We start from the raw sequence: 117,662 nt of genomic DNA, 5'->3' as shown, positions 1-117,662 counted from the left end.
ACTAAGGGATATATAGGTTGATATATTAATATATATTAAATATATTAATATAGTTTAATAGAGTACTACGAATCTCCTTACTATATAGCTACTATACTTTCTATAGTTCTCCTTCGTAGTCAACTTCGTTCATAAATAATCGAGTTCCTCTCGGTTATACGCTTTACGTATAGCTCGTATACTATACTCTTAGTTTCGTCTTAGCTACTCCATCCCACTACTATATTACTAAGTAAACCTTATAGGGTTTGCTAGTAACACCTCACGTGTGAAGCGACTCGTAACACCCCATTGACGATTTTTCCGTTCATACTGGCCCTGGCATTGGCGGTCGCAGACCCATCTCCACAGCTATACGTGAATCAAAGCACGGGGCCTTCGTCGTGTACATTAGGCGCCAGGCGGAGGTCTGGTGGCTCGTGCTCGTGCTGCATCCTCACGGAGACGCAGAGGCAATTGCACTCGATGCTGCTCCCCAGGCAGAAGAGGACAGTCGCCAGCCGGATGATGACTCAAAGAGATCCCCAAGGCGAGGGAGGGGGGCGAGTGCCTTCCGGGCGTTACCTCTTCATGTGTACGGACGGATATTGATATTGGACAGAGAGAGGATGTGCAATAAAGGCAGATGGGCACGAATACGCACGGCTGAAACTCCGACGGACGAGGCTGGGTGTTCCGACGGGAAAAATGGAAACCGCTTAGTCGGGCTAGCTCATCCGTCGGAGGAATCGATTTATCAGATTAGATCCGACGGGACAGATAGGATAATCTGATAAGATGAATTATTCCGTCGGAAGAGGCGGGGAATTGCCAAGACCAAAATATCCGACGGAAGGGCGGAATACTACCAAGCACAGACATTCGTTGGAGACATCGTACCAGAAGTGACAGCACCTCCCCGCATTACCGTCCAGGAAGAGTTTGTCACACCAGAGACACAACGACAACCTAAATTGGAGGACATTGACTCGCTCTTCGATCCACAATTCTGAGCTATGCACGAAAACTCTGCCCCCAACGAAGACAGACAATAGGAGGAGAGCCGGGAGCACAGGATACTGATACCTGGCGGAATAACATATGTGACGAGGACGATAGTCAGTGAATGCCGACTGTCGAATGGCAGACGCGTAAGCGCCGCCACCTACCTCCGTGGCCAGTGAACCAGATGCAGCTGGAGGCAAAACATTCAGAAGTTCCAATACACAGCACATGAACAAATCTATGATGACTGGCATACGCATGACGCCGAGCTCACGATCGCCAAACGTATGTCACTGTGTATGTACTACGTGGTCGACTGCCACAGACCACCCACACTGCGCATGCACGCGACAAACAACATCACCATCCGTACTGGGGCCGAAGAGAAGAGGCAGGTCGACCGACCATGCCATCACAGAAGCTGATACCGAGTGTGGAGATGGCCGCTGTGCCTCGAAGCGGCGGAGAAAGGCCATTATAAACAGTACGAGTACACTCCTCCGTCAATGATGAGCCACCAATCGCTCAAACATCTTATCAGCACAATGTTCAAAAGTCGCGAGAGATGTCGTCTTTGCCAGTCTCTTCCCGGACCAGTGGATCTCTGAATACCATGTGCTTGCTGTCAAAGAGCCCTAGCGCGGACCGTTTATCGTCACCTCCTATCACCCATTGAAGGCGCACTTCCTTCTGACACTTGCACGAGAAGGAGACAAGAATATGGTCATAAATCAACGAACAAATTGATGCCCGTACTTGGAACGTATTGTTCATCATCAAGGACATCATCCTCCTGGAGATTATCCACTCGTCCTACACCACAAACTCAGCACTGTCAGTGCACTGGGCACGAATGCTCTCTCCGACCGAAGACGGACGAGGACTACGGTGGCCACCGACCACGATCCGACTGTCGTCCTGGGACACTTTAACCTGCATCACCCCTTTTGTCAACAGTCCGTCGCTACATCGATCAACAGATTGCGGCTCCGACAGACGGTCAAAGAGCAACGCCCTATTAAGTTGGGGGTACGATAGCTGAACAGCAAAGAACGGAACGACGAGCATGTAAACGCGACTATCGGTGCTCTCCAGGTCGATATTGATGCCTCGACCCTGTGGTCCAACCCGTTACTGGGGTCAATATCAGCATTTGGCCAAGAGTGCAAGGGAATCTGACTCTAGGTGGAGCGGCGGCGGCGGCGGTGGTACCAACAAACAGGCCTTGGTGACGAGAAAATGAAGAGCCGCGAGAGGGATATGCCCAGCGCGTATGAATTGGGCCGGTGTGTGAGGGATCGCTCGGTCTCAGCGCTCAGCGTGATCCTTGTGGGTCGCATCCGAGTCAACCAGGTATTTGACAGGGATTGTACTCGGTCTGGGTTCTGTGCTCGAGACCACAACGGCGACAAAGGGACAGGAGACGCGCGCGGGGAAATGAAATCCCCGTGCTGGGATCCAAAGAAGTTGTGTAAAAGCCAGTGCCAGTCAGCTCTGGAATTTCGACAGGCAGCAGGCAGAGACTACAAGTCGAGTCCGGAGCTTAACTGCTGGCCCGTATCTTCTCCCTGCTTCTTCTTCTTCTTCTGTCACCGTTTCCGGTCAAGTATCTTTTCCTGGCCACATAATCGTATCCAACGACATGTAGGAACAGGACTCCTGACTTGAACAGCCCTGTCTCGATTCTTATCTGTCTCTCGCGGGGATTTCGGCTGTGCACCACTGCGGCTCTGTAAAAGCGAGTTTGCAGATTTGGCCACAGTCTGCGCGATTCGCGCTTTGGATTCATGGGGCTGGTGTTCCGTTCTTTACTACTCTCATCACATTAAAGCTAAAGCCAGGGTAAGGAGCCTTTTGCCGTGGAAGCGACCAGTCGATTTCATGTGAGCGTCGAAACGACTCGGGATGGACAATGGACAATGGTCTGAGATGTCCTATTTCCATTGGAAGGAGCCTGGTATACGGGTGTGTCCGATTTATCGACTCCTGCTTGAACATGTGACTGGATTCTCGGTAACTCGGTTTGTTCGTCCTCGTCGTCTGAGAGCGTGATCAGACGCGAGAACCAAGTCCTTTTCCCGACAGCATTCTCCACAAAATCCTCCGCGCTAGGACGAGCATAGATCAGAGTATAATTAACTCGCTAGAGGGTGGTCGTCGGCTATCACTTCAAGCGTATGAGGTATACCCCTGAAAGGTGGGCCGTCGGTCTCATGAGTTCAATTGCAGCTCTCGTAGCCAACCCCGGCGCAGCTGGCTGGTTTGTGTGGACATGGTCTGTCGAGCGATGAGTGCGTTCGTTTCATAGAGACTTTGAACTCTGCCAATGTCCTCTCGCACACGACGGTGAGAATGTCGAGATGTACGAGTCTAGCGACCGGACGCCCGATGCACCGTGATGCCTACCCTCAGGAGTGACACCTGGACTGCTGTATCAAAGAGTTAGAGCGTCGCGGTTGGCCAGTCGAAAGCCGTCCCGAAATCGGTCAGGATTAGACGGACGGGACCTGACAAAGGAGTAGATTCTCTGTTTTGATATCCTTGCCTCAATATGCCCTGACTTCTTGAGCATCTATAATAGCTTCAACTTCGACTTGGGGGTGATCGCGTCCGCTAGCGTAACTGGTCCCATTGTCGGGTACATGTTTGAGTGGTGGGTAATGGACAGAATCACTAGCTCGATCAGCCCGATACTCGAGGCGTCAGACACGGGGTCGATCAGGGCCTGATCTACTCGTATAACATGAGCGTCAGGTTGCGCTGGAACACAGTAGTATGATTTTATATATGTTAAATGCGCTGTGAAAGAGGGAGGGGAGGGCAATTGTGGAGTTGTACATTCGAGATACTCAGGTAAAGCGTAGGTATTAATCCTGGGGATGTGAAGGGCACACACACAACTACCAGATGCAAAAACTACAAAAAAACTCCACTTGGGAGAAAACTATAGCCCGTAGTACAATGGACACAGTTTTTTTTTTTTTTTGGTTTCCCGGACTCTAGGAGCCCTTCTCCTATCTCGCAGCGGATGTCCCTCCTGCTCGTCCTCCTCCTCTTTCTTCCTCCGTGAGCGCTCAACCCCATGATATACCCTCCCCCGTCTCTCGCTTTGAGCCTTTTGTAGTTGTTGTAACAATGCAGATTGCAGCTATCATTCCTAAGGTGAGTGAGTAGGGCCTGGAAGAGCTCATACATCACCACCGCGACGTGTGGAAATTTATAAATCAACAAGGGGGTAGATTCGAGATTCGAACCCTGAAACTTGGTGAATTTATAGATTGATGCAGACCTGATCCGGCAATTGTTAGAGGGAAGTTCACTGTTACAAGTAATAACACTGTAGAAAGAAAAGTGGGGGTCTGTTGTCTGGCATGTGATGTGTGAAAGAGGCCAGGAGGTGAAGGTGTAGCGAGCAGAGTGAAGGGGCAGTTTGGAGCAAAGGCGGGCGTGGCTGCCGCCAGATAAAGATACTCCAGAGGGGTCCCTCGCATGACCGCTGCCCCTACACACCTTGCTCTTGTACACTGACCTTTCTTTCAAATCTCTTTCTCCCGCCGGGACAGTATAGTCGGGAAGATTGGGAACAATGGCAACACCTCCACGGCAGCGCAATCTCGACGAGCCCATGGTATCACAGACTACCAGCCAACCGTCTGCAAGCGATACTGACTGCATACCTAATCACCTGGACACTCAGCCATTGGGTGCGACGATGTACTTTCTAAAACGGAATCCGAGTTTCTACAATTACAAAATGGAGGGCGGCCGAGAATACCATGCACTTCATTGGGAAATTTATCTTTGTCCAAGTGGTGATGAGCTTGAGCAGGCGAGATTCAACCTGCGTCACAATATTTGGCGAATGATACTTGAGAAGAGGGCTCCGATTGCTGGGGCGTTCATTGTTTCTGAGCACCTCTCGTCCACCCTCCAACTCTGTACTGGCACTTGAATATGGGCGATAACGCGTGACGAAGCCGTACCCAGTGGCAGTGGTGTACAGAACCAAACCTGCGTGAGCTCCTTGGGGAGGTAGTCGAATACCTTCAGCCCCAACGGGTACGTCGAAAGTCCACGGCTGCGGGTTTCCTGTCGGCAATGACGAGATTCTTGCGAAAGTCTGGCCATGGTATCGGTGGGGCCGGGGGGCGGACAAGGCTTTGAATCGGGCACGTCGCAGTCCGTTTCGGTTAAAGGGGAAAAGGGAGGGGGAGGAGACGATTACCAAGATACCAGGGCGCCACGTACAACGGGAGAAATCACTGTCAAGGGTGCAATTATCATATGAATTCTGAGACGAAGGAGTCTGGACTCCAATGACATGTCTCTTTTATTCGATCCTCCAGATCCAAGGATCCGGAGAGATCCTCTGATTAAGCTAAACCAAACTAAACTGAGTGGTTCCCGGTAGGGGCTCCGTGATCCCAATCACAGGGTTTTCCTCAACGATATCCATACAAGTCCATGATCTCCTCTGTTCCCATGAAGATACCACCGTTCCGATTCAGAATGTCATTGCTATTATCGTAGATCGGCTGTCTCAATCCCACAATGTCATGGTACTTCCCGCGAGACGCCGATTTGACGATGGCCGGAGACACGGGTATGTAGCGCATCACACCAGATCGTGTGCTGTCACGGCATTATGGTCCTCGTCATGTGCAATGGTAGTGGGTTCCATCCCCAGGGCCTCGTGATTCGTGCTTGCACGGGTAGTGGTGCTTCGCGTGCGGATCGGAGACCGAAACACGTGCTGCACAGGGCGAGTCCGACCCGATCTCTAATCTCCATCGTTCTGTTCTTCCCGTGCAGTGGCTAAGGACTCCAATTCGGCCATCTCGTCGTCATCGCTGAGTGTGTCTGAAGCTGAGCTCGCGGGCGACGGAACATAGACAAGCCCAGGAGGGAGGTCGTCTATCAATGCATCATATTCACGCAGGAGCTGGGTCTGATCTACCCTGCGCAAGGAGCGACAAAGCTCTTCACAAGAAATCACAATGAATTCGTCGTGCAGGGACTCGGGAATCAGAACCTTGGGCGCTAAATCCAGGATTGGGATCCGTAGTTGGGCATCTGGGACCGGCTTTCCGTCGAAACTGCGGATTTCCTAGACATTCATATTCAGTTAGACACTGGGCGGAGGGGATAATGTATAGGCTTACCTGACTATGATGGTCAATGAACAATCGAGGTGGCGCAGAACCGGCCGCGGGTTCGATCCGTCTCCTCCAAGTACGCAACATGATCTTCTTGGACTGAGGATAGTCTTGATCCAACCCCACCACGAGTTTAGTACCTTGAGATCCTTCAGCAATGTAGATGTGCGCCAACTCTGATAAGGATTTGGTCTTTTGTGAATATGCCACCTCCAATATGACCCCTGGATATTTCGCCTCGACATGTCTGAATTGAGCGTCAGGGCTGTGGGTGCCAGTTTCGCCTTCTTTTAGAGGTGTGTGGCCTTCATCTCCGATTTGTTCCACGAACTCCTTCTTCTTCGGATCTCCCAAGCATAGCTGTGTCAATGCTTTTCCCACCAACTTGCGGAAGGCTCCTTCCATGCACTCATGCTCAAGACTCGCGGACATTCGGAGGACGAAGGTCGAGGTTCTCGGGAAATAGTCGTACCTGTGAGTTAATATTAGCAGCGGTGCCATCGGGTAATGTGTCAGCGCCTCATACCGCAGATGCTTCCAGTGTGGATTCTCATGAGTCAGTTCTTCAAAAACACCGAGGCCCTGAGGACTCAAATGATACGGCAGCCAAATGTCGAGGCTGGGAGAGTGATCTCGATAGTAGCGTTCAATCTGCTCGACAATGAGGGACAGGGTAGAGGCCGACTGTGGGTCGGAGGACTGGAGACGTGTCAAGATGTTGGTGGTCGTGGAGACATCACTTGAGGAGTGATTCGGATTCGCAGCTGGTGAAAACCCATCGTGCGGGTCAGGACCCGCCTCCACTGTCGACATCGCTCTGGAAACGTCTGGATGTGCCAAGCTTGTCCGGCCAAGGGGTCAGGGTGTGTAGCAGTGCGATGGCCGTGACACGACGAGACGAAGAATCAGCATCAACGGTGCAGACGGTGGTGTTGATGGTGATGGAAACATTTGAGTTCTTTGTGCGGGGTTAAATACTGCGGAGGCAAGGTACGGTCGACTACAGAATCATATATTGGCAGTTGATACGGTTGATCATACAATGGAAGTGGGATAAAGGCTTTCCGGCCAATTCACAATCTGTAGCTTTCTTTCCACCGCGTCGTCAACCTCGACGGGTCTGCCACAGACCATGCCGCGCGTGCCTAAGTCGCCGTGGGGTCCAGACGCATGAAAGGAGGATGGTCTCGGGAGGATTGTCTTTGAACGGGTTGGGTCCTACCGCGGCGAGGGAGGTGCCCCTACGGTATCCTCACTTCTGTATCTGGGGCGGTGGTGTGGGAGAGTCGAGTGGCATTCCGCCTCGTGGTCTCACTGCCACCGAAGCACTAGGTGGGAGCTTTGACTCGTGGACAAGATCAAATCCTACACACTCATTTGTGACTGTGGCACGAGCGAGCACAAAGCTACGACGATCTACTTAGCACCCACCGCCGGTGAGGCACGCGTGATTTCTCACCCGAGTCGCGGGAGCCGGGATGAGTTCAAGACGGCATCACCCTAGGCCCAGAGGAGGGTGAGCGAGCTGCAGTCTGTATGTTTCCTATGTTATGGCGTTCGCCCATCTTCAAGTAGGGCTGGGAATTGACGAGAGGTATGAAGCATAAAACGCCGCCGTCCTGGTCCCGGCAGGGATTCACCCACTAAGCCCCAGTGATGAGTTAGTCATTTCATGTCGATTTGGTCCATCTGTGGCTGAAGACCTCTGGCCACGCCTCTCGGGTCCGCCTGACGATGTATCGGGCTGAATCGAACTACTTTGGGTTTCATCGGCTTCGTTATCAACTGAGGCTTGCCCTGACCATCCAGGACCGCACCACCGCGACATTTTGAGTCATCGACAACATGCATGTGTGATGGCGAGTTGATATCGGTGCAAACAAACAATGCCGGCCGGCAGGGTCACCGCGATTCGCCAGCCTTGCGCTCCCGTAGCCTCGTGCTCCCAGCGTCGTCTGGTACAGGCTTGCTTGGGACGGAGCACTCTCATATAACTTCCGGGCCATCATCAGTGCCGCAGTGACAAGAGTGACTCACACAGAAATACGCGCCGGTTGCCATGGATTGTGACAGCCGTGAACTCGCGGCCTTGTGGAGGATTTTGAATCTTGACTTTCGGCACGATTAGTCTTTCAACCTGCGATCAACGATAGTTAGTGTAGAGGCCGTCGCGTGGTCAGAGCTCCCACATATCGGGACCATGTCAAGCTTGATTTGAGTCATTATGAATGCGAAGATTCCGTTCTCCAGGCTATTTCTTTGAATGAACCCAGAACAGTCGTCGTCCTCCCAATCCTCCGATCGAGCGCAGCTGTTAAGAGTAGCAGAGTCGGCATGACTCACCTAGACGTCATCCAGAAGTGCTGCCGTCTTCCCTTGCAGAACCTCAACCAGGGCAGTCTCCACAAACCGCAGTCACAGGGTAGCATCGTCAGTATGCGGCCTCCGATTTGGAGTCTGTCTGGGAACCCTTTCCTCATCACAACGCCTGACCTTGGGTGGAGGTTGAGCATCCGCCGGCGTCCGACGGGCGGAGATCCCATGCCTAGATGGGCTTGATCTGGCACTGCTGCCGCGAGGCGGCGGTGTGAGAGGGAGTTGCGGCATGATGATCCATTAGATGGCGGTGAGGATTGACAATTGACGAGCGCGACCATCCCTCTCTGGCGGTTGGTACCCTACAGCACACCGCAGAGCGTAGGAGAGGCGATATGCAGGACACTAGCCTTCGGGTCATGTACCAAGCATACTCTAGTCTCGACCCCATCCAATGTCTCCAGATGGTTCAATTTTGTGAAGCTGTTGTCCTCGGCGGCGTGGTCAGTCCCATGGCTTCGTGTAGGCCGTCCACACTTGTGTCGGGGAAGAAGCTCGGACCAGGGAGACGGCGTTTCTCGTCGTCGTCGTCATCATCGTCGGAGGAGATTTTGTCGTCATATGGTGAAGCAGAGGCACGCATGGGCACGCTCTGACTTCCTGCCTCCCTTTGATTTTCCCAACTGTGGTACGCAAATTTGGCGGTAGAACATATCCATGAATCGTTGACCGCGGAGTGCAGACGTACGTCGAATGCTGGATAGCACATTTGACCCGACGCCGAGCCTCGTGACGATGCATGATAGCGCTGAGGAGGCTGGCACTGCCCGACTGTTCGATAGAGTACACAAAATTAAATCTAGGAGAGTCTGAAAAGCTCCCAACGGCACAGGGTAGATACTTCGATGTCTGGGGGAACGTGGAAATCACTCAAAGTGGACGAGGCAAGCTCTGGGATGTGGTCTTTTTCTTATGCCTTAACCCCTGCGTAACTGTTGGGAAAGCTGGACAATGAACAGAGAAAAAGAGGTTCGTAAGTGCGCTGGCTTGGGGAAAGACAGAAGGGGGCCCCAGACACCCCAGGATTCTCCCTATGCTGCGGTTGCTGGTGAACCCCGCAACTGTGCTCAGCATCAACTCTCGAGGATCACACACGTCTAACGGAGATGGCGCCATCCAATTATTCCTGCGGGAATAGCGCGACTTCCGGCGACCACCATGCATGGCCACGCATGCGCCGCGGGGAGGGCCTGTAGCAGCCAAGGGGTCGCAGGGAAGGGGGGGATGGGCGGTGCGGTGTTGTGGGAGTGTGATGTAAGCCAAGCCAACCTTATTTTCACATGGAGTGAGCGAGGGTGCCAAGAGTGCACTCTCTCAGTGCCAAGGCTTCACTCTTGGCAGTGTTGCTGACCTAACCTTCAACGTTATTGACCAATCACATACAGCCCTTCACGTGACACCACCCAAAATCTTACCCCAAATCCTACCCCAACTCCAACACCACCACCAGGGGCACCCAAGGGGGGTTTGTACTGTTTTTCCTGCCCAACGCTACCATGGAACGTCAGAATTCCGCGCCTGGTAAGCCAATTCTTCAGATCGAAGTTAGTAGACGCACCATCCGTTCTTGAACGACGCCAGTCTGACAAACGACCGGAAAATCGGGGTACCGAGATTGGCGGGAGGAGACGCAACGTCTGATGGTTGCAAGCGCCGGGAACACGAAACAAGGCCAGACCAACACCGCAAGATGGATGTTCTCACCGGGAGTAGGTAACCCTGAGACTTTCCAAGGAATCTTGCTTTTCCAGCACCGCCATGCTGATCTTCGACGTCATTAACCATGCGCTGGACGACACCTGTTTTTCCCAGGACAAGAACCCGCAGTTCCAGGCCGCCGTTGACAGCATCGGCGTGGTCCGTAACGTGCACGACCCGTGGACTCTTCACCTTGGAATCTCCAGCACTGTCTCAAGCGGTAAACGCGGAGGTCGGTCTCGGTGTCGGTCCTCGTATACCCTTGTAGGCCCCATTTGTCAGAGTCCAAGTCAGTAGAAACGCAAAGTGTAGGAAGACGAAGACGACCATGGGCCCACTGCAGCCGAGGTTCATGACTTGGATGATGACGATAATGGCGCTGAGGAGGAAGTGGAGGAGGAGCAGAAACGGGACCAGGAACCTCCTCCCGGCATAGTAGCCCTCCATCGACCAATATCTTGGAATGATGTCTTTCGCGGTAGAAACAAGCAAGTGGTCGTAATGAGGCAAGCCGACCTTGAATGGCGGGCCATCGTAAAATGTGTAGAGTTTTTTGTCTTTGGGACGGCGCAGTTGCTTGTTTACCCTCATTGAAGACGCTTTCTTCGACGATCTTTCTGCACTGAATAACCCCAATCAGTAGCCAGTATCCAGTAGCGGGTTCAAGGCTGCCCCGGCTCTGCAGAGCGCCCTGCCGGATGTGTACCAACAACGTAGACTTATGGACTGCTTTCGCTCTTCCGCCTCCTTTCAGCCGAGAAACTTTGGATGCACGGTATGGGACCGAAAATCTCAGGCATGGCACCACTATGCTCATCGGGTTCTAAGATGATAGTGGGCCGTATGTAGAATCCTCGATCGCCTTCGTGGTGCCTCCACTCGGAAATCTTCAGCATCATCGGCAATGACGGATGAAGGGGCGTTGAGTCTTGATCGTCGCGAGATATCCATGTGCAACCTCCTGAGCTCGATGTTCTCCTGTTACGCGTGCTGTGGGTATGCTATTGAGCCTAGCCTTGAGCCTGTCCAAGACGGGACGATGAACATCGGACACGGCCTGAATCGATGGCCTCTTCACAGAGAACTCAATGAGCCTGCGAGCCTGAGGACATGAGAACACGAGTACTACGAGCTCATGTACAGCTATCAGAGGAAGAAAGAGTGGAAGAACACACAGTGAGTGAGTTTGTGACGCTGTCATGTTTATTCTGACGCCCCGTGATGGTGGTCGTGGTGGTCGTGGTTGTGGGTGGAAATTGTTGCATAGTCCAAACCATTTGGATTTTGAGCACAGATGTGACGTCAGAAGTTGGCGTGTCTCACATCTAGTTGGTCAATAATTTTATGCTTAAGTCAATGGCACTGCCCAGAGTTCCCCCTCCTTCATTGTTAGTGCAGCCTTGGCACTGAGAGAGTGCACCCCTCACACTGTGCGAGTGCACTCTTGCCAGCCTCACTCATTCACTCCCTCGTGTGCACCCTCTTGGTCTTGGTACCCTTGGCAGCCCTCTGGAAATGCCAGGTTTGCACATATCACCACCACCACCACCACCACTACTACTACACCGCTACTTTTAAAAGGTACACTGTCACAGTTTCTGTGGTTGTGAGTACTCAGCATCAAGTGGGGCGTGGCGTTTGAGTGCATGAGACCAAGTGGGGTAGGGCTGGCAACTGACTTCCTTTGGCTTTCCCCCTTGCTGTCATCAATGTCAATAATATGATCCATGATGACCATCCATGTGATTATTTGGAAGCACGGACCACAAGGGTGCTGTTCACCACATGGATAGGGGAATGGGAGAACAAGAAGCAAGTGTTCATCACTGGCGCTTCTCCACCCTTTATGATGACATTGCCGATCTTTCGCGACTCTGGACTGTCGTCGTGCGCATGGGTGCAGACTCATTACTCTTGCCTGGCTTCAACTTTCACTCAAGGCGTTGATTGTTCCCTGCAGTCTGCAACTGCTGCTGCTCAATCACTTGCTTGGTGGCAATGAATCAAGCGAGTGCTTCCAGGCTGTCGCCTGCTCAGCCCGAACCAAAATCGGCTAAAGGTGTCTCTCGACTCTGACTGTGGAGGGCTGTGAAATTATACTAACAATCCTTCAAGCTACGGTGTATTGGTTGCCGACTAGGGTTCTCACAATGACCGAGTCATATAACAACCAGCCAAGGGGCAGGGAGTCGTGCGACTACTGCAAGGGAAAGAAAATAAAGTGCGACAAAAGGGATCCGTGCCACGCTTGTGAGAGACCGTTAATCGCCTGCTTTTTCAGACAACAGCTTTAAAAAGATGGCTCCAGCCCTCGATGCGAATCGGAGAGTCCGTATGAGGCAAATCTTTCGGACAAAAAGAGCTCCCCTGAGGTTGCCGAAGCAAGACGCAGAAACCGCGGCAGAGCTGCACGACGCTATGGCAGAGAACACAGGAGAGTCGTCGGCTCCCCTTATTGGGCCAGAGCAAGATACAGCAACCACGCCAGAGGTACACGACGCTAGCATCATCCATCCAACGGGGCCATACACTTCCGATTGGAAATCAAAGCCGCTTCCTTGGGACAGTTATCAGACTTATACTTGGATGCCCATCGAAAGGCAGCATAGCCACATTGCCATACAAACCGAAGATGGTTCCTCCGATGATCAGGGACTTGGCCATGATTACGAGGCAAACTAAAACAACACCGCCGCCCAGACGAGCTCATTCACAGTCCCGACCACTCCCACTTCAGCAGGCCTACAGACCGCGAGCAACGACCCAACTCTTCGTCTGTGGTGAGACAACCAGCGGCCTTACGTGACTGCACTGTCCCCTTGGGTTGAACCACAGCAAGATCAGATTCATCCCGAACCCCTCTCGGCCCCACACCCACTGACAGGGCGCCTGACCGTCGGAAGTTGTTGGAGGCGATGCCTCTTACTCCGATACTCACATATCTAAGACGTTCAGACCATTTTCTGTTGTTACATGCAACTCTTTCAAGGTAAGCACTCACTTATCGCATGAAGACCTGACTTGTGTGTCGGAATATATGTACAGTCTAACGCGTCCTTCAGCACACGGAAAGCCAGCTGCCGTTGCTGACGGCTTCGCCTTCCAACTTCAGGGTCACATTCGAGCGAGTCGGTCAAGAGGACAAGTTGTACAAGACGCAGAAGACCTAAGGACAGCCAGTTGGCAACGTTGGTGGCAGTGTGGTGGTGTGGTGGTGGTCACTGACACAAGCCATAATTCCAGAGCGTGCACTCTCAGTGCCAACGATGCTCCCACTCACTCTCGAAATTCTCTGGGAAGCGCCGGGAACTATCCCATAAAATTACTGACCAACCAGACGCGAGGTACCTACCAAAAGTTTAAAAGAAAAGAGAAGGTGACATGCAAAAAAGTTTGTACTTCACAAACAAACTTGATTCTCAGACGACAGGAAGGTGAAGAGCGAGTGCACGCCGCATTGGTAGGAAAGAGCGGCAGCGGTGAAAGCACGCCCGCAGACCTCCCGCGGCTCAACGAGAAGAGCACTGGCTGTATTCAATCTTGACCATCAAAATATCAGGAGCGTACGCATCTCCGGCCTTGCGGCACAAACGGGCTCGTACCACATTTGAATTAGCGGCTCCAAGTCTCCGAGTTCGATGATGACGAGTCACGGAACCAAGGGCGCGACGGGGAAGCAGTGTCGTCGCTAAACACCAACCGCAGTATTTAGCAACGAGCTGCATCCGACCTCCCGGGGAGCGCTCAACCGAACGAAAGCGTTTCGAGATGGTGTGTCTGCTGGCCCTTTATGTCACGATGTGTTAGTCCTTGCACTTACATTCGTCCGCGAGTTGCTCTCTATCCTCAGCCTGGCCAGTCGGAGTTCGTCGGGTTCCACGCGCTCTTGCAAAAACGCCGAAAAGGCTCAAGGGACGAGAGCAACATTCGCGCAGGGTCGGTGAGATGGTTGTCCTCTTGTCGAAGTTGCTGATTGGGTTTCTGATGGGAAAAGATAACTGCAGTTAGCTCGAGATGCGGTGAAGGGAACCCGAGAATGATCATTTGCAAAGTACTGTCCGAGGAAGCATGGCTGGCACGAGGTGGAAGGATAGTTTGACATCAGGTTATGTTCTTTGGGGCCGTAATGATTGTTCCCACAAATTCGCCCGCGCGCTTTGCGAGTGTCTTTCTTTTGGCGCTTGGGTCGGGCACTTTCGTCCACGTTGATATCTTTCTTCTCTTATGGGGACCTCCCAGGATGACATACCAGACTTGCGCAACCCCCAGGCCTCGACCACGCGAACCAGCGTCCTTATCGAAGCAGCACGCTTTGTGGAGTTGGGTCCACTCCCGGAGCGACTGGGGAGGGAGAGACTGCGTTGTTGTTGAGCCTCGACGCATTTCGGTGGTGCGTAGCGTGGTGTCGTATGAGGTCGAAAAACTGCCAGTGGTCCAGCCTTGAACGAGGCTTGTGAATCGAGACCGGATAGCCAAGAGGATGAGCTATGCGCAAGCGTTCCGAGTTTTGTCAGTGAGCTCTCGTTACTATACCGTCTTGACCTAGGAGTAACTTTGAGCGGAGAATCCCCGATGCCTCGCGCGTTTACATGTTGAACTTCTTCCTTTGTTTATTCCTCCGGTCTTCCATCACGTACGGGGCCGCTACTATTGACGGGGTCACTCTCTGCAGTTGCGGATCTTGTTGCCGTTGTAAAACGGCCTAGTGGATCATGAACAGAAATCGACGCTTCATCCGGGTGAGTCGATGCAGGATACCCCTGGGCTACCCAGGATCTTAATAGAGCTAGCTGCTTGGTGAGCCCTTGCACACGCTCGTCCTTGGCCTGCCAACACGGCAAAAAAGATGGGCGAGACGATAGAGGTCAACCAATGGGTCTCTTCGCGTTCGTTGAGAAACTGCAGCGTCATCTTCGGATCACAGCCACTTAAGAACGACTCACACTACCATTACCATTACCATTACGAACCGACCGCGGAGATGCATTGGGGTTGTGTAGCAGCAAGAAATGGAGCTTGACGAATTTTGTTGTGCTCATGGCAGCCCGTGGAGCTGGATCATCTCGGAAACATGTCCGCAAAGGAGGGAACGATCGGTTCCATGACCACTGTACGCCTCTGGCATCCAGTACGACGGGCCATACAAACGTGGTTTCCGAAGAGAATCTTGACTTTCCGTTCCATCGCGCCGTTGCCGCTGCAGTTATGATATGAATTCGAGACGAAAGGGTCCAACCAGCGGGCAGCGCGTGAGTCGCGGTACAAGAGCTCGTGGGACGTTCAGCCTCGTGTGGGGTATCCGACACTTTCACAAATCATCGGCCGTGACAGGATGACTGAAGGAATCGCTGGGGCAGCCATTCGGGCCACTTGTAGAAGTTTGCCATGGTATTGAACGGGTCTGTTGCGGTCGTTGCCCAGCTTTTCGCTGCCGAGAGTCCAGACTTTATCGGCGGGCTGCCTTTTGTTTCCAGTATGGTCCACGCGTCTCAGCCGGACGGTAAAAGCTGGCGTAAATCCCGTGTAGCGAGTGGGCAACGCTTGTTAAAAGGAATTGAGTCGCCGCTCCGGCACCGCCATGATCCCCGCGTTGTTAACTAAAACATTCAACATATTTTCCCGCGCGAGGAATTTAGCCGCCAAATGCGGCACGCTGGCCGCGCAAGTGCCCACCGTTGCCGTCCTCTGCGGCTCAGATGGAGGCACGCAGCGCGCAGTGATGTGCTCGTATGACCTCGCTTCCGAAGGCTCGGTCTCTTTTCTACGGGCTGCAATCACCACGGCTGTGTTGCGGGCTGCGGTGATAAGGGTAGAGCCCACCGTAATGGTTGTTGATACAGTTGATGCTGTGGCGCAGAAGAGGATTGTTGAGAAAGGTCTTCCTGCTTCTGTGAGCAGGTCCAAAACCATTGTTGTGATTCCATTTCCATAGTCCGGGTGGTAATGATCCTGTCTTGTTGAAGGGACAGTCTGAAGCCCATCTGCTCTACCGTATGAAGTACATTTTATACTCGGCCATGTGAGCTACAAACATGCTCCACCGTAAAGACCTCGCTTTGCGCCCCACCGTAACAGCTACAGTTCTTACTTCACCGTACAAACTACGCTCCACTCCCCACCGTACTAACTACACTTCATGCTCCACCGTGCTTGATAACTAAGCAAGGCTGCATGTCACATGTCAGGCTGACCTCCCTCTCCATCTCCAAATTTCAGAAACGGCAATTGTCAGGTCACAAAAACATCCAGGTGTCTCCTAATACGGTAACGCTCCTACCTAAAACAGAAATCTCTTCCCAGCACTGCGCTCGCAGACTTCGCTCGCCACCCACAAAGCACTGTAGTGTACCTTGACACTGTAACTCGGACTTCCACGCATCCACAACATCAGGACAATCAGCATACAGCAAGATCTGATCTGATACCTGGTATCTGAAGACACCCCAGAGTGCTCATTCTCGAACTGAAAATTCCTCTGGATGAGAGCCTGCCACTCGACCTCTTGAACCGAAGCAGACTCTTGTTCATTGGCACCAGACACGAGCTTCCTCATCATATTCATGTCAGCCACCGCCAGTGCCTTCTCTCCCCTTTGGCCATATCGCTCATACGGGGTGCATTATCAGAATCCCTCCCCCCAAAAAGAAAAGCCGCTCCACTCAGACCGGCAACAGGATTCTTGTCACCCAAATAACATGAAAAGGTCCACCAGGAACAATCGCAGACTGATCAGTAGTATGCTACTGAAACTTGAACGCCGTGCCAGGGTTCAAAGACAACATCTCAGGAGCAGGCACCATGGTGAAATTGTGGGAGTTGAACGAAGAAGACGGCTTATAGGCAACTAACCTCAAACGTCAAAGGCCACGGTGTTGAGAGAGTCGACCGTCAGGATGTCGTCAAGCTACGGTGTTCTTGATGCCCGGTAGAAGCGCATGAGGTCTCTGATTATCACCAAGTTCGGTGTCTCTACGCCACTTCGGAGAGAGCCTTCTCGGACTTGATCAAGGTCAGGCTGCGGCAACCAGTGTTGCAAGTAGAGTCTTGGATTTCCATACATTTCCACCTCTCAAAAGGTTCACGCAAGTCTAAATGCATCGCTCCAGACAGATATGGTGAGGCTTTAAGTCGACACCGGGAGCGTCATCTAAAGGACGTAGCGATTTAGGGTCCGACATTGATCCCCTTTGGTCGTGTGATTATGCTGTTTTGCGGAGTCTATCCGTGTCGTTGTGTGCGCCTCGATTGTAGCCTCGAGCCGCCGAGCCATCCTCACGTAGAGACCGGATGGCCGTGAGCGTCCACGGATAGGAACCCACTGCAAGGACGTCTGGTGAAATGACTGGGTGAGTGAGCGAGAGTGCGTTCCCTTCAGCATTCTCTCGGCATTCTCTTGGCACCAAGTACTGGTCTCTGAGGGACCACGCTAGTGCTACCGACCTAAGTGACAAAATTGTTGACCAATCAGATGTAACCTTCTGACGTCATACGCCTCAAATTCCTGCTCAAAATCCCAGAACTTCCACACCACAACACCACCAATACCACCCCCGAAGACAGGGAATGCGCCCTCAAAGAAACCAAGATGGGGGAAATGATTCGGTCACTCTTGGAGGGGCCCCCTTTGTTCTCCGACGCGGCGGCTAAGGAGCCATTGGGGTGCGCATCAGCCAAGGTGTCCAGGGGGGTGCCGCAAGCCAAGAGCTCCAGAACCAACCAATTTCCCGGGAGCACGGGCCAGGCGTTTTTCGACAGGCAGCAGGAAAGGTCTGCCAAGAGGTCTCGACCTTTGACCATCCAATGAGAGACACGACGGTCGCCGCTCCCCCTTGCGCAACGCGCGCAGCGATTCGTGCACTACCGTCAGCCACGCAGCAGCCATGCGTCTACCCCCTTGCCTGCGCACACCACTTTCCTCCATTGGCCTCCTTTGCTTTGTTTTTGTCATTTGTCTCTCTCCCCTTGCTTCCCCCTCGCATTGGGAGATTGCTCCCGCAAGACCCCGTACATGCTTCACAGCATGTTCGTCCCGTGTCTAGTTGTGGCCAGGGTGCGATGCGACGTCTGCTAGGTTGCTGTACGGATTCCAATGGTCCAATAAAATCCCTCCTGCAAAGAACCATGACATACTTGGCCACTTTTTGCGACTACACGTCAAAACAGACTGGACAGCCGTGTCGAGAGTGGTTCGTGATCCCTTGCTTGCTTGGAGGGTACATTCCCGCCTATACTCTTTATTTATAGCCGTCCCACAATCCTCCGATCCGTCGTCCTGTAGCCTCTCAGTCTATCGCCAAAAAGCCCTTGGTCCTGTTGGCTTTTACTTTTTGCCGAGCGACAACCGCGACTCCTTCAGTCGATCTCTGAATGTCTTCCAGCCCTGATGCTAACAAAGAGGCCGACGAAACGGTCGCACCCAGAGAGTCTTCCAGACGGCCTTGGCGGCCGGAGCTTGATCCTCAGCCTGGACACATTTTAAACTATACTCCAATTTCGCGCATCATGAGGGCAGCCCTCCCCGGCGATACAAAGGTTTCTAGGGAAGCCATAGAGCTTATGCAAGAATGTGTGAGCGAGTTCATCTCCTTTGTCACGAGCGAAGGTAAGAAGCATGGTTACACAACGCACAACATTCGAAGCTCCAAGTGCTAATCGAGGGTTAGCTACGGAAAGATGCACAGCTGAGAACAGGAGCACGTTGAGCGCCGACGATGTTCTGACTGCAATGACCAACCTCGGATTCGAGCACTATTCGGAAGTCCTGAGAATATACCTGAGAAGGTACTACGAAGTAGGTCTACCCTCCTCTCCTCGAGATGCATCCAGGAGACAATCCTCTAAGCCTTGTTCGACATCAGAAAAAGGATGCGGGCATCACCAGCACCATCGGTCCAACGAATGATCGACAGCAGGGAACAAAGAGAAAGAGTATGACGGGAGCGAATGACAACGAGGACAACAGTATGGGGCATTTCTATATCCATCTCCCAGACCCGAGACAGGGGCTACAATAGAAGACACGGACGCCCAGAGCACGAATTGCCTTGTCCCCGACCTGATCCAGTCACTGAAAAGCACGGACAGACCAGGCTAGTGCATAATTATAGACAGAGACCACCCTTTTTGAAGTCTCTGAGCTTTTACTGGAAATTGAAGCGGCGTACTCACCGTTTACCCCCAATCGATTCAATGTCGGTGGTTACGCCAGAACGTCCGGGCCTTGTCACCACCATAACTCGTAAAGATTGTGAGTGCCCCCGAAGGCGCCCAAGTCCTCCGGTGTTGGGCGTCTGACATGGCCGTGACTAGGGTTCAAACACCAAATGGGCTCTTTGTTGATACCTTTGGAGCATGGTCTCCAACTCTCCCTTGGCATCACGGTCGCCAAAGTCCTCAGCAGGCATCCGTCGATCAGCTGGACCTAAAAGGTATTCAGATTTTTCGTGTTACGGACAAGCCCTCCGGTTCGTAGGCCTAAGCTCCGTCGGTCGGTAGTCCAACCTCCTCAACTGGAGGAAGGGAACTCGACCGGATGCGCTCGGCTTGCTGAATCGATCTGAGAGATTGACTTCGCCAACGAAGAACGCTTCTGGATGGCGCCGTGCTTGGTATGCGTTGTCCATGTTCACGGGTTTGGAGCGACTCGAGACCAAGTTGCCGAGAACCCGCGACAAGCTGGCGACGAGTGAAAGCCATGACAGATCAGGATGGTAAAAGAATGGTAAGAGAGAGAAGATGAGGACGAAGGGTTATTGCGAGAAAATGACGACGAGGGCTAATGGGAGAGAATTCCGGCGAGGGAACGACATATTTCGTACCTCTCGGTGCTTCGAGAAGATCCTTCCAGCAGCACTCTAGGCTCCCAACACAGCCTTTTTCGAAGCTGGTTAGCTGCTGGCTTTGCTGCGACGTCCTCAGCCTGACATGATGATACAAAAGTTGAGAGCTTGGGTGGTTGAAGTTAAGAAGTTCCAAGGACTGTCCCGCTTTCTTGTCGAGCGAGAGTCAAGGTAGGCTCTGGCTTTTGCGTCGAGATTGTAAATTCTGTAATATATGGACCATGCGGCAAACATTTGGATTTATCCGACAAGTGACGAACTTTCCAGATCCCCTACATAGGTGGCATGTCAGACGCGTCAAGCTGCGTGTCGAGTCATTTGGATGGCCTCCCAGCTGGCAGAGAACACGCCACATCCTACCAGAGGCGTTAGCGTTACTCACACGTCCAACGATATAATTGAGAGGGAGCTGCTATCGGCACTGCGTACACACTGTTCTCGTTGGCCCATGAGCCCGTTGGGCCCCCCGATCTGTGACCCAACCAAACGACAAATCTCATGCATTGGATCTCTTGTTTTTCCCCACTCCAGCGACACATCTAGACTCTCTAAACACAGGACGGCAAACGTTGATTCTCCGCCTTTGCTGGAGAAGAGAAGGTCCCTTTGATGGAGCAGGAGGTCCGACTAATCGGTCAGCATATCGATTTGGCGCACGAGGCTGGATTGGACTTGAGTACTGGAAGCTTGCTTCGTGGTCCATTTTTGGCTCGCTCCTTTCCACCACAAGCACTGTGGTCAGGCAGGAGTGGTTGACCAAGTGGCTTCAGTGTCTAAAGGGTACAGTGGAATTCCAATCTGGGTACCTTGCATCTCAGATGCTCCCCGTTTTCACCGACGACATTTTCTCGCCGCCTCGCGACTCCCATACTCCAGGGATATGTATACATATTGGACCCTGAGCACCTGGTCCCAACCTCAACTTTATTTTCCATGGGCCGCAAACCCCACAACGGGTGGAAAAGAAAAGGATAATCCAGACCCTGATCGTTTCTTTCAGACGGATAAATATGCAAGGGCCCTAATTCCTCACAATCACTGTTCCTTGATCACAATCTCCGCCTTCCACTTTCGTTCGCCCAAACATCTGAGCCTCGTGGCAAAGGAACTATGAGCCCCCGAAACCAGCGACCGAGTCTCTGCAGAGAATCCCCACTGGGCACGTGGATTCCGTAGGGAAGTTGACACCTTTCGGTGTAATGGTCCATGCCGTCTCAACCAGGAATGGACTTTTCCTCGAGGTCAAAGTTGCCTTTTCAATTCCAGAAAGTATCGTCGCGATTTTGTCCGGTATCATCCACACCGGTCTTTCGATGTATACTTTCCGATGGTCTAACGACGAGGTCATCGTCAGAGTGTTTCAGTCAAGCCAATCAAACATTACGAGTTCTTTCACTATGAGTACCAATCCGATGCCGGCCGGTTGGATACGCAATCAGCCACTACAGTTTCGACATACCTTGACTCAGCCACCTTCAGAACGTGGTGCGCTGACAGAGGCGGCGACGCCGATGCCGTCGTGGAACTCGAGGTTCGGTGTGGAACCTTCTCACTTCGTGCTTCATAGCGTTAAAACGATCACCGTGGTAGGATTGCACGGATGGCTAGCAGATATCAGACCAGTTACCCAACTGGAGGGTGAATGTGTGTACTCTGGGATCGATAATGATAGAATAACTAGCCTATAGATAGAGATGTCAACGCTTGAAGAAGGCTTCAAGGTTGACGGATGTGATCCCCCTTGCTATATACATGCGATAAGCCAGCGACTTGGCTGGTAGCCTGACTCCCTGGCTGGTGGCCTGACCTGAGTGTGCAATGTCACATGGGTGTTCGTGACAGCAGAATCCTCATTCGGACAGAATTTCAAGGACATATAGATGGCTGGAACCCCCTCGCTTGCCATACAAGGCCGATAGAGAAATATATGCGCCTTAGAATAATTCGTTCGATTCCCCCTTGGCCTACAGCAATGTAGTCTCATCGCTAATTTATCTTCCAAAGATGCCGGCACCCATCTGGTCGCACACGCAGCACCGCCTCTCGAGGAGGACCTAAATGAACTATTAGAAAAGTCCGCCAATCTCACCCGCCGTGCCGTACCTCGGGAGGAATCTCCATCCTCCTCTCACCGTGGCCCTAATAAGACCGTCATGCACTCACCCCTCCCGGATCCAGACCCTGTCATCGGGGTAGATTTGGAGGTGGCAACGTGGTTTAGTAACTGATTCGATCCACAGAGTACGCGCCTCAGCTGAGCAAGTCCAAGTCAACTTTTGACTCTTGAGGATATTAGAGCGGACTGGTGGTGTGTTAGTTGGTATGTAGTGACCAGCACCTCTGACGAATCCGAAACCCCAGAGGACAAGGACGATGGCGTTGTTGCAAAAATCCAAAGTTTTGTGGATTCTGGGTAAGAAACTGAGAGATGTAGCACTTGTCATTAGTCAATGATTTTGTGGTCATGTCAGCAAGACTGCCAAGAGTTGCCAAGACAAATTTTGGAGAGTTTTGGAGTCTCTGAGGGTGCACCCTTTGTCACTCCAAAACTGACCAAGTGCACCCCTCACAGACTCTCAGAAATTCTCTTGGCAACTCTCAACTCACGCTCAGTAGCTGTGAGGGTGAGTCAGAGTGCACTATGAAAAATCAAGGTTTGCACAGCTCATGTCACAAACACCACCTCTACGACACCACCTTGCTTTCAGTCCTTTGTAGTGTGAAAGATGTTTCTCTCGGGGCTGCTGAACTGTCGTGGCTGGGGCTACCTTGGTTTCCTTTCTTTGTGGTGTCCAAGACAAAGCGGTTGAGGTTTCTTTGGGCTGCACCGCCTTGGTTTAGATGGACTGCCTTGATTGGCATTCTTTGTTATGTCCGAGACAAAGCAGTAAAGACTTTCTTTGGGCTGAGCTGCCTTGACTGGCGTTGTGCAGGATTATAAATGTCTCTTCTAATCCGCCTCTTCTGCTTTCCACTCTTCTCCACCACAACAACCGACTTTGAATCCAAACTTGAGTTCAACACTTCGCCATCGCGCTTTATCCTTTACCTTGCCAATATCCACTTCCCCAAACCCATCTGCATCCAGCAAATACCAAGTCCAGATGTGCAACATTCCGCATTTGATCGACCACATGGTCCATAGGCAATTCAACGTCGCTTATTCCGTCGAGTTTCGGAAGCGATTCGAGGTGCGCTTCAGAATGAGATTCGACGAGAAATTCGGAGCGGCGTTCGAACCGAGATTCGACGAGATAGCGGACCTTGTCTGGGACAAGACTGCCAAGGCCCTTCGCGAGCAATTGTCCGACAGTGTTCGGCGAGACGCCCACGAGGCGATCATGGACGAGTTGGAAGCAGCGGTGGGGGACGAGGTCCGCGATAACCTGGAGCACCACCTCGACGAGGTTGCTGGGGCCGAGTTCATCGGCCACCCGAACCCGAGACTAAACGAAATAGGGCTCCAGGCTATGCACGACCACATCTTGCACGAAGTGCTCCACGAGAAAATCCAGAGGGAGGAGGACTTGATCGCCCGATTCGCACCCATATTCCAACCGGCATTCAACGCGGCGTTCCCCGCATTCTTCGACACCAAGTTTGACGAGGTCCACGCCGCGGTCGTCGAGGCGGATTCTTCCCGAGCCGCTTAGCGCGGCGAACCACGAAGAAGAGTCTCTTTCTGTAGCAGTGGCGCAGGTGGAGCGGTAGTGACCACGAAAAAGACCCTCTCGGACACATTGGCGAAATGGACTTCGAAAACACAGATTTGATGGAAAAGGAGAACCGAGTTCCAGAAAAACAAGAAAAAAAAGCGAGGGGAGGCAGGCTGATGGTTACTCCACAAAACAAAGCGAAAACACCAAAAAAAGATGGGAGGCCGTTTGATTTCTCATAAAATAAGCGGAAATTACCAAAAAAAAAAAAAATATGGGAAAGGGGAGGTAGATTACTAGTTTGAGAAGTAACTAACACTCAGAAAAAAAGTGTGAGAGTACATTGTATTCTGTGTAAACCGAGAAAAGCGTGCAATCGAGTTATATTTTCGCGTGACTGACGATGATCATCGTGGACTACAGTGAAAGATGGGCTCCGGTGGGAATGTGAGAAGACCCAAATCAAAGATTGGCGGCGCCTACACATCAGGGGCACCAAACATCAAATCCAAAAGCAAAAGAACATACAAATAGAGCTCAGGGGCAAACTAGACCATCAGTCGAAAGTCGGCACAATCAACTCCCTCAAGTCATCAAACTCGCCCAGAGGTTACCTTCCTCACGGCGATGCATCGAGTGCAGGGACTTACTAGCCCCGAGGCGTTGAACTTGAGCTTGCGTTCGTGGCACGGAATACAAGCCTTGCCCTTCTTGCAGAGTTACCTCCCAAGCATGAATCAGAAGACGACAGCAAGGAATTGCCGTTCCCTGAGCAGATCCGCAGTGTGATCGAGAACGGCACCCTGATCAGCGGGTTCGGAGTCATTTGCACGAGGACACCAGTTAGGTCCAAGCGTTTCGCCGATGAGGTGGATGGCTGGATTGATCCAGAGTCATTTGACTTTTTCAGCAGCTGGAACCTTGTTCAGGAGAATCGACCACTGCAGGTTTGAGTTCGGAGTCCTTTGTTGAGACATCGCTAGGGTTCGCTGGATCACCTCGCGGACATCCTAATTGTATCGTTGGGCGTGGCTTGGGAACTTCATGAGCCGGATTTGGTGTTCATCGTTTTGCCGGTCTGCCTGAATACTTCGTGAGGCCCTAATAGATGGCGGGCACGTTGCCCTAACCCTATCAGGAAGGTTAGCCAAATACTTTCCACCGCGGCATAAAATAAATCCGCAGGCGTACAAGGTAGATTTCATGCTAATCAAGTTATCATACTCGCAGAACAATGTTCCAAACAACAATCACTTGCCTTTGCGGCATCGCAAAACCCATTCAGCATGTTGGCTCTGTGCAACGAGATTCAGGTCGACTTTTAGCATGAATGGCAGATGGGGGAACGCCTGGACTTGCCCGAACCACATCCGTGCAAGGAGATTTTCGTGCACCCGAAACTAATCCGAAGCCGCCGATCTTAGTTGAACCCCCCTATCGAGCCGTACAGATTCCCACCGGAAGTTTAGCATGGCGACGACGACTCCAGCTTTCGATGACTTCGAGATGGACTTGAGCATCGATTAAATGCAGTCGTACAACGAACTGCCGGCTCGAATAGCTGATCGCTTCTACCGTAAGTCCCCTGTCCGGGAGTTGAAAAGGTCTGCAACCACTACCACACTACTACTACCGACGCCACCACCACCACCGGGGTTGTCAGAATGAACGTGGTAGCGGTGTCATGGAATTCGACCATTCTACCACACAGCGAGTGGTGGTGATGTGGTGGCATGAGTGTGCCAACTTTCTTTTCCCGAGGGTGCAGTGAGTACATCGTGAGTACTCGGCGAGGCGGGACTCAGAGACTGAGGGTCTCCCTTGACCCTCTTAGCCTCCCCTTGGCACCAAGTGCTGGTGGCTCGTGACCCACTCACAGAGTTATTGACCAATCACTTTTGATATGACGTCACCCCACCCGAATTGCCTCTTCGTACGTAAAACCTTAAGTTTGGGCTTTTAAAGATATGTCAAGTCGAGATGGCCCTGCCATGGTCATCCAGGGCGTGGAACTTGAACATAGAGGGTCTGTCGTTTCCTCGAGGCTGTTGCCGACGGTGGGTGGCTGTGTGGCCGATCGCCACTGACCTCGTGTGTTAATAGACAAGTATCCGTGGGCTTTTCTTAGCGAGGCGAGCTCGGAGCCTGGATAGCTTCCATCTCAAGTTGCACAGGACTGTGCAATGCTCAGCACCGGTAGTTGGTACGTCCCAGGCCCACACAAGTTCCGATGGAGACCTGCGCACAGCATTCATCCCCAGGATCACCGGGATCACCGGGCTGTAGCAGGGGGCGTGGCGGTGATGACATAGACACCGACTCGGGGTTCAGCATGGACGCGCGTGGGCCAAGGACATGATCATGCACGGGTACAACGTCGTGGGGAAGAAGGCGCAGGCGAACACGAGGACGATGAACCTCATCACTCTCCTCAGGAGGTCGTACATTAAGAGGCACATGTAGACCGACGTGGTCAAGTACGCGTTCCAAAACACGTACAGCTACACGTGCGCCGGTATGAATGCTTACACGGACAGCAACAGCTACTACCCTACGGCGCTCGTCTACTACTCGTGCTCTGGACATCGATGCGTATATGGACAGCTTGTTGGACCGCTACGACATCGAGGCCATCAACACGCCGTGGTTGAGGAAGACCATATACACCGGCTGCAACAGCACGAGCCTCGGCCTGATCGACACCCTGAAGATAGATGAAGACGCGTATAACCACAACATGATCATATCGTGGGACCCCGTTCGAAGGTGCACGGAGATGATGACCACCGCGCCAGTGTTGAACTGTGAGGGCAACAACTTGATCGAGCATCCCAACACCATCAGGTCCAGGCTCCCGAACACCGTCGTGTTCTGGAACGTGACGTGGGACCCCAACATGAAGCTGATCAAGAGCGTGATCTCGCCCGTGCTCAGACTGAAAACGAGTACCCGGAGACCAACACGAACATGTCGAGCTCCAACTACATGCTCGTGGCCGTTGGGTAATACAAATACGAGGACGTGATCATGATCACAGATAAGACCGAGGGCAAGAATACGATGTTGAGCAGGACCCCTGCCAGGCCTTCAAACACGATCACGGACGAGCAAACGCCGGCGAACAACACCACCACCAAGACCTTGTACAGCCCCACGAGCACGAACCCGAACAAGATCACCGCCCAGGACTTGAACAACGAGGAGCAGAGGAAGTCGGTCTTGGCCAGCGCCCTGTCCAACGACGACGACAGCAGCGGCTTGAGCGAGAACGACTCGACTCCGAGCAAGCCCACGTCCACGCTCACCAAACCGAAGCCCGAGTAGTACAAAGTCGGACTCGGGAAGCCCAAGGCGGACGAGAAGACGGGGCAAGGGCAAGTTGTGCCCTGACGTCATCATCACGGGGCCGAACTGGGTCCTGAACTAGTGAATGATCAGGAACGCGGTCATGGAGGGTGTCCCGAACTAGATCCTGGACAAGCCCCCGCGTATAGTCAAAGGCGCCTAGAGGGAGACGTACAAGTTATACGAGATATCCTCAACGAGGCCACGATCGCGTTCGCGTAGATGATTATGAGGCGGCAAGCACAGTGTTAGCCATCCCGGTGAGGAAGCGGAACATGATGGACGTCACGAGGCCGAATACGGTGTAGTCCACGATCAAGGTCTAGTACATCGACGCGAGCATATAGAAGGCCTATACCCGATCACTCCGAGACCGTCGAGGTTGACGGAGACACCGAGGAATGGAAGTCGTACGAAATCGAGAAAATCGTCAAGTATCGAGCACGGAGGTACGATAAAAAGCATGTCATGGAGTATCTAATTCGATGGAAAGGCTGCAGCCTGGAATATGACGAATAGTATGGAGAGGATCTCGTCGGAAATGCTATGGATCTAGTGGAGGTATACAAGCGGACGCAGATTGAACACGACAGGAGCCCCAGCGACACTAGCTAACTGGCTGGAGGCCGTCGCTCAGGAACGTCGCGAAAGTGAAGGCGACACCCCGTACGGCAACGAAGTACTAACCACGTTCGCGACCGCGCTCGCGTACTTACCCGGTTTATGCGAGCGGGTGACGCCCTCGGTCCAGGTGCCGAGCCAGGCCATGTCTCTGTACGCCATCGTAATCAAGGATAAGTACGCCAACAAGCATCCGAAGAACGCCATGTCCAGGTATCTGACGCTGTTGACGAATGTCCCCAGTAGCCGCCGGTACGTGGTCAAGTCGTCCGTCCTAGTCGCCTCCCACCTTTCTCTACCCGCTTCTCGATCAAATGGTCTCTTCTCTGGTTTCCTTCTTCCTTTTTCTCTCTCTCAGAGACGCTTCACAGATTCTTTCTGTGTTTTCACTCTTGTCGTACGTGTTAGTTTCCTTCGTCTTTGTGTGACCCTCTCCTTTTCTCCTTTCTCTGCGTGTCTTGTAGCAGATCCCGCACTCAATCATCAAGATCAAAGATTCCGTACTCGGGCGACGATGGCCCCGGGGTTGCTGACGCTGGGTGGGCACGTGCACGCCGAACCTAACCGATCATCGTACAAATATCCCGAAATAGCCGGCCGGTGCTTTATAAGATGGCCGTGACTCGTGGGTTTCGCTTTATCCTTCATCTTCAGCCGGCCAGGGGAGCAAGCCAAGCAGATGTCCGAGGTCCGCAAGGAGTACCACGAGGAACAGAAGCGACTGCAGGAGGCGGAGGCGGAGGAGTGGGAGGACCAGTAGGGCCAACACCCACCGCCGCCGGAATAACAACAACCATAACGTCGCCACTACCCATTTGGCTGGCACCGCTCTCACCATGGCATGATGGCGGTGGCATTGGCGCGCTCCAGGTATCCAAGTGTGAGGCTCGGATGTGGCGCTCTCACATATATCGATACCCTACTGTAAACTGTCCATTGAATCGGGATCCCCCGTATGTGGGCTTCCACCTCTTGATTATCTGAGAAGAAGAGACTCTCTCTCTCATTACCGTAAGTGATGATCATTTCGACCGAATTCGCAGCTTGACTCAAGAGATGAGTGCGTTACTCTGGTGTGGTGTCTGTCCGGCATGGCAGTGTCGCCGCAGATGACATTGAAAATTTCTTGGAAAGTATCTCGGATGATGCCTTCAACTTCTGCAGCCCAACCTAGTAGCACGGGGACCGCGTTGGAAATGATTCGGCAAGAATAAGCGCGTTCGGCCTCTGTAGCCAGAAATGATCAGGGCCGAACTCGAATGCAGGCTGCGGAAGTCGCAGTGACTGCAGAGAGTGATCAGCGACCATTGACGATCTGGGTTTGGTCCTCACAGAACTCCAGAGCCCGGCAAGTTTGATAGATGGCCGGGATACCCTTAGACGGGAACTAAACAAGGAGTTCGAGAAGGAAAAGGTGCGGTTTCAGGGGAGGGCTCCCCATACCTACAGATCCCGGGCCATCGAAGTCGCCTCTTGGTTGGCACATATACCAATAGGGACGTCCACCTGAAGGGTAATGGCCGTGCCAGAGTCTTTTGCCTGAGGCGTCTCCTGAACGGGTCATGCCACTGTCAACGGCGCCGCCCGCGTCCGCAAGCGGACTACTAGCCTTGTAGAGGCCGCCAAGCTTATTCTGGCACTCCCTGGTGGTGGTGGTGGTGCGGTATTGGTTGCAAGGGAGAAATTGTTGCAGTCTAGATTGTTTGGTTCTACAGAGGTCGGCCCATTCATCAGTAATGCGGTCACGGGTTAACATTTCTCCGAGCTACTACGCGCTTTTAGTGAATTTTAGGCAGGAACTTAGGTAGTATGACATCAGAAGTTGGTGAATCTAATATCTGATTGGTCAATAATTCTGATGGTGGGTCTCGAGCACTGCTAAGAAAGTTCTGAGAGTGAGAGAGGCTACACTCTCTGTGTGCGAGTCAGTGTGTGACTACACCTTGGCATCCTCTAGAAAATAAAGTGGGACTGTCTCAGGGCGGCGAAACTTAGCCCAAGTACGAGGACTACTACGTGGAGGTGGTCCAAGCTCCCCGGCTTTACCGCCGAGTCACGAGAAGCGGTAGGGATAGAGTAGGGGACGAGTAGATAGCTAACTTGGAATAGAGAGACAGCCAGAGCCAGTTCAGGCGTATTTAGATCGACTTTAGGACCTATACGCCCTAGTATCGTTGCATTTAGTCGGTACTCCGCAATGGTAACGGGCACGACTCTGGCCGGTATGATACCCGGGCGCAACGAGGCACATAGGATCCTGACCCTACACCACTGTGACCTGCCACTACTGGGGCTGCCGGGGCTGCTCTCGCGCCATTTCCAAACAACCTCGCGCGTCACGTCCTCGATGTGCGTGAACCTCACAGGGCCCAATAACACTCCGCCGTACCACCTCACGACGGCGACCACGCCCTCCGCGTCCATGTCAGTCAGGAGCCACTCGAGTCGCTTACAGGCATACTTTGCGCCATGTACTCCAAGTCCGTCAATGAATGGGTTTTCCTCCTGCCACCGCTACCGCCGCCGCGCCGAGTGGGTTGGGCTTTGTTATTGTGAAGACAGTCTGCTGACTCGATCGCCGTCGCCACGCGATGATGCGGTGTGGCTCGCGGTTAAAGTTGTCCAAGAACGTACTTTGCCTTGGTCCCGAATACTCCATAGTCGAGACGTGTCAGATTGGGAGAGAGGGAGGTAGAGGAGGGAGGCGTGCGCAATTCATGAAGAGTTTTCTGTTTTGGGCAGGACTGATACCAGATCGGTAGATGCGCCAACATTTTTGTGACCCGACAATTGAGGGTTCTGAAATTTGGAGATGGGCAGCAAAGTCAGCCTGCCATGTGACATGCAGCCTTGCTTAGTTATCAAGTAGGCTGAATCATCAAGCGCAGTTCGTACGGTGAAGTATATGTCGCGAACGCCGGGTGTGCTCTTGGAGGTGTTTGACGATCGCTCGATGCCGCAGCTGGGACGAGCGCGATTCGACCACTATAGATCTTTGGGTGTCACAGGGGTGTGATCTTTAGTACCTACGTTGCCCACGTTCGACGACGAGGAAGCACACTAGCGCTTGGTGTCCTTGTGGATACTGAAAACGGATTCCCGGCTCTTCTTGGACTGCGGCTCTTTACGGCGTAGGGGGATTTCTAGCTTATGCTCTCTATGACCTGAAAGTTATGTCAGCAGCACCACCTCAGAGATCTCTTAGAGTTGTGACAGTGAGTGAGTGGGGGTTACTCAGAGAGTACCGAGAAGTTGCACCCTCACTCACTAACGCTCTGTGTGTGTGACTCACGGTAGTGTACGAGTGTACTCTTGGCACTCTTGGCCCTCTTGGCCCTCTTGGCACCCTCTGGAAAATCAAGTCAGTATAGCTTATGTCACATCACCACGCCACCACCACCACCACCAGGGGGAGTCGGAAATTCCGTGGCCACTTTATTTGGGAAACGTTAGCAACACAAACACACGGATATGAACACGAGTACGACGAGGCTGAAGAGTACATAAGGCTGAATCTTACATGAGGCCGCAGTATATATATACGAATATGCGTCCTCAGTATATGGCAAGTTCGACGCCCAGGAGTTTTCAACAGAGGTTGTAAAGAGAGAGCGTTTCCCCTTTACGCTATGAAAACGATCAAGATGCGAGAACCGGATGTTTTTTCGCTCTCCAGGAATGGCCCTCCTCAATGCTCAGCCAAGAACTTTTTCACCCCTGAAAACGCAAAAAGGCCCGCTATGTCTTGCGATATTTCTCCAGCAGCCCTGTCGCACTGTTGACTCTACTAATTCCAAACGTATTAGATATAGTCGAGAAAGAGCAATTCCTGTCGGCTGATGAGATCATCGACATGGCATACTCGTCCGGATATTCTTTGTAGAAGACGGTAACGGGTCTGCAAAACTGTCAGCACTGGGGGAGAGCTCACTGGGAATTCTCACGACGTACGATGATTCCGGGTCGTTGATGCGCTCAGGCGCCACATGTACTTGTTCTGGCGCTGCGACAGATCCATTCCTTCTGGATGTCAGCAAGCAGAGCTCCAACGAGGGTATGGAGTGGCCTTGACTCACCCATCAAACTTGTATTCGTCAAGCCTTTTGAACAACTTTCTCATTTCCCTACTCTGAACGCCATCCCCAGTCTTGCCGTCCTCGTTTGGGGGGAAAACCTTAGAGACACCGGCAGTAGTTGTGACCTCGGACGACATCCTTGACTTCTCTAAACGCCCGATATGACTGAACAGGCCGAGACCATTGCTGAACGGGATGGCCATGACGAGCGGAATGAACAGGCTGTAGAACAACACATCCCAATGGAAATGAAAACCCAGCCCCAGACCGACAATGGACCATGTCATCCAAGCGCCAAAACAAAAGCTCACGGCGGTGAGTTTGGCCTTTGTCCGAGTTGTTTTTGTCCTCACGCAACACCAGGCGACGACGAGAGGTACGAAGTACTGGACGAGAGTGATGATGGGGTATCCCCAGATCACTGCGGTGCCGTGGCATTCGTACAAGATCAAGACTCCCAGACCAAAGAGGAGGAGTTCAGCCCAGACAGAGATGCGGAAAATCCGGACAGCGAGAGGAAGTAAACCTCCCAGGGCGGAGTGGTGATGTTCCCAAAGGAAGTCCAGTTTCTGTGCAGGTAATTTTGTTCGTCAGCCATGCGGACACAAGACCACGGGAGGTAGGGGAGATGTGCAGCCACGTACATGAACAAGGACGGCGTTGAAGAGGCAGATACATTGACACGCGAGGGAAAATCCCGCGCCTTTTTGACTGATGGACCAAAGCCCAAAGTTGACGGGGGTGGAGATGACCCAGCTGGCCAGGAGATACCACCGTAGACCCACCAACGAGTTTTCGCTGGTTCTGGCCACGGACGCGAACAAGTGAAGAAAGTGCAGGACAGTCGTCGAAGCCACGAGGTTGAGCAACGACGTTTTTGGTTCGAGGTCGACGGTGCACGCCACCAGAAGAATGACAGACACCGACACACCCGAGAGGATCTGCGAGGCCAGGAGGACGATGAGGTAGGTCCTGGATATGGCCATCCTTGAGATGCGGGAAGAAGTCATCGTCGTCGCTTTCACGGTGTCGGATCTGGTGGATGGACGGTGATGAGGTCGGCAAGGAGTTGGTCGAGGCCATGGACACGTTGGACCGGCGGTTTAATAACCCCCATTGTGTGGCAGTTGTTATCATGGGTACGGGAAAGGGTCCTTTGACACTTCAAACCCCCAGGGATTCAAACGGACGGTAGACACGTTGAAGTGGGGTGCGGAAATGGACGTTGACGGATGTAAAAACAGGCTTTTAGAGATGGGTGTTTTTAGTTGTGTAACTTTCAATGCGCAATGTTGCCATCCTGCCCCTGGTGCGTAGGGAGAAGCGACCGTACAATCGGCTATTGGTGAGGTTACCACGTTGTGTTCTCCTAAATCTTGCAGGGTCCACCTACCCTTGTTCCCCGAACACCAAATCCACACACAACTCTGGTTCAGGCCACCCTTTCCAAAAGTACCAGCCTTGGCCATGTCTTGAGCAATTGGCTTTCATCGAGAGTTGGAAGGGTCGTGGGCAAGGTGTTTGATTGGACAGCCAGAGAAACCCGGTTAGTGGGTACGCATCAGGATTGCTGATTGGTGAGTCCAAGAGTGGGGCGGCAACGATTGGTTCGGGGGTCCGGCTTTCCCTTCCCAGACCAGTTTTGCCAAGAATGAGTGCGGAATTTGACAGGTCGTACAGCAATTTAACAAGGTGGCACAGCGTGTGTCTCATTCCGACTTCCCAGCCGGGGCAGCTATATTTTCGGGTCTCATTACCATCTTCAGCCGAGCCACCGTCATCTGTGGCTGGTTGAGCAAGGATTCGGTAGCTTGTTTTTCCAATGGTCTCAGCCTCTGCGTAACATGTTCCCCACAATTTGCGGCATCCCCTTCGACACGAAGAGCACTGTGTTCCTACTCTGGGTGCGGGGCCGACGTCAAATCCTGTTCATTTGTTTCAATCTACTCATGACGTGCCCCCATTCGTGCTCCATCACCAAGTCTCCCCCTGCTTCCATATTTCAGCCGCACACATCTCGCACTTCGGTTATGGTCACTGGCTAAGCTCTTGGTATCTTGTAGGTCGGTGTGTCCATCCGTAGGTCTGATCACTCTGTTGTTGCCAAGGTCGGCTTCATCTTCATCCGGTGGTACCTTTGGGATTGGAAAGTAGAAGAGAATGGTCGTTTCAACAATCTGGACAAACTAGCGTGTGTGGGCTCTTTGATACCCCTCCCCCCTCTCTTCCTTCCCAAAGTAGCTCCCCGAAATCGCATTGGAGCGTAGTGATCACTGTATATCGATTACTTGTGTTGAACCTTTCCACTGACACCTTGCCTCACTTCCCCCCAGAGTACATCACAACCAGGAGCTGGAAAATCCTCAAAGGCCAACGAAGGGACGGCCACTTTGAAAGAAAACGGCAAAGCTTTCCCGCTGCTTGCGTTTCCAACACTTTCGAATGAAGTCGTGGTCCAGTCGATCAGATCGAATTCGTAGCCATCCCAGCAGAACATATCCAGCTGGCTTCCCGAGTCCAGGAAAATCTTCTTGCGTACCGAAGTTCCATCGTTTCCCATGTACTCAACGGCCACAACACAAAACCCCTCAGAGCTGTATACCTTGAAGTCTTTTGAGATCTCTCCAAATTCCCTGCCTCGAGACGCAGGTCCTCCCCATTGGTCGACTCTCATTAAAAGTGGTTTGTTGGGAGACTTCTGCCTCTTGATATCGAGGACGGCTTTGAGTGCGTTGGCGTAACCTTGTGCTGAGAGGTCCTTGTTGCGGCTATGGGGCCAGTATCTGGCGTTGTTTTGGTATTTGCTGGAACCTTCCATTTTGGGGGTAAAGAAGGGCACAATAACACCACGTTGATGGCGACTTCAATAACAGTATTTGAAAATGACAACGTTCCACCTGTTGTAAAGGGAAGGCAAAACAGAAACGACAGAACAACAGGAGTTGGACAAATCTCTGTCTACCCAGGAGGGAGGAGGAGAGAAAATCCTCTCTTTTGTAACCCTCTCCCCTGAGACCCTCTCTCCCTTGAGACCCTCTCCCTTGAGGGAGCACGGTCATGTCAAAAAATGTGACACAAATTCCTCGGCGCGTCTACCCACGTCGACATGTCGCCACGGATGGAGTTATGCCTCACCGTAGAGAACTGCCTTGGTGCCAATGCGGATCTTTGATTTTTTAGCGCCGAGAAACGCCAACCCTGTCAGCCAAGATCCTAACCCTGGATGTCGTCCACTATCCTACCCTGATCCCAGGCCATGATGACATGGATGTTCATGCCGTTTTCCAAGACCTTTACCCTGATGGGCGTCGCGGATGTGCTCGACGGGCACGAACTCGATCAGGTCGGTGCGGATGTGCCCGCAGCCGTTCGTGATCATGTACTTGGTGCAGCCCATGATGGTGGTTTTGTCCGTATACACGCGGGTGACCAACGGGCTGTCTTAGCCATGTATACACGCCATCGTGTACGAGATGATCATCGTGAGTATGCGCGGCTACGGAAGCGAGAAGGTGACGGTGCTGTCGGACAAGCCCGGGCGCCCGCGCCTGGAGAGACTCTCGGCAGTGATCGTGTGCATGTGCATGAACTCGATGTTCGTCGTGCGGGCCTCTCCGAGCTTGATGTCCTTGATGACCACGTTCTTGCCGTCGTGCAGGTCGATGTCCCGTCACGAGTCCAACCTCGTGACGTCGAACAGGTCCTTGGTCAGGTTTATGTAGCCGGTGCAGTACGTGTTGTCGTTCGTGCGCATCAGCATGTTACTGGTCATGAGCTTGAGGCTGCCTTTGCATATGAACGCGGTGATGTACATCATGTCCATGACGTGGGTGTGCCTACTTACCATGGTGTTCGGGCACATGAGCGTGATGGGGTCCGTGCTCCCGCAGTTGTACTCGCTCATGAGGTCGGAATTGATCATGTACTCAATCATATTCAGCGACCTAACCGGCTTCTGGTGCACCTTGCGCAGCGCCATATTGTACAACACCACGTCGCTGCAACCGATTATGCTCCTGACCAGGCTCATCCTCGTGTCCGCTATCATCAGTACGAACATGAACATCTTCGGGTTTATCGACTGGATCCAGTACTCGAGCGGGTTCGTGATCCTCGAGATGATGTCGAACGTACGTAGATCATGATCCTGCCGTCGTCCATGAGCATGATCTCGTCCCCGTCAATCACGAGCAACCTGTGCGCGGCCCTGATGCTGTTTCTGAACTGGTTCTTGCAGACTACCCTCTCGCCGTCGGTCATGCTGTACGCGCCGAACACGGCCATCATGACCACGATCGGCTTGTTCTTGCGCTTCTCGTACGTATGCAGGTAATTGTTCCTGAACCAGAACTTGTCCACGTCGACGCCCACCATCTTGATCTTGTGTCCGCTGGTCTTCATGTTGGTGACCCACAACGTGTCGACGAACAGATCCCTGCCCTCACAGGTGCCAGTGGCAGACGTTTGTCCAAGTGTCATGACTGGCGATGACGCCATTCAGAATCAGATTCCCCGGGCTGTCTACCTCATGGCGGGCTTCTTAGGCAGCAAGGGTTATGAGACCAGCATGACAAGAAGAGAGCAGTAAAACCGTCGAGCTGGAGATGACGAGCAATGGCGCAAACTGCCACTGGCGAGGCCTTTGGCCGAAACAGTCGCTCCACCACCCTACCATAGGGTCCGGAGGAGCCGAAGTTTGGCGTGTTCGGTATTTCTTTTGCAATCAGCACAAAGTTTGAGATCCGATATTTGTCGTTGGACACATGATCCTCAAACCCGCACTTCCGCCGTGGCCACCCAGAAATGCTCTAATTGATACAGAAGCCGCACAACATCGGCGCACGATGCGATCATATAGGTCGCCCCGTACCACACGCTGTCGGACTGTTTAGTGAGTAGGATCGCCCAATGTAGAGTCTCATATCTTCTTAGGCTATGACGTCTCTTCCTGACCCGTGCGCCCAGAGCGTCGTCGTGTTCTCAAAGGCCTCGAAGAAAGCATCAGGCCTTTCTTCCCAGCCTAGACCTTATTGTAGATAATGCTTTCATCACCAGGTAGGATTGTGTTGGTGACATTGACATCTTTAGTGTCCCCTCGGAGGACACTCACCAGTCGGAATACATTACACCCGATGGTGTAGTGTAAGGTAATAGGGTAGCAATTACCGTCTCTTCCGTTGTGATAGATGTCCTCCCTGGCAGTCGTCATCCCGCTACCAATTGTTCAAATGAAATTGAGGTCGAGGAGGGATTCTTGGACATCAGGTTGAGAAAGCTAGCGCAGGCGGACCTCAGAGGACTACTCATGCCAGGAGGGCGCTTCCTGATAGGGTGGGTTGGGGCACTTGCGACTGAGCGATGTCTCCCAGAAATGCGCCCGTATGCGTCTAACCTGAGGATCTTGAGAGTCGAAAGAAGTATCGAAAGCGAAGAAGACCCGAGGGTTCTTATAGTAGCACTTGAGCGTCACAGCCAGCGGCCATCAATGGTGTTTGACAGGTGTTCTGTTAAAATGCCTGAGCTGCCGGACTATGATATCGGACTGTTCAGGGTATAACTTTCCTGCTAGAGTTCTGAGTTTTACCATCGATGCTCAGAGGGAGTGATATCCGGGTCGTCGTAGTTGATGCTGGTGCTCAGTTGGCACCTGGGCTGTAATTGTTTCACAAGCGACCGCCGTAACAGACCCCGAAGGTGCCCAGCAACTGAGCTGAGTAGGGATGTGTTCGGCGTGGGCACCCGTGTCACTCTCAGTTGTCTTGCCATTTTGTAATGCCCAGGGGCGTCCACTTTCTTGTCAAATGTCTCCTTGAATAACTTCTCCCGTTGCATTGAGTCTGGAAAGCATCCCAGGCGCTGAAAGTGCCCCCAACCGCCAACAATCTTCTGGTTCATTTTAGAGACACCGCCTTCGATGCCTCCGAGGGCCCCTTTGTCTGGACTGCCAAAACAGACGAAGCCGACGCCCTTGTCAAGCAGCTAAGTTAGTCGCTGAATGTGGCCCTCCCGCCATCAACCATCTTCTGGTTCATTTCTGAAACGCCGCCTTCAATACCTCACCCCCTCGTCTGGATTGCCAAAACAGACTCTGCCGGCGCCCTTGCCAAAGAGCTAAGCTGCTCGCCGTAAGTGCCCCTGGCGCTATATGAGCAAGGGCAACTGTTGATACAATAGCTTACCGTTGACCATCTGCTGGTTCTGGTTTATGTCCGAGGCACCGCCCAGACGCGTCGTCCCATCGTCCGGATTGCCAAGGCAAACGAAGCCGAAGCCGCTGCTCTTGCCAAAAAGCTGGCCTGTTGGAAGGCCCCGCTGCTACGAGAAATGACCTTCCTCGCTGCTGCGGGCCGACTCTCCGTTGACATCGGACTATTAAGCCGCGCAGTGGCCGTCGGTGATATCTTATCGTTCCTTCTGAGGCCCTCCTTGTACCTGACTAAGTGTCGGAGAGCCAGGAGAGTGCACCCTCAGTGTGTGGCACCTATCAGCGATATCGCTGGGAGACAGTTCCGCGTTCGCGGGGGTGACTAGAGCGTCCACAGGAAGTTGTGTCATGTCCGTCCGCACCGCGTAAACCTTTTCGTTTAGTTTCTGCTTTGGGGCTGGCTCCTGGAAGATAAAGTTAGATAACTGGCTTATATCTTCCTTTATCATTTTGGCAGGGTCTGTTCCCTTCATGGACATGGCAGAGCAAAGGGACAAGGGGACAAATCCTGCAGAGAAGTCGGACGATGACGTGCCAGCTCCGCGAAAAGAACCCAGAAGCATGGAAGTGTCGCCATTGTGCCTCCTTACAAAAGACCAGCCACAAGGGCCGAGCTGCTCGCGCAACCGCAACAAGAGGCTCTCTGAGATGATGGTTGTCATCAGAATCCTGCTCTCGTTCGGGATGCAGGCTTGAAGAAGCACAGCCTAGAGAGGAAGAATCAGCATATGGTCATGGCCAGCCAGTGAAGGACGAAAATTGACCAGTGCATATTCAACCACAATTTTGGCACCAAGACATCAGCCATTCACTCGGTGATTTCAGTAACATTCGTCTCGACAGCCACAAACACATTGTGACGCGTCGAGTGCACCCGAAATATGCGATATGCCACTGCTGCTTCATTAGAGTCGCCGTGCGTGGGATGACAACGCCATGACGGCAGCAGTGGTGCGCAACTCTGATACGCTGTCCGGGTATCGTTTTCAAAAGGCAGCAATGCCTGTTGTGTGTTGACGGTGTACACTCCGCGGACCCAAGGCAGCGGCGTCTGAATCTGCCGTGGCGATCGCATTGCATGAACTCTATATCCTTGAACTTCTTGAGAACCTCAGCGACATCGGTGTCTCGCCTTGAATCCCGTTCCTTCTGCCGAGCTGTCGTCTGCGCCACCGCTTTCAAACTCTGACAGATCTGGGCTATTTAGTTCTCCAGAGTCATTTATTTCGTGACTTTCCCTCAGGACTTGCTTCCACTCCTTTCCGTACTCAGCCGATATGCTGGCTATTGTCTCAGTCATTTGCTGTTCCAAAATCGCCGACACTTGGGTTCTCAAGCCCTTGCAGCTTTTAACCCGACCATCGATGTTCTGCAGGGTCGAGGACCCCTCCGCATCTCTCACCAATGCTGCCCTCACGAGAGTTACATTAGACTGTCGAACTTGACGGATCTCCCCATGTAACTTCTCCAACTCTTGGTGTCTTTCTGTCTCCTCTGCCGAGTGCATATTCGCCTTCTTAGCCGCATTATCGGTGTCTTGTTCAGTTCGTTCTTCCTTTGGTTCCGCTTTTTGGACATCTCTTCCTCGAGTTCATTCCCCATCCATGTCCGCTTTGTGGATATCTTCTCAATGAGCTCGTTCTCCACGTGCGTTTTGTCAGCGGAAACTTGTTTGTCGACAAGGACCATCACAAGACATGATGCTTGCCGGTTTTCTCTTTCGATATCTTCCGCCCCATTCCGGAAACGGTAGGTTAAGCGTATGACAGGCTTGTTTGGTCCTTTCGCTTCCGTGTAAGCGGGTACCTCTTCGTCCGGGCCGTTTTCGTGGTCGACTGACGCCTCGGAAGGCGTCATTGGACCTGCATAGGCATCGGCGCCGGTGGAATGTACGTCGGAACTTTCAAGCTCCGGCATTTTATCACGAGCGCCTCGTTTGGATTGCGGCTGCTTCTGCGTATCGGCAGCCTTGCGCTTTCTGTTACCTGATATAGCGGGTTTCTGTTGAGAATCGGGGTGCCGTCATTCCCAGATGAAGCTGGTTTCGCGTCGCAGGCCTCGTCATCTCGTCACCGGATCGCGGGATTGCTGTAATTATTCTGTCCTTGTCGCCAGTTGGTTCCGGACTCTGCTCAACAGCTTCGGCGTGAATTAACTCTCGACATGCTTGCAGACGTCGTAGTGATTTGCCGTCGGAAAGGTTATCTATAACTTAAGGTACTGCTTCTGTTTGTGCACGCTGTGAGGCGATATATGCCCTGCCACACATTTGCGTTCTTCGTCGTCGGCTAACACTGTTGGCACTGTCCGAGTGAAATTTCCAAGAGCGCAGATTGTATATTCGGTCTTTTTACAGTCGGGGTATGCACAGCAGCGAGTTCGTCAAGATCATACATCTTGTCGTCAGTTCTTCTCACATGCAGACAGGTTCCTGTACTTGAGCTTCGTATATTCTCAATATAACTCAGGTATCGCAGATATCGGCGTTCCATCGCTGCCTGATGAATGTTCGTCCATGACCAGGACTTCGCGAAGGTTTTGGTGCCCATGTATGTATGTGTTCATGCCTGGTCCGCAAACCATATCGACCTTGGGGCCGGCCGAAAACGCATCATGAAGTCAGAACGTCTTGTCGTTGAAATTCAGAGGCTGCTACAAGGCTGTGCTAAGAGGAGGACGCCAGAAGACTCGCCCTAAATTAAACGATAAGACCCGGATAATTGGCTTTACTTCAGAGGTAGTTGCGTGAAATTGCGGCCCACTAAGCCTCCCTACTGAGAAGATACGGGGCGATGGTGGGAGGAGAAACTAATGTCGTCCAGGCGTTCGAAACGACACGAACATCCGTAGTACCATAGGCACGTTCGGCAACGTTAGAGTCCAAAGGGTCCGGAGTTGTAAACCAGGTATCTCAAACTGAAACGAGTGATATAGAAGAGAAGCCCGAGACACAATTGGCGATGCAGTAGCCCAGGTATCTCCAGATTCATGATCGCTCACGGAAGAGGTCCCTCCGTAGCTCACTCAGGTCCCCCTTTGATAGACAGGCCGCCGAATGAGAGCACGGATGTGCTGCTGCTGCTGCTGCTTGACCTATAATGTGGAAAACCATGGGTGTCCTCAGTGGCCTGTGGTGCCTGGTATTGTGAAATAGGCCTTCTTTTTCTGTGGGTTGTGCGACGCGTCTGGATCCCTAAGGACAGATTGATTGCAGTTCTCCTGGTGACTGACATCCATCACGTGAGAGAATGCCGTTGACTGGCATTATATCGCATAGTAGATGACTGGACCGCTTTGCGTGGCCGGACTGATGAAAAAGTATCTTCAGAGGTCGTCTTTTTTCGCCTCACCCTGTTAGTGTATCTCTCATGGGTGTCTCCTTGCTCGATACGAGGCGGCCACCCTTGTTGATGTTTCGGATAAACCAATGTATAGTCGTACTGTGGTCAAAATCGAGGGAGACGGATACGGAGCTCAGCTGGTTGAGCATACTCCGAAGCCTGACAAAGGTCCCGTGAACGCTCTAGAAATAGCTGCGCTCAAGCCCTAGCCCATTAGCGACATGGGCGGCGTAATGGTTCAAGACAGGGACCTCAACACGGGGTTGATTCTTATCCGCGATTGGTTCAGTGGGGACGGCGAGTCAAGACACAACCTCGAGCACCTGCAGTTCAAACAGGCTGCCGTAACCACCAGCAGGCGACGAATAGCCCAGCACTGTTACATTGTATTGCTCGTTCTGTACGTCAAGCCGAATGACAGACGAACTTCGAAAGCTGTCGCAGGTTCGGACGCCCAGGGTTGGACGGGGGTCGGCGTCAAGAACTCGGGAAAGATCATGGTGTGCTGCTACTCCCCAGGCCACAACGAGAGGATATCTTATCTCTAGCATCACACTCCGCGGCGAGCCTTATTCGAGCTCGTCCTGGCGCGTGGTACGCGAGAGATTGCACCAACTTGGCTCTGACGGCGATTAGTGTGCAATATGTTTCGACGCAGTGGTTGTGGAGAAGCCTCCGCCTTATGCTTTGCCGTGATTCCGCTGGGATCGACAACGCGTGGATACCTGCATGCCGAGCTGATCGGCGACCTCAACACCAAGACATAAAAGTCCCAGAGGTGAATGACTTCCCGGCCTGTTTAGCCATATGCTCCCGATCCTCTGTTTGCCTACCATTGAAGAGCTTCGGCTGACAATTGACGCCTTTCACCCATGATGCGGGCGATCTCCTGATGACTACAGCTCGACGAGCTCAACGGCAGCCGGCCGCCTCGCGTTTTGTCTGACAATCTAACACAGCGCGGTACGACGCTGCCCCTTCGCCCGCGGTTCTGTGGTTCGTCGGACAACCGCGCTGGGCTTTGACGACAGTAGAGAACGCGTGGCAGGAGAGAATGGGGATCCTGAACTGAGTCGCATGGCTGGTCGTAGCGAAGACATGTGGTCAGGTTTGGGGGATGGGAAGTTGGCTTTGCACGGCCGTGTCCGCGACCGCATGGACGCTTTTTTCGGTCTCCGAGCGTAGGTTCCAGTCAATTCCCGTGATCTCCTATGCAGCTGAGCTGGCCGGCCGATCGTCGATCATGCATGTAGTACGCCATTAAAGTTTCGGCCCGTTGACAATTCCCCCTTCCTGGGGTTGACTGGATCGTACGATCCGAGATCCGAGATCCGAGATCGAGCCTTATGCAGGTACCAGCCGCAAGGTTCAGCCTTGTACAACATTTCCTTTCGTGTTCGACCTTTCTGTGTTCAATGTCCTTGCGTGTAAGAGGAACATGCAGAGCGTCGGGGAGATGTAGAGGCACTCCCGCACAAAGGCGAGTGGCAATGTTGAGATGAAGCTCGTGCTCCCTGTTCCTGCTCCTTCTCATGTGGATCAATCGGGGCGAGGTGTCACGAAAAGCCCCACGATGTTCAGCTGAATCTTGGACGAGCGTGATTCGGTTATTGTGAAGGACAAGGACAAGAGCGGGTACGCCGAAGTGGTCAAGGTTGCGGAGACGACGGCGGGGAAGAAGTGAGAAAGACAAGTCAAAGCTTCATAGATTTGAGCTCCGCGGTCCTTGCCTTAGGAGTCGCGATCTCGGGAGACACGGGAATGGACTCCCAAGGGTGTTTGGCAATCTTGTTTCCCGTAATCCCTGCTCTTGTATCGACCAACCGCCGCATGGAGGAACAGAATCTGCGTTTCAGCACGATTGTTCCAGCTCCACAAGCAGATCTGGGTGGAATAAGACGATGTATTGTCGATCCTGGCGGCAGGAAGGGTCCAGTCGCGTTTCTGCAAGAGAAGCATGTCAGAAGAATGCGAAATCGGAGGGAGGGTGGAAAGGTGGCGGTTGTTGCGGCGTGGGCATCGAGTTCTCCCGTACCCACTGGTATTCCATGTGAATTTTTTCGTATTATTCTCGTGTCTCCCGGCTTTTTCTGAATGCAAGTCATATCCGGTGGATACATGTTGTGCTGGATCTTGCCTGTCTTCATGGAAATGTATGTGTACGCTGTAGTAGGACGCTGCAGAGGCGGAGGGCCAAAGGTGGCGTTTATATCGTTCTGAGGAGAGGGAGTGCCTTGCTATTGGGGTTGAGGCTGACAGTTATGGAAACTGTCGAAAGGTTGCATGATGTCCGTCGAGGGTGCATGGACACAAGGTGAAGGATGAGCTTTTGGTCTGTAGAGAATGCGAGACTGTAGGGGAAGTGTTTGTGGTCGTAGGAAAGTATCGGATTGAGTATGGAAGCGATTGGCTGTCCTTCAGTCCCGGGTCTGCCTGAAGTGTTGTTAGACAAGATTTTCATCGACTTTCTGAAAGAAAATTATAGGGTTAGCCATTTTATTTTCTGTGAGAAAGGCATTTTTAGAACACTGTGAAAGTGAGAGTGGAGCGAGGGAGGAAAGGTAGAGCGTACAGCGGGAATGGGGAATATTGAAGGTGGAACGTGAATCGGTATACTCACGAACAGACTGATGACGTGGGGTGAAGGTTATTGTCAATCACAGTCCTAGCACTGCGGTTTGTTGTGGGCAGAGATCATTCTGAGGCAAGTTCGTGGGGTGAACTTGACCGAGATCAAGGTCGCAACGAAGCGTCGATATGGAAAAGGCGAATACCACGAAGCGACTGTCGCAGCTGCAAGATTTGAGGCGGGTGTGCAAATTCTAGGCCCAGGACTCAGTCAGCCCAGAAGAGAGGAGAGTCACCAACGACCCAGCAGTCAATGATGGCGCCCATGTGAGGGGTTGAACCCAGGAGAAGGCTTAGTTCTGGCGAACCAGCGCCAAGGCTAACGCTAGGACTAACGCCACCTCCTGATTGGCTGAATTTACCTGTACAATGTACAGGCAAAATGCAGCCTCCTGATTGGACGAGACGCGCACGGTGCAAGGGATACAGGATCCTGACAACTGAGACACCGTACGTAAGGGGAGGTAAGGAAGAGAGACAAAGTGTAAGAGGAATGCAGGGCGTGTACGAAAGAGGAAGGACAAGGGAGACAGGGGAAGACAATGGATATCCCTTACCAAGGAGCGTATAGTGAAGGGCCGCTGTAGTGGTAGAGTGACTATCATTACATTACCTTGACAACCCTATGAGTTACACACGGGTGGTGATGCGAGAATAAATAACTTGCAAGCCCTTGGCGTGAGGTAGCGCACTCCTATTTATTCCTCATCATCTCCTCTTCTTCCTCATCATCTTCTCTTCTCCATCAGCATTTCGCAGTCCTGCCCATATCTTCCACGATGGCTTCGTTTACCGGCTTCGATCTCAACCCTCTACAAGCGCCCGCCTTTGTCGAGTTGCAAGATGCTTGGAACTTCATGTTGACTACCTTGAGGGAGGATGTACGTTCACTTGGCTCCCCAACTTTGTGATCGCCGCTGACAACGTATTGTAGAAGCCCATCGTCGTCGCAACCGATTTTTTCGAGGACAATGACCTCATGTCCCTCGTGGTGAAACTACGCGACCTCCATGGCATGAAGATCAATGTCAGCCCCTTTCCGCAGCAGCGAGAGATTGCCAATTTTAGACGGGCCAACTCGACGTCTGCCGTGGCTGATCCTGTGTACAAGTGCACCATTATCCACTGCACCAAGGAGACCATGATGAACGTCCTGCGGATAATCAACGACAACGCCCACACGATCAAGAAGGAGAATTATGACTAGGTCCATAAAGGCGTCGGGAGGAATTGGATGACAAAGAGGTGCACCGTTCCAGCAACGATAGTCATCACGAGCGGTCGTGTCATGTCAAGGTTGATGTCACAGCCTGAGATGCAGCCTAGGATGCGCGTGAGTTGTTACCCTATCTCTATTGGGATAGTTAGCCGAATAATTTCCACCACGGCACGCAACAAAATCCGCAGTCGCGCTAGATAGATTTCCTTACCTGTTCAGTCAATTAATTATTCATCCATTCCACTTACATAGTTTACCCCGCACGAGGCTGGTGACCCCGCACCGGGCTGAGCGCAGAACTGTTCAATCACGTTATCGCTGCCACCACCACTAGTTAGCCTCCTTCGTCTTAGAATTCATATCATAATTGCACCCTTCACAGCGATCTCTTCTATTCAAGGGTGCACCGTGATATCAATAATTAATTAACTACTTATACCTTACGTACTCTTGGCCTAGCTGATATAATAAAAGGTTCTGTAACTGAAGAAGCACGACCCCGTCGAGCCATACAGGAAGTAGCGCTGACACTTTGTTAGTGATGATACGCCTTAATTGTTTCTATCCTGCGCTATTCACCGTACGCATTTGTAGCACCATTTCATCAAAATTGAAAACTCTGAGCCTATCAAAATTTTTGTGGCGGCATGGCGGAGACTTCATGTTTGTCAGAGTTGGCTTCAGGTGCCTCAAATCCTCCACCCATCGTATTCACCCACCCACATCTGAGTGCGACCCAACAAGCCAGTGAATGAACGTGACTTTCGACGCGTTGAACAAGGTCTTTGAGGTCCGGAGGCTGTTATGCGGCGGTGAGCGAGCTGCCGTGCTGTTGTGCGACCTTGGGTGAACTGCCCAGACGGTGAGCGAGCCACCCGAGTGACCTAAACAGCGAGTCACCAAGGCCAAGCAGAGCCTCCATGGCCCCACACCAGGGTCTAAAAACAGGCAACAACGCCCTCAATTTTCCCGTTTCGCCATGGGGGATGCCACCCGGAAGGATCACTTTTAGGCAACCCCCTAAGGAGCACCCGGTGTTGTTTGCCTGTTTCGCTGTTTGGGGCGCACAATTCTTGTGCAACTCCAGGCCACTGCGTTGTCTGATGCGTCCCCCTCAGCCCCATCGGTCGAGTCTTTTGGCGGTGACCATTTATGTTATTAGGGGCACCCCGCTCCCTATCTTCAATGTCGACATTCAGACAGAGCTTTTCCGTGTGCCATTGTGCTCTTTTCTTTTAGAAACGAGAAACAGGTCCGGCCCAAAGCCATGGCGGTCCTGTCGCAGTCGTGGGTGTACGTCCCCCGGTTAGTGTGCGCCATTACGGTTTTCCTCCTCACTTTTGGGGCCCCCTCCCTCCACCGACGTTACCTCCCCTCGGGGCCCAAGCTCGCACCCGCCCGCCGCCTTTTCTTTCTCGTTGCGCTCGCCTGCCAGGTACTGCTGTACACAGTCGACGCTGTGGCACTGGTAGCTGTCTCTGTGAGCAATGAAGAGCTCCCGGACACCCTTCCTGCCTTCTCCGAGGCGTTTCTCCTTCTCGCCACGGTCGCACAGCTTGCTCAGTTTTTCGACGCCGCAGAGAGTCCTCCTTGGTTGCTCCACGTCGGGAACTGGGTCTTGCTATGCGCTGCCGAGGTACTCGCATTTATCGTCCTCGAAGTCGACTCCGGGGGTCGCTGTGCCATTCGATTCCCATGCGGATTGGGTCTACTCCTCATCGCAGCGAAGACCTTCGTGTGGCTGGCTGCTGGTGCCGTCTTCCTTCTCCAGTGGCTCCGGGACGGCTACGAGAAGTTGCCCACCGTCGAACTAGCCACCGAGCAACCTACCGATCCGTCCGACCAAGCCAACGATGAGGAAAAGGACCCCAAAGTTGTATTGGGTATTCGTCGACCGGCGACAGAAGAGATTGAGGAAATAGGATGGATTGCGTTTGTGAAGAAGCACCACATATTCCTACCCTTCGTCTGGCCCAGCGACCAGCCCTGGATGATATTCCGTTTCGTCGCCTGCTTCGTGATTGTCATCGGCGAAAGGATCATCCAATACTATGTGCCGGTCCTATTTTCCAACTTCATGGATAGCCTGGACAGAGGCTCTGGTGTCTGGACTCAATTCTGGCTGCTCCGTCTGCTGTCCTGGCTCATCTCGGCCGCTGGCCTGGCCCTTCCGCGCGAGATCATGAGCATAGATGTCCGTCAGTATCGCCTCCTGAGACTCAGCACCGAGGCCCATAAGAAAATCATGAGTCTCGACTCCTTCTTTCATTCTGTCGTCTCGTCAGCCGACAAGATCCAGGCCGTCGACTCCTCTCGGCCCATGACCCTCATCATCGATGACCTCTGTTTCGAAATGCTCCCGCTGACCGTCAAGTTCTGCTTCGCCAGCACCACGTTGCACCTTGATTACGGACCGCGGATGACGCTTATCATGGTGTGCATGACAATAGTCCTAGCCCTCATGGAAATCAAGTGTTTCCCGCGCCTCACGAAAAATTTCGACGAAAGTCAAGTCATATCCTTCAAGGCGAACCAGCGGCGCCACGACGATATCAAAGGACATAGTACGGTGGCAAGCCATAATCAAATCGAACCGGAGACCAAAGCGTTTGGGATAGAGCAAGAAGAATATGTCGGCCAGTACAACGGGTATGCGAGATCGTTCCACTACCTGCAGGGCACCAACGGATTGATAATCGAGGTCTTCGAGATCATCGCCCAAGGGCTGGTCACGTACCAAATCAGGCAAGGACGAGCCAAGGTGGCCAGTATGAATGCCTTTGTCGGCTTGTGGCCCTTTATCTACGAGCCCTCGCTGTTTTTCGCCCGGGAGATTGAGTCAAAGATGGAGGCTCTTATCGACACCACCCGCCTGCGAAGAATGTGGGAGATATCGTCAACTATCGAAGGAGGGACCGAAGAGCTGAAATGCCCCGATGGCGAGGTGGAGTTCAAGGACTTGAGGTTCTCCTACCCAGGATCCGATGTCAAGGTCTTTGACGGACTCAATCTCAAAATTCCCGCTGGCAAAAGAGTTGGCATTGTTGGTGAAAGCGGCAGCGGAAAAACCAGTCTCGTAAGACTACTCGTGCGACACTACAGGCTCAAATTGGGGTCTGTTCTCATCGACGGCCAGAACATCAACGATGTGACGCGTGATTCGTACGTCCTCATACTGGGCCCCTCACTCGCAAACACGAACCCTTGACTAACACGACACACAGTATCCACAGAAAGATGGCAGTAATGGACCAGAGCCCGTTCTTGTTCAATCGTTCTATCAAGGAGAACGTCAAGTTCGCCCGACCAGACGCAACCGACGAAGAGGTGATGGAAGCCTGTAAGCGAGCCAGGATCCACGACGTCATCATAAAGCGCAAGGACGGATACGACACCTTGATGGGAGAAGAAGGATCGTAGGTACCCCCGTGCTATTCTACTACAGGCAGCGAGCGGGCTCTCCCGGTGGTGCTTCGTGTCGGAAGCTTGACTCTGACCCCTTCTCAGGCACTTCTCCGGGGGCCAACGCCAGCGCGTCTGCATGGCTCGCATTTTCCTCGCAAATCCTAGTATTGTGCTCATCGACGAAGCCACGAGTGCCCTCGATCTGCACATTGAGGCTGAGGTCCAGGCGAACTTCAAGGAGAACTTCCCGAGGCAAACAATGGTCTTCATAACGTTCGTTGTTTTTACCCGTTCCCCCTTTTTTGGCGGACACTTGGCTAAGCGAACCAGTCATCGAGTCGCAACTGTACGATTCCTTGATCTCATCATCGTTCTCGGCCCGGGCGGTGTCAAAGTCGAGCAGGGAACCCATGATGAGCTTCTGGAGAGAAAGGGCAAGTACTGGGAATTGTGCAACCTAAACATGGGTTTGCCAGCCATACACGAGCCGGACTCTGGGAATGGCTCCGCGGGCACAGAATCACCCGTACTGATCGAGGCCCCTGAGACGGAAACGACCGGTGTAAGAGTCGGCTATGGCTCGGGGGAGAGGGCTGCTAAAGGCCGTGCTGGAGGAGTTTTCCAAGACGAAGGACAAGGAGCCCAACGTGCTATGCTGAAGGCATCAGAGTTTTACTAGATCTGGGTTTCTGAGTCCTTCGGTTCCTATCAACACAAGCCGTAGGTCTAAGACATCTCATATACCGCAGAAGTCGTGTCCGATTCCAGAGTGGCGATACCTAGTGCCCGCTCGACGTTCAAATCTGCGTTAGTAGCCAGTAGTTCTCTATCGTTCATTGAAGCCGAAAGAATAGCCTTTGATACACCCATCTCTAATTTCCGCGCCCAGGCTAGCGGCGGTGTCATCAAGATCTTCTATAGAATAGACGCGTATCAATTGGAATTTCCTATTTCGATTACTCGAGGTAAGTAGGTGTACACCACTACACCACCTGAGTTCGAATCATGAAGGTATACTTGATCACAATATCGGCAAGTCTTCAGGATTCGCACGGCTTGTTTGTCGTAACGCAAACCTACTACGAGGTCACTCTCAAGACTTACGCCCCAGGCCATCGTTGGGAGGGGCAATCTGTCCGAGAAATAAACATCACACCGCCAGCGCCGATCCGCCGACCCAATATCGTACCCACGCACAATCGGAGGACATGCAGATTCTGCAGAGTGAATGACAACCTTCTTCAATGTTCTCCAACTCCACGAGGCACGGCCCGTATGACATGGTTGTTACCCGAACCCAATCGGGTAGGTTAGCCGAACGATTTCCACCCGCCGGCACCCAACAAATCCGCAGGTGCGCCAGATAGATTTCCCCTAATCAATCAATCAAGTTATCCCACTTACAACAAATACGCCTCGCTCCTAGAGTTCAAGATATACGTTCGACCTGATTTCCCTCTGCTGTCGAGTTGACTACAAGCCACCCGGCATGAAACCTCGTGATGGCAAGATAACTGTTATGTCGTTGTTAAACGATGAAGCTGAGGCCCCAGTCACGTCAGCACCGCCTCATCAAAATCGATACCACGACCAAGACAACATTGATCAGTCACCCAGATCGCCCCGAATCTACAAGTCAATCGAGACTTCACGGGGGAACTGTGCAACGATGTACCGCAGTCCCAGTAGGGATCCGGCAAAGAAGGAAAAAACAAGCGAGAAGCCAAAACGAAGCAAGCTGAATGGTCTGAATACTCTACCTGAGGAGAAAAAAGAAAAGGGAAAGAGGCGGCCACAAAAGACAAACGCTGCTAAGAAGTATAACCCGGAAGAATGCATGTTCATTTGGTATCACAGAAATGACAGGGCAATGACTTGGGCTGAGGTTAGCGAAGCATTCTCGCAACGATTTGAGAAACAGGCGTGCATCGGAGGCCTCCGGTGCCTCTACTACCGCACCCTCGAGGCACATGGCATCCCAAAAGTGAGAGCTGTGATCAGGTCGGGGGGCTATGATAGAGAGCGAGCTTTACGCGAGTACGGCGTGATCAGGAAAACAACTAGCAGATTCCATTGGATGACTGATGAGGATCGATCTACACCGTCCTATAAACACTGAGCGGAAGACTTGGTCCATCGAAGACGCCATCTGGTTGAGCAATGGTTTTCGATGTTTGTGGAAGGTTGAGATGTCACCCTCAATGTACAGCGTATAACGATCCAGATCAATCGACATTTTCCTTGCGGTCCTGATGAGGGCGAGCGGCGAAGGCGATTCGGACACAAGATGAGTCTCAGTGATGACCGACCGGGCGTGTACAGCGGAGACCCGTTCAGAGTTTTTCCTGACCTTGCGAGGGAGGTACGGTCCGAGTCAGACCTTGAGGGCTACGTCCAAGTGAGAGTCTTTCCCCAACTCAGATCATTGCGGAACTATACATCCGGCGCCATCATAGGCGTATTCATTCCTCCTATCCGCGTCTTGACTACTCCCCCAACGTTGAGTGGCACCCACGAACATCTTACGAGGAAGAATATCGGTTCTGCCACAACGACCTTGCGCAACACAACTTTCTATACGATAAAGCTACTGAAAAGGTGAATGTAGTCATATATTGGGAGTTTGCAGGTTTCTACTCTACTCAGTTCGAAGCGCCTCCTGGGCCTCTGCTGTGCAATCCTGAGCCCGCTGAGCGGCCCCTGGGTAGCGTGAGGACAATTAAAGGGTGCCCACAATTTACAATTTGGCCCCTAAATTAGCCCCTAGGTTCTCCCTTTAGGGTGTTTCACCTTTTGCAACACTGCCCCCGCCTGGTACCAGTTGCCAGTGTTCTTAGGGTGCTGTCGTAACAAAAAGCCGTTCAACATCCAGCATGACATAGCTAGGCTTCCATCAATCGTACCGCGGAGGTCAGTTATACCGGGTGAACCAGGGTGAACCAGTCAAACGAGGGCCTACACGGTCGACGGGGGATCGGTGACCCAAAAACTCCGCTTGACAAGTCCAGGCGCTCGACAAGAATTTAACGTTTTCCAACACTCTACTATCCTCATTGCGGAGAAAATGTAACCTGCGAGCCCAAGCACGTGCGGCAATCTATGTATAAAGAAGGCTGCATTCCCCCGCTCGGGGCGCAACTCCCTAGTTCTTACTCATCCTCGTGTTACACTTTTCGTCGCCCTCCACCCCAGAACCCAGTCAGTTCCAGCGCCCTACCGTGTGCAGTATACGACGCTTTCAGCCAATCTACTAGAGGCCTGGATATCCTCGGTACCTCCGGAGCTCTGCGTCGGAGATTCGCCTGCCTGTACCGTCTGCGCCAATGTCTCCGGACATGTTCTGAGGTCCGATCCCGAATTCCATTCACCCGAAAAGGGCTACTTCACACCATCACAGAGAGCTGAGCGGTCTGCCAGATCAATCACATTCAGTACGCCAAGCTTCGAGAACGGTAGTTTCACCGCTAGTTCAGCGCTATCCTCCGGGATGGCGGAGCAGCCCTGGAATCATGTGGGTGTGGGCCCATCAAAGGCAAAATCTTTGGGCCAAACACCTGGTCGAGAATTTGGCAACCAGAAGCCGCAGGAATGCTCACCCGTTTTACGCACGCAGAAGTGGAAACGCCCCTCCAGTGGGGATCCTCCAGGGGTCGAGCGGGATCGGAAGAAGGCCAGACCCAGAGCAAACTCCGTGGCGTCTGAGAGTTCCTCGTTAATCTATTCCCCTGAACCCGAATTGATCAGGCCTGAGCCACCACAGCCGCGTGTTTACGACCTGACCAAGGACAACGAGTATTGCTCCCTCTGTTCGAATGTCCTCGGCCAAGGCGATCGCTACGTCTCGCGTATTTTCGTTCTCGAAAGATGTACATGTGTATGTTTGTTCACTGTGGCCCCTTCGAGCCATCGCTCACGGTGATCCAGGTCCTGTGCGGTGAATGCGCTCTCAATGCACTTCCCGAAAAGGAACGCGACCGTCGTGGGATCACCCCCCGGCTTTGGTGTCCTAAATCTGACCATCGCACCACCAAGGGACAGAAGGCTTTGGAGCTATACGGCTTGGACTGTACGATCTGTCGAGAACCAATTTCATACGATGACCCAGCCGTCGACATGCACGCACGACTCGATCGAGTTCGGACACCATGTGGTATGTCTCCACGACGTTATAAGCACGGCGGTTTTAACACTAATCAGGCCATCCCTTTTGTCGACAATGCCTCGAAGAGTACATGCGGCAGAATGCGTCGGACTTCTGTAAATGTCCCAACTGCAGGGAGGTGTGGTGGAAGGGCAAGATGACACTCCAGAGCTTCAGGACCGCCCCCTGCGCGGGGGCCGAAGAACATTGATTGGGAGTCAGGAAGTCAGAGTCCGTGATCATTCTCGACCATTAGCCTGTAGTGTGGAGCCAACTTTGGGCAGGAATTTGAGAAAGTCATGACGTTATGAGTTGCATCTGATTGGTCAATTATTTTGAGGAGCAGGTTTTAAAGCGCTGCCAAGGAAACTCTAAGGGTGAGTCAGCATCAGTCAGCATCAGTCAGCGTGCACTCTCACACACACAGAGAGTGAGTGCCCCCTTGCAACCCCTTGAAACCCCTCGAAACCAGTCACCCTCACTCACTCACTTACTCAGTGTGTCCCCTGGGAACCCTCTGGAAAAATAATGTTTGCATACCTCCTGTCACCACCACCATCACCAGGGGGTCAGAATGAACGCGGCCACTTTGTTAGGGAAACTTGGTCGTTGCACTACACACACCCACATGCACACAGTGAGGGAGTGTGTCCCCCTTGACCCCTTGATAGTTGGCCGAAGCCAGAGGAGTTCCTGCAGTGTCCCTTGTAGCAGTTATAGATCGACTTCCAATTATACGACTTCGTAGGAGAATTCAAGCAGTGGCACTTGTTCGGTTCTGACCCGGGCCGATACTTGACCTTAGACCGCGGCCGATGCAGCTCCATCAACGCCTAAGTTGCGAGTTACTGGCGTTGCGAAGTGGTGCTAATTGAATAGAGATGCGTGCTGGGACGAACCGGCGGTTTGAGAATGCTCTGGATCTAGACCCAGGAACCACCTAGTGGCTTACGCCCTCGATTTTTGGTCGTTAATATCGAGTTGGCGCCCTATCAGAGGCCTCTTGAGCACAGGGGTCGGACCAGACTGAGACTCAAACTAAGGTAGCATCTAACACGGCCCGCAGCCTTTTCCAGCTTTCCTGATGCGGCTAGAATTGTTGAACGTCTTCTGTCCTGCTGCGGCACCAAGAGGTCGAGGTGATGGGGCCTGATGAACGCAGGCGAGTATCATCTTTAGTAAAGGGTAACCTTGTATTCCTAGCTAATATAGTTTCCATCAATCCTTGTTCAAATGTAATCTTGCAGCAATTTCCCGCAGCTCCAAGTCCAAATCGCTAATGAAGCACTAGTCGTAAATCCAACAAGAACCCCGCGTACTTTCTCATGACCAAAGTCTAGTCCCAAGTGGGATCTCGACTACGGGTTTGAAATAGCCCACGTCTCTATCAAGACAGCGACTGAAGTCTTATACCGTTCCACTGACAATACAGGTGCACTTTCAACATCAGATCCCTGAACAGAGGATTGTCCGCATCGTCCACAAGATCGTCCTTTTCGACAAGAATCTCCATCGCCGCGCGCAATGTTGTGGCTTCTAGTGTTTCCTCGTCGCACATTTCAGCTCCTTCCGCTGAAAGCTCCGCAATGAGATCCCGGACCATTATTGTGCATAGCTCTCCTTGCATTTCCGGCGGTTGGGACTTGAGATAACTACGGACAATCCCCATGGCTAGCTCCCCGACTAGAGTGTCGAGTAGTGTAGCCAACGGGGCAAAATTGACATCGGCACTGACTCTCTCTCTTAGAGATGCCTCACTACTGGGCTGAGGCCCGTTACTCGGGCCCCCTAGATATATATCTTTGAGTATGCCGTTAGAGGGAGGCGTAAGGGTTGATGATTCGACAACAGGTGGCATTAACGTATGGGTACTGGGTCGGGTCGCGTAGTTGATTCGGGTCTCGATCAGCCGCTGGAATTGGTCACTGGTCATCCGTTTCGTGGTTGCTTCCTCTTTGTTGTCAAGCCTCGCCAACGTCAGAGATAAGTCTCGAGGATCGAGAGACGGTGATAATGGAGGTCCGGCGAAGGGGCCATCGGTATAAGGTTTCCCTGCTGCTGACATGGTGACGCCTGTTATCAGAGAGTAACAGCGCTGTAGGGATTCTTAGGAGGTCCAGGCAATTGAGGACCCGGGATAATGATGAAAGGATGAGTATTAATTAGTGCTGTGGTTTGATCGAGAGTGCAGGGCGTTTGAAATATTCAGGGTGAGGAAGCCAGCCTCTTTTTCTATTGCTGACGAACCCTCGGGTAACCTACCAAAGCTTTGACTACCCCTTTCCTTTCCACCACGCCAACCCCGGAGTGTTGCAGTAGTGACGGAGTTCATGGTGTTCAGATACGATGAGGTTGAGCGAGGAAAGGAGAACGAAAGGGATTTCAAGCGAGATTGCCGCCCTGAAGAGGCTGGTACCACTCTTCTTCTGGAGCCCGGACCGGGGCCACGACAACCCCATGCAAGACTCCGGAAGGGTGTCCCACTCCAGGGCCATGTTCGTAATCTCGTCGGTGGAACGTCGATCATCACCATGTCAGCGAGGACGGAGCTATGGGCGGCTGTTTGGATGCAGTTATCTGTCTCGAGCCTCCTGTCCCGGAGACGCCCTCAGAGTGGGCAGCTGATATACGCACCCTCGAATTTCTTCGAGCTAATCGCGTCAGACGAAGCAATATCTGTGTAGGATGTCATGACGTCCCCTACTCCTGCCAAGGCCCAACGCAAATAACATTGGGCGGACAATGGTAGCACATCAAAAGTCTCCGACAAATGTTGTCGGGAACCTCTAATTGGCTATTTTCAGATTCCCTTCGTTACCTGACCGACGAAAGTGCTCCTGTCAAGGCCCAACGCAAATAACATTTGACGGATAATGGTAGCCAACCGAAAGTTCCCAACAAATCGCTGACAAAAGTCTCTTAGACACCCAACATCGCCCACGCAATTTCATCTTCATCTCACGCTGCATCGACAAGTCATTTGAGCAAAATGGACAACGCACCACGCTCTATCCTTGAACGCCAGCAATCGCGCAACGACTCCTCCCTCCAAGGTTCATGTCCCTGGTGTCTTTTGTCCGGACCTAATCTTGGCATCAGTGAAGAACGTGTTGCCAGGGGAGACTTGCTGGTGCATCGCGCTCTGTGTCTGGGCCGGGATGGCGATGGAAACACCTTGGGCATCGAGGAAAAATGCCTTCTCCCCGATTGCAAGTCCAAAATACGAGATCCAAATCCAACCTCGTTGGAAATGCACTACCGGCGAAACCACCAGATCAGGCTCAGAGATTTCCCCGACGTGAAGTTGCTGTACAGGCGCTGTCGGCGTGGAGATGATCCGGATTTTGACATGAACGCCGACTGGGGCTACTTCCTGACCAAAAAGTCGCCGATTCGAGGATTCCTGATCGACCTCTGGCAGGCAACCATAAATGGACTGGATTTCAGGGCAAAACATCTCCCAGAAGTACTGCGAGGCTACCGTCGCGATTTCGTACGCGTCTTCATTGCAACCCCGGTCTCGTTCCACGCTCATGCTAGTGATGCAATTCCCGTCATACCATCCATGGCTCTTGTTCTCGAGCAGACTCCGCCGGATCGTCTAAAAAGGGGCTTGACAGACGCTCAAAGGAACAACTGTCTGATAGCCACCTTCGAATCACAGATGGTGTCATACCACGGGCCTATGGTAAGTCTTGATTAGGACAAGTCAACAATGTTGATCGGTTCAGTAACCCTGCTTAGGCAAACGGAGGTCGAGGACTTCTGTGGAATCAGAAGAACGTCCGCATCGGCAATCCCCAGATAATCGCTTTAGCCTACGCCACAGACAAGCGCCGCCTTTTGAAAGAATTCAAGAACCTCGTCGCGACTGGCCACGTCGCAATCATACTGGAAATGGTGAGCCAGAATGATGGGAGGGTCGTCACGGCACAGGAATGGAAAATGATATGCGAATGCTGCGAGGAAGCAGGCATATATCTTGTCGTGGACGAGGTCTTGACCGTCTGGCGCTGTGGCGCACCCTTTGCGCATTTGTTACCACAGTATAGTGAGTACAAGCCGTCATTCGTGGTATTTGGGAAGGCTCTCGGGGCATGTGGTCTTGCTGTACACTGGGATGGCGTCCACCTCAATCGTCTCGGCTACGCAAAGCCTTGCTACGCAGACGACGCAGCCAACTTTATCGACCTGTGGGATCACAAGCCGTCCAGGGTGGTCAACCCCAACGACGCCCTTCGATCGTGGGGCTATATCATGCTTTCTGAAGAAGACAGATGGTGCGCACGGGCGTTGCAGATTGGAGAGAATTTACGGAGGGCGGTGGCTGAGCGCCACCCAAACGTCCCCGTCGGGGGCTCTGGTGCTCTTATCTACCTTCCATCCGAAGTTGCTGGAGAGATGGATATCGTGGGGGCGGCGGTCAATGGCGACTTGATCCGCTGGCTCCCTTACCTGGACGAGGGTTTGACCGAATTCGAACATGTCATGGAGCTGTTCCAGGACTCAGGAGCAGCCATGCGACAAGCGCTGGCTAGGTCATATCAAAATGTCACCATGATTAGATGCATCTCTTGCAGTGACTACCTCCATGAGGTCATGTACGCGTGCAAGAAGTGCGGTGGAAATCTTTGCGGTCTTTGTGTGGCTCGAGGCGCCAGCGAAAGACATCAGGAGGAAAGGTGTCTCTCAGGGAACAGGGAAAGCTGAGACCGGAGCGAGATCGGTGGCATATTACATACAGTATTCGCTCCACTCTGTGCTGAAACTTGCCCGGACGTGCCCGGATTAATCGTTCCTCCAAAGGTTTCTGTTGATCATTTCGCGGGTGGTGCGAGCCCATCGAAACGCCCCGACAAATTCTGTCGGGGACTTGTAATTGTGTGCTTTAGGTCCTTCTTCGACGCCCTCATCCTGCTTTCCGGTCTCTCGCGGCGACACCTGCTCATACTCCACCACCAGATTACTCTAATCCCTCGCCCGTGACGGCCAGGCCCCCAAATTCCTCCTGATTTGCAGTGTCGATTGCGCTGCGGATGTCCATTCGAAGCTGGCGGTATCAAAGCAGGTTGCGGTCACGCGCCACAGCGACCTCTTGATTGTGGGAGCGCATCAACTTCTGCTTGCCTGGAAACATCTTGCATGGTTTCATTATGCAATTCCTTCATTACAGGAAGCCATCTTCTTTTGGTCGATCGATAGCTGTCTCGGCTCCTCTGCACCCGCCACTATGACACTGCGCATGTCGTCCGATAAGTCCCATAAGAACCGTCGAATGACGAAGAACCCTCGAACATTAACGGTCGCCCTTACGTCTCCGGAAATACGATGCTGACACGGAGAATCATGCATGCTCTAAAACGTCGCTGCAAGGCGGTTCCTTCAGGCACCATGGCGATCTTGACCCGCAGACGGCCTTGTCGGGATCCTTGCATTACATTGGAAAATCGACAGCATCGCATCTGAATTTGGATCAAGAAGAGTAGGACATTAGACATCATGAATATCGTTACCTTGCGCACCCACCTCGGGGGTAGTGCCTAGCATCACTGCGGTTGGAGGGTCAATGTCTTGCGGCCAAGATGGTGCAAGAAGCCGCGTCGGGACGATGGTCGAGGGCAAATGGTTGATGACCGTGGGGAAGCAGTCGACGAAAGATGGCCAGTTGTTCGTACATCCCGACGATCTTTGACAAACGGTCATAACCGCCGCTTTCATGCAGGTTTGGCGTGTTCACGTCCAGGGACTCTGTAGTCGGTTACTCCGGTCGTAGCGACCTCATGGTCATTCGCTTAGGCTGCGACGATCAAATCTTTGTGACGAGACGGTCTGGGAGCAAGAATACTGGGGAATTCCCTCAGGGTGAGGACGGGATAGATTTCCCAAGAGTTGAGTACAGCACAAGTCACGACCTAGCCATTCTGCGCTGGATCGACTAGCACGACGGTAGAGTCGCTACCAAGTGGATTCTGCGCGAATTTTGCTCGATGCAAGACCATCGGATACCACTGGGCAAAGTCGTCCTCTCTCTCACGTATTTAACTAGGGAGTCAGAGCGTGGTAGTAGTTAGAAACATCAGACACTTGAATATATCAGTGTGGTGCACTTAGTAATATCTCAGCCGGATGGAGGAATACCTAGTTATGGACAGGAAGGCCTCCTTGAGTACTCCAGAAGGACTTATCTATCATACAACGGATACACCGCAGTACTGTTCGCGGTAGTCACGTGCTTGGTAAACCACACGCGGCTTGTATTACCGCATGCGGCTTATCACGTGTCAGTGCTCTTCTTTTATTCAACACAGACTGCATTTCCACATAATCACGACGAACCTTGTCAGGACCTTCCACGTCTGACACGAGGCGCAGATGCAAGAAATTTCAATTCCCAACTCCATCAAATGCCGCTCGTCAAATGCTACCTGTAGTCTAGATGGGATCAATGCAAAAAAATGCAGCCTGTAAATAATGCCTTATACAGAAATAACAGATTCCAGGCTCCCAATTCTAGACCATGGTAGATGTATGCACATGAACAGCAGAGTGGTGAAAGCCTTCATGATGCTCTCTATGTATCCCTTGGATCGACGTGCGAAGAAGCTCCTCCCTAGCGGTAAAGAGCCCCCATTCGTCCCCTCCCCATGTCCACAGGCTTGTAAACATTGTATTTGCGTTTCTTGTTGTTGTTGGGCTGTGTCGTGCCCAAGGGTCTTCGTTTCCTATCTTGAACGGGCGGGGGCGTTTGAGCTAGCGGGATAAGATCTATGGGTTTCAAGTCGTCCGGCGCTTCACGCCGCTCGTTCTCACAATCAATGTCGGTCCGCGAAGTTGCCTGGACTTCTCCAGGGCTGGAGAATGGTGCTTCAGGTTCTCCGCCTTCAAACTCGATCTCGGTCTCTGCTTCAGATTCGTTCCCGCCGTCAGCGTCAGCGTCGGCAGCCGGTTGAGCCGGTCTGTTTTCGTCGTCGACCTCGGTCTCTGCCTCAGTATCCTCATCGTTGTTGGGCGGCTCTATCTGTGCCGCATGAGCCCCTGCGCTCTGAATCGCGCTTACCAGGTTCTTGGACAACTGCTGCGATGGCGAGTACTGTTGAGCCTTGGTTTGACGGCTAGTCTTGGGGATCATATCGAAACCCGAGTTCCAGTGGGTAATTCCGAGCGGTGGCGCCGGCCCTCTTCTCGGAGACGGCTTGGTGAATGCTTTAGTAGCTGCCCGACGCTCCGGAAGTCTACGATAGCAAAGCCTCGGACCCCAGTCCCAGCAGGCGCTGAAATCGTAGAACTCCACCTGGTCTGCCGCTTGCCTGACGTCCAGAGTCGGCATCTTGTGGTGAAAGTCTGGCGTGCAGAACGCGGAAGGCAGTCCGTCTTCCTCCATGGCCCCTAGAGAAGGTGTGACGGGAAGCTGCACCGCGCAAGAGAAATTGGGTGTGGAGGGTGCGTCATCCTTCTGATTTGTAACTTGTGATTCATCCACGTTTGCTCCAGAGTGGTCGGTCAGTGTGCCTAGAGCCGCCGGGGTGACGGTCTTCTCATCATCGGACACATCATCGGACAGCCCATCCTCGGCCTTCACCATGCCGTCGCGCTGGAACATTTCGATCTTGTTCCCGCCACCGTCGTTGTGTCGCTGCTCCAGGAATGGGTGTGTTGTCCAAGGTAAACTCAGAGCGATCGAGGGGCATTCACTGCTGCTTTGGCTTTCGTCCACTTCTAGCACGAAAGCCCAGCACTTATCCAACGACCACCGCGCCTTGGGGTCTCTTAGTAGCATTCCCCTGAGAAGAACCCAGAATATCGGAGGGCAATTTTCCTCGATGACTTGGTCAACTTCTTCTCTCATCCACAATTCTACTTCGGAGGATGAGCACGGGTGCCAGCCGGATCGCTTGCGGTTGGGGTTGTAGTTCGCAAACATACACAAAAGCAAGACGCCGAGAGAAAAGACGTCGGCCTTCGCGTTGTAGATCTTGCCATCCAGAACCTCAGGCGCGCAATACCATGGCGACCCGACCCTGCCCCTCACCTGGTGGTCAGTAGACGCCACCGTGCCCCAATCAGTGAATTTGATGACCCATCGGTACAGGTCACAGTCCTTGGTGCCGAACTCTAGGAGCTGCAGCAGCACGTTCGCAGGTTTGACGTCACGATTCATAAAGGCGTGGTCGTGACAGTGCTTTAAGCCGCAAATGAGTTGCCTGGCCGTGTCCAGCTTGTTGATTGGAAGGGGTAACACCTCGTCGTTGAGACAGTATTTCTGGCGTACTTCGATCAACCACGTTTCACTTCCGTGCTTGTAGGCTATATCGAGAATTTGGTTGATGTGGATCTAGAAAAAGTCCAGCCGCGTCAGCATGGGAGCAGTCCAAAGTGTGCGCGTTTGCTCGGATGCCGCGAGCATGGAAAATATGAAGAAAAAGCGTGATACACTTACGTGCTGGTGATTCTGTACAAACTTGGCTTCATCTTCCAGCATTTCGCTATGTTCCCGCTCTGACTGACTGTCGTCTCCCCCTAGTCTGATCATCTTTGTAACCAGCTCCAGTTCCGGGGGGTTGGCTCGGAGCTCTTCGGGCTCTTTTTCTAGCATCTCGGCCACTCGTTTCTGAATGGCGGTCTGCTCTGCCATTATGAGGGCGCATCGAAGTTGACCGATTATTTTGACAGGATACACATCTCTGAAACCTCCTTGCGTTATCTTTGGGCCGTCCAGCTGATATTCCGTGCCACTCAGACCTATCCGTGTCTCAAAGCCCGCACGCGACGGGGCCCTGGTAGACCCACCAGCGGATTTAATGCTCGGAAAGTCTTCCTCGTCGAAGCGATTTCTGCGAGCATAAAAGTCATTCGCGTGTTCCATGAAAACCTTCTGGTCCGCCTGGTCAAGGGTAGGTGTCCACGCCCAAAAGTTCAGACAGTCGGGATCATTATCTATGAGATATATCTTGGTCGGCTTGTCCAGAGTCACACTCTGGCCGTTCCATCGCCTGAATGTGCTAGACCCCTTCTCGAAGCGCATGGGGACTTCGCGCGTGTATGAGGTGACTCTTGGGGTAGGCATCCTATCGGGGCCAGGCCAGAGGTCGGTGAGAAACATTGAGCTGCTGATGCCACTGACAGCATTGTGGGGATACATGAAGTCGCGCGGCCTGTCACCCTTTTCCATTGAGGTATTTGTCTCTGCGCCGTGGCCCCAGCCCACCGATCGTTTTGGTGGCTTAAGATAGGAATGACACAATATTGGACCATCGAGCGAAATACCTTTAAGCATCTTTCCACGCCATGGTTCCGGCCGCTCATCGTCAAAATCGTAGTCGGTACCTTGCGATTCATTGCGGACAGGCCGATTCCAGAGGTGCTCACGATTGAGTTTGATGAATGCATCTGCCTCCCGGCCCCTGATATGACCAATCAGCAGCACGACGTCGCCGAGACCAGGGCTTCTGCCCTTGGCACAGGCTGCCAGGCCCGCGTCGCCAGCGTCATTCTGGTGTCCGAACAATGCCATGTTTATCTAGGTCCTTGTCCAAGAAAGACATGCGAGAAAGAGTGCGGCGCGGTCGAGGGTAAGGTAGGTCGAGGGTGGATCGCTTATAGGTCGCGGAAAGGTTGCGAACAGTCGCGAATTGGTGTGGATTGGCCAATCTAATATGACTTGACGAGGTGTGTTGAAGGGAAGACAGGAGGAGTGGAACTGGAAAAGAGAAAAAGAATCCCGGGCATAAGGAGGACCGCTGTGCTGCTTAATAGGTTGACTCTGTGCACGGACTCGCTCGCGGCACTCAGAGTACCCAGGGAGTGTGAGGATGTGCTCAGGGCAGAGGCGCGGGCGAAGGAAGAAGGGGTGTGGTGATCACCGTTGCAAGGTGAATGTATGTGTCCAATAACATGGTCAAATGACACGGTCCAGTGACAGGGTACAATGACAGGATCCATGGCGTTTGGTGAAACGGCAACCAACCGCTGCCAAGCCTGTACGTCTTTGAGTGTCTGGACGTGGACGCGCGCGCGACGTCTTGGAAATTCTCAGCCACGCCTCGCCGGCTGGGATCTCTTCGGAAGCGCTCGACTCATCTTGTCACAACGCGATGACGTTTTGAGCGAAGGTCGTATTCTCTGATGGTTGGCTTCTTTTGCTCTTGAATCCGCGTCGATTTTCGTCCCCCCGCAGATCGGCGTGGTTTTTCAGCGGGTTTTTTGGTCTTTGTTCCTACACGCCCACGTGAGGGTTGTGCAGAGGGGACAGTTTTCTCTCTCGAGGTTGTCGTAGTAGGTCTTCTACCTGAAGCAGAGTCCAAGGAGGCGCCTGCACCCGTCTCCTGCTCCCTCGCCTGGGTAGAGGCCTCCAGTCGCCCAGACCTCCTTGTCTTTTGTCCTTTTGCTTCAGAGGAGTTGTGCTTCTCCTGACCTTTCTTCCTTACCCGAGAATCCAAGACTCTCCTCGAAGCTTCCTTGGAAGATGCAATGGAGGATAGAGAGAGGCGGTTGGGGAAACGTTGTGTGAGGGGTAAGGCTGAAGGGTCTCGTGGCGATTGCGGAAACCTGGCATGGAATCGCTGCATCTCTTCTTGCTCGACCTCTTCTTTGCGTCTCTCGTGGAAGGCGCAATGCTCGTCCCAAAACTCCTTCGCCATATCAGAAATTTCCCGATGCGCATTCTCAATGTCGTCGGGTGTTGCACCCATGTCCACTAACAGTCTTTTCAGGCCATCTATCACTCTGAATAGGTCTGGTAGCCCGAATATAGAGATATTTGGGGTATAACGTTCAATCATGCCCAGTAGCATGGTAGCACGCGCTTTGTGGTAAGGCGGTTTCTGAATCTGATTTTGTAGTCTCTGTTCAACTTCCTCCTGGTCCAATTCCCTGAACCATCTCTCTTCCATGAGAATCAGGCAGCTAACTTTGGAAGTATCTTCGGGCGCATCGTAGGTGCGGGAGGGCGTTAGGTCCAGCAATTGTCGATTAACAGCTTCGTGGAAGGCTTGGACGCGCGTAGGAGTTTGAGGACTCCCATTCTCCGACATTGCGAGTCTCTGCGGCGCAGAACAGAGACAAAGCTGGAGAATGAAGAGCAAGATCGCAAATCGGCCAACCACCATTCGGATTTGTCGAGTGACGGGTCTGTCGAGGATAAGATTGGTAGTAGGGCTGAAGTATTTCTCGCAGACGGTTTCGTAGTCGTACTTCGTAGTCGTGATGGCTAAGGGCGTTGTTGTTGAATGACAGAAAGGTGCAACTTTGTTGTAGAATGTGAAGATGCGACCGCAGGGTGAGACTGGGAAAGATTTTGGCACCAGGATGACACGTTCAGCGACTTGGGCGGCAGGCAGGCAGTGTTCGGCCAATCCCGCCCACGTGTTTAATTGAAGCGCCGCCCCACCGGGGATTGTCAAATCAGGTGCGTCATTTTCCACTAGGCTCGGCACCGAGGTGCATGCTCGTCTTGGCAGGCTATGGCTTGGACCTCGGAGTTTCGTTCACACGACGCCGAGATGCAGGGACCGAAGATCTGGTGCGAAACCGGTCCTCCTCAATCAAGCACGGACCACAATTCCCCTTTCCAACAGAGTGCCTACAGAATATATCTACATCCTTCTCAAGCTTGTATGCTTGCCATTCTGGTGGGTTCGTCCCGAGAGCTGTTGGGGACAAGGCTCGAGTTCCCGGACCGACTTATTCCTGGAAGAGAAGGGCTGTGCTGAGTGTTTAAACTTGGTCAGCGCTGTACGGTTCATGAGACTGCAGTAATCACAATGAAAGAGACAACCAGGAACCATCCACTGATACACCTACGAGAAACAATGGGAAGGTCATGGGTGACTACGGGTCGCCATGGGAACTTGAGACATATGAACTATTTGCTCTACAGGAGTTGTTAAGACCTTTCTGATCTCTCGCACCTCCTTGAGGATCAGCTTGTCACGAAGTGCGCAGAACGACACCACCGACTCGACGTTTACCCAAGCGAGGCCGTGGCGAGGCATTTTCTCCCATCATCGCAAGCCGCCGCTTCATGCACAGTGCCACCTGCAATGGAGGCATCTCAAGCGGCTCCCAAGTTACTTTTCCAGCATTGGAGGACTGGCGGGTGTGACCGGCGGATTCACGATGGCCACGGCTGTGGAGGAGCTTTGATCGATTCGTAGACTTCTGTGGTTCCTTTGTCTTGGATTAGACGACTAGTTAGTAGATGTTTCGAACATGCCAGTTTTCAGGCCGTCTCACCATCAACGTGTCTAGCTGGTCTCGCATCTCAGAGGGCCGCTCTGTGTTGGTGTCCTTGTCGTCGGCGAATTCTCGGCGGACCTCACAACAAGGGCACGCCTGCCTCCCCTCCAATCAACTGTCCCCGCAGTGGAGCATTGGTTTCCCCCACAACAACTACGATGGAGCCTTGTTTCCCAGTCAATCAACTATCCCACTTGGCTTCGCCCGACTCGCTGACTGACGTTGACTCTTTCCGGCGCAGCACTTCGTAGGAAGCTCTCAGTAAGGCATTTTTATTTGTATGTTGGTATGCGCCTGCGGTCCAACTTCTCCTAGACTTCACTTTCTTCTTCTCCTCTCGCCATGTCCATGCCCGCCATGCAAGAGAACGAGGCATTAGAACAAGCCCCACTGAGGAAAGACAGGTCTGGGGGCCAATGTTCTGTGAGGCAGGCGCTGACATGGAAGGAAATCATGTCATCTCTGGTGCCAAGAGTGCCATCGTATGCCGTGTAGCCGGAAGTCTCCAATGCCAGTACTCCCGTCCACCAGCGCAACTTGTCAGCATGCGGCTCAAAATATCAATGTAGAGCCTTGGGAGGATGATGATTCACGGCCGGGACGCGAGGGAAGCAGGTTTTGTGGCTAAGACATGGACGGAGAAAAAAGCGCAATAGTTGGCTGATACAGCCAATCTGGATGGGGCTGCAGGTCTTCATTTCGGAAAAAAAAAAAAGAAAAAAAAAACAGGCAGTACGGAGTGGAAATGAAGCATGCATGGGTCACAGACATATCTCTTACTCTCCTCGCCTGGGGTTCTCAAACTTTGTTATCAGTTCTCCATTGCTGCGCGGGACCTTGGAGAAAGTCGGAATTCGGAAGAGAGGGAAAGACAGGACTGTTGCCTGCTTGCTGATATGCCATATCGGGCCACAGAAAACGGAGGAAAGAGGAAAAACAGGGGTTGCATCAACACACCTGTCCATGTTGGCAGGAATTGATTGGGTCGACGCGATTCACTCCCTGCACAGCCCCGAAATAAGCGCCCAGGGAGGATCTCCCCTTCGAATACCCGCTTTTCTGACACGCTGCTGCAACATAGTCACCGTCCTGCATCACCTGTCCACCCAATTCTCGGCTTGCGGCTTTGTCTATATAAAGCCAAGCTGGACCCCCCCGGTTGGTGCGCTCTCATTACCTCAAGTCCACACCGGGACAACCTCCAGTCCTCTTTCCATGAGGACCGCACTTGGGAGCCCTCGCTCAACTAGAGGACGCTGCAACACACATACAGGTATGTGCCAGTATGGACATGGGAACGGTCCTTGGGCCTCAGAGCGTTAGCGTGGCCCGCATCAGCATTTGACATCGCTGACGCTCTTACTCTCTTAGGGATGGGCAAAGACTCCTCTGACGTTGGCAAGGAGATGCCTCAAGACTCCGAGAAGAGCGGCTCCCTTCTCGACAAGTCAGAAGACGCCAAGACGTCCCATCAGCCGCCGTCGGTCGAAGACCAGAAGCCCACCGACGACGAGAAGAAGGCCGTCAAGAAGGACAAGGGCAGGGATCAGAGTGTCGAACCCGACGTGCGTGCACCTGGCAACGGCAGTGGTCCGTCTTCCAGATCCGGCAGTCTCGACGACGCGTCTATGCAGATTCAGCGGACCACGCCAACCCAGAGTGGGGCCTTCGGCCTCAACTTTGGAAGGCCGTTTTTCCTTTGAGTTAAATACCCCCCCGGGTGCTCTGATGGCCATCACGACCAAGAGGATACTGCTGCGAAGATCTTTAACTTTGCCAGAGGAAGTTCACTCCTGAGCAAGGGCCAAACCTGTCGCTCCGTGCGACGCGACAGGTTCGGTCGAGGTCGCAACCCGCAATCCGCCCTTCAGGCCTGGGCAGGCTCGATGATGGATTTCTTCAGAGACTTCGTTGAATTGGTCAGCAGATACACAGGGGACAGGGACCAGCACAGCTCATTGGCTTGGGCAGTTCTGGGCGGGGGCGCCGTGGTGTGCATCACCTCTCCCGTTCTCTATCACTACCTTGGGTTGGTCTTCGTGGGTATGGTGCCTTAGCTGCACCAGAAGGTGACTTAGCTTAAGAGTCAAGTGGATAGGGCCACTAAGGAGGTGGCCAGGCTCGAGGGAGAGGTGGCCATCGCCAAACGATGTGCCTAATACCTCTCCTCTAGCGAGGAAAGGGTTCATGAGTTTGCCTGCCGGCATCTCCAGGTATTATAGGCTTTGGTGGGATGGTTAGATCTATTTATGAGGGTCGCGAGTTTGGATACAAGTAGTGACTTAGGCACAGTATAACCGCCGTATTGCGTGTGTCGCGTGTGGTGTATGGCTATGAACGGTTTGCGCCACAGAAGGTCTGACTGTGTTGTGCATGGATGCATGGGTGCCTCTGACACCGGTTCGAAATGTCCTCCATTTCAATTCCCATAGTAAACAAACATGTCCTACGTTCCGTCGCCCGGCTGTCAGCAACATAACCTCCCACACCACTCAGCCTAGAGCATCGATCAGTATCCTACTCGTCGCTGTGTTCCCACCCAGTCCTCGCTTCCGCTCTCAGTTGGAGACTAGCTGCGCGCCTCTGGATGCCACATCGCATGCCGACGGCAATGACAAGAGACCTCGCAGAAAACTTAGCTGGAAGGCTCGTGAGAACGAAATCATACAACAACTCGAAAATAGAGCCGATCAGTGAACCTTCCGGAATCGAAGCATTGAACGAGCAAAAGACCTCAAAGCGAAGGCGACGCACAGCGCCAAAAAAGATATTCCTAGCCCGTGGCATCGGGTAGATCCCTAGTCTTCTCGCGAACGCGACACACACCTGCGAGGGTTGTTTAACTGTCTGCGGCTGGGGCGAACCATGGCCATGCGAGTGTGAACCATTTTCATTAGTGATAGGGGAGAAGACGCGTTGGTCGCGCCAGGTGGAGTGGTCATCGATGCACATGAGTGCGCAGGACATATTCACATAGTAACCGAGAAGATGAAGGTCGGGGCAGAGCAGGGGCAGGAAGGACATGGTTGCCAGGTGAGCAACAGCCCGACCAACCTACAAGGCGTCGCTCAGGCGCAGCTGAGGGCCGATTGGATGCCAAGACACGCGTTCGGCGACACGCGTTTGTGCATAGACAGCCCTGAAAAGGCGGAAAGTGCACTTACGTATGGGGCGGGCGGGATTTGACGTCCAGCCGGTCGGCGTGCCCGAACACTGCGTGACTTGACAGGCGTAGCGCCCAGGCAGGTGCAGCTTAGGTGCACCCGTGCACCGATGTAGGGATAAGGCGACCGTGTCATGCCACCAACAAAAGGCCTCGCCTGAGACGATTCTGCGTTCTCCCTGAGCCCGCCCCACCCAAAATAACACACGGCGAAAACACGCTTGGGCGCGTACCTGTCGTGGATGCCCAACGTACGCGCCTTACTTATCCCTGCACGACGTGCCACCGCCCACTCGCAGCACGCACACATTCATGCGAGAGCCACTTTGGACGCCTTTTGTCAGGGATCCGATGGGACGCCTTTGTTTTGGCAGGCCAGACTTCCCGCCATAAGAAGCTGGACCTTGCACCTACGCGGTATACAAATCCGATGCTCCCCTTCGCCTGCCTACGACCTCTGCGCTTGACTGGTGTACGACAAGCTTTAAGAAATCAACACCCACTTTGCTTTTACTTTCCGCATTAACATACGCCGCTGCTATTTTTCCATACCAGAGGCGTCCCTCTCTCCGAACGCCTCCACCGCCGTTAAGTCGCACACGGTATCTTCACTCCCGCCGCCGCCCTCCCTCTCACCTTCGCTAGTCCAGCCATGTCGATGAAAGCGTTAAAGCCCGAAGAGATCATTGCGGGTGTCAATAAGAAAGTCGAGTTCCTCACAGACAGCCTTGCAATCGAAAAGAAAGAGAAGGAAGCGCTTCAGGAAAAGCTTGCCGTGCTACAGAGTGAGCTCAATGCCGCCCGACGCGAGCACGAGACGCTTCAGCAGCGCATTGATGAGGGCAAGAGCAGCGCGGCGACCATCGAACAACAGAACGGGACACTCCGACAAGAGGTCGTCGAGGGACGATGGGACACCGATGCCGTCCATCGGCACAACGAAGGCCTCCAGATGGAGATCAGCATGCTGCATGACCAATTGATGGACCTGCAGGCGCAGTCCCATAACGCCTTCCTCCAGACGGAGCACGCGTGGGAGGAGGTCGCCGGCCGCGATCGATACATCCACGGCATGCACGGACACATCGCCTATATCGAAAGCCATTCGGCCGAGGGCAGGGCCGCATCCCACGCCGCATTCCAGAACATGGAGGGCTTCTTCCAAACTCAACTCAACTCAGCGAGCTCAGAGTCACGCGAGCTTCGGGACAATTTGGCCAATCTCCGGCGCTTCGTCGACGAGAAGACGAGGGATGACGAGTCGAGGCAGGACGCGCTCACCAAGCAGCTCGCCACAGCCCAGGCCAATGTGCGCGTCGCCGAACACCGCCAAAAGACCCTGGAGTACAAACTCCTCAAGAGCGGCAAGGAGATCAAAGCCATCCAGCAGACGTCGGCCAGCCTGATCGAGGCCCGCGACTCGCTCAACAAACAGCTGTTGAACGACTTGGACAAGAATAAAAAGGCCCGGGCCAGCGCCAGCGCGAAGCACAAAAAGACTCAGGCCAAGGCCAAGCAGGTGGCCAAGGAGACGGCTCTAGCGACGGCCGCCGCCGAGGAGCTGATGCGCAAGGAGATCGCGCGCCTCGGGAAGAAGATCAAAGAACAGGAGGCGAAGGTCCTGGCAGAGCAAATGCACCATGACAAACTCGAGAGTGACATCAGCGCCGAACAGAAACGCCAGAAGGACTTCCAGGTGGCCCTAGCGGCGGCTGAGCGCGACGCCGCCCACCACAAGGAGCTCACCGAGAGCCTGCAGCGCCGGATCAAGTCGATGAAGACCCGCGGCAGCGGTCTCTCGCAGGCTATTCGCGACCAGGAGGTCACCATCCAACGGCTCCACGACCGCGCGAAGGAGCTGGAGGTCGAAGCGGCCAAGGAGCGCCGCCTCGCTGCCCTGCGTCAGGACGAGCTGGATGCTCAGAGGGCTATCAACGACCTCCAGGCCAAGGACAACGCCATGCTGCGGGGGTACAGTCTCGCCAACACACACGCCATGATCGAGGAGCTCGGGCGCAACAAGTACTTCCTCTTCGTCCGCATCCTCGAGGAAGTCTTCGGTCGCCTAGACAATCTCGAGAGCGCGCCGGCTGCCAACCGCGCGGTTGACGGGATTCGCGCGTTCCTGTATAGCGCTCGCGAGCGGATCCACGACTACAAGACCCTGGTGTGTGACGACATGGATGCCATCAACAACCTAATCAATGATATCTGGAAGATCACGCCCGCTAGAGCCGCCAATAAGGACGACATTGAGCAGGTGATGCGCCTCTTCGACGGGGTACAGACTCTCATGATCGACGTGAGCTCTTTACTCAAAGGTGCGAAGGCCGAGATCACCACCCGAGGACCCGGACTGGAGAGCAAGAACTGCCACATGCTGCACTCCACGAACCCGACGAAACTTCTCACTGGAAGTGCTTCCCAGCAGCCAGTCCCATGAGCTGGCCCTGTACATGGGCAGACAACCTTACGTTGTCATGCTGCCCGTTCTCTTTGTGTTTGTCAATTCGAACTCTTATTTCCGACGAGTCATGTTATTCATCTTCATCTCCTTGTATTTCTTTAGATGGTATACTACTTCTCTCTCGAAGTAGACAGGGCCAAGTAGCTCCAGACCACCGCGTCTAGATACAAAGATTGAGATTCAAAAGTAATGATTTCCCCTGGCACGCTTCATCGGTTCAACTGTCACACCCGTGGCTTGCTATAGCTGCCACGGCTATGAAGCAAGACACTGACCACCTGCCGTTTCATCCTCAAGAGGTGGTTGGGGTAGTAGAACCAGGCGATCGCTTGAAGTTAGCGATGGCGGGTCGGTCAAAAGTGAGGGGCCGAGAAGCCCTCGAAAGGAACAAGACGACCTGTGAGAAACGCACATGAGAGGTGCACATCGGTCAGGATTTGAGTAGTCGAGAAGCTCATAGCAAAGACAAGATGACCTATGGCAGACGCGCATGAGAAACACGCATTGAACGAACCGTACGGGCTGTCCTTGCGGGCTAAGGACGCTGAGCCTTACCCCCCTTAACCATCCCCGATCCAGTTTGACGGATCACCGTCTCCTGAACAACGCGATTATACTCGTCTCATTCGTTTCATGATGGCCAGCCACCTAGAAGCAGGGTCCCCGGAAAAAGGCAGTTCCTCATGGGTGTGCATGGAGAGGTGTGTTGTCGCAATATGGAGGCCGGAGTGAGAATAGCTCTTTAACCTCGATCCATCTTTACTGGAATTGTTCAATCATTCTTGTGTTCGTCTTCCAACTCGTTTTCTGCATCCCCAACGCTAAATCACCGTCTTGCGCTTCAACGCACTGTGTCAAACCAGCAACGATTCCTTCCCTGCCGTCCTCGACTACCAATCTACCAATCCATCACTTGGATATGGAGGGTCCTGTAGGCTATGGCGCGAAGACAAGGTCCTTCACAAGCAAGTCTCTAGGTCCGTCTTGGCTCTTACCCCAGAGGACTTTGAAGCTATGTTGACGATCCATTCAAGACCTGGAGCAGTAGGTCTTGGGACAGAACCGTCAAGGCTTAAGCACCAGGTCTCTTGCCAAAAATGTCTGGCCCCGAGTTGTCAAGCTTCCAAACGCTCCAGATAAAAGGTCCCCAACTTTAAACCGTGCTTGTGAAAGGAATGGGGGGCGGGGGTAATGCGGCGACGGCTGCAGGAGAAGAAAGGTCAGGTGTGATGTGACCAAGACGTGCGGCCATTTCCAGAGGCTCCGCCTAAAATGCACCTATAATACTCCAAAATCCCAAAGGGTGAATATCAAGTTGGGAAGGGATGTCATGTCAGTAGTTTGAACCAGTGGGGGTTGGAAGACGAGACGCCCGTGAGCCTTCCGAGCGTCAGTTACACCGAGACGGTCGAGGCCAAATTTGCTCCATGGGGTGAACAGGGACATTTGAGGAAGAAGCTGCGCACGGTCAGCTGCTTTGGTTCTCGCCTGTAACTGCCAACCAGGGGCTAGTAAGTCGGTGAGTCATAGCCACAGGAGCCAAGCGTCCGCAATCGCTTCCGGGGTAACTCCTCACCCACTGTCTTCTCCTCTCTGTTGCTCTCTGTGATTTTGCTGTCTCTCTCTTGCCCATTGTGTTTTTTTGGGCGACCCAAAGGTACCCATGTGCGATGGCAATGATGATCTACCCGCCAAACCAATATTGGCCCCAAACTCAATGGGCTCCAATGCAGCAATACCAGTGGCCTGGGACGATCCAACCAACGAATCAATTTGCAGGACAGATTCTAGCGTCAACTGCTCCGAGTAAGTCATGATGATCCCGGAACCTTTCTAAAGATCAACGATATTCTAACCTTCTGGCCGCAATAACCAAAAAGATGGAGAAATACAACTGTTCACTCCCTATAGTCGGACGTTCGAGGCAGCACCCATGCCGGAAAAGAAAAGAGTCTTGAAGACGGCCAATGTATGCACGATGTGTAGGCGGTACAAGACCAAGTGTGATGGGACCAAGGGTTGTCTATCTTGTAAGGATAACAACCGGATCTGCGAATACGAGCCCGGGAACCAAAGAAAGAGGACAAGAGTCGCGTGCAAATTGTGTCGGCAGAAGAAATCAAAGTGTGATGGGCGAAAACAATGCCAAACTTGCATGGACGCGGAGGTGATGTGCATCTACCCTAAAAAGACCCTCAGCTTCACTTCGTGGAAGCAAAGGTTCGGGCCCTGGGAGATCCAAGTTGCGGTTGCACCTATGGCGGCGTCCACGGATTCCTCGAACGACGACTCCCCACCTGTGGAGTGGCCTCAGGGCTATCACGACCCCTTTCTCAGCAGCATCTTCGACAAGATCAGCAAATATGACGCTCTTGAACTTGTGCCTCTCATTCAACTCTTGGACACATATGTCTCGGTCGAGGAGGCCGCAGCGGATCATGTCCGGACGCAGGCAGTCAAAGCTCTCAAGGGCAGGATCGAGAAGGCGGTGATGGGTTCAGCAATAGAACCCTCTAAGGGTGACGGCAATGACGGCCACTCCTCCGTATTCATGATCGAAAACATTTCCGAGGACTGCATCTCTGAGAAGCATCAGCAACCTGTCGATGTACCCGACGCTGACGCAAATGACACCGTGGTAACGCACCCAACCACCGCATTCCCAACCATCGCACCAGCACCGCAAACAATCGCATCGCCTGTGCCGGCGTGTCCACACCCGACGGCCGAGTATCGAGGCCCTCCCCCTCAAGACCGTCCTATCGATTTCGCACAGCCGACCGCAGTTCCCGCCTGGCAAGGAAACCGCTTTCAGCAAAATATCACCGTGTTGAACAATAACACTTACAACGGCACAGCACCAACTTCAGCCCCAGCCCCAGCCCCCACCATTGCAACCACATCCCAGGATGCCGTTGTTTTCGGAACGCCTCAGACAGGCGCCCATCAGCACCAATGCACCACTTCGCAGGAAATCGCCCACATCCAGCAACAAATCGCTTTTCAGCAGCAATGGGCACAAGGAGTGAATTTGGTCCCCCACCACCTCGTGTCCCATGTCGGGGCCAGTCCTGAGCAGTTTTGGAATTCCATAATCCTGACTGCATGCCCACCAGTGGATCCTCGAAGTTTTCCCATGTCTCAGATTTCCCGGGATTAGACACGCGGTAAGCGTCAGGTGTTGCCGTCAACACAGGTTGACCCACTCACTCACGGACCACCCGTGGACCACCGTTGTATTTCCGGGCTCTTGTATCAATTTCGTGGCTAGTCCACTCTCGTTGCTGCTCGCTTCTTCTCGCCCTGTACGTGTTTTGCATGTACATCTCTGTACATGGTTGGAAGGAAAGCCAGCTCCTCCTCTTGCCTGGTACATGGTTTGTGTGCACAGCCAGTCTCATAGAGTCTATGAGACCATATATTTTTTTTTTGGCCCTTGTAAACCTCCACTATCGTGCGCGGGCCATTTTCCACACGCACAAGTATAGTATAACTGCAAACGAGCCTGCAGGTTCCGAGCCCCTGTCTGTTCGGGGTTCAGGAAAAGGTAGCACAGGGGAACCCTGGGAGTGCAGGAATTCGATCAGGAGGGAGGTCGAGGGAGGAGTGAGGACGAGGAGGAGGGTGGCTTCTGATTCAATCATGAGAAACCCCGAAGTGTGGCCCGCTTCTGGGCCCCTGCGCGTACAGTAAGCTAGTACCCGAAAGAAACGTGCGGCTCCTTCAGTTCGCGTCGCTGTCGCAGTGTACAGTTGCACTCGTGTAACTGTCGCAGTGTACGGTGGCACTCGGTGGAGCATCTGACAAGAAAACATGAGAAGGATTGTGTCTCATTGGACGGCGCGTCATGCACCCTGATTAGCAGGGTGACTCTCTTGCAGCAACCACCCCTGCCTGACCCCGCTCGGTTACCTACTTCGTGATTGGCTGCTTTGAATGTTATCCACAGTTGCGAGCAAGCCTGTGGAAAATGGACTTGGAACTTTTGTCTCGGGAGACGAACTCAGCGTGAGCGATCTCCGCCTGTATTCCCCCCTTTGGCTCAAAGCTGCCTCCGTCGCGCATGATCTGGCACTGGTTGACAGGACAGCGAACTGAACATTGAGGTTGCCGAGACGAATTGAGTTTGTTGCGGAGGGTTTGCCGTGACGCGCTCCCCGACCACCCTGACTAAACCTGTCTTGTAATGGCAGTCACACGAGGGTGCCAAAGGCCAAACGAGTAGGGAAAGGGTACCTTTCGGGAAAGATAATGTACATCCGTCCCCCAGAGCAGAGATTAGTGTTCTCCCTCATTGGAGATCGTAAGCGGTTCAATTTCGAGTGTCTGTCGTATGTTTTGGTTGAGCTCAGCGTGGCGTCGGGGCGAAGTGCGGTGACTGTCCAAACCGGGTTGAGTCAGTAAGGCAGTCTCATCCTGTCAGCTCTTACTTCGTGTGTCCTCGTGTCTTCTTCCTTTCGCTCTCCATCCAGTGCTCTCGACACCTGTCTTCGGCATTACTTCCTTGCGTTGCTTTTCACCTCGAATTAGTCGGGTCACACCGTACATCACGAGGGCGCCAGTGCAAGTGTTCCTGCTAGGCCATCGTTGAAAAATTTAGCTGAGACCATCGAAAGCGCACTCTTTCACGCTCCGGAGGGACTCCTGACTCCCGATCCGTCTGATGATGGGATGACCTACCAAGACGGCATCCCTTTCGTCCTGCCTCCTGCTGTTGCCGACACATTTTACAACGAGTCACTTGTTTGCTGATCTCCAGCTCGTGGAAGATGTCGAAGGTGGTTTAAGGATGATAAACATTTCCATCGATACGGAGAGGTCCTCCAAGCTGAGATGTGTCCGCGAGATCCAAAACTTGTGCGGCTGGGAGTTGAAGTACAATGAGCTCAATCCCTCGTTCCTGTACCGGACCTTTTGGACCTGGGAACCTAAGTACACGAAAGGGTTCGAGGCCTTGACCGTCGTTCTTGACAGCACGAAACTCCTTCAAGATCGAATTAGTGGCGACGAAGCGACACGAAAAAAGCATTATGAGGGGATTGACGAACACCTCAAGATCGACTCAGCCGCCCGTGTGGCCGTAGAGACTTGTTCCAGCGAGACTATACAGGTCAATCGACGTAACGCTGCTTGCCGCAAGTTCGTTAAGTACGTCAATGAGACCATCGAAATGACCACGGACGACATGCTGGTGCTCCATCCGTACATAATCACTCATGTTTCCGCCAGTAAGTCGTCCTTCCAGGTCTTTGCGTCTCCGCTCACGCCGGGAGTTGCGGCTGGCGATAGTTATTCATCGGACGGGCTTGGGCTACGCCCCTTACGCATCGGCGCTTTCCTTTATCCAGAGACATCGTAACTGAGATCGGACGAGGACGACCTAGCGCTACACGAGGCCGGGCTCGCCGCTTTGCTAATCACTACCGTCAGCGCTATCGTCGGCCCTAAAGCTCAACTGTTCTGGTTTCCCAGTTCGCAATCCCTCGTGGACATGCCTCCGGCTAAGCGATACATCGATCACTCCTGGACGCACCTATCCAGCTAGAGCAGGTGAAGGTTTTTCCCGCCAATGGGGAGATCTACAGACTCAACCTCAAGGTTTTTGACTCTCTACTCGCGGACTCTTATCAACCCCAAAATGATGGCCAAAATGAATTCGTATCGTGGGGCCTCGAAAACCTCTTGACTAAAGAATAGGGCACGTTTTCGAAAAGCTATATCGAGAAGCCCAGTGCAACCGCGGAAAAAGATAGCAGTAGTAACAACAATCCGGACCCTGATGACCTGAGACCTGTGAGAAGCGAAGAAAGATTTCACCCCCACAATCACGACCGTGGTTCGGACTGAGGAGATCGTTGTCAATAACCGCCTTCCGCCTACTCCGGCTTCTATTGAATGCGGATCTAATGATGCAGACTCTCAATCCCGGCTTACGGGCGAGCGCTTCCGGACAGAAGACCTCGAGGAAAGCTGTCGTAAACTCTACCAAGACCCGATGGAAAAGATCAAAGACATCGGTTTCTGCCTCAGATGTCTCTTCGACTCCACCACAACCCTAGCCAATGACCCCAGTTGGGCTCGGGAGAAGGAGGATGCGGAGAATGTCGAAGTATTTGACTTTGCATTCATAAGTAAGGCTGAGAGACCTTTAGCAATAACAGACTCGTCGGAACCGTCGGACTCTTCGGACTCTGCATCATCTAGAGAACTTGGAGCATCTTCGGAGACACCTTTGTAAACTCTTTTATATCTTTTGAGTTCATTTCGTTTGGAGCTTCTTTCGTCTGGGCTGTTTTCGTTTGAGTGTCGTCTCCAGCGATTTAGGACCATCCCTCCCTGTTGCAGTGTTTGTGTTTGAGGGGTTCTAATTTCCGTTGGCGGGCAATCCCTAATGTCAGCGTCGACGATCTGATGCGACAATGGCGCAGTGGGTGAAGCGCTGTCCAACCCGGGAGCAGTGTTGATACGTTTTCCGAAGAACCCTAGCAATGGCAGGACTGCCTCGGATTGTGCAATCGAAGGCTGATTAACAGCAGCGGAGCCAGGGCCGATCTAGGACCTCAAAGAATTGCCCACAATCTGCCAGGTGCTCGGTAGAAGGGCCTTTCCGAAGAATGCCAGCTACCCTACAGCGCAGGCAGACTGGAAGTCCGTTCTACAGAAGTTATACGATGACAGGGACGACTACAAATGATACGATTTTCTTTTATTAGCACTGGCGGTGTTTTCATGGATCTCATGCTTTTGGATGCTTTTGTGGTGCAGTGTGCTCATACAATCATCACTCTTTCTTTTGTTGGCTGTTTGAGTTTCTATTGCGACGCATGTACTCAGCGTGAACTTGCTGCATTTCCACGATAGACTACTATCTATGGCTTTTGACCCCCTGAATATGTTTCCTTCTCACCCGCTCTGTGCTCTCTCCCATGTCCATCGAGCCGCTCTGTCTGCTCAGCCCCTAACCCGTCTTGGCAATCAGAGTCGGAGGCGGGCCGTGCTTCCGGCTCAGTAACCAATCAGAAGTCCCCGACAGAATTTGTCGGGGCCATTTGATTTGCTGCCACCACCCGCCTAAAGCAACCAATTGGTTGTAAGCGCCACGGTGTCCTGTTCACCCCCTATGCCAGGCAGCAGTAGGAACGCGAGGAACAGCTAATGAACGTGCGCCTAAATGCCTTTCCACGTGTGGCAATCATGAGCATAGTGGTAGCCACGCGTGCGGCGTAAGCGTGTCTGGGAGTTTTGGGTGCGTCAACGGGTCGTCCCGTTTCCACGCTGAGGCTCCCGACTGTGGGTGAGAATTCAAAAAGTCCTCACGCGGCACGTTAGCCCGAACTGGCCTAACTCTCGCACATTGTCATGGCTCGGAGTTCACGCAGGCCCTCGAGGCAAATCGCTGAATCAATGCTCCGCTCCGTGCACAGCTAGCCATCAATATTATGTGAGTGCACGGTAACAAAGCCAGGCTCTCATCACGGACATGCCATGATTCGGGAGGCACTGCATTCCCAAGTGACTACACAATTAAGAGGACGATGAACATGCGCCTAAATTCAAGTCTGGGGAGCCCAAGCATCCCGGCCTGTCGCGCATGGTATGTTACTTGGGGTTTAAACTCCCTCTGAATTATAGTATTCGTGGCGAAAGCATTTCAGGGCCACTGAGCGACAAATCAGCCAGATATCTCTAGACAGGTGGGATCAAGGCCGAACACGTACTGTCAATTATTTCCTCCTCCCATATACCTCTCTGGTAATCAACAAGTCCCATATTCTCCAGCGGGTCGATGGATTTTGCCAGGTCGTTGATCAATTTCTCCAGATCTTTCAAGGAGAGGATTTGTGGGTTTCCTGCCCCGGGATCGACACCCTTCGGGCACTTCCCCATTTTGGCATCCATCAGGTCTCTTTGGCGCTGCAGAAGAACCAGCCAGGAGAGGTTGAGATTCCCCCACAGATCCATCATGATATTCATGTTGTGGTCATCTAGGCCGTTGCCGGCTTTGGAGAACTGGAATCCTGTAGGAGTGGAGTTAGTCTCGGCCACGGAAAAACGGGTGCTCACGTACTGCTATCGGACTTGGCGTGCTCAAAGACCAGTTTCGTGACATGAGACAGGGACTTGCTTGCATCATCTAGCGCATTTTTGACGATGTGTCCATTGACTGTCTTGATCTGGGTCAAGACTGGTTGAACATCCACAGATAACGATGGTTCGGCGAATATCTGCCGAACCTCTTCTCGCGTGGGAGGCTGCGGGCTCGTAGGCGGTGGGATTTTGGGGGTCAACTGGGTCGTCGAGTATGGTGTCTCAACTGGGCGAGGCTGGGAGGCGCTGTGGGCGCTCTGAATGACTGTTGATGTTGGATATTGCTGAAAAGCATTGACCCGCAGGACTGACGGGTAAGAACTTCCCACTGGATGCTGCTTAACGGTCTGTGGATGCTCGAGATATACTATCTGGTAGGGTGCTGGAAGCATAAAAGGCGGGTAGGTGCCGAGATAGTGGACTTGTGCCATAGTGGTATGGACGGAATGGATGGTATGGAGGACCTTCCTGAAGATGAAAGCACCTGTGCCTGATTTATTTACTAAATCGTGGCAAGAAAATAATTGCGGTTCAAACACACGGAGCACAACTTGGGCCGAACGGAGCCAGCTGCAAGGGTCCAAAAGATCATCATTCGGAGGCTCGTATCATCCATGAACCTCTGCGCTGCATCTAAACCCATTCTGGAACACGTCAGTGCTCTGAAACACGTCGCTTGCGGCTTCATGGGTGCCTGGAGTTGGTGATTGGCTGGTAACTGTTTGACACGCGGGCTCCTAATAGCAGCTAGACACCAAGGATGTGCATGCTCATCAACCCCTGGACTGGCATGCCACAAAAGGAGCGCTGGTGTTTCTTTACCGAGTGTAACACAACTTCACCAGTTACAGTGGGTCCAGCCTTGTAAATACATGCGGACTCTCCTGTGGGACCCCCTTTGTGCGAGGCGGAAATGAACAAGTGTTGCACGCTATGTGACGCTAGAGTGTGCCCGCGCTCCTGAGAGAGCCTAGTTTGTGAGTCACTCAGATGTTGACTGCGGATTTGAAGGTCGGGCAGGATTCCCCTAGCGGGACTGGAAGCGATAATCCCATGTACTCTGCTGATACGCTGGAGCGCAACCATTTTTCTGAAAAATGCCGAGCGTGACATGACACGGGGTCCGTGGGTTTGCAAATGTTATATTCCATTGGGGCTGATTGGATCAGAAATCCTTGGCTGTGCAGCCCCCATCATTGCTGGTGAGATTACATGCCGGTGAGCGGGTCTGGGAGCTTGACCCTGGCTCCATAATCCGTCGTTCGTCCAGCGAAAAGGGGTAAAGCGGGGCGAAGTAGGATGAAACTGGACGAATGGGAGCCAAGGTAGGTGAGGGGCACCGAAGTGCAGCGAGACTGGCGGAAGGCAGGCATTGGACCATAATCACTGACCCTATATTTAGCGCGGGCTGGGCCTCAACAACACCGAAAGGCGACCAAAGGCAGCAAAAAGGCAGCAATAGATCGGGTCTCGCTATGGGTCACCGTGGTCGCCGACCTTGCGTTAGTTGCCGTCCGTCCGTCTCCCTGAACTCAGGTCTCCTGGAATCGAGAACCGAAACGTTTATGCCCCTTGAACTAATCCACAGCCGCGACTTGTTAGATACGCGCTGTTCGCCCTTCCTTCGAACCACAACAGCTACAACCTGCTACTAACATTAGTTACTGGAATCTGTGGGTACCAGTAGGCTTGAGGGTTTCACAGCTGTAGTGAGAAATCATATTTCGGATCGGAATAGCGAAACGTATCGGTATTGATTTTTAAGCTTGGTAAGAACCCTGGAGGATCTGAGGATTTGGGATTTCAGTGAGGCGCTCGACTGCTGGGATCCTATAGGCAATAGGGCCCGCGTAGTACGATATCAAATCTGGTGTAGTAAGGCAGGATTCCCGGTTGACTTCACGACGCGCAGAGAGGGGCTGGGGATGACAGCCGCATACCCAAGCTAATGATGGCTGAAAGGACAAGGGACGCGTCTTCGCGTGAAAGAAACCGCTCGCCAACCAATCAGGCTGCCTCGGTCCAGCGTCGCGGTGAAGTGTGTGTGAGTCAACGCGCGCGCGGTGTATGGAGTAATTTCCTCGTGCAAGGTCAGGGCTTGTCGAAGATGCAGCAAGGCGCGAATGGTTTCACCCACCCGCCCCCTTCCCTGCGGAGACGTGGCGTACACAGGAGATTGGCCCAGGGCTGGATGTGGAGATTGCGCATCGAGAGACAAGAGTAATTCGAGAAATCGAGCAACCTCTACTTCGTAATGTTATGCTGGAATTCGCTTTAATCTATTCAGCGCGCTCAAGGATTCGCAAACGCTCTAGAGTAGCGTACCACTAAAGACTTTACATGCTCGAGACGTTGCTAGGAAGAGCTTGAATCAATTCCACCATGGCGTTGGCAACGACTATCGTTCGGTATGAAATGACCTTTGCTGCTTCTTTCGAGGTTAAAGTCGCTTGCCCATAATTGTTGCCTATATATTTACACCAGCTGAGGATGATATCTCACATGAATCGCTGTACTAGCTAAGGATTTACAACCGGAATGTTCTTGATGATGTTCGTGTTGACAGGAAGATTGTTCCCTGCATTCCGCGCCCCTCGGGTATTGACAAGGAACTCCTTTGCGACCTGGATAGCACGCTCATTGTTGGTTAGGAGAGCTCTCTTTGGAACTGGCGTTACCGGAGTTACTGGCGTACGTATCTAAATTGGAGTCGATCGAGGTCTCTTCTTCCTATTCACATACTAACTGATGTAAGTGTGCCGCTGTTATAATGCTTCTTCCAACCTTTCGATCTGCGGTCTCTTCTTCTTCATTTCCGCTTCGATATTCTCACGCAATCTTTCTCTCATCTCCGTGGTCCATTCATCAGGTTTAGTAGGTTGTAATAACGGTCGAGGCTCAGGAGTCTTGGGACTCTTGGTTTGTGTTGACTTCGAACCCTTTGCGCCGGCACGTAACTGTACAGCATCTTTTCCGGAATATTTTACTTTTCCTCGGTTGGCAGAGTTATTAGTACTTAAGGACTGCGGCCTGGCATCCTGCGGCCTAGGTTTCTTGCCTTCGATCACTTTCTATCCAGCCCAGCCAATCTTTGCAACCGGTCGATTAGGCCAGCCCTCACTCGTAATCAAGTTGTATACATTAGGAGGCTGTGCACCATTCAGCTAGTATATCTTGCTCCTCTGAACGAGATGATGAGTATTAGCTGCCATTGAAATCATCGGGTCATTAGGCAAACCAATCTTGTCGGCCCGAGGTCGCACACCTTGAGGTAATGGTGCAGATGGGCATGATATGTGCCGGCTTTCTGTGACAGTGTACGAGCAGCGGCAGGCTCTAGGTAACAAAAGGACTAACGGGTAGTAAATAGGCTGTAGTAAATAGGTAGTAATAAACTAGCAGTAGCATACTCGTATAGTACAAGGAGCATACTCATATAGTACAAGGGTATATATATATATAGTATAAGGAGCATACTTGTATAGTACGAGAAGTATACTCGTATGGTACATGGAGCATGGTCACATAGTATGAGGAGTATACTCGTGTGGTACAAGGAGCATACTAATATAGTACGAGGAATAGTCTAGAGCAAGGCCTACTACTAGTCATATATAAGAACTATATAGATTCTAGCCCTACAATATTACTATAATAAATAGTAGTATTACTATCCGTAGCTACGACTTATAGTAGGTAATACCTCTTATAAACGTAAGTTAGTTCGTAAATGTAGATTATAGATTTATATAGATAGCTAAGGTCGTCCGAGTCTGGAGGATGCTCGTACTCCTGGAGGTTTAATTGGCCGGGGAGAACGAGCTATTAAACGAGAAAAGATGGCAGGGCTACATGCCGCGTCCTATCGTTACTCGACGTGGCTGATGCCGAGGTCTATAGAGTTTCCGAAAGGTTTGACACTGACGCCCGGATGCCTGGAAGCCCTTTTGGTCGGGGATATCCTGCGGCCTACCGAGAAGGACACAATAGGGAAGGGGCACTTGCATGGACTTTCTCCAGAGACTAGGAAGATCAGTCAGGAGGTGGCTCCGCCGCGGGTAATCAGAACCGTCCCTCACGAAGCCTGGCAGGCAAAACCTTGTCACATTCCGCGAGCCTTAAGAGCAAAAGGTGATCGAACTGGTTGAAGACCGCGTCAGAAAAGGTGTTTTCGAAGCGTGCCATAGGCTGTATCAGAACCTATTCTTCCCGGTTAGGAAGAAGAAGGCTGGAGAATTTCGCATCGTCAATGCTGCCATGAACATCAATCGGGTGACCATTCGCGATGCAAACTTACAGCCGTCCTCGGACGAAAATCTCTGAGGAATTTGCCGGCATGTACATTCTGAGCCTGATTGATTGATTCTCGGGATACGATCAAGTTGAGCTTACTGTCGAGTGTCGAGACATGACGGCCTTTCAGACACCATTGGGGGTCATGAGGTAGACAACATTACCTCAAGGTGCGACGAATTTGGTGGCACAGTTTACAAGGATTTCGAATAAAGTACTGGCAGCGCAAATTCCTCATGCCGCACGAAGATTTGTGGACGATATCGCAGTTAAAGGGCCGAAGATAGACTTCTTCAAGGAGGAAATCATACCTAGCGTTCGTCGCTTTGTGCTCAAACCTTGACCAAGTGGTCTGTGATATCGAGAGAGCGGGAGCAACGGTGATAGGAGAAAAGTCTCAGTTCTGCATGGGAGGAATCAAGATTGTTGGAGGTGTCTGCGACAGGGAAGGCCGGCATCCTGATGCGTCGAAAGTTGAAAAGATCTTGACGTGGCCGCCGGGCTGATCATTCTTGCTTTCGACGCGAGCTTGAGAGGTTGGGGTGCTGTTTTGATGAAGTTAGCAAGAGATTCGAAACATCGACATCCCGTGCAGTATGAGAGTGGGCTCTGGTCGAAGGCTGAGGCGGGATACGATGCGGGCATGCGAGAATGCCGCGCCCTGCTGAAAGCGCTCAAGTAGTTCAAGATATGGCTACATGGTGTGACATTTGTGGTGGAAACTGATGCGTTGAATCTTTCGGCACAATTTAATCGATCGGCAACGGATTTGTAAATACCTGGAGCGTTGGTCACGCAATGGTTGGCATGGATCAGGTTGTTTGACTTCGAAGTCAGGCACGTTCCAGGTGTGAAGAATGTTGCTGCGGATGCGTTGTCGCGTAGGCCAGGGACGATCGACGACGTCCGTGGAATCGCGCATAACAGCAGTGTAATGGTGTCGAAATTCCTGTGGGAGGATGTGATCTGTCGACATGGCATCTTCAGGAGTTTGCTTGTTGATGGTGACCCTGAAAACAAGGACATGACTATCAAGTTGACAGAGGAGTAATGCATCAAGAGAGTGGTAATCTCACCATACCATCCTCAGGCTAATGGCTTGGTTGAGGTGGGACACCGAGCAGCTGCTGATGCCCGGGTAAAGACCTATAAGCATCCCGCTCGGAAAGAATAGATGGATCACCTTCATGCTGGGCTGTGGGCAGACCGGACGACAGTCGAGGCCAGCACTGGTTTCACCCCATATGAATTGGAGTATTAAGATCGCCCTGTTTTGCCTATTGAGTTGGAAGTGTCGACCTGGCATGTTCTTTCATGGGAACAGACACATACATCCGCTGAGTTGGTGGCAATGCGGGCGCGAGCGATCGAACGAAGAGAGGATTATCCACAATATTATTACATTCTGGGAACCGTTTCTATTTCTCTATTTCTATTTCTGTAGTTCAATTTTTTATTTTTTATTTTTTCGTTTCTGGTGCGGGTGATTGTGAGTAAGAAAGGAAAATGTAAGTCTTTCGGGTGAATAGTAATAGAGACATCAGATATACTAATGTAAGACGATCTAAGACAAAGAAAACCGTACACGCCCATCTTCCTCCTAAACTCGCATCCTTACCCTCTGGAGCTGACCCAAAGGTCATGATATCTGATCCAGCCTTCGCTCCCCTTACCCCGGCTGCCCTAGGCCTTGCCCGTGTGGGGGACCTGCTGCTGCTGCTGCTGCTGCTGCACCGCCGCCTGACTCGTGCCGCTCACGTTGATCCGTAGATTTGCGCCTGGTCGTAAGATCTTCCGCACCTCCTCAAGAGACGGAAGTTCGACGCTCTCACCATTGGTGCACAGGGGGAACTCGCCGTACTTGTCGTCCTCGCTCATCTTCATCTCATCAATGTTTTTGAGGTGGGGATTGAGGATCTTCTTGAACAAGATCTCGCTCGGGCCGAATTCGGCGAGACGATCTTCGTCGACCGAGACCATGTCGTTGATGTCCCTGACGCCCTCGAACTTGTTGTCGATCTTCTTGAAATGGCGCACCTTGTCGGCCTCCATGTACCCGGTAAAGGCCACCGTCTCGACACAAAAGAGGTCGGTTTTGCCCGCTTTGGAGCTCATGTCCGACCCGATGTCATTGAACTCCTGACACTGGATGATGGCTTCCCTCTCCGATTCCGTGATGGTAGACCCCACCAGGAGTATGACCGTGGTCGGCCTGGCGTGATCTTTCCGCTCGAGTTCACGTTTGAAGGCTTCGATTTCCCTCTTGTACGTGAAGCTGACGTTGCTGAGGTTTTTCGGCTGTTCGGCCGACGCCTCCTTGGCCATGTCGTAAAAGCCCGAGAGCTGTTCCATCTGGAAATCACGCAGCTCGTGTCCGGCCCAGTACGGCGACTGTCGGTCTCGGACTTCGGCCAGCAGCCTGATGTGCTTGTCGGAAGAGGTCTGCTGGCTGATGTAATTGCCACTCGTCCCAGACGTAGAAGTGCGCTGCGTTTGTGGCTGCCTGTTGCTGGCCTTCCTGCTGGAACCTTTGAACCGTCCATCGTCAATGTCATTACAATCGCTGCTCGTCTGCGTCGGCTCAGGCTGTAGCTGATCAAGCTTGTTCACCCATTCGTCCAGCTTCATCTCAACCAATGCCGGATGGGTTCTCGCGATATCGCAGGCGGCTTCCCAGTTTCTTGTCTTCCACACGTCGCGCAGAGCTTCAGCCTTTTCGCAGTCGGACTTCCCAAGATTCGGGCTTTCTATGTTGTTGCGGCTCATGAAACAGATTTCCATGTCGCACTTCATGGCTTTCCCAACGAGGGCGAGCTGGTGGAGCATGAGCTCTATGGCTCGCTGGGTCACCGGTTGCAGGGTGTCGTTGTCGTCGGCCCAGACTATATAGCGCCGGTGTGCAAGGTTCTGGAAAGCATTGGTGGTGCCGTTGCCCCCGAGTTCGCGACCTCGTCTAAAGGTTTCGAGAATGAGCTGGGCCGAGGGTGCTAGATTGGAGACACCATAGCTGGGTGGCATGTCTGAGGCGTTGGTGGCCCTTTTTTCCGCTGGCATAACAATGCGATAGTCGACGACGTGCGGGCTGGGCCTCCCCGAAATTTGCCTCCTTCTCGTAGCGGCCTCTTCCTCGGGATGATTGGAGAAATCGGGATGCTGAGAACGAATAATGTCATCGCCGTTCTTGGCCTTGGGCTTGGACCCAGAGCTGCCGATGTTGAAACAGAGAAAACGCATGCTGACGAGGATTGACAGTGTATGATGTGGGAAGAGGAGCAAGTGCTAACAAAGTGGAACAAGAACGGACAGTGATGAGGAGTCTTGGGATCCGGTTCTCGGGATTTTGGAGGTGGACTTGCCTTGGGTATTTATGTGTACGCATGTTCCCCCTATGAGGAGTCCAAGAGGCGAATGTGGAGACCAAGAAGCTCATAGCGTACGGAGACGCCTGGTGGAAACCACGCACGTACGGAGTACGATGCTGCATCCTGCATACCCTTGATCCCAAGCATACCCAACAGGGCGGAGTGGCTCGTGTTGAGATGTGATTGGTCAATTTCAAACGCGACTTGGGCCGCGGGAGAACGCGACCGTGGCACGAGTGACTCATTCCACGGGGGTTGGGCCAATCACCCAGCCTTTTCAGGGATATTCGCGCCCTGTTTCACACCGACAGCCTTGGCAACTGTCCGGCAACTGAATGTGAGTGGCTGTGAGGGGCCCGGGGAGAAAGACGCCTTGCGGTTGCCTTTGTTTACCTTATACTGTGTCGTCGGCTTACTTTTGCAACGGGGATGACGTGTCATGATCGTAGCCTAGAATTCTGTTGCCATTGCAATACACAGTCCCTCGTTGTGGAGCTGTTTCAAGGCCACACCTCTGTTCGGCCTGCCAGGGTCAACCAAATCCAAGGCCCGAGGCGGTGTAGAATCACTGAGCCGCCGTGGAACCCAGCCTTGTTGCTGACACGGTGCTTGTCATGCCCGATGTTCCGGGCCTCCCGCCCTGGCTCGCTCGCCTTTCAGTGAACGACGATCGGGTCGTGGGGCGTGTTAGGTCCGGGGTCCCTGACGAGGAAAGAGCTTCGGTATTGCCTCTTTCTACAGCCACTCTGGGTTGGTCTGGCGGCTGGCGGTTGGCAGACAGGCACTAGGGCGCTCTGGGACGTAGAACTAGGCAAACTTCCCGTGGAGGCCGACGGGGCCATCTATGATGATGGCGCGCCAGGCGGAGCTCCGCAGCTTCCGTTCCGATGTCCCGATCTTTGGCCGCAAGGAGGCCATTGTGCACCCTGATTGTCGAGACAGCAGAGGCCTTAAAGGCTAAGTCATGTTCTAGTATAGATTGCGCTTTGCGGGGGCTCTGGTAGTACACTCGTATCATCGACTCATCGTCGGCGACTCGACGTCGCTAGCATTGCGAGTTGTTTTGGAACATGGAAACGACATTGTCCACATGGACGTTAGAATGTAAAGAAAGCTATTGCAATTGTCCAAGGTAAGTGTCCAGGGTAGGTAATTATCTCTTTTCCCTCAAGATGCACGGACACCTGGAATGCCTGCCATATCTACGTTTTCGCAGACCGACGCATCAATACCCCCTCAGGTAATATATGTCATTAAGGTCATAGATTACACGGGGGTACGGGGTCGACCTTTACTCTATGACAATGCTTACATTACCCTATACGCAGTTGGGTAGTGCATATGCGACCAGATTGCACCACTACTTGTTGCTCATCGCTTGAAGATAGTCAGTTCTTCGAGAGCTAGGCGGCAGAACAATAGCTCGAGAAATGGAACCCAAGTCCCTGTGGCCGACACCTGCCAGGCACCAGGGTCAGGGACTTCATCGCGTGCGGACCCTTCTACACGGCGACAGGCAATAAACCGCCGTGGGCGATATGGGTAGCCTAGCCAATTAGAGGAGTCTGGTTCGGGATCCAAAGCAGCGAGTATGTCGAAGGCTCCGCGATTGCGCGTCCGTTCCTGGGTGGCTCTGCGTGGCATGCCGGCTTCCAGTAGCTGTATCGTGGTCATGATGAGCGCCGCCCAAACGGGTTTGCCTTGCTTCTCCAACCTGGGGGTTAATGCCAGAATGTTGCTTTCGGTCCGAAGGGATAATGAGGAACTGCTGGAGAGCCATTGCCAATTCAATTCCCGCGAGCCAGAGACCAGGGTTACGGGAAGCGACGGAGCGGAGAGCTCGGAGCAGCGCCCGCAGTAGTGCAATGCTGAGAGCTGGTAACTCGAGATTTCTTGGGACACGCGGTTCCGAGGCCCCGAACTTTCGTTTTGGTGACGAGGACGAGAGCAGGGTCGACACGAGGCTCCTTTACGATCTCGTTCGTATGCGGCGATGGCTCTTGTGACTTTCTTGGAGTACGGATATGTGATTCGCCGCCGTCCACTCTCAACAACTCGTGTCTATTCAGTAACTCCTGCTGTCCATGAGCCATGATGTCCCTCTGAGCCCTCGTGAGGACGTTACAAGGCTTGTCGCTCTCCTTCACGGCGGCTGAAGCGTACGCCTCCTTGCACGCGACATTAGCGGCGACTGCGCGGAGTCCGACCGTTTTGGTTGGACAGACGAAGCCGGAGAGCCGTGTGTAATAGCGTAATCTTCAGTTGATCTCGGATAAGGCGTGATGGTTCCGGAGTCTGAGTATGTGATTGGCGAGGCGTGATGGGTCTGGAATCTCTCTTTGGTAAGAATTCCTAATACGGATGCTGAGGTCCCTAGAAGGGAAGTCGGTGTCTTTTCGTATCCCAGCAAAAGGGAAAGGTTGCCTTTTTTCTTGGCATACGGTACATCCTCATGTGTTGGCCTTGAATCATGACCCACCTGGGCTTTGCCGTACTCCCGTTCGAGGCTGCGACGTCTAACAGTCCCGCGACGACTGATGCACCCTCGATCGCTGGTGATTATATCGTATTGGCCCAAAAATGGCCGACTGCAGGTAGGCTCCGCCCGACTTAAACACATCCACACAGGTAGGATGGCGATACGACCGGTGCTGCCAATCCTGCTCCTTTATTACAGATGTTGCCGTAGCGTTAGAGGATACGTAACGGGACTCCAGCCCGCGTCTTGGATGATCCCGAGAATTATCCTCGTTCGTCAACTTCCTACGAGAATGCATCTGTACCTGAAGTATAGGTCGGGTCCAGTTCAGACGCCTTTGATCTGGAGCGTAGGATTCTCGACATAGCCGCACCAAATCTGGGCACGGCTTTCTTCAATACTATGTCGCCCCATCTCGATGACACAGCTATGCTTGTGCGACATGGGCCAACCACATCTCCCGTTAAGACCACGCATCACGACGCGGAGTCATAATCGCTGCAGCTTGATGATTGGCTTGGGACAACGACTAGCCTAGGACGATGATTAGCTTCGAACGATGACAGCCATAACGAGATGATTAGCTCAGGACCCCTACAGTTTCCGTACCTTGCCAATTACTACTGCCCAGAATTGCAAGGGTGTGAGTGGGACCACTCGCAGCCTACCTGACATCCCCTTCGGCGTTCTCACATCGGGTCATCAACATGGCCGAAGTGGCTTGGGAGATTGCGGGCGCCATCAAAAACGGCACTAGGGATGATATTACTCCGACAGCCTTGTTGATACTCCGATAGCTACAATAAGGTTAAGGTTTTCAGATCCCCGACTCATCGCTTTGAATCCTTTCCCGTTTTTCTTGTCTTACTAAGCTTCTTTTGGCACGAATAAGCGCGCATCCATTGACGCCGGAGCGACGAAAGTCCGATTACCAGAGTGCCAACTACGTACGGAGTGCTCCTTAGAGGCGTGATGCCATTTCGTAAGAATATGAGAAGGGAAATCAAGGCTGGCTGAATTCCATTATTCTCCCCAGGACACTAGGACACGATCGGTAGCTGTGCTTCTGGTAGCAGAGATTACTAGTAGATGGTGGGTGCTATGTACGCAATATAGCCGCTGTGGCCCAGAGGAGGAAGGAGCACTGCCAAATTCAGCGAACTAGACCCAGAGGATCGATCTTCGGTCCGGAGAAGGACCTTGGGCATTGGTTCCATGATCCAGATTCTAGAAAACCCGGAGCGGGAAGAGACGCACACCGCGCACCAACATGAGGCCGGCACCAGGGTGGCCTACGGCAAGACCCGTATCTTTGTCTGCCTTCTCTCAGTTTCACTGCCTTCTCTTACCCTAGCTGCTTTTCAGCGTCCTTAATGCACTTTCGTCTTCTTTCGTCACTCTTCACGGCACTTTACCACCCTTCGCGGCATTTATCGAGTCGTACGTTATGGTTAGGGCTACGATTCGGTAATCGGTTTTGGTTCTGGATGGAGTCAGCGTATGATCACTGAGCACACTTACCGTGTTTACAAGCACCAGAAGGGTGCACACCCAGTTGCTAGTTTCCATCTTATCAAGGGAATTTCGAAAGGATTCAGCCCCAACGAGAGTCGACGCGTGAAAATCAAGTCGGTGACTACACAGCTTGGTGCACGGCGTCTAAACGACTTGGTGCACACGGATCGTCTTCCCTTACTATATCACCTGGGATGTGATCTCTCTACCCTCACACCTTCAACCCCAATACCTCCTTCACGTGCTACAGCTCCCCCTCCGACCATAGATGTTCAATCCTCAGAGTCCCTGCGAGGATAATTACCGGGGGTCTGGCGACCGCAGCCACGCCCATCCCGGTGTCCGCAGTGCAGATACAGTACGACATGGTGCACAATGGCGCGGTGTATCCAGGTAATTTTGGGCCACTCCTGAAGCTCAATAACTACCCACCACTAGAACAACTGTTACTCACGCCGGACGATCATCACAGGGGCGTTACCTCGTCGTACGTGGTCGATCCGGGACCCGTCCCGAAAGTGATCGAGCAGGCACCGGTCCAGTAAGAAGTGGTCAAGCAGGAGGTTATGCAGGTTGGTGGTGATCCAACAAGCCAACAAACAGTATCGCTGACGTCGGCTGGTCAGATGTCTGAGGAGGATGAGACATCCCAAAAGTGCGAAGAATACACTGGGAGTGTCAATCAGGACACTCTCGACCATGCGCTGGTAGGTGCAGGCTCCGCGGAAGCTGTCGACAGTCTCGAACTAGTCAGTTCAGTTACCTGATCTTAGTACCTTAGCAGCGCTTCCTTCCTCATCCCGCTCTGCGTAGCTGGCACTAACAATGTTCCTCTCACAGGAGAAACGAACCCGGCTACAAACAACTTTGATATACAAGGCAGCGGAATTATTGGAAGCTGTCGAGTATTTATGGGAGTAAATCAACTTACTCCTGGCTCTTCCTTTTCCAGCATCAATATGATTTGATGACTGACGCCCTGGCACACGTACTCGCCTTCTCTGGATAGGTAGAGATATACCCTCGCAAAATCTGGCTGCCGCGACGGAGGCATCGGCGACGTTGGGAAAGACGCTTATCAGCCTTTGCCTACCGACAGGGGGTGAGGCACCCTCACTCATACGTGAGGTTCTTGTCCAGGCGGGGAACTATAGTCAGTTGGTACAGGACCGGTGCCAACATTTTAGCTAGACCTGGTCGAGATCTCTCCCCATCCGAGGTCAAGAATATTCACCGAGAGCCGAGCTGAAGGAGATGAGGACTCTACTAATAAGTATCTCCAGGACTGCGACGGTGCAAATCAATAAGGGAAGTAAACGAAACCCGGACCAGATATTTGGAGAGTGGGAGCTGAAGGAGCCAGAGAAGCTATACATCTGGACCGTAGGTGCTCTGCCCACGTTCGAACGCACCTGCTAATTGCTATGCTGAGATTCTGCGATCATCCATACTTTGCCATGGTGGGCCAGGAGTACAAGTCAAAGACCAACGCAGGCTCTGCACAGTAGACTGCGCTCGGGCTAACGGTTGACCCTCGATATTTTCGGAACCCGATATGCGGGCGTTGTGATCGTTTTCTTCTCCTGACACACTCAAAACAGAAAACATCCTGTTTGTATCGGACATCCGCATTGTAGCAGCAGCCTCTGCTGTAGGTGGTAATAGATTAGTCGACCAGCAGTACCTTCTCCGAAGTATTCTACAAGCAAGCTTTGCGAAAATTCGATTGGCTTGCGGCCCGGTGCAGCGGCTCAAGCCGGTAGGAGATTCAGGATCGGTGCTGAAGAGCGCACGCACGACCCCTGCGCCGCGGAAATTGTGCACTAAACGAACGTGACCTCACGTCAGTGGTGGACGCCAGGGATGCAAGCACGGGAAAGCTCATGTCCAATCAGTGGCCCACCGCACGTAAGCACGTGACACATGGCTCAGGAGGAAGGTCCATGCAACGAGTGGACGGCCGTATTTACATCCCGCTAAGCTTATACGTGACTACGATGATTCTCCTGACTGGGCCCCCACACAGAAACGCGTTTTATGGCGCATACTCATTAGCCCAATCGGGGGAAAATACGGTTCGATGCGCTGATTGGGTCTTCTCCGCGGTGCACTAGCCCTCTCGGGAAGGTTAGCCGAATAATTTCCACCGCGGCACACAACAAAGTCTCAGGCGCGCTCGATAGATTTCCTTGCCTAATCAATCAAGTTGTTCCACACACACTCGGCGTGGTGTGCCTGCGGGTGTAACCACTGGCGCCTGCTAGGCAGAGATCGTCCAAAACTTTCTGGCCCCATCGCGGCCCGTCTCCAGTGGTCCCTGCGCAATAAAGGGGCGGGCACACGGCACTTGAGGGATGGAGGCGGAGGGCAACTCGACGTCAGAGAGCACGTAGGGACGAGAAGGCGCAGGGTGGTCAAGAACAGAGGAAGTGCCATTCGTAGTGGTGTAGGCATACGGCCAAACATGGGGAACAAATCCAGCGTATCTCTATACCTTTTGCACCAGAAGCAATCCGTGACAACGCCACCCTCATGACCAGCTCGACCAAAGAAAAAAAACCCGCATCATCACTCCTTCCACGACTCATTTGTGTTCACCGCGTATCTTGTTCGACCATTCCCTGCGTTTCGGGCCCACATCTGATGATCTGCCATCTGTTGGTTCCTCGGCCAAGAATGTTGTTGTCTCTGATCAGCTCCGACCCCGGTGAAGTTGGACATGGGTCCGAACCACTGGGTCATCGGAGGCGTGTGCTGCGAGGTCAATGTAAATTGGTGGCTGTGAGTTTGGTAAAACGAATTGAGGTCGTCGGCCCCTTTCGTCCCCAAGTCATCCCCAGCAATGCTGCCAGGCTGAGTGGTGCTGGACGGATTGTTTTGAGCCGTCGGGAGGGGGCCATTGTCGAACACCGACAAGGCTGTAAGTGTGGCTGCGGTGGAAGTCGGGTCTGGTGCACCGTCGAGGAGGGAGTCGACGGTAGTAGGCGCTGGCGTGTGCTCCTGGTGCCCCTGTTTCTCCATCTGTTCCATGAGCTCGGCCAACTTGGTCTGCTGGTCTTCCTGCTGCGACTGCAACTTCTGATCCACCTGGGTCGTCCAGGTTGTCTGCTTTGACTCCATCTGGTTCATCTTTTTAGCCATGTGCATCACCAGCTTGCCCATCTGGGCATTTTGGCTCCTCTGCGTCATGTCGGAGACGATGAGGCCTCTCATGGCCTCCACCTGTGCCTTCAGTTCGGTCTGCGCATAACTCTCCATCGAAATCCTCCACTGCTCGAAACGGGTCCGCTCCTGCGCCTCGATCTGGATCTTCCAGCTGTTGAGACATTGCTCGAATTGCTGTATCTTCTGGGGAATTTCTGCATCCCTGGCCCTGGTTGACACGATGGCCTGGCGGAGCTCGTCCAGCAACCTACTGAACAGGGTGGACCTTTCCGACTCGACCTTGTCATGCATTTCCGTCATCTGTCGATGTCTTTCTGCCTCGAGCGCCGATTCCATCCTCGCCCGCTTGGCATCTATTTCGGCTCCCATCTTTCTCTCCGTGAGGGACATGAGTTCCTCGAGGTCGGCTTCCTTCTTCATCCGCCAGGCAAGGAGTTCTTTGTGGTCATCGGCCTTCGCGGCGTTCAGTTTTGCGGCCCTGGTCTTCGAGACCTCGTCGTTCAAGTATTGCAGATTCTCGCGCAATCGCACCGAGTGCTCAAGCTGTAGCTTGTGATGAAGATCGGATAACATCTTGGCCCACGTGGTGGATCTTTGTTCTTCGAGATCGTCGTCAATCTTCTGGATCTGCTCGGCCCGGTACTTCTGGACTTCTTCATTCGCTTCGTTCATGGCGGTCGTTTTGGGTTTTCTCGTCGTGTCGCAAAACGCCCTGCGACTGACCACATCCTCCGCTTGTTTCGACCACCTGGTCTCCATGTCCTCCAGCTGTTGCTCGAGTGCCAGCTCCCACTTGGCTCGCACTTTCGCCTTTTCGAGCTGTTTCTCAGTGTACCTTTGTCCCTCACCCGCCTGGGCGTATTCGACGAGACTGCATGGGAGGCCTCTTTCTTCGCAGGCCTGGCACTCCTCGCCGGATGCCGTCCCCTTGTTGGTGCTCTCTATTTTCAGTCCCATTTCTCTCGCCGTTTCCACCCGCACTTCACAGTGCAGGCACGCGCAGTTTTCTTTTGACCCTTGTGTCTCTCTGCCGGCATTCACGGTGATCCGAAGCGTGCATGATCGTTTGTTTCGCGGCGTCTTGTCGTTGTCGTCATCAACGGGAGCTGCGGAGCGCTTTTTCGGTGCCAAAGTTTTCTGAGGAGCCGCAGTTTTTCTTGCCGGAGCCTTTCTTTGCTTCTGCTGCTGCTGCGATGTTTGCGCAGGCGTTGTTGAGGCAGGCTCCATGGTTGTCGTCGCACTCAATCCCACAAATGTATTCGCCGACTCCGTATCCTCCTCTGACGAGGGGTCCTGGGGTATAGGATCAACTGCTCAGAATCTGCTATCAGAACAATCCACGTAGTGCCTTCGAAGAGAAATAGAGTCACCAAAAACTAGAATAACATACCTGTGGTGCCGGCATTCGTGACACCGGCAGCAACGACGGCGCTCTGATTTGTCTCATCACTCGACGGGCGATCGGTTGGTGTCAGAGAGTCGACTCGTATCGTTAGAACTGTCCGGGACACTCTGGGAGTAGAATCACATACTTGGACGTGGTAGAATGGTCAAGGCGGGAACCACTGCAAGCACTTTCATTTGGCGGATAATGGGAGATGGGGGCTGACTTGCCTCCCAATGCCGGTGGCGGCGAGGTTGATTCTGAGGGAGGTAAATGGAAGAGTGGTAATGGAAGCGTTTCAGTCGTAGAAGCGGGTAGAAGGATAGAGCGGGGGGGACATCGGTAGTCGGGAGATTAGATGTTAAATACCTCTCTTCCATCACCGACTTTCCATGGTATGAGTCATCGCCAAGTAACACATGGTCCAATCGACTGCCCCTACCCACCGCTCAGTCTCGGCTCCAAACACCCCCCCTTGCCGTACTTGATTCGGGACCACCGGGGAACAACAACATCGCGCATTAGCCCAAGCCATCCCCCACCCAAGCCCAACCACCAATTTCTGCCAACAGATCGCGCGAGCCCCGCCGGCAATCGATGCACACCGCTTCCTAGGCGGTGAGGGTGGTGACATGGTCTTCCTGGCCAAAAGTGGTCACACTAGCTGCCCTGGCGAGGGTGGTCACTCAAGACGCAGTCTTGTCCAACGCTGCGCTGGTCGAGGCCGGCACGGACGGGTTGTCCTTGAGACCATAGCAACAGAAACCAATGACCGCATCATACCAGTGTGTAAATGTGCGGGTTTGTTTGCTGTGTGCGACGCTGCAAGGATATCGGGGATGATGAAGACGGTGAGGAGAGACTGAAAGACGGATTGGGGAGCTGGGAAATTACGAGACCCCAGGAGAAACTGCACGTTTGCGGGGTAGTCGAGGGCAAGCACTCGGACCAGACTAAGAGTAACCACGGAGCGCCAAGGGTTTTGGATTAATGCAAGGGAGACTGCAGTTGCCTTGATGCCCAATCAGCGCGCGACACGGCGAGGTGCGTGCCCGAAGACGTTCGAAAGTAAGCACTAGTCTCGCCCCTAGACTGCTACACCGAACTTACGTTACAAGACCATCGCCTCATTGGTCGGTCACCTTCTCAGCTGCCCCTTTTACAGTTGGCTATTTTTAGAAATTCACGGGAGGCTCGCAGATGGCCTGTGGGCATCTGCGGGACGTTTGCAGGACATCCCTTCTTCCCCCCTGTCACCGACTTTCCCTCGCCATAGATGGGCAAATGAGCATGTAGCTCTGCTCTCACGCCCTTCGTCGTCGCGTTGTGTCACTGGAACGTTGCGCCCGATGGGGCATTGCCTTTGAGGCAAAGCTACCCTTTGGCTGCCTGTCTCAGGTCACTCATTCGTGCAAATGGACCCAAGGCTAGTTTCTATGCAATTCGCGGGAGGACCTGGGACTTTCTGACAGACAGAATGAGGGTGGAATTCCGCCAAAGGGCACCCGAAGGCAATTCCCGCCTCTGGAGGAAGACGCTAGTGGCCTCTGCAAATCTAGAACCGCGTGGTGTCTCCTGCAAGTCATTAGCCCCCATGCAAGATCGCGGCCTCGATGGTTCTCTTGTTGTCCCCTCATTCTTAACGGGTCGCTGATTGGTCCATGGCCATGGCTGCCTGGAACGTCCCAACCTCCGACCCCTCTTTCACGCTTCAGCCAGTGTCAGCCCCAAAACCCAAGAGTGGGGCTAAGCTAGCTAAGCTAAGCCAAGCCCCCTCAAGCGGCCCCCCCTTTCAACAATCATGGTGTAGAAGGAGGCCACCGAGTTTCAGGTGTACAGGTCAGGATTTGCAGCTGGAGATAGATGAAAGACCTGGCCTCCTATGCATCAGTGCCTGGTGAAGGTCATGCTTTTGTCGTCCCCCTTGATTCTGAACCTTCCTCCTTGCTTCCCGCTTGCCCTCCCCTTACCTCCCCATTTTTTTTCCCAACCCCCTTTCACGCCCGGTTTCCCGCCCCCTGCTCCAATCACTCTGACTTGAATACTCCACCAAGCCCACTCTCAGGCATTGCACGCAGTTCCATGCATTGCGAGATACACATCTGCCGTATTCTGGTTCATGTGCTTATTTACGGTTTTGCTTCTTTGTGGGTCGCGTATCGCGGTGATTGGGAGTCGCTCGTCGTTTCGGACAAGGCCGACGAATCGGTGATCAAATAAATGCCTCACTTTGGTGTTTTCAGGCGTTTTTGGTAATAGTTGAAGCCACGGACCACACGTTTACTACATGCTTCGGGGTTTGTGGCCATCATGGTGGTCGACAATTTCGGCCCCCGGCACTACGGGTGTGTACAACATTGACACCATGCAACCCTCCCTACATTCTGCGCTGCAAGCTCGAGGATACGTCGAAGGCCAACAAATGAAATAAACGGAAACAATGAAACCGGTGACAGAGAGAAAGCGAGGATGATGATTCTCGGTCGACGAGAACATGCGGGCAGAAACGGGGCTTGGGGCACGGTCCCCGAAATCCTGCTCCACTTGAGAGGACCGTGCAGCAAGGGGGTTGAGTACTATTGACACGTGTCAATTGCTCTCACGTGCCATTTGTGAGTTTGTGGATCGTCCTGGGATCGCCATCGGTCCCTCGTTCTCAACGTCTCCAGTTGGCTCAACCCTTCCCTTTACCTTTTAGGTTTGTGGCACACCTGATGGTGTTGGCAGTCCACAAGGCTCCACCATCACCGTTCAGAGTCGCCGAAGGAGGGTCTGGGCCTTGTGATGTCGCCGACTGTCCCCACCCACGAACAGCTACCGGGGTTCACTTGCTGCGCACCAACTAAGCCGATGCGAGACTTTGTGGTTATCCGGACCAAGACGGCGCTCGAGACACATCATGTGCGCTCGCAAGAAACTGCCCTCCCGACAACACGTCAGGCAAAACGCGGGCGGACGTTTTCAGAAGCACAGAGCGAAAGCTGGCGGTAACGCGCAGACAGAGGTTACGTATCCAAGGGCCAAAGTGGAGGATCTGAACACTATGGGGCGCTCTGGAGCAGGCTCCCTTCCCCGAGCTAGATGGTGTTCCGGCAGGCTCCGCGCCGAAAGGTCGAGCGCGAGGACGGGAACAAAGGACAGCGATGGCACCAAACAGTGACTGAAATTCCGATGGACGTCCGATCCGAGTGGAGGAAGCTAGAAACTGCAGACGGGCGCCCACCAGACAGAAAGGACTCTGTACGTAGACAGCCGTGAGGTACGAGTAGGCGTGGTCTTCGATGGATGCAAGAAAATGGAAGTGGCAGTTGACAATGGCAGTGGGTGAAGGTGTAGGCCTAATATGCCAGCCGATATGATGCTGGTTGCCTCAGGGATGTGATTGATAAGCCACATATGGCGCAGTGCAGTGACACGACCAAATTCGAAAGGTATTACCCTGCTAACAACAAGCGTAATGCCAATCTTTCGTATAACAAATTGATCGTCTACCTAAAACAAAACACACCTGTCGCCCCCACACGCTTAGTTGCACTTTAGTGTCCCCCTCGGGGCTTCTTTGCACCTTGTTGTCGGCATCTGTCCCCCCCGCGCCTGGGTCACGTTTTGGGGCCTCCCTTTGATTGGCCCAGCTTGGCTGGCCTTGAATGTACGTACGCAATATGGACAATATTACCTGTCGTTTTTTGCCCTGGATCGAGAACCACCGTTTCATTATTGCGGAGTCAAGCAGCACAACCGACCAGCGCAGATTTCCCGTCGCGCAGTCAGGAATCCTAGGACATGCATACACATTTTCCATTCGTGTCATGTTTGCCGCCAGCGGTAAGAGTTGCGAAGTCAGTCCTCACGGTACCGTGTATGCTTTCGCGCCGCGCCCTCCGTCTCTTTATCATCGTAGTCCTTCTCTCCTTATTACCTCCCTCATACTCTTCCGGCCCAGGCGCTATCCGATATCCGGCGCGCTGCGAGAGATATTTGGCAATGGATCTGAGATGTGTCGTAGGAGAAGTGCCTGCATGGAGCGGTAGCGCTTGATATCGGCTCGGAGAGTGGTTAGCCGACGGCGGCGAGTCTATCTATTTATCGGTGTTAGTGCTGTCGCGTGTTTATGGAGAGTCAACAATAACAAGCTCATCTTTATCGGGTCGGGTTAAGGCTGCCTTCGGGGTCCGAGTTCAGGTTCTTCACCCGTGGTGTATCTAATGACCAATCCTCCACCCTCGAAGAGCGGTTCTTCCTCGGAGACGTCGGTCCTCTGGGGCCTGTAATGACCGGGTGAGCGTATGGTGATACGACTGCACCTGCGCGGTCCATACCCGTTGCTTTCCGTCGTGGTGGCGGTGTTGATTTAGGGACTTGCGTGAATCTCCATTTGATGGGCGAGCATGGGACGGAATCGTCACCGGGTCTGGTAATCACAACTCCAGATGAAGTTCTTCGTGCGGGCATGATGCCGGCCGCACCTTGTGGCCGCGTGGATCGCCCCCGACGGCCGTAACGATGCCTTGGCTTGGCGGTCGGTTGAGATGTGGTGTTCGTGTTCCGCATCAGTGCGTCGCATGAAGGCTGGACCGCATCGAACGACCTCTCATCACTGAACATGAGAGGTGGTGGGGTCCTTGGAGTTGACGGCTGGGTGTATGGCCTCCGCTCTTGACGGGGTGGCATCACCAAACAGGGCGATCATGCTGAGTCTCGGCCGTGACGACGTGCTAGTTCTCCCATATCTACGCCCGGTTGAGATATTTCAAGCGCTCTGGATTGTTCGGTGCCCCTTTTTGGTGTGGGCTCAGCCCATGTGACCTCATATTCATTGGCCGATTTGGCAGATCACCCCTGACCCACGTCGTGGATGACTGGGCGCTACGGCCCATCTCTCACGGCCTGCACCCGCCACTGAGGCACTTCATGACCTTCTCGGTCGTGTCACGGTGACTTGAACCGCTGTTGGGCAGATTCCTCGACGTTGTTGTTCACTTGTCCGACGTCATCGCTAGTGTGCTCCGTCTTGCTATCTATGCCCCCGGAATGTGCTGGGCTCTTCGGCCATGATGGTAGAGGACTTTTCCCGATGCTGGACTCGATTCGCCGATTTCACGCCCGATCCGGGCCTTCTCTGCGCCTTCGGGGAGCGCTTCGATCGATTCATCGTCGCGGACGTGACGAGTACGCAGGCCTTTCTCGTCACGGGCTGGGGAAGGTCGAATCGAAGGGGGTCGGGGTTGGTCATCGGGAGCGCCTCGTCGGGGTCCGCTGCGTCCACATCCGTATCCGAGTTGTTCACTCCTTCGACGGCTTCTCTCTCCACCCTCGTTGGGGATGGTCGAGAACGGACCCCGTCCGACGAGGTGAGGTCATGATTCTCATCTTCGGACACCGTGACGGCCTTCTTGGAGATGGTGTCATGGTGGTTGTTGGGTGCTCGTTTCGAAGTGTAGGGTGGGCGGATGTATGGGATGCGCCGCATCGATGGGTCGGACCTGTTATGATGAGATTACCCGTCTGCGCGCCCACCACTTACCGTGCCACCACGGGCATCGCGTCGCTCGTGCCCCTTACCGCTTCGAAGAATTCTGCGAGCTTCATACAACTGCGCCGCCGATTCGATCTAGCGCGCCTGCGGATTTGTTGTGTGCCGTGGTGGGAATTATTCGGCTGACCTTCCTGATATGGTTAGGGCAACACCGTCGTGGTGGTGACCGTGAACGTGATATTGATCGCGATGTGAATCCGGAAGAAGGATTCTCCGAGATACGGTACTCTCCGGAATAATTCCCACGACTATGGTCATATCGTGTCACATGACTGTACGAGGACCGGACGAGAAACGGACACGGACGTCCGATCGCTTTCGGTGGACGAAAGCTTCGAGGAGCCGAAGAAATCCGACGAATCTATCCTACTCAAGAGAAGTCGTCACCGATCACGAGAGCCTCAAGCACTTTGAAGAGTACTGGCACACATTCGAAAAAGTACCGGTGATTTTTCAAGGATTGGTCCTCAGAGCTAAGAAATACAGGTTCCCCTTTGATGAGCGAGAGTAACGGCTACCCTCAGCTGGGAGCCTGGCCATGTCTTGGAGTTGCGCGCAGAAGACATTCGATCCCTCATTCCTGCTTTCCGCTGTCCTGCTTTCCGCTGTCCGGCATCCACTCGTCTTTCCAAGTAGCCTTCAACTTGGATACAGCACCGCATTCTCTACCATTCTTTGGATTTTGAAAACAGACATGATCATTCTGCCCATGAAAAGTAACACTCGCCTCCGAATCGTGGTGAACTTCGTTCTTGTACCAATAGCAGTAATCCACATCCAGAACCACCCCCAACGCTGAGTTCGCAGCCCGCGTTTTGACGCGGGTAGTCTTACCCGGCACCGTGTCAACCCATTTGCTAACATTTTGGCTATTGTCTTGGAACACCCGCCTGCCAATCCCTGAGAGCTCCCCGCGTCCAAATCCCTGAAGTACATTCAGGAAATATCTCGTCGATATCATTTCGTGAGGTGGGTCCTTGAGATCGTGCAGTCGCTTCAATTCCATATCGGCAAGTCTGTCGACCAGCTCTTTCAGGCCCGGATATTTGACGCCCGTTGGGGGCTGATTTTGCAGAAGCGACACCATACATGCCAGTTCCAAACTGTTCAACGGCTCTGAGGGTTCCTCCAACGAGACTCCACCCTCTAATGGCGGCTCAAAGAGGTGTTTTGACAAGATACTGGTCAGATCTTTGTCCCAAATCCGCGTACGCAATTTTTTGTCGCTCATTGAAATGTAGAAGTCCACCATCCGCGTCCGCTCAGGGCCTGACCTGTAGGTGGCAACCGTGACAGCTTTACCCCAAAATGGAATGTCGACGACTGGTTCATCGTTTGATGAGAGATCAGTAGCTGGCGAGATGGAGGATGCCATATCTAAGAGCGAAGTTAGGCTAGGAAGAGGGACGTAGGAGTGATATGAGGTTTGAAGTACCGAGTATAGAAACGAGAGAGAGAGGGAGAGATATAGAGAGAGAGAGAGAAGGGGGAAGGGCAGCAAAGAGAAAGAGTTGTTAAAGAGCAACGAATGTGCTGGTTACCATGCACCCTGCCGAAAGAGACGGTGAGTTCTGTCCTGAGGGAAAGAGGCGGTGAGCTCTGTCTTGAGGCTCTGCTTGTCTTTGCCCGGTTGACGCAGCCAATACTATTTCACCAAAAATAGGTCCCCCTCGTCTGAAATCCGCGCCTGCGCGGCGACCGGGATGTTGTCAATCTGGGCGTTACTTAGTTTCTCTGAGACAAACCCAGACAAAAGGCTGAGAAATGAGCAAGCCATCACAATTCTATTGTGTCATGAGACCTTTGACCTGCATGGTCCTTTTCTGTTACTCGCCGGCGCTATGAGTCACAAGGACTCTCTCTACACCGTCTGTCATCAATCCTTCCCTTTTTCTGGGCCAAATCATGTAGGTCTGCAACTATGTTACCATTCTTTGCCACTGGCCGGGGGGATGGGTTACACGATAGACATGCCAAGTCCCTACCTAGGTCCTTCCGATGACTCACAACCTCAGCTTGCATGTTCGTCCAGACCCTTGCATTCCCAAGTACTACGTGCGGACTCGGCTCGGGTCTCGATTGTTTTGGCCTCAGTCACCCCAGCCACCCTCTTCCTTCGTGCTCATCATACCCTGCAAAGCATGGTTGTTTGGCGGACATGGCTGCATAAACTGGTCCACTCTATGGCCATCAACCCAGCCATCTCGGTGTTCAAATGTATCACATTTGTTCGGGACCCCTCTTTGTGCCTCGTTCGGGCGCTCCTTGGTGCTGTCCCCCCTGTAGACCCTGCTTTATGCTGACCCTCCCATGTAGTGTTCCCTTTGCAATACGCCCTGCAAAGCACACTGCGGGCCATCTCTGTGTTGTTCCTCCTTGGTGCTCATGTACACTTGCAGAGAACGGTCTTTTGGTCTACCTCGACGCCCCGTCCTGACCGGTCAGCTCAAACGGGCTCATTTCCCCTCAGCTCCCATGCAGATCGACCAGGGCCAAGAGTGGAACCCCTGTAAATCACTCACAATGTCTCAAAATTGTTGAGTTTTGACACTTCATCGTATTGTCATCACTGTCAAACGCTGGCAATTTCCCAACGTTTTCAGTCTAACGTATGCCGAGCGTGTGTAACCCCTGCAAACTTGCCTCAATCTCCCTCAATCTCTCGGGTCATGACCTATACCAAGGATGCCACCCCTGTAAAATGAAGCCCAGTCCCCTACCCCCGCCCCCCGACAATCAAACCGCGCCTACTCCACTGCCTTCCAGTCCTTTTTTTTAGTTTCTTTGGCTGAGCCAGTGCCAAGACTGTGACCCCTGTAAAACGGTCTCGATTGCTGTCAATTTCCTCAGTTTCTCTGCGTTTCACGTACATTGACTAGAGCCAAGAACGTCAACCCTGCCGTGAGGCTCCATCTACATGCAGTCTGGCGTTTCCTGCCACGTTACCCTCCAATCCCAATATTGCTGACCGCGCATGCCCCCTGCGTGAGACATACCGACATTGCTCACTCTGAGGCACACCAATTTAATTTCAGGTTGTAGAGCCTCAACTGCTACCTTCTGGGCCAATCGAGACGCGCCTAGAACCCCTTCTGACAATATCTACGTGCGATTGGCGCTAATTTCTCGATCCATGTTGCCAAGCTACTCAGGCAGCTCATTTCCCTTTTGGCTTGACTCGTCATTTCCTTCTGCAGTCAGCATGCTCGGTACTTTTCCTTTAGCGATTAGTCCCAGTAGGCTCCCGCAGTAGTGACGTCAGTCCCGCTTGGCGCTTTTCCTTTAGTAGTTAGACCCCGCCGTAATGCGGACGAGTTTGCCAATCATGCTCGGTCCTTTTCCTTTAGTGATTAGTCCCCGCTGATTCCCGCTGGTTACCATAGTGTTGCCGTCTGGTCTGCCAGTCCCACCACTTCCGCTTTTGTTCATACTGAACCTATCCGACTCATACCGAGCCCATGGGTTTACCGACTGGGACTTGAGCTCTTCGTCTTGTGATGACCTTTAGTCAAGAGTAGATCTTTTCAAACCGAATGCTCAAAAGCCCGGTCCCGGGCTCAATGTCCTCTAACCTCATTAATCGGCGACATTGATAATTGGCCGAGCTCGGTGTCCGAGCTAGGTGGAGCTTGAAGCTGTTCCTACAGGAGATGCCGCCGAAGATAAGGCTGCCAAGCAAAACGAAAGTGCCGTACAAAAGTGCCGTACAATAGTGCCGTGGAGTAAAAAGGTAACACGTGGGGGCCGGTCCACGAGGGGAGAACAAAGCTACAAGATACTAGTGGCGTCGAGCGACAGGAGGATCGGCGATACAGAGCGGCTAGGTCTGGTCACGGCGTTTCAATCGACTGGCGTGGGGTGATTTGGCCTCAGCAGGCAGTAGGTTTCCAGATCACGACGTCGAAGGCTCTGAAGGGTTTCATTAGAAGGCCTATACGCTTCCTAATATCCTAGGCATCCTACCATCCTATAAGGCTTCCTCAGTGTAAATTTAGATTTTAGGGTCGTAGGTATTATAGATTAAAAGGTAAGAAGAGAAGGCTATTTATCTTATAATATACTTAAAGCCTGTCTTTATTTAAATCTATAAAGAGTCGATACTACGACTAATAGTATACGTTCATCTTCTGCGTTGTTCTCTTCCCTTCTCTAAAGTTCTCGACTCTACTATTGTATCTTAACTTAATCCTTCTATACTATTTATAAGTCTAATTTTTCTATTTCTATAATATCTTTCCACTTCTTACTATTACCTCTAAAATCCGAAATGATAATATTATGGCCTTCGTTGTCGAAACTAATAGTAAGAGTATACTATTTAATAGTAAAGATATATTAGAAACGGCCATTTCTACGATCCTAGGGCGGGCCGTATAGAGGAAGGTCTACCGGCCGCGGTAGACTAATGAAGATAAGAGTTATAAGTAGGACTAAGAGTATATATAACATATAGCTACTAAATAGGAAAGATATAATATATTAATATACCATAATGGGGAGGTTTACAGGCTGAAATAATTAGTCGAATTTACCTGTATATTATATAGGATAGTGCTCCTAATCATTAATTAGTTAGATCTCTAGTATTAGGCCTAAGATCCCCTTTTTCTTTAAGATCCACTAAGAGAATTAATTAGTCTAGGTAAGTAACTTAATTAAGGAGTTAAGTATAGTTCTCTATTAAGTTATAGAATCTATCTAATTAGGACCTTCTACACTGTTTTATTATTACTCTATAATAGCTAGGACCTCTACTACTATACCTACCGCTATACGAGTTAATACCTCTAGCTAAGAGCCTCGCCCTAGTTAGTAGTTATATATTAAAATGTATAGGTAGCTTTATAAACCCTTAAATGATCTAGAGTTTAAAACTAGCTATTTATTATAGTCGAAAGAGGTATATTTAGTAGTGTACGTTTGTTACCGAAGTCGTCTCCGAGAGATCTGTAAAGGATCTCCGCGGGGCTACTACTACTTATATATATATGTATACTACTCAATATTCTAGCTCTTAGTAAACCTAGTATCAGACCAGTTACCTAACTGGAGGGTGAATGTGTATACCATGGGATCGATGATGATAGAATAACTAGTCTATAGATAGAGATGTCAACGCTTGAAGAAGGCTTCAAGGTTGACAGGCGTGATCCCTCTTGTTATATACATGCGACAAGCCAGCGCTTGGCCGGTGGCCTAACCGGTGGCCTGATCTGAGTGTGCACTGTCACATGGTATTCGTGACACCTAGTAGGTAGAAGCTCAACTTGATTTCGTAGAAAAGGCGCTAATATTTATGTACACATGTAAATTCTCGTAGAAGTCCTACAACCTATCTATATAACTAGCCTTTACGACTTCTTATATATACGTTAGATTAATATCGATAAGAGCTATAGCTTTTATAACCTATTATATATTTATAAGGGTATATTTTACCTTAGTAAGTGATTTCGTTGATAAGAGGTTATATTTAAGTCTAGAAACTCTCCTACTTATCTATAAAGCTATAACTACGCTCCTTGTAAAAGTAGACTTTATAACCTCTTGTATTTATATAAGACTAATTTTATATCTATAAGATGGTGGACTAGCTTATTAAGGTCGTACGCTATACTCCTCGTACCCTACGACTACCGTCCTCGTACCCTATATTACCCTCTAGACTCTAGAAAATCTATATGATTTTGGGAATTAGAGTTTCATGACTTTATGAGTCTAGATTTTATATACATAAAAGAGGGGTGTACCGGTATGCTAAGGCTGGAAAACCTCGTACCCTACTAGCATCCTCTCGGAAACATCTTCTCGGAAATGTTACTTATTTACGTGAATTTGGAATTACATTAACGAGAGGGGCGGGCCGGTCTACTAGGGCTGGAGTCTCTACTACTCGTAGGATACGAGCATCCCCTAGACTTAGATAATATTAACTATCTACGTATATAAGCCTTAGGTAACGTAGCCCTTTAGTCGCCCTTTTTACTCCCTAGTGTACCCTTTTACTTCCTTACTACCTATTTACTACCCGTTAGTCCTTTTATTACCTAGAGACTCCCGTTGTTCGCACACTACTACTCGTATATCGACTACCTTTAGCTATACATACCTAGTTAGAGGGGGCTAGGAGACTTTATCTCTCACTCGCTCTTGTCTATATTACACTAGCGATGAACAGCGGCCGTTGATTTACGGGTGACGACTGTTAAGTTACGGGCGCTGTCTCTTTTTAGCGTCGGTGGTGACCGGCAAGCTAGGGGCGCTTAGTGATTCAACAGGCAGCCGCTAGAAACCGGTAAGTCGAAATTAGCTAGCGTGGAGATCGGGCGCATTTCGTCGCTCGTACCCTCTGGTTATGGCTAGTTAGGTGGGCATCAACTGGTCTGCCACTCGCTGCTCGTACCCTTCTGCTTCAGTACGAGCAGTAAGCTACGAGCAACAAGCTACGAGGCAGTGCATGTGAAACTTTTGCAGTTTTCAAGTTCGACCTGGTGGCCTTTTCTTTTCATTGGTTATTATACCTGAGTCTTGCGTGGCTGCCTTGAGCTAGTGTAGCTTGTTGCCTTCACAACCTAAACTAATCATGATAGCTAATCTAGATTTGACCGAAACAAAAGTTGTTAGCATCATTACATGATATGGGCCAGCAACGTACGAGTAGACTATTTAGTGGCGAACTAGGCTAGATTGGGGCCCTTTTGCTTCTTTTCTCTTTCCCTACTGACACCGCGAACAGGGTATAGAGTACGCTTGCCCGCCTCGCCTAGCTCCACCCTGCCTAGGTTAGTTCTCCTTATCCAAGTCTTGTCTACCTTGCCAAATCAAACTAATTGTCGTGTAAACAAGGTCGATTGAAACACAGCTATTTGAGATCCAGGACAACGTGTATCCTGGAGGACAGGTAGAACACGGCTGATTGAATTCGCGCCTCATGTTGGGTCAAGTGTGAGCGGCACCATACGAGCAGCAGTGTACGAGCGGCAGGCAAAGGTAAAGTACAACTGAGCATCTTCCATTTCCACAAAGATTAGGGGAAGGGTGCGAGATGGTGTGTACAAGCAGCTAGGTACAAGGAGCTATGTGTAAGTCAGATTTGTTGCCTTTTGGCAATTCACGAAGGGGTATATTTCTCATTGGCTTATGAGAGTTGCGGGGCGTCTGAAAATTTGCAAGATGCAATCTTCAAGGCGGGACAGGAAAGGGGTTAGGGGCGGCCGCCAGCCTCTCTATCGCCTCTTTCTCTTTATTTCTTCGTCTACATTTGTGGGTCGAAAACTGGCAGCGGGTATGAGCAGCAGGGTACGAGCAGCAGGGTACGAGGAGTAGGGTACGAGGAGTAGGGTACTAGTAGTAGTGTATAAGGAGTAGTATATGAGTAGTAGTGAGTAGTAGTGTATAAGTAGTAATGTACGAGTAGAAGTTTACGAGTAGTAGTGAACAGGTAGTAGTGTACGAGTAGCACTGTACGAGCAGTGGTTTACGAGCAGTAAATCGGTACTTTTGATGGGGTGGGGAGTGCCCCGCATCAGCGCCGTGACTGGCTTCCACCCATCGTGCGAGTCCACATTTTATTTTTTGCGCCCCACCGCGCGAAAATCGCTATTGGTTGTTAATCACCGCTGTCAGTCCGTGGTCGATGTAGTGCAGAACGTCAGGGTCCAATCAGAACAGATCGCTGCGTGTTCAACGCAACACTTGTAACTCTGGCAGAAGGGGACTACCCAATCACCATAAGTTCCTTACAGTGATGACGTGGCAAGGTAAAAAGGCAGACTCGCGAAATCAAGGCAACGCCGTGTGTCCCGAGATATTCTACCAATAGAATCAAGGCTGCGTTGGCAACGTCCTTCCTACGCGACGTGTGTGGGCTGGCTGCCTTTCTTGTCTTCAACCCCATGTAACCTTTGCAGCGTGATCCGACGGGCGCCTTTTCTGTCCCTAAAAAGCCGAGGATTCCGAGACTATGCTGCCAATAATATCAAACTCTATACGACCCCGGTAGAAGTCATGACTTTAGGGCGACCTAAATTAGTAAAGAAGGGAAGAGATAAACGCGAGCGCCGCCATGGCTGTCTCTACACCCGCGCCGGGGTTTATCACATTGTAGGCGGCGTCGATCTTAGTGGTATTTTTGCAAACTGTGGGTTGAATAACTTGATTGATTACAAGGAAATCTATCTAGCGCGCCTGAAACTTTGTCGTGTGCCGCAGGGTAAGTTCTTCGGTTAACCCTCTGTATTGGGTTAGGGCAACACCAACGTGGTACAGGAAGCTAGTGGAGGCGATTGCCAAGGTAACTATGAAGATAGAATTGAATCCAATAACCCCCACCTCGCGGTGCGGTTCCGGACTCCAAGAAGCCTAAGGATCGGGGTGACTAAGGACAAACTAAGGGTGAGGCTAGAACTGACTATCGCTCCTTCCGTGAAGCCAACATAAAGGTTGTATTCACTATTTTTGGGGAGTTCACCGAGGGCTGGCTGGCTCAGGTGTGTGGTGGGATGCAGGGGTCTACTGAGTGATCCATCTGTACGCTATGAGGCAGTAAACTCGAACTAGCGCCGCATCAGGCTCACCGGAACTGCAGAACAGGTAGGGAGGGAAAGGAATTAGGCCCCCTGCATGCATGAGCCTCACGACGCAGTAAGCAGACGAGGCAGGATAGTAACAGGCAGAGCCTCATTCACTCCTCCATCGAGAGGATTCCAAGAGTTCGCCCGCGACGTCGGCAGCCTGTGGAAACATTATCGAACGATGAGCAGTAGTCAGTGGGCCTAGACGGATCCAGACACGGCCAGAAGGTAGGCGACAGACAGGTGGGGCAAAAAAAGGCGACCGACAGGGGTGGGTCGAACAGAACGAGCCAATAGGCATCGCAAAGTGGTTCGGTGTCCCCGAGAATCACAATTGATGCGTTGTCCCTACTGGTCCAGACTGGCCAGAAGAGTAAGCACCATGAGTCGAACAAAAGGTCACTGGCCAATGGCATCGAACACAACGATATTGGTGTCTGAAAATCACAACCGACAGCCAGAAGGGTGGTCAGCACTAGGGGTCGGACAAAAAGACACTGTCCAATGAGCAAAAGTACAATTGTAATGACATGAACATCACGAGCCACGTGCTATCCTAATGGATCCTTATTGGCTCGTCATGATCAATTGTACTTTTGCTCATTGGACAATCTCCTTTTGTTGCTTAGCCTCCCGCATAGTCCGTCAGGATGAGATCGGTCGATCATGATCATGACGAACCAATCAGGGTTCGTCACGATGAGCGAGCGTCAGGAGGCAATATGGATCCGTCATGTGAGCAAAAGCACTTTGCAGGAAAAGCTCAAAAGTATCCCTGTAGGAAAAGCTCCCTAGAGCAAAATCTCCCTGAGGACATACTCCCTGGAGTAAAAGCTCCCTGCATGAGGGACGAGAACGAAAGTGACTCGTACAAAGTACAGGGGTGGTAATGTTTACCTCGCGTCACTTTTGTCCGCGATGAGGACCAATTCTCTAATTGGTCGACCGCAAAAGCACCCTGCATGAAGTACCAAGAGAACAGGTCCTGCTCTGCACCTCACCCTGTTGGGAAACTAGGGAGGGGCTCTTGAGGCCAATTCTCTCACTCCACCTCGCCGACACGGACAGTAAGGCCTTTTGCCTGATAGGTCAAACCAACGCCCTTCATGTCAACACCGCCCCCTTCTGACGTGGAAGGACAGGACCAATCCCGCCCCCCCTTACTTAGAGACGAGCCTTTTTTTTTCTGATTGGTCATTTTCGTATCCCTGGCTTGGATGGGGCCACTCGAGGAATGAGTCCCACTTGAAACAAGGGAGGACCAATGGATGCCAGTAAACTGACCGAGTTTGACCATCTGGGCAAAGCGCGGGCAGGGAATGCGGAAAATGGTGGCCAGCATCGATACAAAACACATGGGATCGGCAGGATGGGATCAGCAGGCCTGGTCTGGCAACGGAAAGGCCTGGCATTACCAGAGGGAGACCCAACCAAGACGATGGTAGGACGCATGAGGCCTGCAGGATCCATGAAGGATCCGTGCAAAATATGAGTCACGAGACCAGGAGGCTCCATAGGATCGGCAAGAGACATTCATACGACGCCTAAGGCTAGAAGGTTCGACGGGAGGACAAGGGTCAAGCAAGGGATGGTATAACTGACGATGGAAATGATTGGCTGGTAAAACTCCTAGGCCAGAAGGATTTATAGCCGCATGTAGAAATACGACTTACAATACAAGGAGGCCGCTACATGGCAGGGAAAAGGCAGGGAGAGAGGTTTTGGTGACTCACACGACGGTCGAATCTTACGGGAGAATGTATGAAAAAAAAGGAGAAGGCTGGGATATTGCGCGAAAGGTAGCACTCCTGAAGCCGGAAGGTCCATGCATGTGGAAAAATGAGTCACCATGCAAGGAGGCCATGAGGCCATGAGGCCATGAGGATGCAGGGAAAGGGCAACGGAAGACGTGAGGTGACTCACACGGGTAAAATGAGGTGGCTACGATACCGTACGGCCAAAGGAACTATGCATGTAGAAAACCGAGAAAAGAATCTCAGGATCGAACAGGGTAGATGACGGACAGAAAAATTGGCCCGGCAAAGATGCATTAAGACAAAAGGGTGCCGCACGATTTTAGGTGATCTACGAGAGGCCGCAACGAGGCCAAGACAGACGTATGACTCAGAGACACGTGGGATCGGCAGGACTCATCATTGGGTTGCTAGGATCTACCCCGGGGGGGGGAGGGGGGGTGTGGGGGGAACCGACGTGGAGAAGCTCGCGATTGGCTGGCATCATCCGCTCCACCGCATGGCCAATCCATCGGGCTGGATCTCATTGGCTCCTCAAGGGATTCGTGTTGACCCCGCCCGTCGTGCCAGGCCCGATTGGCTACCCAAAGGAAATGCCTTACCTCTCTGTCGTGCCGGATCTGAGATCTGATTGGTTGCTGGGGGAAGCGCGAAGTGGCGAGCCAAGAGTCCTCTGGTTGGTCCCTGTGCCTTGAACATCATCCTCCATGATTAGAGAAGTAATACGTATGGTTGGCGTGGCCCTTCCCGCCTCCCTCTCCCGTGCCACATGTTCAACATGGTGGAGAGTACGATAGACAAAAGGTTGGATGGAAAGCTCCTGGAGAGGCAGCTCTGATTTAGCTAGACAGCATTTGAATAGACAGTACCAGTTCTATCTAGGTGGACAACATCCACGTGGATACCATCCCCGTGGACAAGGTCCCGAGGGGACACGTCCTACAGGACCATGCATCATGAAGAGACAAACTGTCTAGGTCGCCGGAGATGACGCAGAAATGGCGCGAAAGGGGCGCTAGGGTCGAGGCAAGGGAGGACGCAGGGAAGAAAAGAAGGGAATTGGAGCGGGGAAGGGCGTTCTTGATTGGTGGCGCCACGCCCTGCATGACTTCCTTACAGGAAGGAAATGCCACAGGGGGGTTAGACAATTTAGAAATGCTGGGAAATGACAAATGGAAAAACGCTAGCGTTGAGGAAACGGTGCTAAGGAAGAAGACGAGCTACGTCGTGGGTCAATTCATGGAAGCGTAAGGGCAGGGCAGGGTAAGGAAAGAGCAGGGACGAATGTTCGCAATTCGGATGAACATATGTGCAAAAGTAAGTTAAACACATATGTACGAATCCAAGTTGAACATATGTACAAACCTAGGTCGAACACACGTGGAAACCTAGGTCGATCCACATATGTGTATGGAAGGGTAAGGACAGAGTGCCCGCAAATGTGGGGAGGGGCAAGGAAACGGTAGAGCAGGGTAAGAGCAAGGGCAAACGCTTGCAACTGCGAGCAGTCAAAATGGTGAACGATTACAACCGCCATCGCCCAGCTGCGCGAAACTTAAGCAGGTATCCGCTGCGCAGCCAGCATGGCTGAGTAAATTTTGGCTTCCTCTTATTCTCGTAATTGAGCCCTTAAAGATCATGCAAGTTGATAGATAGGTCATCTAGAGTCCGAACTACACTATAGCGAAATTATAGAACATAAGAGGAAGAGATGGTGCTGGAAAATATCGATAAGGAACGAGGAGTAGAAGGTCTGTTCTGTATCCCTGACTGGTTTGCTTATTAAATATTCTCTGCTGATTGGTCGAATTGTAGTGCCAAGACTTTACTCGGCCATCCTGGTTGTGCAGGGGATAGTAACACGGGCCCACAAGCCTAGTGGTAAAGAGGCTAGCGTGCAGTGCACGTCAGGTGGGGAGAGCGTAAGCGCTTGTGGGTACGCTAGTACGTAAATGTTTAACGCTAGCTGTTTACGTACTAGCATGTCCACAATGTACACCTTTGTTTACGAGTGTAAACATCTGGGCCCGCAAATGTGAAGGGGGGGTAAAACCGTTAGCCTCTTACGTACTAGCGTGCCCACAAGTGTACTCCTTTGTGTACTAATTAGTGAAAACATATGGGCACGCAAATGTGAAGGAGGGCAGACGCTGATGCGCAAAACGCTGGCAGGCAAACGCTGGTACGTAAAACACGCGTTTTCGTAGGTAGGAAAGCGAAGGCACGTAGCCTCTAGGAGGGACCTACAGAAGGACGGACCTTTGGACCTACAGAAGGATCTTTGGAGAACCCACAGGAGAACCTACGGCAGGACCGCAGGAGGGACGAGGGGACGTAAAGAGGGGCTAACGGACCCACAGGAGAAACTACAGAACATGAAGGACGATGCTATTTCCGTTGGGCTCCTCAGTTACAACGCTGAAGCTCTGGTGTCGGGCGAGAGGCTGTCTCCAACACGGTCTTCCAGTTCTCCAGGGAGACGCCGCAGATTCCTTATTGTTCGGGAGGGTACTCTTGTCCCTGATAATTTTGCATCTGGGAGTCCATTTTCTAGTGGCTAGGTGGGCCGGAGTATGTGCGGCCAACTGGTGTTGAAGCGGCTTGGAGGTTCTCGGTCCAATTCAATGGTAGGGACGGACAGGGAAGTGGTTTGGAGATGATTATGTACTGGTTGTGTATGTGTGTGGTTATGTGTGTGGTTGTTCGTGTCCAGTTACTTGTCTGTTACTGCTTGTCTGAATGAGTAGAGAGTAGTTGTCAGATCCTCGAATGAGGTCGGAGAGAGGACTCGATGGCTTTTGTAGTTGTAGGTTGAGCATGGGACAGCAGCAGCCGTTGCCCCCTCCCCAATAGCCGTTGCATGTGATCACCATCCTTGCCTCCTCACCGTAGCCATCGTGTCTCCAACTACAGCCTTCTCCCAAATAAAGTATCGGTCCCGACTCTACCGATACATGCCCAACGCGTATCCCTGTCATCCCCAGTGCACAGCATTGACCCTTGGGCTTACAGCACCCCTGACGCGTTGCATCGACCGCGATCGATTTCCTGTTGTGTTCCGAGCGAAACCTCCGAAAGCAGACCACAACGCCACAAACGTCCAACACCACAGCCCCACCAAACCCATCCTTCGCTATAAATAAATCCTCGATCCAACGGTAACCGGCAACACAGACCGCTACGTGACAAATCTTTCTGGAGACCCGCAGGCGGGTTGGTTGGTTAGCCGCGCCACCCACACGGGCCAAAGGCCAAACCCACCAAAAGCATACGATATACACCGTCACTAAATCACCGTCAGATTTAGCCCATTGCCTAACACCATACGGTTCGGAGAGTGCATGGTCGGTATCGAATTCGTTCTTCCCCTCCTGCGGCGCCCGCACGGCCAGCTCAATGTCGACGAAACCAACTATGCGGAACATCTGGCCTCGGTCTCGTTGAACAGAGGTGCCATATACGCGCCCCCGCACAACCACTTGGTCCGTCTTGAGTGGCACACCTCGGAGCTCCGGGCATCTTTCATACGTAATGAACCAGATCCTTGGGTCAACTGTCAACCGGTAAGCTTATTGTGGCCTTTGACCTGAGCCCCGAAACCCCGCGAAGGGTACAGACGTGGTGCGGCGAGAAGACCTGCTGCAGGAAGACGTGCAGTAGATAGGCTTCGTTGAATTCAAAACACTGGAAATCAATTACCCTCAAGGCCGGCCCATATCAAACTCGGAACCCGAGGAAAGGGAGACCCCGCGGGAAGAAGCACCAAAGAAGGAGCTGCGAGCGCTGAGAGAGAAATATTCACCGCTTATGAGCCTTTTCCCGCAGATAGCGGCGTACTAAGCAGTCGATAAGAAAAAGAAGACAATGTATGTTAGACGCGGTTTTGCATTTGTATCACGCTATAGAAAGTACCAGGCGTATCATAGTTCCATCCCTTCTCGGACCGCAATGCAATGCAACAGTGACGCGTCTCGTCCACGTCGCGTCCCTTTGGGGGGGCTGATTGGACTTGACTCTACGACGCGAACCCCCGCACCCATCCCATTCGGGTGCAACTAATTACTAGACTTGCTTGTGTTTGTCTTTTGCCTCTATCGTAGGCTTAAAACCTTAGTATCTACTGTTGTACTTTCCTTGGGAATGCTCTCGCACTTAGGCATCTATTTATACATGGGCACTTAGCCTCCCCTCCGGAAAGGAATTCTTTTATCCGTGCTGATACTTTCCAGCCCCTCTATTTACCCTCTCATCATGGCGTTATCCGAACAAATTCACCTTTTAGCTCTCGTGCTAGTCCTTGCGCTGTCTCTGGAAGCCTAACAGAACCATCCACTGTACTATTAGGCATACTACGCGTATCTTTTATCCGATGGCATCAGTAATCTTCTCTCCCGGCTCACTGGGTGCCTCCTTACAGCTTCGCTCGTAAACACACTCTCAAAAACAAACGCCTCCAACACCCCCTACTCAGCCAAATTTACTTCTGCCCCGCGCTCTTTTGAGCATACCGTGACGGGCTCCTCCTTCTCAGGGCTGGCGTCGATCTCCTCCCTCACGCGCTTCTCAGCGCGAGTCTCCCGTCTTTTCTCGGTGAGCTGCACCAAGCGCTCTTCCACGACCATCTTCGAACGCTCTGCAACTCACTCGCACCGCCCATCATCCAGTCGATACGGCATGCCGCCCGCGGGAGCTTACTATCCACATCCCGACACGGCATGCGCACGGCCTGCGGCAGCCAGTGCTCACACACCAGCACCGTCACCCAGCCGCAACGGTAGGAAGAACAGCCGGCTACAACAGCTACAGAGGAATAACACCGAACCCGGCGCTGGCACTTTCATATCAATCTCAACATCCTTATCTTTCACCAGCAGCTCGTATAGTTCGAGGAAATACACCGTGGCAAATCACCTCCGCCAGGCTGCCTCCCCGACACCGTCCAGCGTCCGGTTGGACATGTGTTTGTCCTGGTGAGTCAAGGTGTGTGAAGTCCGCTCCGTCAGTAGGAGGAAAGAAGGCAGGAAGAAGAAGGGACACACCCGGCGCGTGCCGACCCGAAAACTGTCCTGATCAACCAGTTCTCGGGTCGGCGTACAAGACACGGTCCCGGCCAGCCTGATCACCTGGCCGGGACTGTGTGTGCAAAGGACAAGCTACGAGGACTGACTGTGGGAGGATCGAGAGTTCCGTCGTGAAGCCTATAGCAGCGCCCTTCGAGCCAGCACTCGTGTGTCGAGCCTTGAGCGAGCCTTGAGCGGCACTACGGCAGATAAGGTCAGTAAGCATGGGAGGCTAGAGTTTCATCATGTTTTTTAAGGTTTTTTTAAAGTTTTTTTTTTTCAAAAAACATTTATCATTCTGATTGTGTGGTCTGCTTGTAGCATGGTGTTCCTCGTCTGGTGCTTATAGTTTGCCGTTTATCTTTGGCCTCCAATGCAACTAGCTATTAATCACTGATTGGCAGCATGTCTGGTTTCTGGAGCGGAACGCTCGTCTCTGTATTTTAACCTATCTATCTGAATGAAATTATTGCCATCCTTCATTTTCATCCCAAGCGCAAAGAATCCATGCCATAAGGAAGACCTCTGTTAAACGCTACTACACGTACGTCACTACCAAGCATAAAAAGAACGATCAAGAAGTCCGAGGGGGAACACAGCGTGTCAAGCACACCGAGGACAGCTAGATGGCTGGAGGGCTCGAGCCGGAGAGGAAAGATTGACGAAGTGTCTGGGAGTTACGGGCAGACTTTGATTCCGTGGGCTGTTGTATAATGGTAGGCGGCCTAATCACTGCATTTAAGAGCCTTTGTGCAAGGACAGCAATTAATTACCTCATGCAAACCTTCAAAAATTGAGATTCATTGATGTGTGCCCACCGAGATTCTGCCAACCGGGTCTATTGCAAGCTGCAGTGCGACACCTTCATCATTTTTTTTGGACCTTTCCAGCCCATTTTTGCACATTCGGGTAGTTTTCCTCCAATGACCGATAAACAGAGCAATTCCAACCCCTCGTTCAGCCGAAGCTGTCCTGTCAAATACGGTAGGAAGAGAGGCTCTAGACAAAAGGCACCTGTCAGGAACCGCCTATGTATATAGGCAGAGGGCAGCGATAGGTAACAGGTAGGTATGGTTATTCCTTGATAGTGTATCTTAACTAAGACTCAAAGCATGAGGGAAGGAAAGGGAAGCTTCCCTCAGGCGGTGAGCATACGGTGCTTAAATAATAATGGGTTGTCACGTGCGCGCGGTGTGCTTGGCGGTTCGTAACAGCCAATCAACACGCCCCGACAAATTCTGTCGGGGACTTGTAATTGGTTACCTTCGGCGGCAAGGGCTCCGAGGGCGGCGCTCTGGTGCTCTGCCCGTACGACTTTGACACGTGCAATGGCTCTCGATCTTCAAGATGTAGGTGGATCATTTACTAAGACACCATCCGGAACTGGCAGCGAGGTAGAGCTCGAGAATGATTCAGTAATGGCGTCGGGAAACAATGTATATACCTCGGTGTGGGCCGAGGTGTTGTCGCCTCCAAATTGGGCAGGAATGAAAAGGGGAGCGCCGACGAATTCTTCGGGACGCGTCGGCCAAGGGCCAGGGGAGAGGTTGGGAAGTGGAAAGGCTATGAGTCGTAAGGATGGCTTGCAACACAGTGACTGTGTGTGGGGCCATAACATGAGTAAGTTTGAATCATGTGGTATGGGACTAGAAGTCTCTTATCCTTATCTCGTATTCGCGACATTTTTTTTTTTTCATCTTCTAGGAGAGTAATGGAAGATCTATGTAGTTAGAGGGCAACCTCGCCCCCGCTCACTCAACTAGCACATCATGTGAGCATCAGAACGGAAGATCAATTAGCACATCTACATCAGATGAGTATAACGAAATATCCGTAGAGCGCGATCTGCCATGCTCGGCCACGTGCTGGTCGTAATTCGCCTGTAAACAAGTAGGTTCT

General features: G+C 52.5%; 29 protein-coding genes across 29 annotated transcripts; 12 read left to right on the top strand and 17 right to left on the bottom strand.

The window, feature by feature from the left end:
* Positions 1 to 5,764: 5,764 nt before the first annotated feature.
* AYO20_08436 (hypothetical protein) lies at positions 5,765 to 6,953 on the bottom strand (the record flags this gene model as incomplete). Its single annotated transcript, XM_022646713.1, has 3 exons — positions 5,765 to 6,091; positions 6,147 to 6,612; positions 6,667 to 6,953. The coding sequence occupies 3 exons, from the start codon at positions 6,951 to 6,953 to the stop codon at positions 5,765 to 5,767; spliced, it is 1,080 nt and encodes a 359-aa protein (XP_022497351.1).
* A 1,972-nt stretch (positions 6,954 to 8,925) lies between these two features.
* On the bottom strand, positions 8,926 to 10,805 carry AYO20_08435 (hypothetical protein; the record flags this gene model as incomplete). The annotated part of the gene is made up of 3 exons (XM_022646712.1): positions 8,926 to 9,279; positions 10,221 to 10,414; positions 10,475 to 10,805. The coding sequence occupies 3 exons, from the start codon at positions 10,803 to 10,805 to the stop codon at positions 8,926 to 8,928; spliced, it is 879 nt and encodes a 292-aa protein (XP_022497350.1).
* Positions 10,806 to 12,512: 1,707 nt separating this feature from the next.
* Positions 12,513 to 12,896, top strand: AYO20_08434 (hypothetical protein; the record flags this gene model as incomplete). The annotated part of the gene is made up of 1 exon (XM_022646711.1): positions 12,513 to 12,896. One exon carries the CDS (start codon positions 12,513 to 12,515, stop codon positions 12,894 to 12,896), a length of 384 nt encoding a protein of 127 aa, XP_022497349.1.
* A 2,862-nt stretch (positions 12,897 to 15,758) lies between these two features.
* AYO20_08433 (hypothetical protein) lies at positions 15,759 to 16,124 on the bottom strand (the record flags this gene model as incomplete). Its single annotated transcript, XM_022646710.1, has 1 exon — positions 15,759 to 16,124. One exon carries the CDS (start codon positions 16,122 to 16,124, stop codon positions 15,759 to 15,761), a length of 366 nt encoding a protein of 121 aa, XP_022497348.1.
* A 2,457-nt stretch (positions 16,125 to 18,581) lies between these two features.
* On the top strand, positions 18,582 to 19,228 carry AYO20_08432 (hypothetical protein; the record flags this gene model as incomplete). Its single annotated transcript, XM_022646709.1, has 3 exons — positions 18,582 to 18,816; positions 18,896 to 19,005; positions 19,073 to 19,228. The coding sequence occupies 3 exons, from the start codon at positions 18,582 to 18,584 to the stop codon at positions 19,226 to 19,228; spliced, it is 501 nt and encodes a 166-aa protein (XP_022497347.1).
* A 3,929-nt stretch (positions 19,229 to 23,157) lies between these two features.
* Positions 23,158 to 23,706, top strand: AYO20_08431 (hypothetical protein; the record flags this gene model as incomplete). Its single annotated transcript, XM_022646708.1, has 1 exon — positions 23,158 to 23,706. One exon carries the CDS (start codon positions 23,158 to 23,160, stop codon positions 23,704 to 23,706), a length of 549 nt encoding a protein of 182 aa, XP_022497346.1.
* A 2,599-nt stretch (positions 23,707 to 26,305) lies between these two features.
* Positions 26,306 to 28,435, top strand: AYO20_08430 (hypothetical protein; the record flags this gene model as incomplete). The annotated part of the gene is made up of 5 exons (XM_022646707.1): positions 26,306 to 26,654; positions 26,747 to 27,029; positions 27,402 to 27,503; positions 27,634 to 27,927; positions 28,330 to 28,435. 5 exons carry the CDS (start codon positions 26,306 to 26,308, stop codon positions 28,433 to 28,435), a joined length of 1,134 nt encoding a protein of 377 aa, XP_022497345.1.
* Positions 28,436 to 31,413: 2,978 nt separating this feature from the next.
* On the bottom strand, positions 31,414 to 32,737 carry AYO20_08429 (hypothetical protein; the record flags this gene model as incomplete). The annotated part of the gene is made up of 4 exons (XM_022646706.1): positions 31,414 to 31,573; positions 31,627 to 31,698; positions 31,752 to 32,320; positions 32,396 to 32,737. 4 exons carry the CDS (start codon positions 32,735 to 32,737, stop codon positions 31,414 to 31,416), a joined length of 1,143 nt encoding a protein of 380 aa, XP_022497344.1.
* A 1,298-nt stretch (positions 32,738 to 34,035) lies between these two features.
* On the bottom strand, positions 34,036 to 34,569 carry AYO20_08428 (hypothetical protein; the record flags this gene model as incomplete). The annotated part of the gene is made up of 1 exon (XM_022646705.1): positions 34,036 to 34,569. One exon carries the CDS (start codon positions 34,567 to 34,569, stop codon positions 34,036 to 34,038), a length of 534 nt encoding a protein of 177 aa, XP_022497343.1.
* Positions 34,570 to 34,989: 420 nt separating this feature from the next.
* AYO20_08427 (hypothetical protein) lies at positions 34,990 to 36,230 on the bottom strand (the record flags this gene model as incomplete). Its single annotated transcript, XM_022646704.1, has 4 exons — positions 34,990 to 35,188; positions 35,252 to 35,394; positions 35,443 to 35,832; positions 35,886 to 36,230. The coding sequence occupies 4 exons, from the start codon at positions 36,228 to 36,230 to the stop codon at positions 34,990 to 34,992; spliced, it is 1,077 nt and encodes a 358-aa protein (XP_022497342.1).
* A 3,148-nt stretch (positions 36,231 to 39,378) lies between these two features.
* AYO20_08426 (hypothetical protein) lies at positions 39,379 to 39,873 on the bottom strand (the record flags this gene model as incomplete). The annotated part of the gene is made up of 1 exon (XM_022646703.1): positions 39,379 to 39,873. One exon carries the CDS (start codon positions 39,871 to 39,873, stop codon positions 39,379 to 39,381), a length of 495 nt encoding a protein of 164 aa, XP_022497341.1.
* Positions 39,874 to 41,518: 1,645 nt separating this feature from the next.
* AYO20_08425 (Eukaryotic translation initiation factor 2 subunit gamma) lies at positions 41,519 to 41,845 on the top strand (the record flags this gene model as incomplete). Its single annotated transcript, XM_022646702.1, has 1 exon — positions 41,519 to 41,845. One exon carries the CDS (start codon positions 41,519 to 41,521, stop codon positions 41,843 to 41,845), a length of 327 nt encoding a protein of 108 aa, XP_022497340.1.
* Positions 41,846 to 44,704: 2,859 nt separating this feature from the next.
* AYO20_08424 (hypothetical protein) lies at positions 44,705 to 45,132 on the top strand (the record flags this gene model as incomplete). The annotated part of the gene is made up of 2 exons (XM_022646701.1): positions 44,705 to 44,806; positions 44,860 to 45,132. 2 exons carry the CDS (start codon positions 44,705 to 44,707, stop codon positions 45,130 to 45,132), a joined length of 375 nt encoding a protein of 124 aa, XP_022497339.1.
* Positions 45,133 to 46,411: 1,279 nt separating this feature from the next.
* On the top strand, positions 46,412 to 49,228 carry AYO20_08423 (hypothetical protein; the record flags this gene model as incomplete). The annotated part of the gene is made up of 4 exons (XM_022646700.1): positions 46,412 to 48,306; positions 48,369 to 48,560; positions 48,652 to 48,822; positions 48,880 to 49,228. The coding sequence occupies 4 exons, from the start codon at positions 46,412 to 46,414 to the stop codon at positions 49,226 to 49,228; spliced, it is 2,607 nt and encodes an 868-aa protein (XP_022497338.1).
* Positions 49,229 to 54,077: 4,849 nt separating this feature from the next.
* On the bottom strand, positions 54,078 to 54,755 carry AYO20_08422 (hypothetical protein; the record flags this gene model as incomplete). The annotated part of the gene is made up of 1 exon (XM_022646699.1): positions 54,078 to 54,755. One exon carries the CDS (start codon positions 54,753 to 54,755, stop codon positions 54,078 to 54,080), a length of 678 nt encoding a protein of 225 aa, XP_022497337.1.
* Positions 54,756 to 55,679: 924 nt separating this feature from the next.
* On the top strand, positions 55,680 to 57,400 carry AYO20_08421 (hypothetical protein; the record flags this gene model as incomplete). Its single annotated transcript, XM_022646698.1, has 2 exons — positions 55,680 to 56,378; positions 56,435 to 57,400. The coding sequence occupies 2 exons, from the start codon at positions 55,680 to 55,682 to the stop codon at positions 57,398 to 57,400; spliced, it is 1,665 nt and encodes a 554-aa protein (XP_022497336.1).
* Positions 57,401 to 59,300: 1,900 nt separating this feature from the next.
* On the bottom strand, positions 59,301 to 62,201 carry AYO20_08420 (hypothetical protein; the record flags this gene model as incomplete). Its single annotated transcript, XM_022646697.1, has 2 exons — positions 59,301 to 61,022; positions 61,128 to 62,201. 2 exons carry the CDS (start codon positions 62,199 to 62,201, stop codon positions 59,301 to 59,303), a joined length of 2,796 nt encoding a protein of 931 aa, XP_022497335.1.
* A 562-nt stretch (positions 62,202 to 62,763) lies between these two features.
* Positions 62,764 to 63,720, bottom strand: AYO20_08419 (hypothetical protein; the record flags this gene model as incomplete). The annotated part of the gene is made up of 1 exon (XM_022646696.1): positions 62,764 to 63,720. The coding sequence occupies one exon, from the start codon at positions 63,718 to 63,720 to the stop codon at positions 62,764 to 62,766; it is 957 nt and encodes a 318-aa protein (XP_022497334.1).
* A 2,577-nt stretch (positions 63,721 to 66,297) lies between these two features.
* AYO20_08418 (hypothetical protein) lies at positions 66,298 to 66,627 on the top strand (the record flags this gene model as incomplete). The annotated part of the gene is made up of 1 exon (XM_022646695.1): positions 66,298 to 66,627. One exon carries the CDS (start codon positions 66,298 to 66,300, stop codon positions 66,625 to 66,627), a length of 330 nt encoding a protein of 109 aa, XP_022497333.1.
* A 2,112-nt stretch (positions 66,628 to 68,739) lies between these two features.
* Positions 68,740 to 70,530, top strand: AYO20_08417 (hypothetical protein; the record flags this gene model as incomplete). Its single annotated transcript, XM_022646694.1, has 1 exon — positions 68,740 to 70,530. One exon carries the CDS (start codon positions 68,740 to 68,742, stop codon positions 70,528 to 70,530), a length of 1,791 nt encoding a protein of 596 aa, XP_022497332.1.
* Positions 70,531 to 72,709: 2,179 nt separating this feature from the next.
* Positions 72,710 to 73,714, top strand: AYO20_08416 (hypothetical protein; the record flags this gene model as incomplete). Its single annotated transcript, XM_022646693.1, has 1 exon — positions 72,710 to 73,714. One exon carries the CDS (start codon positions 72,710 to 72,712, stop codon positions 73,712 to 73,714), a length of 1,005 nt encoding a protein of 334 aa, XP_022497331.1.
* A 1,629-nt stretch (positions 73,715 to 75,343) lies between these two features.
* Positions 75,344 to 76,792, top strand: AYO20_08415 (hypothetical protein; the record flags this gene model as incomplete). The annotated part of the gene is made up of 2 exons (XM_022646692.1): positions 75,344 to 75,782; positions 76,353 to 76,792. The coding sequence occupies 2 exons, from the start codon at positions 75,344 to 75,346 to the stop codon at positions 76,790 to 76,792; spliced, it is 879 nt and encodes a 292-aa protein (XP_022497330.1).
* A 1,372-nt stretch (positions 76,793 to 78,164) lies between these two features.
* Positions 78,165 to 79,073, bottom strand: AYO20_08414 (hypothetical protein; the record flags this gene model as incomplete). Its single annotated transcript, XM_022646691.1, has 3 exons — positions 78,165 to 78,214; positions 78,273 to 78,572; positions 78,623 to 79,073. 3 exons carry the CDS (start codon positions 79,071 to 79,073, stop codon positions 78,165 to 78,167), a joined length of 801 nt encoding a protein of 266 aa, XP_022497329.1.
* Positions 79,074 to 84,618: 5,545 nt separating this feature from the next.
* AYO20_08413 (hypothetical protein) lies at positions 84,619 to 86,169 on the bottom strand (the record flags this gene model as incomplete). The annotated part of the gene is made up of 1 exon (XM_022646690.1): positions 84,619 to 86,169. The coding sequence occupies one exon, from the start codon at positions 86,167 to 86,169 to the stop codon at positions 84,619 to 84,621; it is 1,551 nt and encodes a 516-aa protein (XP_022497328.1).
* A 1,499-nt stretch (positions 86,170 to 87,668) lies between these two features.
* Positions 87,669 to 88,390, bottom strand: AYO20_08412 (hypothetical protein; the record flags this gene model as incomplete). Its single annotated transcript, XM_022646689.1, has 2 exons — positions 87,669 to 88,065; positions 88,116 to 88,390. The coding sequence occupies 2 exons, from the start codon at positions 88,388 to 88,390 to the stop codon at positions 87,669 to 87,671; spliced, it is 672 nt and encodes a 223-aa protein (XP_022497327.1).
* A 4,469-nt stretch (positions 88,391 to 92,859) lies between these two features.
* Positions 92,860 to 94,683, bottom strand: AYO20_08411 (hypothetical protein; the record flags this gene model as incomplete). The annotated part of the gene is made up of 1 exon (XM_022646688.1): positions 92,860 to 94,683. The coding sequence occupies one exon, from the start codon at positions 94,681 to 94,683 to the stop codon at positions 92,860 to 92,862; it is 1,824 nt and encodes a 607-aa protein (XP_022497326.1).
* A 4,297-nt stretch (positions 94,684 to 98,980) lies between these two features.
* On the bottom strand, positions 98,981 to 99,445 carry AYO20_08410 (hypothetical protein; the record flags this gene model as incomplete). Its single annotated transcript, XM_022646687.1, has 1 exon — positions 98,981 to 99,445. The coding sequence occupies one exon, from the start codon at positions 99,443 to 99,445 to the stop codon at positions 98,981 to 98,983; it is 465 nt and encodes a 154-aa protein (XP_022497325.1).
* A 409-nt stretch (positions 99,446 to 99,854) lies between these two features.
* On the bottom strand, positions 99,855 to 100,429 carry AYO20_08409 (hypothetical protein; the record flags this gene model as incomplete). Its single annotated transcript, XM_022646686.1, has 2 exons — positions 99,855 to 100,323; positions 100,365 to 100,429. 2 exons carry the CDS (start codon positions 100,427 to 100,429, stop codon positions 99,855 to 99,857), a joined length of 534 nt encoding a protein of 177 aa, XP_022497324.1.
* Positions 100,430 to 100,950: 521 nt separating this feature from the next.
* On the bottom strand, positions 100,951 to 101,751 carry AYO20_08408 (hypothetical protein; the record flags this gene model as incomplete). The annotated part of the gene is made up of 1 exon (XM_022646685.1): positions 100,951 to 101,751. One exon carries the CDS (start codon positions 101,749 to 101,751, stop codon positions 100,951 to 100,953), a length of 801 nt encoding a protein of 266 aa, XP_022497323.1.
* Between the last annotated feature and the right edge of the window lie 15,911 nt (positions 101,752 to 117,662).

This window comes from Fonsecaea nubica (assembly GCF_001646965.1).
Source record: "Fonsecaea nubica strain CBS 269.64 chromosome Unknown Scaff66, whole genome shotgun sequence".
Lineage (NCBI taxonomy): Eukaryota > Fungi > Ascomycota > Eurotiomycetes > Chaetothyriales > Herpotrichiellaceae > Fonsecaea > Fonsecaea nubica.
This window is presented reverse-complemented; position numbering and strand designations above follow the sequence as displayed.